Genomic DNA, 130,000 nt, shown 5'->3' on the forward strand with positions numbered 1-130,000 from the left:
TGAGCATACAACCTTTTTTGGCCGTACAAGCGAATTTCAGTCTAAAATACATCCTGAAAGAACGTTATGTAAAATTGGTACGAAGTTTTATGCAAATAAATGACATGCATTCAAGAAAATCATTTAAAAATGTTCCTGGATGACATTCTGACAATATAATCGCTTTTGTGTACATTTCTTGACCTGATTTTAATCATACAAGCAATTAATCGCCTGTGATTAATCATGATTAACCCAAATTCCAAAACAATATTAATATGACTACTAAAATGAATCACTTGACATCAATATATTTTAATGATATGTACATTTATTTTTCTTCATTATTTTCAGGCATAGATTAAAAATGTTTATATTTAACTATAATAGTAATATAATGAGAATTTTCCCCCCAAAACTATGCAAAAAATTTGGGGGGTTGGGGAGATCAAAGTTTCCGCAGCAAATCTGAAAGGATTATTTAGATTATATTAATTGAAAATACTGTATAATAAAACCCCACATTGACCTGACTAAGATAGATGTTAAAATAAAACAGTAACTGTTGAAACTTGTACACCAAATAACTACAACTGTACAATATATCATTATAATACAGTAAATCATTGTTTATCACAGTTAAATGGTTCTGGGCCTGACCGTGGTAAAAACATTTCCGCAAAGTAGGAATTATTAACAATAAATCAAGTATTTTCATACTTTATATTTTTATATATAATAACACCTTTATATTTAATAACATAGTCACCTTTACACTCCTTTAATCCAATATAGTAATGCTGCCTGAGCCTGAGCCAATCAGCGGTCACGATACTGATCAGCGCACTTTGACTGGTTTGCTCTCATCTCATGGCCAATACTACTGTAGTATTTACATTTTTTCGTCAGTTAAGCCATTTTTATAATTGAATTTTTTTAAATTTGGCAACAAATATGTGGAACATGCTTATCAAAAAAATTTATAATAATCTGTGACAGATGTGGCGGGTAGAGTGTAGTGTTGTACCAATTACAAAGTCTACCTAACGACAAGCATTTTTGTTGCTATTCCTAAAAAATAGCTATAGTTGTATTTTTATCTGTGATATTTTAAAATTAATTACATGCACCTGGGGAGAGATTGATTGGCAACACTAAATGGGCCTTAATGTGTGAATGTGAGTGTGAATGTTGTCTGTCTATCTGTGTTGGGCCTGCGATGAGATGGCGACTTGTCCAGGGTGTACGGCGCCTTCCGCCCGAATACAGCTGAGATAGGCTCCAGTACCCCCCCCCCCCCGACTCCAAAAGGGACAAGCGGTAGAAAATGGATGGATGGATACAAATGATTTATTGAACAAAAAAGTAAAATTGTAAGAGAAATTTTTGACCCCGGGGCCCAACTTTTCCACTACAGAGGAGCCCGGGCCCCACACATATACTAACACTCTTGATTTTAAGGGTATTCAATAGATATATCTCACCTACTTACAGTTTACAACTTTGTCGAATGATAGGAAAGCATGTGTTAATCGCAAAGATGGCTATGTATTGAACACATAAACCTTAGGCTTAGGCCAGACTAATTTGAAAACTAAGTACTAACTAGAGATGTCGGATAACATCAGAATGCCAATAACATCGGCCAAAAAAATGCTTTAAAATGTAATATCGGAAATTATCGGTTTCAAAAAGTAAAATTTATGACTTTTAAAAACGCCACTGTACGGAGTGGTACACGCACGTAGGGAGAAGTACAGAGCGCCAATAAACCTTAAAAGGCACTGCCTTTGCGTGCCGGCCCAATCACTAATATCTACAACTTTTCAAACACACAGGTGAATGCAATGCATACTTGGTCAACAGCCATACAGGTCACACTGAGGGTAATCGTATAAACAACTTTAACACTGTTAAAAATATGCGCCACACTGTGAACCCACACCAAACAAGAATAACAAACACATTTTGGGAGAACATCCATGCCGTAGTACAACATAAACACAACAGAACAAATATTCAGAACCCTTTGCAGCACTAACTCTTTTGAGATGCTGCAATATACACCCCCCCACCACACACACACACACACGCACACCCCAACCCCGCCCAACTCAACCTCCTCATGCTCTCTCAGAGAGACCATGTCCCAAATTCCAAGCTGCTGTTTTGAGGCATTTAAAAAAAAACATAATGCACTTTGTTACTTCAATAATACGTAAATATGGCAATGCAATGTTGGCATTTTTTTTCCTTAACTTGAGTTCATTTATTTTAGAAAACCTTGTTACATTGTTTAATGCATCCAGCGGGGCATCACAACAAAATTAAGCATAATAATGTGTTAATTCCACAACTGTATATATCGGTAATTAGACAATATCGGAATATCGGATATCGGCAAAAAAGCCATTATTGGACATCTCTACTATCTATTGAACACATCAACCTTAGGCTTAGGCCAGACTAATTTGAAAAATAAGTACTAACCCAACATAATGCATAAGAAGAGACTACTGACAAAATTACATTTACACACAATTATGTTGCGTTAAAGGCCTACTGAAATTTATTTAAACAGGGATAGCAGGTCCATTCTATGTGTCATACTTGATCATTTCGCGATATTGCCATATTTTTGCTGAAAGGATTTAGTAAAGAACATCCACGATAAATTTCGCAACTTTCGGTGCTGAGAGAAAAGCCCTGCCTCTACCGGAAGTCGCAGACGATGACGTCACATGTTTGATGGCTCCTCACATATTCACATTGTTTTTAATGGCAGCCTCCTACAAAAAGTGCTATTCGGACCGAGAAAACGACGATTTCCCCATTAATCTGAGCGGGGATGAAAGATTTGTGAGTTAGGATATTGATAGCGACGGACTAGAAAAAAAAAAAAAACGCGATTGCCGTGGGACAGATTCCGATGTTTTTAGACACATTTACTAGGTTAATTCTGGGAAATCCCTTATCTTTCTATTGTGTTTTAGTGAGTTTAATATTACCTGATAGTCGGAAGGGTGTCTCCACGGGCAGTGTCTCAGGGGAGTCGACGGCAGCTGTATGGACGGCGCAAGCTCAGCTGATCTCCGGTAAGAACTGACTTTTTAACCACAATTTTCTCACCGAAACCTGCTGGTTGACATGTGGTCGGGATCCATGTTTGCTTGATTGCGCTCTGATCCATAGGAAAGTTTCACCTCCAGGAATTTTAAACAAGGAATCACTGTGTGTTTGTGTGGCTAAAGGCTAAAGCTTCCCAACTCCATCTTTCTACTTTGACTTCTCCAATATTAATTGAACAAATTGCAAAAGATTCAGCAACACAGATGTCCAAAAAACTGTATAATTATGCCGTTAAAGCAGACGACATTTAGCTGTGTGTGTGTGCAGCGATCATACTTCCTAAAAACGCGTGACGTCTTGCGTACACATCATCATTACACGATGTTTCAAAGACGAAACTCCCGGGAAATCTAAAATTGTAATTTAGTAAACTAAAAAGGCCGTATTGACATGTGTTGCAATGTTAATATTTCATCATTGATATATGAACTATCAGACTGTGTGGTGGGTAGTAGTGGGTTTCAGTAGGCCTTTAAAATAAACAAGATTCATGAACATGTTTCTTAACTGACCTGTAAAGAAAAATAAAGTGGGAATAAAAATACATCTTAACCACTTCAGTCATAATTATTGCGCTTAAGAAACTTCTCTATGACTTCATCTCCAGAATTCTTTAGTCTGTTTGATATTGTCACTACTGCCACAAGTGGTGGGAACGTGTAATACAACTGAGTAGTGCTGCGGCCCATACAGACCACAACTGAGAAACTGATATTTTGCCAACCCTATGGTAAAAAAAAGCACTGCACTCGACATTATGAGAGTTACCCTGCTGGTCTATTTAAGTTTTTCGTGTCCTGCCATTTCGCTGATTGATTTATTCATTGATTAAAACTTGTATTAGTAGATTGCACAGTACAGTACATATTCCGTACAATAGTTTTTCAACTCGTTTAAGTCGGGGTCCACGATAATCAATTCATGGTAAAAATGCGACATGCAACACCCGTCTTCCTCACCAATTGTGCACAAAAGCCTTGGACGTGTCTTCTCTCACACACATGCGTCCATAAAAGTGCACACCAACAGTCCCCCGGGCGGCCATTTGTCAAGCGGGGAGGAATCTCCAGTCATGCTCTTTAAGCCCGAGCCTCCAACTTGAGGCATTCCTTTGGAAAATTTATGTCCGAACAGCTGTGGTCTCATCCGCCCCTGTGCGGACCCCGAAGACAACACTGTCCCGGTATTACGAGGGGGATCTAATCCATTACGCACCTCAAGTGAGTCCGCTGGGGAATGGGGAGCGTTGCGGGCATGCGAGCAGCTGCTTGACCGCTCCACACATGTGATAGCGCTGACTATAAAAAGGAGTCAGAGGTGGTTTTGTGCTCCTTTCTTTGATGGCTCAACATGTCGTCCGGTGGCTTTAAAGCCCGGAAGCTCAGGATATGAAAAAGGTGAAAGGCTCCACTTTTAAACAATGTTCATGACAGCCGTCAGAGTCCGTGTCCTAACTTCAAGGAACCGTATGGTCAGACCAGCACACATAAAACACATGAGACAAAGTTTCATACCCGGGGTCCCAGATTTAGCCCAAGAACAATGGTATGTACATAAGGATTGAAATAGAACAGGATGGAAATGGAGTCGGTGATGAATATAGGTTAATAGTATAAAATCATAAATAGAATAAATAAAAAAAATCTAATAAATTGTGATCCTATAGTGCAAATAGAATGGAAAAACAACGAACGCGGATGTGGTGGTATTGTAGATACCGCGGTATTGCGGTTTCAAAATCCTCAATAATGCCATGATGTGTGACGGTTTCAAACAAAAGTTTGGTAGGTGTTAGTGGGTGTCAAAAAAACACGATTTTAAAATCAATAGCGATTATTTGTAACAATTTTAAAAATCAAAAATCTAAGTAAATCAATTGCGTACATCCAGTTTTCTCAAACAACTATGTTCAAAATGGTTGTGTTCGGACAATTCTTTTTTGTGTAAAAAGAAAGAATAAACCTTTCTGACAGTCATTTTAAATATTAATCAAAAGATGATTGAAAAAAAAACTTTTTAAATGTTGTTTTTTTGTTTTTTATTCAGACTTGTCTAGCCACTCAAGCAAATCATATTGTTGATGTAGATCAGGGGTCCCCAAACATTTTGACTCGGGGGCCGCATTGGGTTAAAAAATTTGGCCAGGGTGTATACACACACACACATATATACACATATATATATATATATATATATATATATATATATATATATATATATATATATATATATATATATATATATATATATATATGTAGGTGTGGGAAAAAATCACAAGACTACTTCATCTCTACAGATCTGTTTCATGAGGGGTTCCCTCAATCATCAGGAGATCTCCTGATGATTGAGGGAACCCCTCATGAAACAGATCTGTAGAGATGAAGTAGTCTTGTGATTTTTTCCCACACCTACATATTGCGCTCTACCACGGTATCGAGCACTATTCTCTGGATAATCCAATCAAGACATATATATATATATATATATATATATACACATATATACATACACATACATACACATATATATGCACACACACACATACACATATATATACACACACACACATATACACACACATATATATATATACATATATATACATATATATATATATATATATATATATATATATATATATATATATATATATATATATATATATATATATATTCCGAGTGCGATGATGTCACGCTATCGATGGAAATACGCATCTTTAGACAATATGATTTGCCTGAGGAGACACCGAGAGTAACAAGCGGTAGAAAATGGATTACAAAGGACAGATTTAAAAAAATAATAACTAGTAACTGGAATATAGTTGCTGAAGCAACCATTCCAACATCAACACCGTATGAAAAAAATAGTCAACAACAGAAGGAGATAACGTCCGCAGGAACCTACCATATAGCGAAGGACATACACTATTTGATTTCCTATTATGAAGTTCATTTTATTTGACAGTTATTGAAATATCTTGTGTGACATCATGCACAAAAGTGCACTTTATTTGTTTTAAACTACTGTAGTGGCGTTCTGTACAAAAGGTGCAGTTTAATTTAGTGTAGTTTTGATATGTCATTTTAGTCACATCATACCCAAAAGTCCACTCATAGCTTGTTTTAAAATGTCCCTGACAATCTTGCACTTTTTGTTTTGGAAATTATATGAATGTTTGTGCCACTGCTTAATAACTGTTTAATAAATACAGCTTTGGTAAATTGACTTAGTTGTGATTTCCCTCTCTGCATGAAAGTTTAAAATGAGCATATATTAATGAAGTATAAACAAGAATGTTTCCATGTAAACACATAGAATCATCATACTGCTGTGATTATATACATCAAGTGTTCATTCAAGGCTAAGGCACAATATAGAGATATATATCGTGTATCGTTACATGGCCTAAAAGTATCGAGATATTAATAAAAGGCCATATCGCCCAGCTATAGTTCAGTATTAGGTATTTAATTCCTTTTGATATCATTTTGAGGATTACAGCTTATGTAACATTAAACCTTGTTTTCACACATCTTGCCTGCCTTTTTTGAAGGAAATACAATACACAGTAAAGACAGTGGCAATACTCCAGTTGCAAATTTAGCAGCAGCACCCTCTGCTGGTATCAATGTTCATAGCAAAGCCTTGTGAACCAAAACAGAACCCAAACCGCTTTAGAGGGACTGTTTACATACGGTTGCTTTAAAGTAGTAACAAAGGTAATACTGATCATTAAGTAAATTTTCCTACTGCTCACCTGCACACTATTAAAAAGCCGTCCCGGATGGTTCTTAGAGAGTTGACCCAGGAAACGTAAACATTTGCCATATCACAACTCCAACAAAACACCCCTTAAAGGAATAAAAATAAAATGTCCGCGGGCATATGTAGACAAAATGTGCACATCCCTATGTTCGGACCGCTGTCTCGGCCCCAGCTGCCTTAAGTACTCTCCAAGACGTTGGATTTGTGTCTGGTTACAAATTGATCTTGGGGAAAAGTGAAATATTTCCTATACATTCTGCTGCCAAGAAATATCCTCTGCACAATTTTCCCTTTAAAACTGCCTCCCAAAGTTTCACATACTTGGGCGCCCAGGACACACATACGCTTGCAGAGCTTTATGGAGCCAACTTTGTTCCACTGTTGTCCAGAATCCAGGGAGATTTTGATCGCTGGTCCTTTCTTAACTTATCTACAGGGGCTTGTGTCAACTCTGTTAAAATAAATGTACTCCCGCATACTTCCTATATGTTCCAGTGTCTACCACTTTTTCTCCCTCAGTCCTTCTTTTGTACATTAGTCAGATTATAGACTTCATTTGAAAATTAAAAGTCTCACAGGTTAGCATAAGCAATATTTACAGAGACCCAAAACGTCGGGATGATTATTAAGGTTTTACTACTGGGCCACCAATATTAGAATTCTTAAATACTGGCTGAGGTATGAAGCATTTGATCCCCCTCCGTTATGGCTGTTAATAAAGGCTGAGTCAGTGGTTCTTAATCTTGTTGGAGGTACCGAACCCCACCGGTTTCATATGCAAATTCACCAAACCCTTATTTAGTGAAAAATTTAAAAAAATCAAATTCATGCCAAAGTTATATGTTTTCGGTGACACTTTAGTATGGGGAACATATTCTAAGTAACAAAGAATTAAGTTAAGAGTTTTTTGCACACTAGGGGAACATATTCTAAGTAACAAAGACTTACTTTAGAGTTATTTGGTTAGGGTTAGGGCCAGGGTTAGAGGGTTAGGGTTATAATAAGGCCATGCCGAATAAGGCTTTAATAAGTACTTAATAATGACTAGTTAAGAGCCAATATGTTACTAGTTTGCATGTTAATAAGAAACTAATGAATGGTGAATATGTTCCCCATACTAAAGTGTTACCATGTTTTTACTGGTGCACAAAATGAACTGTGCATGAACATCACCTTGTTCAAAGAACAAAACCAACACAGTGCACGACCTCACAACAAGTTACACACCTGCTAATCAGTGTGACTTCTGCTGTTGACGTACCCGTAATACGCCGATAGTGAGAAGTTTTTATTTACACGAGGAGTCGGGTGTGTCTTGACCTCCGCCAAACCCCCGACTCACGGAACCCCTAGGGTTCGGTCGAACCCGGGTTGAGAACCACTGGTCAATGCTCTTACGTGCATGAGCTAAATAATATTGATATTTTACGGTAATGTGTTAATAATTTCACACATAAGTCACTCCTGAGTATAAGTCGCAACCCTGGCCAAACTATGAAAAAAACTGTGACTTATAGTCCGAAAAATACGGTATATACTTTTTGTTGTATTCTATTTTGGTTACTTTGAATTTACAACCCCCTGGCGCTGTCTTATTTTGTACTGTTTTTGTACTTATTGATTGTTTCTCGTCTGTTTGTTTGTAAATGTTGAAATGTATAAATACAATTTTAAAAATTATAAATTAAAAAAATAATATGGAGTTTGTTTTTTCTGCCATTAAAATGTCAATATTTCTGTCACACGAAGATGACGTCGAGTTCGAAACATTTATATTTTGCTTACCTCGTCTAGAAGATTCTGTGGTTGTGCTTGAAGTTGTCCAACACTTAATGGTTGAGTTTGTTGGGCGTTGATTGGTTGCTCCACAGAATAGTGTGTGACGTCATCGTGTCACTTTAACGAGGGAAATGTAAGTTTCTTAATACCCGACCTATCTTTTGTGCCTTTAAAAAAAGATTTTGAACTTTACATAAAAACACTCTACCTCTAACAACAAAAAAGCTGTGAAAACGATGATGCTGTGTTCCAATTTAAGTTGTTTAATGAATCTGAATGAGCCTATGGCTTTGCACTTTGCTTATTTTATATACTTTTTTTGTATTCTATTTTTGTTATTTTGAATTTACAACCCCCTGGCGCTGTTTATTACTGTTTTCATAATGTTTTATATTGTTGTTTGACTTACTGTTTGTAATTGTTGAAATTTACAAATAAACATTTACAAAAAAGAAAAAAAAATGGAGTTCGTTTTTCCTGCCATAAAAATGTCGATATTACTGTCACATAAACATGACGTCGTGTTAGAAACATTTATCTTTTGCTTACCTCGTTTAGAAGGTTATGTGGTTTCCAACACTTTTAATGGTTGAGTTGTTTGTTTGGCGGGACGCCCTCGTCGACTTCCGGGTTGTTTGATTGACTAACACAGTCCTTATTCGTTCACTTAACTCAACTAATGTTTAGTATTGTTGTTCTTCTGTTTGAAATCTTTTGTTTTCCTCGGGTTACAATGCAGCAAAGTACACGGTTCGTTTCAGCTGCCATTTTTCTCTTTGCACCTGCTTTCACATACCGTTTTCCTCTCAATCAATAAATACCCGGATGTCGGCTTCCGATGCGTTGGGATAAAAAAATAACGAATACAATTTAGTTATTAAGCGGTTGTAGTAATTAACATCAATTTGAATAAAAATGGGGAAAAAAAGCACAAACTCATATATTCAAACACTAACTTTAAGTTTTTTATTGTGCTGGTAGTGATATACAACAGTATTTTATTGAGTTTATATATATTCCCTTTAGACCAGTGGTCCCCAACCACCGGTACCGGGCCGCAGAAGAATTTTTTTATATATATTTTTTTAATTAAATCAAAATAAAAAACAAGATACAATTAGAATTAGTGCACCAACCCAAAAACCCTCCCATTTTCATGACAAAAAAAAATAAAATTAATAAAAACGAAAAATAAATTAAAAAAAAAAAAAAACACCCCCCACGGGACAAATCATCAAGTGCTGACCGTCGGTCCGCAGCTGCAAAAAGGTTGGGAACCACTCCTTTAGACCAGTGGTTCTCTACCTTTTTTCAGTGACGTACCCCCTGTGAAGATTTTTTTAATTCAAGTACCCCCTAATCAGAGCAAGACATTTTTGGTTGAAAAAAAAAAAGAGATAAAGAGGTAAAATACAGCACTATGTCATCAATTTGATTTTTTAAATTGTATAACAGTGCAAAATATTGCTCATTGGTAGTGGTATTTCTTGAACTTTCTGGAGAAAAAAGATACAAAAATAACTAAAAACTTGTTGAAAAATAAACAAGTGATTCAATTATAAATAAATATTTCTACACAAAGACGTAATCATCAACTTAAAGTGTCCTCTTTGGGGATTGTAATAGAAATCCATCTGGATTCATGAACTTAATTCTAAGCATTTCTTCACAAAAAAGAAATCTTTAACATCAATATTTATGGAACATGTCCACAAAAAAAATCTAGCTGCCGACACTGAATATTGCATTGTTGCATTTCTTTTCACAGTTTATGAACTTACATTTATATTTTGTTGAAGTATTATTCAATATATTTATGAAGGATTTTTGAATTGTTGCTATTTTTAGAATATTTTTAAAAAATCTCACATACCCCTTGGCATACCTTCAAGTACCCCCAGGGGTACACGTACCCCCAATTGAGAACCACTGCTTTAGACGGTCAATAGGATGCAAGATTCATATCTTAGTAAAGACATTTGTTTTGATAAAGCTGCTCTATAAAATGTAAGTCCCAGTAATGGGATACGTTCAAATAATGACACATATCAGTGAGCCGTAAAAAAGGTATGTTTTTATACCAAGTGTCAACCCTAAAGAACACATCATACAAGTATGAGCACTGCAACAGTGTCAAATAAAAATATGGATTCACAGAATCACTTGAGGCAGAGATATCAACATTTATCATTTGCATAAAAAGAGAAAATGGCACACTATGTCATTGAAAGTTTACTTAGAACTGGTCTTAAAGGCCTCCTGAAACCCACTACTACCGACCACACAGTCTGATAGTTTATATATCAATAATGAAATATTAACATTGCAACACATGCCAATACGGCCTTTTTAGTTTACTAAATTGCAATTTCTAATTTCCCGCGGAGTTTCATGTTGAAAATGTCGCGGAATGATGACGCTTTTTTGACATCTCGGGTTGTAGCGGACATATAAGCCCAGCACCAATTACGGCTAAAAGTAGTGTCTTTTCATCGCATAATTACACAGTTTTTTTTTACATCTGTGTTGCTGAATCTTTTGCAATTTGTTCAATTAATAATGAAGAAGTCAAAATAGAAAGACGGAGTTGGGAAGCTTTAGCCTTTAGCCACACAAACACAAGGTGATTCCTTGTTTAAAATTCCCCGAGGTGAAACTTTAGTATGGATTAGAGCGGTCAATCGAACATGGATCCGGACCACATGTCAACCGGCAGTTTTCGGTGAGAAAATTGTGGTAAAAAGTCGCCACTTACCGGAGATCAGCTGAGCTTGTGCCGTCCGTACAGCTGCCGTCAACTTCCATCAAACACTGGCGTCAACACACCTGTGGACACACCCTTCCGACTATCAGGTAATATTAAACTCACAAAAACACTAGCAACACAATAGAAAGATAAGGGATTTCCCAAAATTATCCTCGTAAATGTGTCTAAAAACATCTGAATCCGTCCCAATGAAATCGCGATTTTTTTTTAACTTGATTTCTTTTTTTATTTTTATTTTTCTAGTCCGTCGCTATCAATATCCTCAAACACGAATCTTTCATCCTCGCTCAAATTAATGGGGAAATTGTCGTTTTTCTCGGTCCAAATAGCTCTTTTTGTTGGGGGCTCCCATTAAAAACAATGTGAGGATGTGAAGAGCCATCAACGGGTGACGTCATCGTCTGCGACTTCCGGTAAAGGCAGGGCTTTTCTGTTAGCTACCAAAAGTTGCGAACTTTATTGTCGATGTTCTCTACTAAATCCTTTCAGCAAAAATATGGCAATATCGCAAAATGATCTAGTATGACACATAGAATGGACCTGCTATCCCCGTTTAAATAAGAAAATCTCATTTCAGTAGGCCTTTAAATCCACTACATGGTAAAGTTAATTAGAAACATTTTAACAAAGCTATTACAATGCCATTTTACATTAAAATCTGGACCTGTATTTACACCACATGGTTTTAATCCACAGCAGTGAGGCTTCTTCTAACTCATCTCTTCTTTGCACGCTTCGACGGCGTCGCATCAGAATTCTTGTTGGACACTGCTGCTCCTTTTTTCCTGGAGCCTTTTTCTTTGGGATCGTAGAAGGCGTTTCTTAGGAAGCGTGCGGCCGCTCCTTTGTCCAAGCGGGCCGCTTTCTTATTGTCGGTGATCTCCTTCACTCTGTTCATGTACGTTCGGATTCGCTCCTAAGCAGACACGCAAGCGTCATGTAGTGAATAAACACATCAAGCTACACAACAAAGCCTATAAAAATAAGACGTACCAGTTCCTGTTTGACTCCATGATCTCTGGGATTGATGCCCTGTGTGACCAAATACACTACAAAATACAACAATGTCAAATAAATGCGGCAAAATACATTCTTTGAAAAATGGTGAGTAGAAGACTTACTCCAGAATAAAGAATTGAGGGTGTAAGCTGACATCAAATCCAGTTTGGCTTGGTCCAGAGGATCCAGCTGTGAACATATTAACACATCAGTGCAGCCCTTCTCAAAATAATAATAATCAATAATCCTGATTTCCTCATTTTGATGGAAAAAAAAGATTTATAGGTTTTTGCTTTGTAGGTTGAAGTGTTTAATATATTTCGCGCCCGATGTATGTTACTGATCAAATTGAATTTATCATAATTTTTTAGTTTATATAATGTAATCTTTTCAGTCCGTCAAAAAAAATGTATAGTTTAAGTAAGAATTACATTTTAGGGCAGGGGTCACCAACGCGGTGCGCGCGGGCACCAGGTAGTCCGTAAAAACCAGATGAGTAGCCCGCTGGCCTGTTCTAAAAATAGCTCAAATAGCAGCACTTACCAGCGAGCTGCCTCTATTTTTAAAATTGTATTTATTTACTAGCAAGCTGGTCTCACTTTGCTTGACATTTTTAATTCTAAGAGAGACAAAACTCAGATAGAATTTTTAAATCCAAGAAAACATTTTAAAGACTTGGTCTTCACTTGTTTAATTAAATTCATTTATTTTTTTACTTTGCTTCTTATAACTTTCAGAAAGACAATTTTAGAGAAAAAAATACAACCTTAAAAATGATTTCAGGATTTTTAAACCTTTTTTTCAGGATTTTTTATACCTTTTAACCTTTTAAATTGCTTCCTCTTCTTTCCTGACAATTTAAATCAATTTTCAAGTATTAAAAATGTTTTATTGTAATGAATAACATCCATCCATCCATTTTCTACCGCTTTCTCCCTTACGGGGTCACGGGGGGCGCTGGCGCCTATCTCAGCTACAATCGGGCGGAAGGCGGGGTACACCCTGGACAAGTCGCCACCTCATCGCAGGGCCAACACAGATAGACAGACAATGTTCACACTCACATTCACACACTAGGGCCAATTTAGTGTTGCCAATCAACCTATCCCCAGGTGCATGTCTTTGGAAGTGGGAGGAAGCCGGAGTACCCGGAGGGAACCCACGCGTTCACGGGGAGGACATGCAAACTCCACACAGAAAGATCCCGAGCCCGGACTTGAACCCAGGACTGCAGGACCTTCGTATTGTGAGGCAGACGCACTAACCCCTCTTCCACCGTGATATGAATAACAAATACATTTTAATTTAATTCTTCATTTTAGCTTCTGTTTTTTCGACAAAGAATATTTGTGAAATATTTCTTCAAACTTATTATCATTAAAATTAAAAAAAATATATTCTGGCAAATCTAGAACATTTTTAGAATAAAATTTAAATCTTATTTCAAAGTCTTTTGAATTTCTTTTAAAATTTTTGTTCTGGAAAATCTAGAAGAAATAATGACTTGTATTTGTTAGAAATATAGCTTGGTCCAATTTGTTATACATTCTAATAAATGCAGATTGGATTTTAACCTATTTACCTATACTACAGTTATCTGTTAAAAGCATATCTTAAGAGTGTAAAAAAATGTGCCTTTTTTTACACTCTAAGATATGCATTTAACAGACAACCGTAGTATGTCAAGTATGCGGCAAAAGCGTTGCTACAAAAATTAGTACCACTGCTAATATGTAGTATCATCTGAAAAGTCACCCGCTAGAGAATGAAGAGTGCTTGAAACTCCGCATGTCAACATCTCCGGCCGGTGTCACACCCACAAAATGCCGAAGCAGCCATTTCCAGATCAACACCGTATGAAAAAAAATAGTCAACAGAAGGAGATAACATCTGCAGTAACCTAGGGGACATACACTATTTGATTTGCTATTATGCAGCTTATTTTTGTTAGACAGTAATTAAAATATCTTGTGTGATATCATGCACAAAAGTGCACTTCATTTGTTTTAAACTATTGTAGTGGCGTTCTGTACAAAAAGTGCACTTTAATTTAGTGTTTTGATATGTCATCTTAGTGACAGACACAAAAGTGCACTAATAGCTTGTTTTACAGGCCTACTGAAACCCACTACTACCGACCACGCAGTCTGATAGTTTACATATCAATGATGAAATATTAACATTGCAACACATGCCAATACGGCCTTTTTAGTTTACTAAATTGCAAATTTAAATTTCCCGCGAAGTGTCGTTTGAAAACGTCGCAGTATGATGACGCGTGCATTTGACGTCTCGGGTTGTAGCAGACATTATTTTCCAGCCCGATCCAAGCTATAAGTAGTTTGCTTTAATCGCATAATTAAACAGTATTCTGGAAATCTGTGTTGCTGAATCTTTTGCAATTTGTTCAATTAATAATGGAGAAGTCAAAGTAGAAAGATGGAGGTGGGAAGCTTTAAGCCTTTAGCCACACAAACACAGCAGGTGTTTCCTTGTTTAAAATTCCCGGAGGTGAAGCTTTACTATGGATCAGAGCGGTCAAGCGAACATGAGCTGGGATTAGACCGTGAGACAGGTTAGTTTTACCGGCAGTTTTCGGTGAGAAAATTGTGGTAATAAGTCGGCTCTTACCAGAGATCGGCGGAGCTTCTGTCCTGCTGCAGCTTCGTGACTTCCCTCAGACTCTGGCGTCAACACACCCGTGGCGTCAACACACCCGTGGCCACACTCCTCCGACTTTGAGGTACTATTAACTCACTAAAACACTAGCAACACAATAGGCAGATAAGGGATTTCCCAGAATTATCCTAGTAAATGTGTCTAAAAACATCTGAATCGCTCCCACTGCAATCGCCATTTTTTTGTCTTCTAGTCCTTCACTCTAAATTTTCTCATCCACAAATCTTTCATCCTCGCTGAGATTAATGGGGAAATTTTCGCTTTCTCGGTCCGAACAGCACTAGCTGCTGGTGGCTATGATTGTAAACAATATGAGGATGTAAGGAGCCCTACAACCCGTGACATCACACGCACATCGTCTGCTACTTCCGGTAAAGGCAAGGCTTTTATGTTAGCGACCAAAAGTTGCAAACTTTATCGTGGATGTTCTCTACTAAATCCTTTCAGCAAAAATATGGCAATATCGCGAAATGATCAAGTATGATACATAGAATGGACCTGCTATCCCCATTTAAATAAGAAAATCTTACTTCCGTGGGCCTTTAAAAATGTCTTAAAATCTTGCACTTTCTCTTTTGAAATGACATGAATGTTTGTGCCACTGCTTAATGACTGTTTAATAAATACAGTTTTGGTAAATTGACTTAGTTGGGATTTCCCTCTCTACATGAACGTTTAAAATGAGCATATATTAATGTAGTATGAACAAGAATGTTTTAATGTATACATATAGAATCATCAAACTAGTGTGATTATATGTATCAAGTGTTCATTCAAGGCTACGGCAAAATATGGAGATATATATTGTGTATCGTGACATGACCTAAAAAATATCAAGATATTAATAAAAGGCCAAATCGCCCAGCCTTACTTTAAATATACAAAATATATGCTTTTGTATATTTAAAGTATACAAGCAATGAGGAGGACAAGTCGCCACCTGGCGACTTGTCCAGGGTGTACGCCGTCTTCCACCCGATTGTAGCTGAGATAGGCACCAGCGCCCCCCGCGTCCCCGAAAGGGAATAAGCGGTAGAAATGGATGGATGGATAAATAATCTTTAACAATGGCTCCTTGATACGTCGACTTTTCAGCAGTTCTTGGGTAAAGAAAAATATTCTGATCATTTTTTTGTCTGCTGGAATCGTCCTACCTTTTGCATCAGCTCATTCCTGGGCATTGACATCAGTTTGTCCAACATGTTTTTGACAGTAGAAACAGACGAGTCGAACCCCTTCAACTGATCATCTATCTCGTAAGGGTAATCGTCCATTTTGTCATCCGCCGCCATTGTTCTACAACATAATAAACAAGTAATATTATCACCGTGTGGACTTGCGCTGCTTGAAGCTACACATTAGCATTTTAGAAAATATCCAACTTTAGACAGACATGTAACAACATACATACTATATATACTTACCCGTCAAGCCACACAAAGTTGAGTAAATGTCATTTGTGGTAAAAACACGTAAATATTTACCTTTAACTATGCTAGTGTTCGAGCGGCGTTTCTTTATAGCCCACGCTGCAACAGACCGGAAGTGACGTTTTGGAAAGGAAGCAATGACTTTTCCTTGGCTATACTGCCCCCTGTCGTTGGGAGGGACTATTTATTCCCTTTTATTCGGTCTTTCACATTGCAAAACTACAATTATTATTAGTAACCTTCCCATTATACATTTTCGCGGGTATTCGTACAAACATATTAAAGATGAACTGCGGATAATCTAATTTCTTATTGAAAAAATATATATATATTTTTTAGAGAACTACTCAATGTGTCCAGCAGGTGGGAGTAACGCTCTGGGGAGAATGAAGGTGTTTTGGCATAGACGGGATGTCTAAAGTCCAGGCCAGAGGGGCACTTGTGGCCCGCAGCTAACTTTTCAAAGACCATTGCACATTTTAAAAATACTAAAAAAAAAACAACTAAAAAAAACATAAAAAGTTAAAAGTAAAGTTAAAGTACCAATGATTGTCACACACACATAAAGTGTTGCAAAATTATTCCCTGCATTTGACCCATCACCCTTGATCACCCCATGGGAGGTGAGGGGAGCAGTGAGCAGCAGCGGTGGTCGCGCCGGGGAATCATTTTTGTTGATTTAACCCCCAATTCCAACCCTTGATGCTGAGTGCCAAGCAGGGAAGTAATGGGTCCCATTTTTATAGTCTTTGGTATGACTAGGCCGGGGTTTGAACTCACAACCTACCGATCTCAAGTCGGACACTCTAACCACTAGGCCACTGAATAAAAAACACAAAAAGTGTGGGCCTTATGGATCCCTGTGGCCTTTAGTCTGATTTTTTTTTCAGACAGTCAATGTTTAAAAAATAATAATGAAAAACAATGTTGTTATAAACCAGGGGTCGGCAACCCGAAACGTTGAAAGAGCAATATTGGACCAAAAATACAAAAACAAATCTGTCTGGAGCCGCAAAACAAATTTAAAAGCCATATTGCATACAGATAGTGTGTCATGATACATAAATTGAATTAAGAGGACTTAAAGGAAACTAAATGAGCTCAAATATAGCTACAAATGAGGCATAATGATGCAATATGTACATACAGCTAGCCTAAATAGCATGTTAGCATCCATTAGCTTGCAGTCAAGCAGGGACCAAATATGCCCGATTAGCATATTCCACACAAGTCAATAACATCGACAAAAATCCCCTTTGAGCATTCATGCACAACGTTAAAAGTTTGGTTGACAAAATGAGACAGAAAAAGAAGTGGCATAAAACACGTTCTAGGAAGTCGGAGAAAGTTATACATGTAAACAAACCACGGTGAGTCCAAAGACCGCCAAAATTAGTAGGACAAAACGGCGCTCGCCAAATACTTGAATCACACTGTTTAATAGAAACAGTGTGATTTATAACAATCAGGGAGGTTTGTGTCTTGTTTGTCCTCCTATAGAAATACTAAAACAAAAAAATATATTATTTCCCCTTCATCTTTTTCCATTTTTCATACATTTTTGAAAAATGTCCACAGATCCACTAGGGCAGCTCTAGTTGCCGACCCCCGTTATAAACGATATATCTATTAAGGCTCCAATTACTTGATATCAAAATATTCAACTTTGAACAGTTTTTGAGTGGAAATATTGAAGTCAAGTGAATTATATTTATATAGCGCTTTTTCTCTAGTGACTCAAAGCGCTTTACATAGTGAAACCCAATATGTAAGTTACATTTAAACCAGTGTGGGTGGCACTGGGAGCAGGTGGGTAAAGTGCCTTGCCCAAGGACACAATGGCAGTGACTAAGATGGCGAAAGCGGGGATCGAACCTGGAACCCTCAAGTTACTGGCACGGCCACTCTACCAACCGAGCTACACCGCCCCCTAAAATGTTGTATATGTTGTGTTTTAGCCATAAAAAGGGGGGTTTTCTTTGACAAAAACAGTGCAAAACAGTAAAAAAAAAAAAAAGGTTAAGAAAAAAGAAATAAGAAAGAAAATGTATGTCCACGGGTAGATCTGAAGTTAATCTTCAGATATTTTAGCATTAAAAGTAAAACAAAATAATAATTTTAACACTTGAACAAGTTAGGACTTTAAGTCTATTTCTTAAGCTGTCATTGTTAAAAATAATAATAATGAATGACAAAAATAATGTTGTTATAAAGGATTTAGCTATTAAACGCTACAATTACTTGACATCACATACTCCACTTTGAACAGTTTTTGAGGGTAAATATTACATATTTTGTGTTTTGACCATTAAAAATGGGGTTTTCTTTGACAGAAGCAGCTTATTAACAGTAAAAAAAAATAATGATGAAGAAGAAGAAAGAAATAAGAAAGAATATGTATGTCAACAGTTAGATCTGAAGTTGATCTTTCAATATTTTAGCATTGAAAGAAAAACTACCTTTTAACACTTTTGGGTATCATCTGATTTTTTTTTTTTTATCCTCATTTTCTAAAAATAATACTGAATCAAAAACAACATTGTTAAAAATTACTTACCTTTTAAAGGCTCCAATTACTGACATCAAACATTCCACTTTGAAGAGTTTTTTGGGGGAAAATATTCTATATTTTGTGTTTTTGACATAGTAAATAGGGTTTTCTTTGACAAAAAGGGCATAAAATATTAAAAATAAACTTTATGTCAATGGATAGATCTGGAGTAGATCTTTAGATAGTTTACCATTCAAAGTAAAAAAAACAAAAAAAACAATAGGACAATTTTTTTAAGCTGTCATTGTTAAAAAAATAATGAATCAAAAACAATGTTGTTATAAATGATTTACTATAAAGGCTCCAATTACTTGACATCAAATATTCCACTTTGAACCGTTTTTGAACGCAAATATTCCATATTTAGTGTTTTTGCCATAAAAAAAAAATTGGGTTTTCTTTGACCAAAGAAGCGTAAAATAGTTTAAAAAAAAAAAATAAAATAAAGAAAAAATAAATAAGAATTATATCCACAGATAGATATGTGGTTGATGGATAGATATTTTAGCATTGAAAGAAAAAAAAATATGTACGAGACATCTATAGCCATAGATATTTTAGTACTGAAAGGAAAAATAAGACTATTTGCACCTAAATGTCTTACGACCTTTTTTGGTACCCGAGAGCTTAAGTTTATTTATTTTTTTAACTATCATTGTTCCAAAAAAATAATACTGAATGAAAAACAATGTTGTTTTAGTTTATTTATTTACCTATTAAAGGCTCCAATTAATTAAAATCAAATAGCCCATTTTGAACAGTTTTTTGGGGGGAAATATTGGATATTTTGTGTTTTTGCAATTAAAAAAATGTTGTTGTTTTTTGACAAAAAGGGCAAAAAAAACAGTATACAAAAAAACAAATTTAAAACTCTGTCAATGAACAGATTTGAAATTGATCTTTAGATATTTTAGTATTGAAAGAAGAAAAAAAAAAACTTTTGACACTCAAATGACTTAAAACCCTTTTGGGTCCCTGGAACCTGAAGTCTATTTTTTTAACTGTCATTATCAAAAAATAATGATGAATAAAAAACAATAAGGTATACTATATTGACCTATTAAACATCAACATCAAATAGTCCACTTTGAACTGTGTTTGGGGGAGAAATATTGCATATTTTGGGGTTTTGCCATAAAAAATAGGGTTTTCTTTGACAAAAAAGGCAAACTGTAAAACAAAAAACAAAAAACATTCAACCTTTATGTCAACGGATAGATCGGAAGTTAGTCCATAGATGTTTTAGCATTGAAAGAAAACAACCAAAAAAAGACTTAACACTTTAATGACTTAGACCCTTTTGGGTCCCTTGGACCCGAAGTCTATTTTTTTTAATTGTCATCATCCAAAAAATAGCGATGAATCAAAAACAATACGGTATGATAATTTATATATTAAAGGGTCCAATTACTTGAAATCAAATAGTCCACTTTGAACTGTTTTTTGTGGGGAAATATTGCACATTTTGTGTTTTTGCAATAAAAAATTGGGCTTTTTGATTATCCATCCAACCATTTTCTACCGCTTGTCCCCTTCGGGGGCACGGGGGGTTCCGGAGCCTATCTCAGCTGCATTTGGGGAAAGACCCCAAGCACAGGATTGAACCCAGGACCTTCCTATTGTAAGGGACACAAGATTTTTTTGACTAAATACAAATTTAAAACTCTATGTCAACGAATAGATCTGAAGTTGATCTTTAGATATTTTAGCATTAAAAGTAAAAAAAAAATTATACTTTTAACACTTGAATGACTTGAGACCTTTTTTAAGCTGTCATTGTTAAAAAAAATAATAATGAATGTCAAACAATGTTGTTATAAATTATTTACCTATTAAAGGCTACAATTACTTGACATTAAATATTCCACCTTGAACAGTTTTTGAGGGCAAATATTGCATATTTAGTGTTTTAGCCATTTAAAAATTGGGTTTTCTTTGACAAAAACAGTAAAAAAAAAAAGAAAAGAGGATGAAGAAGAAAGAAATATGATAGAAAATGTATGTCAACAGTTAGATCTGAAGTCGATCTTTAGGTATTTTAACTTTGAAAGAAAAACAACTTTTAACACCTCAATGATAGACCTTTTTGGTTATCATCTGAATTTTTTTTTTCTAAAAGTAATAATGAATCAAAAACAACATTGTTATGAATTACTTACCATTTAAAGGCTCCAATTATTGACATCAAATATTCCACTTTGAACGTTTTTTGCGGGGTAAATATTGCATATTTTGTGTTTTTGACATTAAAAAAAATTGTGTTTGACAAAAAGGGCAAACAATATTGCAAAAAACGTTGTCAATGGACAGATCCTAAGTTGATCTTTAGATAGTTTACCATTAAAACATTTTTTTTAAAAAGCTGAGAAAAAGTTGCATATTTTATGTTTTTGCTATTAAAAATAGGGTTTTCTTTGACAAAAAAGGCACAAAACTGTTAAAATTAACAATAAACCTTTATGTCAGTGGATGGATCTGAAGTTAGTCTATAGATATTTTAGCATTGAAAGTAAACTCATGTCTTTGTGATCATGTCTATTTAGTTATGTTCTGTTTTGTTTTTGACTCCATTAGTTCCTGTTTTTGCGCACTCTTGTTGGTTTTGTCCCCATGACTACCAATTAGTTTTCATCCATCTTGTCATGCACCTGGTTCATTTGGACTCATGCACCTGTTAATCACCACAGCATTTAAGCCTGTAGTTGCCAGGCAGTCAGCCTGGAGACATCACCCTCTACTCACCCTCGACACCCCCTTGTTATCCATGCCGATGATCCGTGATCCATGTTCCTTTCTCGTTCCAAGTAAGTTTTTACGTTATTCATGCCATAGTGCAAGTTTCGTTTAATGGCCATAGTTTTGCCTTAGTGCAAGTTTTTGTTTTAAAAGCCTACTGAAATGAGATTTTGTTATTTAAACGGGGATAGCAGGTCCATTCTATGTGTCATACTTGATCATATCTCCTCTCTGAGCTGCAACCTTATCGTGGTAGAGGAGTTTGCGTGTCCCAATGATCCAAGGAGCTATGTTGTCCGGGGGCATAAAGCCCCCTGGTAGGGTCTCCCAAGGCAAACAGGTTCTAGGTGAGGGATCAGACAAAGAGCAGCTCGAAGACCTTTATGAAGAAGAAAAATCATGGACCCAGATTTCCCTCACCCGGACGCGGGTCACCGGGGCCCCCCTCTGGAGCCAGGCCCGGAGGTGGGGCACGATGGCTAGCGCCTGGTGGCCGGGCCTGTTCCCATGGGGCCCGGCCGGGCACAGCCCGAAGAGGCAACGTGGGTCACCCCTCCAATGGGCTCACCACCCATAGCAGGGGCCATAGAGGTCGGGTGCATTGTGAGCTGGGCGACAGCCGAGGGCAGGGCACTTGGCGGTCCGATCCTCGGCTACAGAAGCTAGCTCTTGGGACGTGGAACGTCACGTCACTGGGGGGGAAAAGAGCCTGAGCTAGTGCGCGAAGTCGAGAAATTCCGGCTGGATATAGTCGGACTCACTTCGACGCACAGCAAGGGCTCTGGAACCACTTCTCTCGAGAGGGACTGGACCCTCTTCCACTCTGGCGTTGCCGGCAGTGAGAGGCGACGGGCTGGGGTGGCAATTCTTGTTACCCCCCGGCTCAAAGCCTGTACGTTGGAGTTCAACCCGGTGGACGAAAGGGTAGCCTCCCTCCGCCTTCGGGTGGGGGGACGGGTCCTGACTGTTGTTTGTGCTTACGCACCAAACAGCAGTTCAGAGTACCCACCCTTTTTGGGAGCACTCGAGGGAGTACTGGAATGTGCTCCCCCGGGTGATTCCCTTGTCCTACTGGGAGACTTCAACGCTCACGTTGGCAACGACAGTGAAACCTGGAGAGGCGTGATTGGGAAGAATGGCCGCCCGGATCTGAACCCGAGTGGTGTTTTGTTATTGGACTTTTGTGCTCGTCACAGTTTGTCCGTAACAAACACCATGTTCAAACATAAGAGTGTCCATATGTGCACTTGGCACCAGGACACCCTAGGCCGCAGTTCCATGATCGACTTTGTAGTTGTGTCATCGGATTTGCGGCCTCATGTTTTGGACACTCGGGTGAAGAGAGGGGCGGAGCTTTCTACCGATCACCACCTGGTGGTGAGTTGGCTGCGATGGTGGGGGAGGATGCCGGACAGACCTGGGAGGCCCAAACGCGTTGTGAGGGTCTGCTGGGAACGTCTGGCAGAGTCTCCTGTCAGACAAAGTTTCAATTCCCACCTCCGGAAGAACTTTGAACATGTCACGAGGGAGGTGCTGGACATTGAGTCCGAGTGGACCATGTTCCGCACCTCTATTGTCGAGGCGGCAGATCGGAGGTGTGGCCGCAAGGTAGTTGGTGCCTGTCGGGGCGGTAATCCCAGAACCCCTTGGTGGACACCAGCGGTGAGGGATGCCGTCAAGCTGAAGAAGGAGTCCTATCGGGTCCTTTTGGCTCATAGGACTCCGGAGGCAGTGGACAGGTACCGACAGGCCAAGCGGTGTGCAGCTTCAGCGGTTGCGGAGGCAAAAAACTCGGACATGGGAAGAGTTCGGGGAAGCCATGGAAAACGACTTCCGGACGGTTTCGAAGCGATTCTGGACCACCGTCCGCCGCCTCAGGAAGGGGAAGCAGTGCACTATCAACACCGTGTATGGTGCGGATGGTGTTCTGCTGACCTCGACTGCGGATGTTGTGGATAGGTGGAAGGAATACTTCGAAGACCTCCTCAATCCCACCAACACGTCTTCCTATGAGGAAGCAGTGCCTGGGGAATCTGTGGTGGACTCTCCTATTTCTGGGGCTGAGGTCGCTGAGGTAGTTAAAAAGCTCCTCTGCCATCCTTAAGGCTCTGGATGCTGTGGGGCTGTCTTGGTCGACAAGACTTTGCAGCATCGCGTGGACATCGGGGGCGGTACCTCTGGATTGGCAGACCGGGGTGGTGGTTCCTCTCTTTAAGAAGGGGGACCGGAGGGTGTGTTCCAACTATCGTGGGATCACACTCCTCAGCCTTCCCGGTAAGGTTTATTCAGGTGTACTGGAGAGGAGGCTACGTCGGATAGTCGAACCTCGGATTCAGGAGGAACAGTGTGGTTTTCGTCCTGGTCGTGGAACTGTGGACCAGCTCTATTCTCTCGGCAGGGTTCTTGAGGGTGCATGGGAGTTTGCCCAACCAGTCTACATGTGCTTTGTGGACTTGGAGAAGGCATTCGACCGTGTCCCTCGGGAAGTCCTGTGGGGAGTGCTCAGAGAGTATGGGGTATCGGACTGGCAGTAAGTCGAACACATTTCCAGTGAGGGTTGGACTCCGCCAAGGCTGTCCTTTGTCACCGATTCTGTTCATAACTTTTATGGACAGAGTTTCTAGGCGCAGTCAAGGCGTTGAGGGGTTCCGGTTTGGTAACCGCAGGATTAGGTCTCTGCTTTTTGCAGATGATGTGGTCTTGATGGCTTCATCTGACCGGGATCTTCAGCTCTCGCTGGATCGGTTCGCAGCCGAGTGTGAAGCGACCGGAATGAGAATCAGCACCTCCAAATCCGAGTCCATGGTTCTCGCCCGGAAAAGGGTGGAGTGCCATCTCCGGGTTGGGGAGGAAACCCTGCCCCAAGTGGAGGAGTTCAAGTACCTAGGAGTCTTGTTCACGAGTGAGGGAAGAGTGGATCGTGAGATCGACAGGCGGATCGGTGCGGCGTCTTCAGTAATGCGGACGTTGTACCAATCCGTTGTGGTGAAGAAGGAGCTGAGCCGGAAGGCAAAGCTCTCAATTTACCGGTCGATCTACGTTCCCATCCTCACCTATGGTCATGAGCTTTGGGTTATGACCGAAAGGATAAGATCACGGGTACAAGCGGCCGAAATGAGTTTCCTCCGCCGTGTGGCGGGGCTCTCCCTTAGAGATAGGGTGAGAAGCTCTGCCATCCGGAAGGGACTCAAAGTAAAGCCGCTGCTCCTTCACATCGAGAGGAGCCAGATGAGGTGGTTCGGGCATCTGGTCAGGATGCCACCCGAACGGCTCCCTAGGGAGGTGTTTAGGGCACGTCCAACCGGTAGGAGGCCACGGGGAAGACCCAGGACACGTTGGGAAGACTATGTCTCCCGGCTGGCCTGGGAACGCCTCGGGATCCCCCGGGAAGAGCTAGACGAAGTGGCTGGCGAGAGGGAAGTCTGGGTTTCCCTGCTTAGGCTGTTGCCCCCGCGACCCGACCTCGGATAAGCGGAAGATGATGGATGGATGGATACTTGATCATTTCGCAATATTGCCATATTTTTGCTGAAAGGATTTAGTAGAGAAAATCCACGATAAATTTTGCAACTTTTGGTCGCTAATAAAAAAGCCTTGCCTGTACCGGAAGTAGCAGACAATATGCGCGTGACGTCACGGTTTGTGGAGATCCTCACATCTGAACATTGTTTACAATAATGGCACCAGTAGCGAGAGCGATTCGGACCGAGAAAGCGACGATTTCCCCATTAATTTGAGCGAGGATGAAAGATTCGTGGATGAAGAAAGTGAGAGTGAAGGACTAGAAAAAAAAAGGAAAAAAAGACGAGGGCAGTGGGAGCGATTCAGATGTTATTAGACACATTTATTAGGGTAATTCTGGAAAATCCTTTATCTGCTTATTGTGTTACTAGTGTTTTAGTGAGATTATTTGGTCGTACCTGTACAACCTGAAGCTCGGCCCCGAACCTTTCTTCAGCACCAGTTGACGGGTGGTGGCGTTGCCCATCTCTGCCCTTTGCAAGGGACCCTCTTCGAAACACAATCTTTCGAAATGATCGCTGCATAACACACTGTACTTTGTGTGTGAGGTCCAATCCAACCGTGTTTGCTTGACATCTCTGTTCCATAGAAAAGCTTGACTGTCATCTTTCGGGAATGTAAACAATGAAACACCGGCTATGTTTGTGTTGCTAAAAGCGACCGCAATACACCGCTTCCCACCTACAGCTTTCTTCTTTGACGCCTCCATTATTCATTGAACAAATTGCAAAAGATTCAGCAACACAGATGTCCATAATACTGTGGAATTATGCAATGAAAACAGACCACTTATAGCTGGGAACGGTGCTGGAACAAAATGTCCTCTACAATGCGTGACGTGACGTCACGCGCACGCGTCATCATACTGCGACGTTTTAGCATAACACTGCCGCGCAAAACCTAAAATTGCAATTTAGTAAACTAAACCGGCCGTATTGGCATGTGTTGCAATATTAATATTTCATCATTGATATATAAACTATCAGACTGCGTGGTCGGTAGTAGTAGGTTTCAGTAGGCCTTTCATAGCCAAGTTTTGAACCTCCGCTGAGAGCACCTTTTGTTTGTTTCTGTTTATAGTAAAATTAAAATATGTCATTACCTTCACGTCGTGTCCGGTCCAAATGCTTTGCCCCACGGGAAAACAAACCACACCAAAGTCCACGCCTTGACATAAAAAAACAAAAAAAAGACCCGGGACTTTACACATTCACCAAAATTTAAGGGGGCCCCAATGGTTATGATAAATATTGTATGGATTTTGAAAATGAAAAAATCATGCTTAAATTGTTTAGTGTGTTGCCCTCAGTGGAAAAAGTTTGGACACCCCTGGCATAGACTCGACTGTACCTCCGATTTATTGAAGGTAAATATTTGACATGTATTTGTACTTTCAAATCAGACGTCTGGGTGATGTGTATGGATTGTAGAGGGAAGGGTGGATGGTGCCCACGGGGTGCCAGGGGGTAAAGGTCAGTAGGAGAGATCAAACCGAGCCAGAACGGCCACAATGGCTGACCTTTCCCATCCTTTATGTAAAAGTCACTTCAAAGGATCTCAGGTGGCACACGTAATAAAAAAAGGTTTGGAAGTCAAACCCTGCTCTGGCGTGTATGCGAAGCGAAGGCGGGAATGGTCAGACCAAATTGAGTTTGGTGACGATGAGCACGCGTACGGACTGGTCAAAACCGGCACACACGCACAGGCCTTGCTTGTCGGGGCTCCAGTCCAGACTGGCGACGGGCTGAGTGGACAGTGTGACGTTCTGCAGGAGGTTGACCGTCCCGGCCACGCCCACGCTGGGGCCGTCTGAGCCCGGCTCGCTTCTCCGAGCGGGATACTCGCTGAGGGCGACACCCGCCGCATACGCGTTAGATATCAGCGCCTTCAAGATAAGAGGCGTGAACGTGGTCTGCGAGTTGAAAATGGAGGACTCACTATTTCCACAGATGAAGGCTGCCTGATCCGCCTGCGGTCAGAAAGATCTCTCGGTTCTGCGGTAAATGTCTCACCTGCCAGATGGTCGATTTGTGAGCCTGAAATCACAACAAAACATCTTCCGTTAGGCTATATAACGGGGATCAGCAACCCGCGACTCTTTGGCGCCCCCTTAGTGGCATTTTTAAAAAAGGATGGAAAATGGAAAAAGATAGGGGGGGGACATTTTTTTGATTGTGTATGTTTTTTGATTGAGGACAAACATGACACAAACCTTCCAAATTGTTAGAAAGCCCACTATTTAATATGTCCGTGAGTACGCTTCACTCATGACACGATTTGGCGAAAATCGTTGTGTCCTACTAATTTCGGCGGTTCTTGAACTCACCATAGTGCGGACTGTGATGCAACAGTTTGTTTACATGTAAAGTATTCCACTCCTTCTTTTTCTCATTTTGTCCACCAAAAGTTGTATACTGTGCGTGAATGCACAAAGGTGTGCTTTGTTGATGTTATTGACTTGTGAGTACTAATCAGGTATATTTGGTCAGTGCATGACTGCAAGCTAATCAATGCTAACATGCTATGTAGGCTAGCTGTATGTACATATTGCATTTATATGCCTCGTTTGTAGGTGTATATATATATAAATAATCAAGAAATTTAAATTGTGTTGTTTTCTTACTATACCGAACATGAACCGAACCGTGACCTCTAAACCGTGGTGCGTACCCAACCAAAATTTTTGTGTACCGTTACACCCCTACCAAGCATGCCAAATATTGTAAAAAATCTATTAAAAGAAGATAGCCTGCCGTTTCCTTTAACTTGGACACACATATCTATACCTTTTGACCATTAGAAGTCAGTAATGGCTACAAGGTTTCTAATGTAGCCCTTATATATGTGAACCTGTCTGGAATACTTTATCAGTATCATGCAGTAAAAGCAACAGTCCAAATTTTGTTTTGTGGGTTGAAAGTGTTTTATAGATTGTGCTTCTGAGTTAATGTTGCTGATCAATTTGAATTTATTATTATATATCGACTTTATTGAGTTTCATTTTTCACTGTCAAATGGCTCCATTCTGCAAAAACATTTTATAGTAAATTTTTTCTCATATATATAATTTTAGCCAAATTGATGCAGTTTAGATATTTTCTGTTACAGACTAAAAGTAATGTCAAAGCTATTCTTTGTTGGAAGTTGATCTATAGTTCTTTATTTCATGTTAATAAGGACACATTGTTGTGCAGAGGTGTACTTATAACAATTTTATAGACAAATGATACTATTTATAGTCACGGAGGAGAACGAAATGTTTTCTTCTTCCGAGGGGGGTTGTAAGAGAAAATAATTGAGGAGCACTGGTTTTCATCAATAAGTTATAGAAGGAGCTTTAACAGCAATGTGAAATCATGCGGCACCAAATCCCAAGAAAACAAGACAAACACTTCCAGCTGTGGAAACGTTCTGTGTGACGTGTGCCAACATTTCGTTCGGAACTCCGCAAATGCAAAAACAACACTGGTTTGACGTTTTCCGCACCCGGGAGCCAAGAATGCGACGGGCGCTCCGCACTCAGATTACCTTTTCGGAAACGGAGGCGAAGCCCTTGGTGGGGTGCTGAGTCCTTGTGTCAAAGACGTGGAATTTGCCCTCCAGGGAGGTGGCCACTAGCTTGTTCATGTTGATGTCTTTCCTGTCAAACTCCACGCAGCAGACCTGGCCCAGAGACGGCAGGAATGACCTGTTAGCGTCTTTTGTCTGTGTCAGGATCACTGGCCCTGTTTACACTGCACACCATATCTGAATGTTTTGCCCTCAAGTGACACAGATCTGATTTTTTTTTGCCAGTCTCAACGCTCCAAAGTGCTTCAAATCGGATTGTTTTATTGTCTCATTCGTTTGTGCACATTTTGGAACTGTTATATTTTTTGTGCTGTTAACCATTGTAGTTTTTACTTTATTAACCATTATAATTTTTCCGCTGTTAACTATTGTAACTTTCACTTTATTAACTATTATAGTTTTTATGCTATTAACTATTAAAGTGGTTATGCTATTAATTATTATATTTTTATGCTATTAACCATGATATTTTTTATTTTATTAACGATGATAATTTTTATGCTAATAACATCATAGTTATTATTTCATTAACTATTATAGTTTTGATGCTATTAACTATTAAAGTTTGTATGCTATAAACTATTATAGTTCTTATGTTATTTACTATTAAAGTTTTTTATGCTATTAACTATAATAGTTTTTATGCTATTATTCATTATAGTTTTTATTTTATTAACTATTATAGTTTTTTATGCTATTAACTATAAGTTTTTATGCTCATAACCATTATAGTTTTTATGCTATTATTAATTATTGTTTTTATGTTATTAACTATTATAGTTTTTATGCTTTTAACTAATATATTTATGTTGTTAACATTATGGTTTTTATTTTATTAACTGTTAAGAGTTGTTATGCTATTAACCATTACAGTTGTTATTTTATTAACTATTATGGTTTTTGTGCTATTAACTATTAGTTGTTATGTTATTAACCATGATAGTTTTCATGATATAAATTATTATATCATTTATTTGATTAACTATTATAGTTTGTATGCTATTAACTATTATAGTTGTCATGTTATTAAGCATTATAGTTTTTATTTTATTAACTATTATAGTTTTTGGCTATTAACAATTTAAATGTTTTGTTATTAACATGATATTTTTTATGCTATCAACTATTATAGTTATGTTATTAACATTTTAGTTTTTATTGTATTAACTATTATAGTTTTTATGCTATTAACCAATATAGTTTTTATTGTATTAATAACTATTGTAGTTTTCATGCTAAACACCAATATAGTTTTTTTATTAACTATTATAGTTTTTACACTATTAACTATTATAGTTGTTATGCTATTAACTATTAAAGTGTTTATGTTCTTAACTATTATAGTTTTTATGCTATTAACCATTATAGTTTTTATTGTATTAACTATTGTAGTTTTCATGCTATTAACTATCAAAGTTTTTATGTTCTTAACTATTATAGTTTTTATGCTATTAACCATTATAGTTTTTACTGTATTAACTATTGTAGTTTTCATGCTAAACACCAATATAGTTTTTTTTATTAACTATTATAGTTTTTATGCTATTAACTATTAAAGTTTTTATGTTCTTAACTATCATAGTTTTTATGCTATTAACTATTAAAGTTTGTATGCTATTAACCATTTTAGTTTTTATGCTATTATTCACTATAGTTTTTATTTTATTAACTATAACAGTTTTTATGCTAATAACTATTATAGTTATATTGTTAACATTATATTTTTTTTGGATTAACTATAATAGTTTTTTATGCTATTAACTAATATAGTTATGTTGTTAACATTATAGTGTTTATTTTATTAACTGTTAAAGAGTTTTTATGCTATTAACCATACAGTTTTTATTTTATTAACTATTATAGTTTTTATGCTATTAACTATTATAGTTGTCAGGTTATTAACCATTATAGTTTTTATTTTATTAACTATTATAGTTTTTAGGCTATTAACTATTTAAATGTTATGTTATTAACCATGATAGATTTTATGCTATTAACTATTATAGTTAATATTTTATTAATCATTAGAGTTTTCATGTTATTAACTATTATAGTTTTTATTGTATTAACTATTATAGTTTTTATAAAATTAACTATTACAATTTGTATGCAATTTCTACTATAGTTTTTACATTACTAACAAATATAGTTTTTAAAGTTATTAGCAGTATAGTTTTTATGTTATTAACTATTATAGTCTTTATGCTATTATTATAATAATTGTGTTATTGGCTATTAAAGATGTTATGTTATTAATAACTATTGTGGTTTTATGTTACTAATTATTATAGTTTTTATGTTATTAACTATTATAGTTTTTATTTGATCAACTATTAGTTTTTATGCAATTTCTACTATAGTTTTTACGTTATTAACAAATATAGTTTTTATGGTTATTACCAGGATAGTTTTTATGTTATTAACTTTTATAGTTTTTATGTTATTAACTAGTATAGTCTTTATGCTATTATTTATTATAATAATTATTTTATTGACTATCATAGTTATGTTATTGATAACTATTATAGTTTATATGCTACTAATTATTATAGTTTTTATGTTATTAACTATTATAGTTTTTATTTGATCAACTATTATAGTTTTTATGCTATTAATTATTACAATTTTTATGCAACTTCTACTAAAGCTTTTACGTTATTAACTAATATAGTTGTTATGGTTATTACCGGTATAGTTTTTTTGTTATTAACTATTACAGTTTTTATGTTATTAACTATTATAGTGTTTATGCTATTATTTATTATAATGATTATGTTATTGACTATTATAGTTGTTATGTTATTAATAACTATTATGGTTTTTATGCTATCATTTATTATAGTTTTTGTGATATTTACATGTTTTTATTCATAACCAGCTGCCCACCTTGTCAACATCTTCCCAAACTTCTCCCGTTTGTTTGTGCTGTAAAAAATGTTTTTGTCAAACTATTAGCGTTGTTATTTTATGGGTTGATTATGAATAATAAACTAACACAACATAAACACTATAATAGACAAAACATGTTTTGCAGCACAAATAAATGGGACAAGTTTGGGGAGATTTTCACAAGGTTGGGGGGCAGGGGGACTGGATGACATCACTCATCGGAAAATGCCTTTTAATATAACTCAGATATCGTAACGGCCCAAACAAAACATTTGCAGCACAAATGTAGCACAAAAGAATGGCGGTGTTATTTTAATATTTGCAATAATAATATTTCCGTCCACAAAGTTAAAGTGACCTCACCCCGTTCTTGATGTTGGTCTCCCATCGCAGGGACATATTCCGCAGGTCAAACAGTTTGATGTCCCCGTTGTCGTAGCCGGCGCACACGCATCGGTCCTGGTCGTTGAAGGCGTGACCTGTCGTGACAAGTCAAGTCCACATAAGTCAAAGAGGGCTTTGAGAGACTTTTACTCGACATTGGACGCACCAAATGCGACGGTCCAGCAGTCCCTCTTGGCGTCGCCTTCCACGGGCTGCATGTTGGCCACGGGTGAGTCCCGCTGACGGGGGTCCCAAACTTTGACCGTGCCTGTAATCATCACAGAGGACTTGTTGACTCTCTTCTTACAGCAAAGCAGTGAAGAATTATCATTACATTCATCAATGTTCACGACAACATAGTAGTTGTAGCATGTGATTTCTCCCATCCAATCAGCAAGGAGAGATAGTTTGAACTCAGGGGTGTTCAAACTTTTTGACTTTTGACCGAAAGCCATATATATATATATATATATATATATATCTCATTTATTATAGTATACCAGTATATATATATATATATGTATATATATATACTGGGTGTTGTTGATAAATGGCTTTTGATTTGCATTGTAGAGCTTTAACTTGCACTTACAGATGTAGCGACCAACTGTATTTAGTGACAGTGGTTTTCTGAAGTGTTCCTTAGCCCGTGTGGTGATATCCTTTAGAGATTGATGTCGGTTTTTGATACGGTGCCGTCTGAGGGATCGAAGGTCACGGTCATTAAATGTTGGTTTCCGGCCATGCCGCTTACGTGGAGTGATTTCTCCAGATTCTCTGCACCTTTTGATGATATTATGGACCGTAGATGTTGAAATCCCTAAATTTCTTGCAATTGCACTTTCAGAAACGTTATTCTTAAACTGTTTGACTATTTGCTCACGCAGTTGTGGACAAAGGGGTGTACCTCGCCCCATCCTTTCTTGTGAAAGACTGAGCATTTTCTGGGATGCTGTTTTTATACCCGATCATGGCACCCACCTGTTCCCAATTAGCCTGCACACCTGTGGGACGTTCTAAATAAGTGTTTGTTGAGCATGAGTAATTATTGCCACCTTTCCCAGCTTTTTTGTCACGTGTTGCTGGCATCAAATTCTAAAGTTAATGATTATTTGCAACAACAAAAAAAGTTTATCAGTTTGAACATTAAATATGTTGTCTTTGTAGCATATTCAACTGAATATGGGTTGACAATGATTTGTAAATCATTGTCTTCCATTTATATTTACATCTAACACAATTTCCCAACTCATATGGAAACAGGGTTTGTTTACATGGCTAATCAAGGTACTAATCCTCACCTGTGACATGTTTGTTTGTAATTAATGTGTGTATAAAAGGTCAGTGAGTTTCTGGGCTTCTGACAGACCATTGCATCTTTCATCCAGTGCTGCACAGATGTTTCTGGATTCTGAGTCATGGGGAAGGCAAAATAATTGTCAAAGGATCTGCGAGAAAAGGTAATTGAATTGCATAAAACAGGAAAGGGGTATAAAAAGATATTCAAGGAATTGAGAATGCCAATCGGCAGGGTTCAAACGCTGAAGTGTAAAATGAGGGATTTGGGTAGACCAGCAAAGATATCCGCCACAACTGCCAGGAAAATTGTTCAAGATGCAAAGAAAAATCCACAAATAACTTCAGCTGAAATACAGGACTCCCCGAAAAATTGTGGTGTGGCTGTTTCAAGATGCACAATAAGGAGGCACTTGAAGAAAAATGGGCTGCGTTGTCGAGTCGCCAGAAGAAAGCCATTTCTGCGCAAATGTCACAAAGTATCCCGCTTACATTACGCCAGACAGCACAGAGACAAACCTCAAAACTTCTGGAACACAGTAATTTGGAGTGATGGCTTTCTTCTGGCAACTCGACCATGCAGCCCATTTTTCTTCAAGTGCCTTCTTAATATCCACAAATTGTCTTGTATTGTGTTATTTGTGACCACGTCTGTTAGCATTTTGCGTCGGTTACATATTTTTTTGCAACATGACTAGGGAAGGTTGTTTGGAATCTGCCATATAGGTAAATTATGTGCTGTTATTTCAATGTACTAACAAGAGTCACCTACATTGTCCACAAGATAGCAGCAAATATGTAGTATTCAGAGACTGCCTAGTATTCAAGAGTAATTTGAAAGCTCTCTGCGATGCTATGCTTTGTTGAACTCATGATGTCTTGCGGGCCAAATCCAACAGGATAAAATAACACATTTTTGTGTACTTGGACTCAGAAGCTGGCTTACCGTCTCTGCTTCCGGTGACGATCTCGGGCGCGCCGTCGCCGATCCCCAAGCCTCCAACGCCATCGATAGCGTTCACTATCTCTTTGTGGGCCTTCACACTATACACTGGCACCTCGGGCACTTCCAGGTTCCTGTGGACATCGGGAATATTTGCATTAATCGCAAACTAATAAACACTGCACTAGGACGCAAATTTGAATTGAAAAAACATTAACAGTTAGGACATGACTGTGTTTTTTTTTAATGAATTACCATACGTTGAGATGGCCGTCAAAATCTCCCGTTGCTATGTGTCTTTGTCGAAGAGACGTGGCCCCAAATGTCCCGCACTTTATTGGTTTAGGTTTCTCTACCTGAAGGATAGCAAAAATCAATGCTATAGTGTAGGGTTAGGTAATCATTTTCATTTAGAGGGACGGCCTTTTTTTTTTTTTGTGGCCTGTAGCGATGTTCTTACTGATCCACGGGAATATTATGTACATAAGACATTGCAATCTATTTGTGGCGATGGGCTGAAGCGCTCCCTTCAAGTTAAAGGGTGATGGCACAGTGGATGTTCAAGGCCTTTCATTCAAATTCCAAAAAAGCACACCAGTATATATTAATATCATAATTCCATCCATCCATTTTTTACCGCTTGTCCCTTTCGGGGTTGCGGGGGGGTGCTGGAGCCTAAGTCAGCTGCATTATGGCTGAATGCCGTGTACACCCTGGACAAGTACACTTTTTAAAAACACAAATGACACTCGAAAGCCTGGAAACAATATTTGCCAATAAAGTACTTTAATATTTATTTTAAATGTTTTCTTTTTTTCCGATTTGACAGAAAAACATTACATGTACTGCATGCAATTGCATATATTTTTAGTCAATATTATCTAATAATGTAACAAATATTATGTTATCACCAAGTGGACACGCAGGAGAGGCTATGTCTCCCCAGGGAAAAGTTGGACTAAATAGCTGGGGAGAGGGAAGTCTGGGCTTCTTTGCTTAGGCTGCTGCCCCCGCGACCCAATATGATACTATCATACACTACTTTTTTTTTTATAATAATAAATACGCAAACATCTGCTTGACTTATCTTTCAATCTGTAATAATACTATTGTTCATGTTAATATTGTAATGTTAGTTAAGATTGTTAAGTAGTAATAATGAACTAAAACATGCACCTGGGGATAGGTTGATTGGCAATACTAAATTGGCACACACTAAATAATAGCGTGTGAATGTGAGTGTGAATGTTGTCGGTCTATCTGTGTTGGCCCTGCGATGAACTGGCGACTTGTCCAGGGTGTACGCCGCCTTCCGCCCGAATGAACTGAGATAGGCTCCAGCACCCCCCGCGACCCCAGAAGGGACAAGCTGTAGAAAATGGATTGATGGATAGTTTTGTGTTTCTTAATAATGTAACCAATATTTTCTTATCATACATTAAAAAATATTTTTGTTAAAATAAAAATAAAAACCTGGCTGACTTATGACTTCGAAGCAAATTATCCTTCAAAGTGTATGTCGTAAAAATTACTAGATTTTACAGTAAAAAAAAAAAAAAAAGCAGCTTGATTGCCAGAATGTAAATGTATAAATCAGTGGTCCTGTTTTTCTATTTACAGTGATACACCATGAGAGCATAAATTTGACGATAAAAATTGTACTTTACGGTAAAAAAACAAAACAAAAAACTCAGTTGCCAAAATGTAATCGTAAAAAAACAGAGGTACCGTTTTTGTATTGACAGTAACAAACCATGAAAGCAACAATTTTATTCACAAAAAACAGTGGTAATATTTTTCTATTTACAGTATTATGCTGTTAAAACCACCATCAATTCTACTATTAAGTTGTTTTTTTACAAATTATATGTAATATATAATAATCAAATACATTGGCAATTGTGTAATATCATGAGGCGAATCATTGCACATTTATTACAAACTGTCCATAGTCCTTCTAACAATAGTCCATATATATCTACAAACCCCGTTTCCATATGAGTTGGGAAATTGTGTTGAATGTAAATATAAACGGAATACAATGATTTGCAAATCCTTTTCAACCCATATTCAGTTGAATGTGCTACAAAGACAACATATTTGATGTTCAAACTGATAAAACAATTTTTTTTTTTGCAAATAATCATTAACTTTAGAATTTGATACCTGCAACACGTGACAAAAAAGTTGTGAAAGGTGGCAAAAAATACTCATAAAGTTGAGGAATGCTCATCAGACACTTATTTGGAACATCCCACAGGTGCAGGCTAATTGGGAACAGGTGGGTGCCATGTTTGGGTATAAAAGCAGCTTCCATGAAATGCTAAGTAATTCATAAACAAGGATGGGGCGAGGGTCACCAATTTGTAAGCAAATTGTCGAACAGTTTTAGAACAACATTTCTCAACGAGCTATTCCGAGGAATTTAGGGATTTTACCATCTACGGTCTGTAAAACCATCAAAAGGTTCAGAGAATCTGGAGAAATCACTGCACGTAAGCGATGATATTACGAACCTTTGATCCCTCAGGCGGTACTGCATCAAAAACCGACATCAGTGTGTAAAGGATATCACCCCATGGGCTCAGGAACACTTCATAAAACCACTGTCAGTAACTGCAGTTGGTTGCTACGTCTGTAAGTGCAAGTTAAAACTCTGCTATGCAAAGCAAAACCCATTTATCCACAACACCAAGGAACGCCGCTGGCTTCACTGGGCCCAAGCCCATCTAAGATCGACTGATGCAAAGTGGAAAAGTGTTCTGTGGTCTGACGAGTCCACATTTCAAATTATATTCGGAAAGTGTGGACGCGGTGTTCTCCGGAACAAAGAGGAAAATAACCATCCGGATTGTTATAGGCGCAAAGTTCAAAAGCCAGCATCTGTGATGGTATGGGGGTACATTAGTTCCCAAGGCATGGGTAACTTACACATCTGTGAAGGCACCATTAATGCTGAATGGTCCATACAGGTTTTGGAGCAACATATGTTGTCATCAAAGCAACGTTATCATGGACGCCCCTGTTTATTTCAGCAAGACAATGTCAAGCCACGTGTTACAATGGTGTAGTTTCGTAGCAAAAGAGTGCAGGTACTTTCCTAGCCCGCCTGCAGTCCAAAACTGTCTCCCATCGAAAATGTGTGGCGCATTATGAAGCGTAAAATACGACAGCGGAGACCCCGGACAGTTGAGCGACTGAAGCTCTACATAAAACAAGAATGAGAAAGAATTCCACTTTCAAAGCTTCAACAATTAGTTTCCTGGGTTCCCAAACGTTTATTGAGTGTTGTTAAAAGAATAGGTGATGTAACAAAGTGGTGGACATGCCCTTTCCCAACTACATTGGCACATGTTGCAGCCATGAAATTCTAAGTTAATTATTATTTGCAAAAAAAAAACAAAGTTTATGAGTTTGTACATCAAATATCTTGTCTTTGTAGTGCATTCAACTGAATATGGGTTGAAAGGGATTTGCAAATCATTGTATTCCGTTTATATTTACATCTAACACAATTTCCCAACTCATAAGGAAACGGGGTTTGTACATTATATTAGAGAAAATACCGCAAAATAACCAAGTATAACAAGTCTTGGTTCGTATATTCGGTATTTATGCCGTTTATTTCAGGTCAATATTAGGATTTAAAGCTATAAAGGCAGAGACCCCGCAGCCTGTTGCTATGGTGACGGGGCACACGCAGGAATATTCTCGAAGCCCCAGCAGCCTCATTCCCGACCCAATCCTTTCAAATTGTACCTACATGACATTTATGATTTTAAAAAAAACCTCTTTAATGTGTGCGTACTTCTTTGATAAGCTGAGCCTCTCCATGCTGCATCTCGTAGATCTGCATCACTCCGGTTCCTCTCGGAAAGTTGCCCATGCACACGAACTTGGAGCTACACGGCACCCATTTACAGTCAAACACGGTGTAGTTTAAACTTTTCTGGATGTGCACGATGATTTGAGGCTTCGAAAGAGGTGAGGACATCTTGGGAGTGGAGTCAAAATAATGTGGAAAACGGCGAAAGGACGATAATTCAGGGGAGCTCGTCAAATGTTAGCTTCCATGCCCAAACATATGACGTCACGGCAGGACCTTCTTCTTTCACAACGGAGTGTCCAAATATATGCCTGATTAAAATATAGGAATTTAAGTAAAAATTGAGGAGCAATTCGAAATGTGTTTCTTTATAATATGGAAAATTAACAAATATAAATGTGTTTTTGTGTTTAGAATGTGGTGATATAATGTTTAGGAGAGCTCATCAAATTTTATTTTGATAATTGTATATTACTAGCATTTAGGAATTCCAATAACGATAATCAAGTGTTTTCATATAATGACAATAAGTAACACATAAACATCAATAAGTAACAAAAAAACACACAAAAATATTGTAATAATCCCAGGAATGTATCATACACGTTATTGGTCTGACACCAGTGTAATATCCTAAAACAGTGGTTCTCGACCTTTTTTCAGTGATGTACCCCCTGTGAAATTGTTTTTTAATTCAAGTACCCCTTAATAAGAGCAAAGCATTTTTGGTTGAAAAAAAGAGATAAAGAAGTAAAATACAGCACTATGTCATCAGTTTCTGATTTATTAAATTGTATAACAGTACAAAATATTGCTCATTTGTAGTGGTCTTTCTTGACCTATTTGGAAAAAAAGATATAGAAATATCTAAAAACTTGTTGAAAAATAAACTAGTGATTCAATTATAAATAAATATTTCTACACATAGAAGTAATCATCAACTTAAAGTGCCCTCTTTTGGGATTGTAATAGAGATCCATCTGGATTCATGAACTTAATTCTAAACATTTCTTCACAAAAAAAATAAATCTTTAACATCAATATTTATGGAACATGTCCACAAAAAAAATCCAGCAATCAATACTGAATATTGCATTGTTGAATTTCTTTTCACAGTTTATGAACTTACATTCATATTTTTTTGAAGTATTATTCATTAAATATATTTATAAAGCATTTTTGAATTGTTGCTATTTTAGAAATATTTTTGGCAGGGGTACGCGTACCCCCATTTTAGAACCACTGATCTAAAACATGTAGGCTCATACAAGTTATTAGTCTGACACCAGTGTAGTAATCCCAAAAATGGAGGCTCATACAAGTTCTTTGTTTGGCTTGTCTTTATTGAACAAGATGCAATTCAACCACACAACAAGTCCAATGTGTGTCTCCTCTTTTTCCGGCAATAATCGAACACTTCTTTCTTAACAACAACGTCATTTCCATATCTCTCTCGGAAGTCCCGCCCCCACAGCCAAAGTCATTGACTAACACAGGGGTGTCAAACTCATTTTGGATTGTGGGCCACATGGAGAAAAAACTACTCCCAAGTGGGCCGGACATGGTAAAATCACGCCACGATAACTTAAAAATAAAGACAACTTCAGATTGTTTTCTTTGTTTAAAAATGTATGTACCCCCTGTGAAGATTTTTTTTTAATTCTATTACCTCCCAATCGGAGCAAAACATTTATGGTTGAAAAAAAGAAATAAAGAAGTAAAATACAGCACTATGTTATCAGTTTCTGATTTATTCAATTGTTTAACAGTGAAAAATATTGCTCATTTGTAGTGGTCTTTCTTGAACTATTTGGAAAAAAAGATATAAAAACAACTAAAAACGTGTTGAAAAATAAACAAGTGATTCAATTATAAATAAATATTTCTACACATAGAAGTAATCATCAACTTAAAGTGCCCGCTTTGGGGATTGTAATAGAGATCCATCTGAATTCATGAACTTAATTCTAAACATTTCTTCACAAAAAAATTAATCTTTGATATCAATATTTACGGAACATGTCACAAAAAAATCTAACTGTCAACACTGAAGATTGCATTGTTGCATTTCTTTTCACAGTTTATGAACTTACAGTACATTCATATATTGTTGAAGTATTATTCAATAAATATATAAAGGATTTTTGAATTGTAGCTGTTTTAAAAATATATTTTTAAAATCTCAGGTACCCATTGGCATACTTTTAAGTACCCCCAGGAGTACGCGTACCCCCATTTGAGAACCACTGCCCTATAGCGTGTGCCCCAGGGTAGCAGTTCTAGGTGGTAAATGAGGAACTCGCAAAAAATTTTTTAATTTTATAAACCTTTTTTGAAAAATTGCTACGTTTACCAACAATTGAGAAATAATAATAATCAAAATAAGTAGAAAAACAGTAAAGGAGCTCGTCAAATGTAAGCTTGCGTCCACAAACATATGACGTCACGGTAGGACCTTCTTTTTTAGACCATAGTGTCCAAATATATGCCTAATTAAATATACAATTTAAGTAACAGTTATCTATTTACAAGTATTTTGATTTATATTTGTTTATAGTATGGTGTATTGATAAATATTAATGTATTGTTATGGTTTGCAATGGCAGTCTAGGTATGTTTTTCGATTCAGGCGACATCATGGGAACCTGTTTGGGTCTTTCCGATTACACGAGGACAACTCTGACTCGTGTCCACATTCTCGCCAAGTTTATTTCTACCTTTTTTTAAGTTAAACCCGACAAAATGGACACTGCGACGCATACAGAAACGGACGCCGGCGCGGGGACACAGAATGACACCGACTCCTTCGTGAAAGTAAAGTCTAAAAAGAGCCAAAAGCGGAAACGTGCCGCGGCAGACATGATGGACACAGAAGGAGCAACAGCTAGCAAGAGACCACAGTTCCCGCCGATATCTGCAGAAAAACTGAGGGTCAGCAAAAGTCTTAACTTGTGTGTAAAAATGTCTTTCAACAACTTTCCCGTACGTTCGTTGTCCAGGGCTCGGATCAAATGCGTAAAGTGGCCGTGCCAGCTCACAGATACACGCCATTAAAGGACAACTGGATGAAGATCTACTCCCCAATCGTGGAAAACCTGCAACTTCAAGTTAGATTCAACCTCAAAACACGAAATGTTGAAATTAAAGTAAGTTGCTGTGTTTGTGTGTTCTGGTAATGCTAACCTAATGGCATACTTGCCAACCCTCCCGGATATTCCGGGAGACTCCCGAAATTCAGCGCCTCTCCCGAAAATCAGGCGGAGCTGGAGGGGGCGTGGCCATGCGACCTGAGTGAGGACAGTCTAGCCCCCAACCCTGCCCACCTCAACCGGCTCACAGAGGGGGGGCGGGGTTTGGTGCTAGCAGGTGTGTAATATAGACTGGAAGAGTCATGGATGCATGGCATTCTGGGTACTTATGTTGTGTTACTGTGAAGATGTTCTCCCGAAATGTGTTTGTCATTCTTGTTTGATGTGTTTTCACAGTGTGGCACATATTAGCAAGAGTGTTAAAGTTGTTTATATCATAATCTTCAGTGTAACCTGTATGGCTGTTGACTATATGCCTTGCAGTCATGTACGTGTATCAGCGGAAGCCACGTGCAACATGTTACTGGCCTGGCAAGCTGTTTGTACGTGTTGTAGAAGGCGTCAAAGGCAATGGCTTCATAGCACGCCCTTATTGTTGTTATCTGGGTGACCATCAGCAGATATTAGTGAGAGTGGCTGCAGCTCCCATTATCTTCTTAATTTTATGAAACGGGTCAAAATGGCTCTTCGAGTGGGAAAGGTTGCCGACCCCTGATGTATATATATATATATATATACACATATATATATATATATATATATATATATATATATATGTGTATATATATATACGGTAACTTAACCCTGGACTTACATTGAAAATACACACAACCCTAATTCAGAAAATACACGTAACCCTGATTCAAAATGCCGGACATTTGACGGATTTAAAAAAAAAAAAAACGCCCGAACACCCCCGCAAAAGAGGACATGTCCGGGGAAAAGAGGACGTATGGTCAGCCTACCTTTAGGGGACCTCTGACGGTATGGGGACCAAAAAACAGGTCCCCTAAAGCAGTGGTCCCCAACATTTTGTAGCTGCGGACCGGTCAACGCTTGATAATTTGTCCCGCGGGGGGGTCATGAAAAAGGGAGGTTTTGTGGCTTGGTGCACTAATTGTAAGTGTATCTTGTGTTTTTTTATTTTGATTTAATAAAAATAAAAAATAAAATTAAAAATTATTCTGCGTCCCGGTACCAATCGAGCCCGGTGGTTGGGGACCACTGCCCTAAAGCGAAACCTTTTTGAATGATAGTCAGATCCATTCTGAAGATGCCTAAGTGATTTTTCAGCTTTGGCCCATAAAACATGTTTACTGGTTAGTTTGAGTGTGAGACATTTGCACAGCAACTGTCAACGCCAAATATCTTCCCCCCTACAAAAGCCTTCCCCCCGGAAGACATTTGGCGTGACAGCCCCTGTAATGCCTGAAGGACCCCAAAGAGGGCGTGATAATACCAAGTTATATGAGTCTTAAAGGTCCAAGCTGCAAAATTAGCGAAGCAAAAATAGCTTGAAAGGTTAGCATGCTGGAATGCTAATATTTTTTCCTCACCGTTATTTTTCACCAATGCAATCAGCCAATTATAACGCTTTTTAAACAGGCAGCTCTGTGGGCTGCTTTAAGCAAGTTATATGACTCTTAAGGGTTATAGCTGCAAAATTAGCGAAGCAAAAATAGCTTGAAAGGTTAGCATGCTGGAATGCTAATATTTTTTCCTCACCATTATTTTTCACTAATGACAATCAGCCAATTATATGCTTTTAAAACAGGCAGCTGTGTGGGCTGCTTTAAATTCCTTCCACACTCATTGGGGTCCTTCAGGCATTAGACGGGCTGTCACGCCAAATGTCTTCCGGGGGGAAGAAATTTGGCGTGACACACTCCCCTCGTCGGGCTGTAGCTGGTACATTTACAGTAAGTGGTGAAACTTCCTATAAGAGGACAGCTATAGTGCCTTATTCTGAGGATCCTGTCATATTTAATTTGAACCTTTTTTTTTTTTTTTAATGGTCTTCAGTAGTCACATGCAAAATTGTGTGAATTATGCAAAATTATTAAAATTTGGTTCCAATGAACCTTGTTAACTTTTTCCCCAGGGACCCCAATAAGACTGATCAGCACATTACTTCATCAATCCAGAGATTTAAAGACGTCTATGAGCTAACTGGGCAGTGGCCATTTTACCTAGTTTTTTTATGCCTCCACAACCTTTAGAAGGGGTGGTCCCCACAAGTACTGATCAAACACTTGGTCGCCATTCCAATTGATAACCAGCATGTGTGTGTGTGTGGGACATGTTTGCATGTTATGTACATTTATCATCTGATTTCTGCAGACCTGTAAAGAAACACAAGACATCGGATCACTCAGCAAAGCAGCAGATTTTGTCAAAGCCTTCATTCTGGGATTCCAGGTGGAAGTAAGTATGTCGCATACAAGACAATAATGTGTACGGTGCAAAGAACTGTAGTTATTAGGAGTGTAACCATTGATGTATACGTCAATAGATTTATTTATTTACTCAGTGGCCTAGTGGTTAGAATGTCCGCCCTGAGTTCGGTAGGTTGTGCGTTCAAACCCCGGCCGAGTCATACCAAAGACTATAGAAATGGGACTAGGGGTGGGCGGTATGGCTTTTTTTTTTAATATCTCGATATTTTTAGGCCATGTCACGATAAACCGGTGGTTCTCAAACTTTTTTCAGTGATGTACCCCCTGTGAACATTTCTTTAACTCAAGTACCGCCTAATCAGAGCAAAGCATTTTTGGTTGAAAAAAAGAGATAAAGTAAAATACAGCACTATCATCAGTTTCTGATTTATTAAATTGTATAACAGTGCAAAATATTGCTCACTTGTAGTGGTCTTTCCTGAACTATTTTGGGAAAAAAAGATGTAAAATAACTAAAAACTTGTTGAAAAATAAACAAGTGATTCAATTATAAATGAAGATTTCTACACATAGAAGTAATCATCAACTTAAAGTGCCCTCTTTAGAGATTTTAATAGAGATTTATCTGGATTCATGAACTTAATTATAAACATTTCTTCACAAAAAAAGAAATCTTTAACATCAATATTTATGGAACATGTCCACAAAAAATGTAGCTGTCAACACTGAATATTGCATAGTTGCATTTCTTTTCACAGTTTATGAACTTACATTCATATTTTGTTAAAGTATTATTCAATAAATATATTTATAAAGGATTTTTGAAATGTTTCTATTTTTAGAATATTAAAAAAAAATCTCACATACCCCTTGGCATACCTTCAAGTACCCCCGGGGGTACACATACCCCCATTTTAGAACCACTGCGATAAACCATATACATCTCGATATTTTGCCTTAGCCTTAAACACTTGATGCATATAATCACAGCAGTATGATGATTCTATGTGTCTACATCAAAACATTCTTGTTCATACTGCATTAATACATGCATGCACATTTTAAACTTCCATGCAAAGAGGGAAATCACAACTAAGTCAATTGACCAAAACTGTATTTATTAAACAGTTATTAAGCAGTGGACCAAACATTCATGTCAATTCCAAAAGAGAAAGTGCAAGATTGTCAGAGACATTTTAAAACAAGCTATTAGTGCCCTTTTGTGCATGATGTCACTAAGATGACGTATCAAAACAACACTGACTTAAAGTGCACTTTTTGTACAGAACGCCACTACAATAGTTTCAAACAAAGTGCACTTTTGTGCATGATGTCACAAGATATTTCAATAATTGTCAAATAAAAATGAGTTGCATAATAGGAAATCAAATAGTGTATTTCCTTCGCTATGTGATAGGTTCCTGCAGACGTTATCTCCTTTTGTTGACTATTTTTTTCATACGGTGTTGATCTGGAAATGGTTGCCTCTGCATTTTGTTGGTGTGGCACCGAACGGAGATGTTGACATGCGGAGTTTCAAGCACTCTTCTTTCTCTAGCTGGTGACTTTTCCAATGATGCTATATATTAGCAGTACTTTTTGTAGCAAGGCTTTTGCCCCACACTTGACAAATGACGGTTGTCTTGAAGCCAAACCACCGCCAGACGATGGACCCCCCTTTGTTTTTCTTGGGAATTAATTCTTCCTCCATTTGTTACCAGATTCGCCCTTTCCCTCTCTTGTATTACCACTCGCACCACAGCTAACGTTACCCATGCCTCTACCTCTCTGCTCCGCGAGGGCGTATACGTATGTGATGTATGTAAGAAGGTGCGCTTGTTTTTATGTCTCTTAGAAGGAGAGACAACAAAGAGTGAGAAGAGCCTCTAGTGTAATGCCCGCAGCTCAAAGCAACTGCGTGAGAACGTATACTCCAATATCACAATATAGTCATTTTCTATATCGCCCAGCCCTAAATGTAACCCATTGCCTATATGCTTGGCACTCAGCATCAAGGGTTGGAATTTGGGATTAAATCACCAAAAATGATTCCCGGGCGCAGCCACCGCTGCTGCTCATTGCTCCCCTCACCTCCCAGGGGGTGATCAAGGGTGATGGGTCAAAATGCAAAGAATAATTTCGCCACACCTCATGTGTGTGTGACAATCATTGGTACTTTAACTTTACATTCAGAGATTCCAAGTATATTAATGTGGGCCAGTTTGTTGTCAAGAAGATAGGTACAGATTGTCCACGTATTTGTTAAATCTGGGGCCAGACAATATTTAAAGAGGACACGATGTATAAACTTAAAATCAGAAGCATTTATTCCCTATTGGATACAGTTCTAATACAATTTGTTTCAGCGCTATCTGTCCCTCGGAGCATTCAACACGGCGACTTAGACAGGGCTGTTCGGACGTGCACTTCCCCCTCGCTCTCTTACAATATATATATCACAATGTATAAATATGCAATTAGGTGTCTGCTTCCAGGCGTGGAATCTTCCTCTGTCTTTTCCGTCCTGGACTTCGACTTTAGACCTCGGCAAAGAAGCCATGTCGGCAAGAATGTGGGCGATAAGAGTTTGTTGCGTAGGCATCAACTTTCAACTGGAACTCAGAGCACACAAGGAGAGGCACAAGCATATCTATCATAAACATTTCTTAATCACTTCATCCTTCATTATCTTAATTAGATCCCAACATAATGTATCCCAACACGATCCATAATCGTTTTGAAAGGGAATCGGTCGATTTTATTGAAATCAGAAAGGGGGAAACATTGGATTTAGGAACAGCAGACTTTATATGGAGTATGTTTTGTCTGTTTGCACGTCTGCGGCGTCATCAAAACAAAAATTATGACGCTACAAGACAACATCATGAATTAAACTTTCAGTACAATTTGCGAAAGCCACAGCAAATATTAACGACGCAACACAGTACCATATTTTTCGGACCATAGGGTGCACCGGATTATAAGGCGCACTGCTCATGAGCACGTCTATTCAGGTTTATTTTCATACAAAAGGCGCATCGGTGCATTAAAGGGGTCGTATTATGATTATTTTTCTACATTTAAAATACTTTCCTTGATGGTCTCTATTAGTGTTTTTCAACCTTTTTTGAGGTAAGGCACATTTTTTTAATTCAAAAACACAGAGGCACACCACAAAATGTTAAAAAATGATACTCCACCCAGTCGTCGTGCCTTTTTTTGAGTTTGTTGGTGTTTAAGTTATTGTCTTGCGCGGGTTTTGTTGGTGTTTTCCTGTAGCAGTTTAATGTTTTCCTTGGAGCACTTTTCCCCGCACCTGCTCTGTGTTAGCAAGCAGGGCTATTTAAGTTGTCGCTATCCTTTGTGTGGACATTGTTGATTGTCATTTCATACCATACCATACTATACTATACCAACTTTATTTATAAAGCCTTTTAAAAACAACCACATTTCAAGAACAAAGGGCTGTACGCCACAAAGATATAAAGACAAAGGACAGACTAAAAAAATTTTTAAAACAGAAGTAAAAAACACATTGAAATAGCAAATACCAATTACCCTAAGAACAATTTGTTAGATAAAAAGCAGTTAAAATGTTAAAAACAGTTAAAAAACTTAAAAACAGTTTAAAGTCTCATGCTGGGTTAAAAGTCAGTGAATAAAAATGGGTTTTAAGAAGGTTCTTAAAAATAGCCGATGAAGGGCCTGTCACACATGGAGATTGATCCGTTCCAGAGTCCATGTATGGATGTACTTTGTCGACGCCGTACGTTTTTGCTGTCGTCCAGCATTCTGCAGTCCTGTGGGAAAAGGAGTCTTACAAAAAGTGCGTGTGAATACTTTGTGTGACGCACCGGGCTAACGAGGAATACCGAACATTCATCTTTTGTGTATGTTGCCTAAACGCTACTCCCACCTCCTCCCAGGACGCTATGGCCCTCATCAGACTGGACGAGCTCTTTCTGGAAACCTTTGACATCACAGACGGTCAGAACCACTTACTTGGTTTTTGGTGCGGCTGTTCCTGCCAAAAACCAACCGCCTTTAAATGTCTGCTGTCTTTGTGGCCACAGTGAAGCCGCTGAAAGGAGACCACTTGTCCCGAGCCATCGGACGAATAGCGGGCAAAGGAGGAAAAACTAAATTCACCATCGAGAACGTCACCAAAACTCGCATTGTCTTGGCGGAAACGTGAGTTAATAATCATGATATCTTGGTGTGATTTAATTTAAATTGAATAATCACTAATATTGTCATTTGACACTTTTTTTTTTAATAGAAAAGTGCACATTCTGGGATCTTTTCAAAACATTAAGATGGCCCGGACAGCCATTTGTAACCTCATCCTAGGTAAGTTTTTGTCACGTATATCTGTTACATCTTGTTATCAGATGAATACATATATCACAGGTGTCAAACTCAAGGTCCGGGGGCCAGATCTGGCCCACCACATTATCTTATGTGGCCCGCGATGGCCTAGATATACAATATGCGCCATTTAAGTACTTTATCTTTTCTTACTAAACGTATTCCTTCTTTCTGTTATGACAGAGAAAAATAAATGTACTGCATTTAATTGAATATATTTTAAAGTTTAAAGGGGGACTGCACTTTCTCGGGAATCATGCCGTTTGTTCTCAATCATTATGTAAGACATGGCGGATGTACCGTATTTTTCGGAGTATAAGTCGCACCTGCCGAAAATGCATAATAAAGAAGAAAAAAAACATATATAAGTCTCACTGTAGTATAAGGCGCATTTTTGGGGGGAAATTTATTTGATAAAACTCAACACCAGGAATAGACATTTGAAAGGCAATTTAAAATAAATAAAGAATAGTAAACAACAGGCTGAATAAGTGTACGTTATATGACGCATAAATAACCAACTGAGAAGGTGCCTGGTAACATATTATGGTAAGAGTCATTCAAATAACTTTAACATATAGAACATGCTATACGTTCAAACAATCTGTCACTCCTAATCGATAAATCCCATGAAATCTTATACGTCTAGTCTCTTATGTGAATAAGCTAAATAATATTATTTGATATTTTACGGTAATGGGTTAATAATTTCACACATAAGTCGCTTTTTTAATGTACTTTTAACTTGTAAATAAATATTACAATGGAGCCAAAGGGAGGTCCTCTATTTCACCCATAAAACCCAATAAAAAAACATCCAAATAGCATCAACAATACTCCATTTACATTTTGTGACTTAAGTATTAACCAAGTATTCGTGATATTGCTATTATAAGCGCTAAACTATTTATAGAGGCGCCATGATCAAAAGCTTGTGTGCCAATGTTGGCATGATCGACGAGTAAGCTTCTTCCTTGCTCGTGGAAGTTTATTGTAGATGATAAATCATTCCTTTCATTTGGATATTAAAAGGGTGAGTATGTATTGTCAACTTTGACAGCCTATTTAGACCCAGGAATGGCGATAAAGACACGAAAAGACAGTCATTCTTCATCTAAACAGGACTATAACAAGATGCTGTCAATCAGCATCCTAGTGACAGCAGACATTGTACAGTAAGTAATGTATAATGTTTTTTGGCTTATTTTGTTGTGATGTGTTTTGGTAATATGCTTAAAATTATCCATCCATCCATTTTCTACTGCTTGTCCCTTTCGGGGTTGCGGGGAGTGATCAAAATACGTACATTTTAATGTTATTTATTACAGTAAAAAAAACCTCATTATTGTAGAGTTTTACCGTGATAAACAGTCATATTACTTTTCCATTTACAGTAAAACGCCATAAAAACAACAACTTTGTTATGGTAAAAAAAAATGGTGGCTTAGTCGCCAAAATTTTATTGTGAAAAAAAAAAACAGTGGTACCATTTCCATTTACAGTAATTTGTTGTAAAAAAAACAACAACATGTAAATATGAATTATTTCTTACAGTAAAAAAACAACATATTATTGTAGACTTTTACTCCAAAAAAGAATCTGGTATTTTTCCATTTAAAGTAAAACCGCATAAAAACAACCTTTTTATTTTTGTGTAAAGAAAAAAAAAAAGGCAGCTCAGTCACCAGAATTTTAACGTGAAAAAGAAAGGGACAGGCGGTATAAAATGGATTGATTAGTGGAAAAACAGTGGTACCATTTTTTCCATTTACAGTAATATTCTGTAAAAAAAATTGTTGGGTAAAATTCTGGCAAAATATATAATGATCAAATGAGCATGCAATTGTATAATATCATGACTACTTTTGTATTCATTTGTTACTCACCGTTAGACGCGGCCTTCTGAGGTCATCCATAACTGTGACGTGGGCCTCAGTGAAAATGAGTTTGACACCCCTGATGTGTTTATATTTGTATTGTACTGACTGACACACAATTATTATTTATGGTACACACAATGACATTAAAGCTGTAATCAAGCTAGACAATATGACAGCACTAATAAATACTCATATTTATGGATGTGCACTCTTACAATTCTTATGTGGCTCCCCCCCGCAGGAAGTCCTCCGTCTAAAGTCTACGGCAACATCCGAGTGGTCGCCAGCAGAGCTGCTGAGAGATTCTGAAATCCAATCGGTTGCTGTGTTTAATTTATTAGCCGATGGACTGGCAGCGTTTATAACCGTGGACATCAGAACGCCAGATGAGAGATTGGTGAACATTCTGTCATTTTTGTGTAAATATAACAAATGGAAATAGTCACTAGTGTCTCTTGTGTGTATGAATGTTTCCAGAATCAGATGTATTGGCTGAGTTTGTTTGACGCAGACTTTGACTTGGTGGACCGTGCTCTCTTTGTTCAACGTAAAACACGGGCGTCCAAAATTTGACAGCATGTAAAGTAACAATATGCTGTATATATCCTATACATATATTGATAAAATGCATGTATAATTAAAGTTAAAGTACCAAGACTGTCTCACACACACTAGCTGTGGCAAAATTATTCTGTGGCCGCGCCCAGGAATCATTTTTGGTGATTTAACCCCCAATTCCAACCCTTGATGCTGAGTATCAAGCAGGGAGGTAATGGCTCCCATTTTTATGGTCTTTGGTATGACTCACAAACTACCGATCTCAGGGCGGACACTAGACTTAGACTTCCTTTTTATTATCATTCAAATTTGAACCTTACAGCACAGATAAGAACAAAATTTCGTTGCACAGAGGAGAACGAAATTTCGTTACATAAGCTCATGGTAGTGCAGGATGAAAAAAAGCAATAAGGTGCATATATAATTAAATAAATAAATAGGGGCGGCATGGCGTAGTGGGTAGAGCGGCCGTGCCAGAAACCTGAGGGTTGCAGGTGAGCTTCCCACCTATTGACACCCAAATCGCTGCCGTTGTGTCCTTGGGCAGGGCACTTCACCCTTTGCCCCCGGTGCCGCTCACACTGGTGAATGAATGATAGGTGGTGTTCGGAGGGGCCGTAGGCGCAAACTGGCAGCCACGCTTCCGTCAGTCTACCCCAGGGCAGCTGTGGATACAAATGTAGCTTACCACCACCAGGTGTGAATGAATGATGGGTTGGTTCCCACTTCTTTGTGAGCGCTTTGAGTATATAACAATAGAAAAGCGCGATATAAATCTAATCCATTATTATTATTATTATTAAATAAATATATATAAATAAATAGATTACTGCAGTGGTCTCCAACCTTGGTCTCAACGCATGATAATTTGTCCTGCGGCCTGGGGGGGTGGGGCGGTAATTTTCTTTTTTTCTTTTTTCATGAAACAGGCAGGTTTTTTGGGTTGGTGCACTAATTGTAAGTGTATCTTGTGTATCCTGTTGAAAACGTCGCGGAATGATGACGCTTATGTTGGCGCATGCTTGTGGCGTTATTGGTTGGAGCGGACATTTCAGCCCAGCCCCACTTACGGCTAAAAGTTGTCTCTTTTCATCGCATAATTACACAGTATTTTGGACATCTGTGTTGCTGAATCTTTTGCAATTTGTTCAATTAATAATATAGACTATAAAGAAGAAAGCGGTGGATTGCAGCTGCCTTTAGCAACCGAAACACAGCCGGTGTTTGTTTGTTTGTTGTGAAGCTTTAACACAGAGCGGTCAAGCGAACATGTTTCCCTACCACATGTCAACCAATTGTGATATTAAGTCGTCTCTCACCGGAGACTGGAGTGGATTATGCGACCGCAGCAGCTATCCAAAAGGCAGCTGTGATCCTGGCTCCTCCATTGGCTTCTCTCAGAGACACTGGCGTTCACCACAGCCCTCCGACTTTCAGGTATGACTTTATAATCTCACTAAAACACTATTAACACAATAAACAGATAAGGGATTTTCCAGGATTATCCTAGTAAATGTGTAATAACATCTGAATCGCTCCCACTTCCCTCGTCTTTTTTTTCTTTCCTTCTAGTCCTTCACTCTCGCTTTCCTCATCCACAAATCTTTCATCCTCGCGCAAATTAATGGGGAAATCGTCGCTTTCTCGGTCCGAATTGCTCTCGCTGCTGGTGGCCATGATTGTAAACAATTTGAGGATGGGAGGAGCTCTACAAGCCGTGACGTCACGCGCACATCATCTGCTACTTCCGGTAAAGGCAAGGCTTTTTTATTAGCGACCAAAATTTGCAAACTTTATCGTGGATGTTCTCTATTAAATCCTTTCAGCAAAAATATGGCGATATCGCAAAATGATCAAGTATGACACATAGAATGGACCTGCTATCCCCGTTTGAATAAGAAAATCTCATTTAAGTAGGCTTTTAATCATTGTTTAATGAATCGAAAAGTGAGCATTATTATATTTTTTAATTAGGGCAACCTCGGATCATTGTGCAAGTGTACCTAATGAAGTGATCCAAACTTATTTCAAATAAACTAAAAACGTAACATCTTTTTCATACAAAAGAAACATTAAATATTGATTTTGACATCCATCCATCCTCTACCGCTTGTCCCTTTTTGGGGTTGCGGGGGGTGCTGGAGCCTATCTCAACTGCATTCGGGCGGAAGGCGGCGTACACCCTGGACAAGTCGCCAACACAGACAGACAACACCCACACTGACATTCACACACGGGCCCATTTTAGTGTTGTGATTTTGACATTTCAAAGTTTATTTAAATGGTATTCCATGACTTATTCATACAGTTTCAACAAGTCCCACAGCGTAATATGCAGCATGCAGAAAAGTGGGAGGGGTCTAAATATATCATGTGACAGACCCCCCCCATACAAACAAAAGTCCCAACTAAAGCGCAATCTGAACTACTGCATTAAACATACATATATATATTTATATATATATATGTATATATATATACAAAAAATATAATTTCCCCTTTAACTCGTGTGTGTGTTTAAAAAGAAGCATAAGACTGACCCAGCAAGAAAGAATTCCCTAAAAAAAGATAAGTTACTGTTTAACACTAGGTGACTTGTCGTGTGCATTGTTGGCAATATTACAGGTGTAGTGATGAAGTGTTAAATGGGTGGACAACAGCATCCGTGTGTAAACAAGGAGATCAGTTGCAACATGTTGATCCACATGCACAAGCCAAAACTTGGAGTGAAATTCCAAGTCCTGCGATCGCGAGGAGGCCAAAGCTGCGTGGCGTCGAGCTTTGGGACAAAAGGGCGGGCGCTCCACTGTCCCGAAGAAAAAAAAAGAAAAAGTCCTGATTAGAGCGACTGCTCCTTCTCAGGTAGGAAGCGCTTTTTCCCTTTGCAAAACTCAAAATGTCTTTTTTCTCTCTGCTCGCTGGTCAGGGCATGGAGTGAATTGGAACAATGAAACGTGAAAATTAAAAAAACAACAGGATTTAGCCTTTGAAAAATACTTGGCTGCTAATGTTGCCTTCCATTTGTGCTGGGAAGTCGGAATTTCCGAGTTCCTGGTCAGAAGTTTGGATCGGATTTCGTACTCGGAAAGTCGGAGCCTTTCAAAATAATATAAGCTTCTGTATTATCGGTTTTCAGTTGTGATGTGCGGATCAATACCAGATCTTTATGTATGGATTTTCATATCAAAATGTAGATACTTTTGTCATTTGAGATAATATACAGCAGTGTTTCTTGTCCTTTTGTAAGGCCGTGAGCGCCCCCTCGAAAATATATCAGCTTTTCAGCCGTGGTCCCTATGGGCCGCAGCGGTAATCAGTTGTAATACAGTTCTCCACCACTTGTGGCAGTAATGACGATACCCAACAAAACAGAAGAAGTCTGGATCTAAAGTCATAGAGAAGTTTTTTTAGCACAACAAATATTTATTATTAAATCATTAAAACATAATTATTATTAAATACATATATTACTAAATAATAATTTTTCATTTTATTGACAGTTTAGTTAAACACACACAAATATCTATTTGTATCTGTGTATATATGTATATATATATGTATGTATATATATATATTTGTATATATATATATATATACTGCATATATATATATATATATATATATATATATATATACACACACACAGATATGTATGCATGTATATATACAAATATATATATATATATATAAATACACATATATATATACATACAAACATACGTATATGTGTATGTATACATATACACATATACATATATATACACACACATATACCTGTATACTGCATATACACATATATAAATATATATACATATACATAAATAAATACACATATATACATACAAACATATATATGTGTATATATACATATAAAGATACATACACATACATATATATAAATACATACATATATACATACATGTATATATTCATACATACATACATGTATATATATATATATATATACGTATGTGTATAATATATATATATATCCTGATCACGTGAGCTAGGATTTATTAATTTTAGGGATGTTATCGGCCTAGGTAAGTGCGTTTATTGAATAAAACTACTGGCAATTAAAGTGATACATCGTTTGAAGATAAAAGCATCCACCCCAGAAATACACTATTTGTTACTTTTGCCAGACACGCTACGTATATTTGCACAAAGCATCAATATCGGATCGGAATCGCCGACACCAGCCTGGGAAAGAAAACGAGTGGTATCGCACATCACGGGCTAGGAGCGCTTATGATTAGTTTGTGTCGCTCTTAGCCTACTTTCACACGTCCAAGTCCGATTTTTTTTTCGTCAAATCCGATCTTATATAATCATTCGCATTACCAAAAAAAATGTGATTCCTAACTCGACCTGTACGTGGACCAGTACTTTTTACAAGTAGTTTTACGAGATATTTTGCTTGATGACATGAGTTCCTAAAACATTTTATTTGCCCTGTCGTCAACTACTCATTTTGTGACCGTCCATTTTGGCGAGTAACTACGACGTTTATCGCTTTTCCGACGACGTTCTGGTCATTGTATCCGATTTATTTCCACTTAGGAAATCGGCCTTGGTCGGAGATGGAATTGTACTGTTCACAAAAAATCCGATACAGGCGGCTGATACGTTCTACGTCGCTAGCAATAGCATCCGTTTCCTCTTCATCTAGCATGTTTGAAGGTTGCAGAAAAAGTGCATATTTTCCCATACGTTGTTTATATTCAGACAAGGCAAGAACAAGAATAGCGTTTGAAAATGCATCCGCCTTGACTGCCGAAATCGTAACTGGAACAGTGGCGACTCGCCCGTGATGTCATACCCAGCTCCAACTTCCCAGGTAAATGGACCGCGGCTTTTCTCCTCACTCCAGGCCCGTCTAGTGACCCCCTAAAAGTGTGTGTGCGTGCGTGGATATGTTCTGCTTGGCACTTCTAGTAGATAGTACTGTGTGATGAACGCATCAAACAAAATAAACAAACATACGAGCGACTTCCCCGCATCCACGTGTCTTTTAGGTCCTTTTCGTCTTAAGTCCTTTTTCCTAAGTTAGCATCGCTCGCTCTTCACTTCTCAAGTTAGCCAGAAGCCTCCCGGAAAGAGAGATCATTCCTCCGTCGTGTTTTTACCTTTTTTTTTTTTTTCTTTCATGTTGTATACTTGTTGAGCATGTCTTCAGCGATGGAGGCCGCGACAAGGGAAAGGGGGCGGGGACTGTAGCGAGAAGGACAAGGAGCGCTCACACGTCCACCACCATCTTTTTGTGGATGTCCAGGCCGCCGACCACCTGCAGGAGAGACCACAAAGGAAGTGAAGTGTTATTATACAGTGGGGCAAAAAAGTATTTAGTCAACCACCGATTGTGCAAGTTCTCCCATTTAAAATGATGACAGTGGTCTGTAATTTAACAGCCCCAAAGCATGATGTTTCCACCCCATGCATCACAGTAGGTCTGGTGTTCTTGGGATGCAACTCAGTATTCTTCTTCCTCCAAACACGACGAGTTGAGTTTATACCCAAAAAAGTTATGTGCTCTCTGGGAAACTTAAGACAGGCCTGGATATGCACTGGCTTAAGCAGGGGGACACGTCTGGCACTGCAGGATTTGATTCCCCGTCGGCGTAGTGTGTTACTGATGGTAACCTTTGTTACTTTGGTCCCAGCTCTCTGCAGGTCATTCACCGGGTCCCCCCCATGTGGTTCTGGGATTTTTGCTCACCGTTCTCATGATCATTTTGACCCCACGGGATGAGATCTTGCGTGGAGCCTCAGATCGAGGGAGATTATCAGTGGTCTTGTACGTCTTCCATTTTCTGATAATTGCTCCCACAGTTGATTTTTTCACACCAAGCTGCTTGCCTATTGTAGATTCACTCTTCCCAGTCTGGTGCAGGTTTACAATTCTTTAGGTAGGTAGGTCTTTATTGTCATTGCAACAAGTACAACAAAACTTTGTTTTCAGCACAAACCTGTTCAAGATTAGACAAACAAACAGTGTACAGGGTTACAGAACAGGAACGCTGATAGATCGGCATAAGGCGCCCCGTAAAAGATGGGTAAAGGTAAACGCTAGGGAAGGATGAGTAAAAAAATACAATCCAGACTGGGCTCCTAAGGGGGCCCAGTTCGGTGTGACAAAAAACCACCATAGCAAAGACTTTTCCTGGTGTCCTTCGACAGCTCTTTGGTCTTGGCTATAGTGGAGTTTGGAGTCTGACTGTTTGAGGCTGTGGACAGGTGTCTTTTATACAGATAACGAGTTCAAACAAGTGCAATTAATACAGGTAACGAGTGGAGGACAGAAGAGCTTCTTAAAGAAGAAGTTAGAGATCTGTGAGAGCCAGAGATATCCCTTTTTTAGAGTGACCAAATACTTATTTTTGCTAAAGGCAATAATAATGATGATTTTAATAAAAAAAACAAAACAAGCAAAAATATTTTAAGGGTGTTTTGTTTGTAGAATGGTGTTGTCTTTTGTAGGAATTCGCTCACTGCAGGTTATGCAGTGCCCCCTCCCAAGTTATAGTCTTTTAGCCGTCCATAGCGTTACTACTCATATGGATTCTTCATTCATCACTCCAAACAATGATTGCAAGTTTTACAATATAAATAAAACAATTCTTACTTACTAAACCGTCTCATGTGTGATGTCTGTAGGAGTGTTTTCATGCATATTTGTACGTGCTATAATGTAATCAAGCTAGTAGCATTAGCTTGTATGCTAACACGTTTACAGTTGTCTGTGTTAGTATTATTAACCTAAATTCCGGATTATGAACCGCTACTTGTGTCCTCAACTTTGGACTCTGCGGCTAATTTATGGATTTTTCTTAGCTATAGACGAGGGGTGTCAAACGTACAGCCCGCGGGGAGGATAAGGCCCGCAAACCGGTTTTATCAGGCCCGCGGTATGAGTTTGCTAAATATAAAAATGAGCCGAAATTTTTGAATGAAACGAACTGCTGTTCTAGATGTGTCCACTAGATGTCGCAATAGCTTTGTATCTTTGTAGAATAGATGATGCTACATATGTAAAAAAAATAAAATAATAAACCACATGATGTTAATGCACCAGTCGAGGAAAATGAGCAAACTACCTAAATAATTTCCTGTAATTTGATTTTGATATATTTTTTTATCTTGATGGATTGAAATTAGTTGACTGATGAACATTATCACATAATTTATTCAGAAAGTATAAATAACGACAAAGATTGAATACTATTTTCCGCAACATGTAAGTGTAAAAAACAACGACATTATGATTTGTACATTTTCAGAATGTGCATGTTCTATCTTTAAACAAAAAAAAAGATCTGAAGTTGTCTTTATTTTTAAGTTATCGTGCCGGGATTTTACCAGTCCGGCCCACTAGGGAGTAGATTTTTCTCCATGTGGCCCCCAATCTAAAATGAGTTTGACACCCCTGCTATAGACAATAATAAAAATAATTTAATAATAAAAAATAAAAAAAACATGCAAAAATCTTTGAAGGTGTTTTATTGTTTGTAGTATGGTGTCGTCTCTTCAACTAATTTGCTCACTGCAGAATGTGCAGTGACCTTCCATTCATCGCTAGTGCTTTTTTTCCAACCCAGTCTTCAGTCTTTTAGCTATCTATAGCGTTTCTACTCGTATGGATTCTTTATTCATCGCTCTAAGCAACGTTTGTACGTTTTACAATATAACTAAAACAATTCTTACTTACCAAACCGTCCCATGTGTGATGCCTGTATGTGTGTTTTCATGCATATTTGTATACGCTATCGTAGTATAATCAAGCTAGCATCATTAGCATGAGCTAATATGCTAACACATTTACGAGTTTCTGTGTTAGTATTATTAACTCACAAGGGCATTCTTTTTGTATTGTGTCAGTTTCGTTATTGAGTCTAGTGGGTCCATGACGATGACTTCTGTTTTGTTTGATCATCCGTTTTACTGCCGTGTTACAGACACCGTTTGGAAACAATTAAGGTGTGTAAATAAACGTTTACAGCAGGGGTGTCAAACTCAAATACAGAGTGGGCCAAAATTTTAAACGGAACAAAGCCGCGGGCCAAGGTTGAACAAATTAACCTTTTAATAGGGACCCAAACAAGTTGGGCATTAAATATTGAACAAGCAAGGCTTATATAACTTTAGTCACATGCAAAATCCAGTTTCAAATAATAATAATAATAATTAAAAGAATATCAATGGCATATCAAATAAAATTTAAATAAAAATGTTATGTCTTTTTTTCTATTTGGAATCTTCTGAGGTAAATATAAAAATTTTTCCACAGGCTAAAAATACATTTGAAAATAAAATAACAATAATGAATGAACCAAACATTCAAGCCTTGAAGTAGCAAGAGAAAATGCATGAATAAAACGTTAATTATTGGTCAGTTTGCTGGAAGTTTTCCGGAAGAGTTAGTGCTGCAAGGGTTTCTGGGTATTTGTTCTGTTGTGTTACGGTGCGGATGTTCACCCGAAATGTGTTTGTCATTCTTGTTTGGTGTGGGTTCACAGTGTTGCACATATTTGTAACAGTGCTAAAGTTGTTTATACGGCCACCCTCAGTGTGACCTGTATGGCTGTTGACCAAGTATGCCTTGCATTCACTTGTGCGTGTGTGTGTGTTTGTAAAAGCCACAAATATTATGTGACACGCTGTTAGTATGGAGGAAAAGCGGACGTGACGACAGGGTTTAGAGAACGCTAAAGGCAGTGCCTTAAATGCACGCCCCCAATATAGTTGTCCAGGTGGAAATAGGGAGAAATTCGGGAAAATGGTTGCCCCCGGAGATTTTCAGGAGGGGCACTGAAGTTCGGGAGTCTATTGGGAAAATTAGGAGGGTTGGCAAGTATGAGTATTAGCGGTGAATGCGGTGTTACAGCGGCACCGACGCTGTATAACTCCGGCGGGCCAGCTCTAATGCTAAATTGATATTGCCTCAAGGGCCAAATTAAATTACACCGCGGGCCAGTTTGACACCCATGATTTACAGAATCTTTCATACCGGTATATATGTGCAGCTTATAGTCCAGTGTGGCTAATATATGTACAATTATTATTTTCTTCTAAAATATTGTGGGTGTGGCTTAAATACCAGTGAACTCTAAAGCGTGGAAATTATGGTAGTTATGAGGACTCCTGGAGGAAATTACGAGCAAATGAAAACATTTATCTTCCAAGTTGGCACACTGGCGTTGAGAAAGAACAGACAACAGTTTGCACAAACGTCAGAATGAAAAACAAAACAACTTACGGCGCAGAATTCTTCGAAGGATATCCTGCCGTCGCCGTCCCTGTCGGCGTTGATGATGGTTTTGTCCACGATCTGTTGGAGCTGCGTGTCCTTCAGGTTGTTGCCCACCATCATCTTCAGCACCTGGAAGAGCTCGCCGTTGGAGATGTAGCCGTCCTTGTCCATGTCGTATATCCGGAAGGCGACTGCGGACCAAAAGACGTTACTCGCTTGCTTTCGCACTCAATTCTAGGAGGCTCAGAGGGAACATGGCGCCAAGCAGAGGTGGACATACTTCAGTACTTCATTCCACTCCTGTACTGTAGTAGTAGTAATAGTGTCAGACTAACTGTATCTAAGTTATCACAAAAATTTGTGTTCAAATTATTTCCAGGCGAGAAAAACCTACCAAGAAGAAGGCTTGTAAAACTCCACAGTTTAGGATGGGAAGCAACATAAGGGTGTTCTGTTTCTTTCATGTATTGTAATCAACAGAAAGATATTGTCGTGACCCAAGAACTACAAATCCGAGAGGAAGCAGGGCCTGACTCCCCTCCGGTGAAGTGAATTATATTTATATAGCGCTTTTTCTCTAGTGACTTAAAGCGCTTTACATAGTGAAACCCAATATCTAAGATACATTTACACCAGTGTGGGTGGCACTGGGAGCAGGCGGGTAAAGTGTCTTGCCCAAGGACACAACGGCAGTGACTCGGATGGCGGAAGCGGGGATCGAACCTGGAACCCTCAAGTTGCTGGCACGGCTACTCTACCAACCGAGCTATACCGCCCCGACCTCAAGGCGACCGCTTCTGGGAACTGTTTTACGACTATTTCTTTTGAACTGTTCTGTAATCAAAGGCGATGGCTGTTTACGACCCATGTCCCTTAGAAACAGCTGTAGCCATGTAATCTTTGAAACTGTAAATAAAAGAGGTGGCGTACAATCTTTCGCCAGAGCGTGCCGGAGTCTGTACAAGAGTACAGCCCAGACGTTTCTCCTCAAATTGAGCCAAATTTAATTCTGTCTCTGTTTAATTCCTTGCTCCTTGTCTCGTTAAATAGATGTCATCAGAGTTTGAACCTGACAAGTAGTAATAGTAGTAGTAGTAATAGCAGTAGTGGTAGTAGTAGTAGTAGTAGTAAAATGTGACAAGGTGTAACTCACATCGAAGCTTCGATTCCTTGTCGCCTTTGACACTGAACTGTGACACACCCTCGATGAACTCTGTGGCGGCAGAAAATAAACAATATTACACAACTGCAGTTATTACACAACAACACAGTTATTACACAAAAAGAGTCAATACACAATTAGGGATGGGCGATACATCAAATATAGTCGATATAACGTGGGTTTGTCTGTGCGATATAGAAAATGACTATATTCTGATATTGGAGTATAGATTTTCACACATTTGCTTTTAGCTGTGGACATTACACTACAGGCTTATATCACTCTTTCTTGTCTCTCCTTCTCACAGAGACATAAAACAAGCGCACCTTCTTACATACAGCACATACTGTCCCGCTTGCAATGTCATACGCCCTCGCGGAGCAGAGAGGTAGCGAAATGGTAAAGTTAGTTGTGGTGCTAGCGGAGCGGGGTGAGTGGTAATACAAAAGAGAGAAGGTGCCAATCTCTTATCAAATGGAGAAAAAGTAATTAATTCCCAAGAAAAACAGCACAGGGTCCATCATCTGGCGGTGGTTTGGCTTCAAGCAGGAAGATGTTGAACAGACAACCGTAATATGTCAAGTATGCGGCAAAAGCGTTCCTACAAAAAGTATCAGCTAATTTGTAGCTTCATTTGAAAAGTCACCTGGTAAAAACTAAGGAGTGCTTGAAACTCTGCATGTCAACATCTCCTTTCGACGCCACGCCCATAAAATGCACTGACCCAAATGAGCCTGGCCTCTTCCATTTCCACATCAACAAAAAAGTCAACAATAGAAGGAGATAACGTCCGCAGGAGCCTACCACATAGCGAAGGATATACACTATTTGATTTCCTATTATGCAGCTCATTTTTATTTGACACTTATTGAAATATCTTGTGTGACATCATGCACAAAAGTGCACTTTATTTGTTTTAAACTATTGTAGTGGCGTTCTGTACAAAAAGTGCACTTTAATTTAGTGGTGTTTTGATATGTCATCTTAGTGACATCATGCACAAAAGTACACTAATAGCTTGTTTTAAAATGTTTCTGATAATCTTGCACTTTCTGTTTTGGAAATGACATGAATGTTTGTGCCACTGCTTAATTGTTTAATAATACAGTTTTGGTCAATTGACTTAATAATTAATATATGCCAAATAAGCATATATTAATGCAGTATGTTACGATCCGCTGCCCGGATTGTTCCATTTTGTAGTTTTGTTACTTCCTGTATCACATTCTGTAGTTTGACCTCCTTATTTCCTGTTTTGCTCTGTCACCATGGTTGCATTTTGTTTTCACCTGCTACTCTCGGTTTACACACACCTGTTTTGCTAATCACCTGCCTTATTTAAGACTGCCCCTTTTGTTAGTTCATTCTCGGATCCTAGTTTGCTTTCACGCAACAGATGACGACTTGCTTTCCATGTTTATACTCGCTAGCTCTCGCGCTGCATTTTGTTTATTCCTAGCTCTCATGCTGATTGTTTTGTTTTTCCTTTTTGTGCCAAGTTGTTAGTGTTTCTGTTCGTTTCCCTAGCTCCCATGCTAGCGCCATTTGTTTGCCTTATCTGCCTAGCACCAGTGTTTTTGTTCTAGCCTGTTTTATTAGCTAAATAAATCTTTATTTTCTTACCTTACTCTGTGTTCTTGTCCGACGCAAGTCTCACAGTATGAACAAGAATGTTTTAAAGTAGACACATAGAATCATCATACTGCTGTGATTATATGCATCAAGTGTTCATTCAAGGCTAAGGCAAAATATCGAGATATATATCGTGTATCGTGTAATGGCCTAAAAATATTGAGATATTCATAAAAGGCCATATCGCCCAGCCCTGTACACAACACAACTATTAAACAACCACACATTTATATCACAACAAAGTTATTATACAACAACACACTTGCTGTACAACAACATTTGTTATCAGCTGCCGATTAGGATGCTATTTGTTAGCTAAGGATTGGCGCTTGAGTTTTCAACTCACAATTGGCGCCAAAGTTGTCAACTAGCAATTATCACTATAGTTGTTGCTACCGATTAGCGCGTTAGTTGTCAGCTAGCACTTTGCACTTTAGTTAAAAGCTCGTAATTAGCGTTCTGAGTACCGGCTAGCCATTGGCGCTGTAGTTGTTAGCTAACAATTATCACTCTAGCTGTCAGCTAACAATCATCGCTCTAGTTTTCAGCTAGTAATTAGCGCTCTAGTTGTTAGTTGAAAGCTATAGCGCTAATCGCGAGCTAATAGTGGTCAGCTAGCGATTGGCGCACTAGTTGTCAGCTAGTGATTAAGGCGTTAGTTGTCAGCTAGTGATTAGCACACTAGTTGCCAGCTAGCGATTAGCGGCACAATACTGTTATTTGTATGTCATTATTTTTGCCAAACAATAAAGTACCTTTTAAGACCTGTTTAATGTAAACACAATTATAGTTGTACACAAGATATTTAAGTAGGGGATCCCTGCTCTTTGTGTCCATCAGTTTAGAAAACGTTGAAGACCCCTGTTTTAAAATACAAACTACCGTATTTCCTTGAATTGCCGCAGGGCATATAGTATGTGCCTGCCTTGAATTACTGCCGGGTCAAACTCGCTTCCCAAAACAATTAGCGCATGCTTAGTATTACCGCCTGGTCAAACTCGTGACACTTCCCCTGTCATCATTTTCAAAATGGAGGAGGCTGATTTCAACACCTGTAATTTGAAATTGCGTAAAGGGAAGAAGATTAAGAGCTATTCAGTAGGATTTAAGGTCCAAGCTTACATCACACTCAAATTGTTATTGCATACCTTTGGTAAGTGCCGGAGTGAGAAGAGGTTTTAGAAGAATTAGCGCATGCTTACTTTTACCGCATGCCTTTGGTAAGCGCAGGAGTGAGAAGAGGTTTTAAATTAATTAGCGCCCCGGCGGCAATTCAAGGAAATATACGATATTCCATTCTGTTTATGTGGCTCATTATTGTTAATATTATCATTATTAATATTAATAAATTATGAGAATTCCGTTTCTTGTCTTTTAACTTCCTGTAGCCTGTTGCCTACAATTGCTCAGTATTGTGTTCTTTACTGTATGTGTGGCCTACAATTATATTAAATTAATTTACATAAAATTATAATTTAATATAATATAAATAAATAATAATAAATGGGTTGTACTTGTATAGCGCTTTTCTACCTTCAAGGTACTCAAAGCGCTTTGACACTACTTCCACATTTACCCATTCACACACACATTCACACACTGATGGAGGGAGCTGCCATGCAAGGCGCCAACCAGCACCCATCAGGAGCAAGGGTGAAGCGTCTTGCTCAGGACACAACGGACGTGACGAGGTTGGTTCTAGGTGGGATTTGAACCAGTGACCCTCGGGTTGCGCACGGCTACTCTCCCACTGCGCCACGCCGTCCCCAATATCTTACATTGTATTAAATTACATTGTAATATAATATACTATATAAATATTAATTATTCAATTATAAAATAACTTCAAATATATTATATTAAATTGTATTAAATAAAATATTAAACTACTTTATATTCAATTAAATTATATTATATTGAATGGTATTAAATTATATTTTAATACCATTTATTATAATACATTCCACTGTATTAAATTATATTTTAATAGAATTTAATATAGTATATTGAATTAAAATGTATTATATTAGACTGTATTAAATCATATTAAATACAGTTATATTAAATTACATGAAATTAAATTATATTAAATTAAAAATAAATCCAATTATTTCATGCTTTCTTGTGCTAGCGTGGCGCCCACCTTTAAAGTCCACTTCGCCGTTGCCGTCCGTGTCGAAGATGTCGATGACCCTCTGCACCAGCGGGTTCTGCTGCAGCTCGGGCAGCGACATGAACTCCTCCACGCTGAGCGAGCCCGAGTTATCCAGGTCGAGTTTCTTGAAGCGCTTCCCGAGCCGCTTGATCTCATCAGCATCGACTTGGGGGGGAGAAAAGATGGCAGTTGAGACACACCTGCTTCTTGCTCACAATTATACAAAACAGGACGGTTTTTTTTGTTTTGTTTTTAAAGATTACTGCGATCTAAAATGCCTGAGTGGGTGTTTTCTCAAAGTTGTGGAAAAAAATTGTTTTGAAGCTTACAACATTTAATCGGAAAATAAATACTGTGTTGATGTTTTACTCATTTTACACCACACAGACCTAAAAGTGGACACTAAGTGGCAGTGGAAGCACATCCCTCACATTATTGTACTGTTTTATTCATGATAATGATAATAAACTGTCTGTTACAGACAGTGTATGTTTTATGCTGAAAAGTGTTGGTCTATCTTCAACGTTAATTTATGTTGAAACACCCTAAAAAAGTTTTTGAACTGTGAGAGCGATGTAAAGCGCACATTTTTGTTGATTAATGAGAGACAACGAAAAAATATCATCACATTTCAGCATCTCTTTCATGTAAATGCTGCCTCTTTGTGTTGCAAAATGGAAATCTGTTCTTAATTGTCTTACCTTGGATAAATAAATGTCTAAAAAAATACCGTAAACTCCGGACTATAAGGCGCTACTTTTTTCCTACGCTTTGAACCCTGCGCTTTATTAAACGGTGCGGCTAATTTATGGATTTTTCTTTGCTGACGGCAATAAAAATAATAGTTTTTATTAAATACAGTAGAGTCCTTTGAGACATTTGTGCTTTAGGGCTATATAAATAAACATTGATTGATTGATTGACATGCAAAGACACTTGAAAGGTGTGTAATTGTTTGTGCTATAGCGCCATCTTTTGGACGAGTTCGTCCACTGCAGGTGGACTAATTTTTTATCGATGTTTCGCAATATATACAAATGGTAAATGGGTTGTACTTGTATAGCGCTTTTATACCCCTTTTCAAGGAGCCCAAAGCGCTTTGACAGTATTTCCAAATTCGCCCACTGACGGCGGGAGCTGCCATGCAAGGCGCTCACCAGGACCTATCAGAAGCAAGGGTGAAGTGTCTTGCCCAAGGACACAACGGACGTGACTAGGATGGTAGAAGGTGGGGATTGAACCAACAACCCTCAGATTGCTGGCACAGCCCCTCTACCAACTTTGCCACGCCGTCCCGCGCATACTGATATTGTTTTATCGCCCGGCCCCTACGTCACATAAACCGAAAGTGAAGCACGCTGTTTTTCCTTTACCATTAAGAAACGCTTAATATCGAAAAAGGAAGAAGATAAACATATTTCAACACAAATAATAATAGTTTGGCTATCAAAGAGCAAAACAATATGCAACATTTCTTCGAGCAAGGAAAGTATAGTGGGTCTGTTTATTAATAAAACTTGGTTAAAATATTTTAGCGTGTGTCTAAGTGCTGTTTGAGCGCATTCAACTGTACCACGATAATAATGATAACCATGATAATACACTTTCAAGTGGTCACATGACTAACACGCTGTAATCTGAGCCATCCAGCCGCCTTCATACAGCAACTCTAGCGGGCTCGGGTGGCGTGCTTACTGACCCACATGAGGGCCGCCTTTTCGCAAGCGTCGATAACAACTGCGGCGCGTGCCAACTGGCACGGCTGCAGAGACCGAGACGTTTCCACGACAACAGGGGAGATGATAGGGCAGTAGTGGGTTGTGTTTATGGGGTTCCGACGACCCGGGCAGCGCCGCAAAGAGGGACGGAGAGAAATAAACGGCTCCCAATAATAAGCAATTAATCATATACATGATTCTGTTTACAGTATATATTTAATTGCTCAATCAAGCACACAACATTCCCAATGTGTTTTAGACATCAAGTCTGGAGACAAATTTGATGATCCAAACATTACAAAACTAAACTAATATTTGCTTCAAATATTTCTGAATAGTTTTAATTTAATTAATTGTCAGCACCCCCCGCGACCCTAAAGGGAATAAGCGGTAGGAAATGGATGGATGGATGTATATGTATATTAGACCAGTTGATCTGCCGTTTCTTTTCTTTTTCTTCTATGTCCCACTCTCCCTTGTGGAGGGGGTCCGGTCCGATCCGGTGGCCATGTACTGCTTGCCTGTGTATAGGCTGGGGACATCTCTGCGCTGCTGATCCGCCTCCGCTTGGGATGGTTTCCTGCTGGCTCCGCTGTGAACGGGACTCTCGCTTCTGTGTTGGATCCGCTTTGGACTGGACTCTCGCGACTGTGTTGGATCCATTATGGATTGAACTTTCACAGTATCATGTTAGACCCGCTCGACATCCATTGCTTTCCTCCTCTCCAAGGTTCTCATAGTCATCATTGTCACCGACGTCCCCCTGGGTTATTATTGTCACCGATGTCCCACTGGGTGTGAGTTTTCCTTGCCCTTATGTGGGCCTAACGAGGATGTCGTGGTGGTTTGTGCAGCCCTTTGAGACACTAGTGATTTAGGGCTATATAAGTAAACATTGATTGATTGATTGATTGATATATACACACACATACATACATACATACTTCTTTTCCACCATAATTTACAAATAAATTCTTTAAAATTCCTACAATGTGAATTCCTGGATTTTTTTTTTCACATTCTGTCTCTCACAGTTGAAGTGTACCTATGATGAAAATTACAGACCTCTGTCATCATTTTAAGTAAGAAAACTTGCACGATCGGTGGCTGACTAAATACTTTTTTCTCCCCACTGTACATATATACATATATATATATCTATATATATATATATATATATATATAGATATATATATATATATTTTTTGTCTTCTTCTTTTTTTCCCTTCTACTTATTAGATTTTTTATATATATAAAAAAACCTAATATGTACAAAAAAGCATCACAATTAGCTCACCAAAATGTGATTGTTGATAGAAAATAAACTTGGAGACAACATACGGAGCGGTTGTCCTGTTGCCTTTCCATTAAGAACAATAAATTAGTTTTCAGTAAAAGTTTGCTGGTTTCAAAAAAATTTAATGCTGAGCGCATATCATTATGTCAAGATAATGGCACTAGCATTTACTTAGTTTAAGAATATTTTTCAACATATTGGGCAAAAAGGTCTTATTATTTTCCTACCAAGAAAAGTGCACTTGTTATTAGTGGGAATATACTTATTTTTGGGTTCATTGAAGTTAGCTAATTTTACTTGTTTTGGAAAGTCTTGACAAGCCACATTTTCTTGTTCTATTGGCAGATAATTTTGCTTAGTTCGAGTAAAATCCCCCTAATTTTTTTTTTTTTTTTCTTGTATTTGAACACCGACTTTTTGCAGTGCACAAATGGAAATATAGTAGAAAACATTCAGGAAATGCACTTCACAAGAGGCTCCCAGCTGCTATGCAAATGAGGCACTTTGAGGAAGACCTAATGTAACTGTGAATTAACATTTATGATCTCATAAACACCCACATCTGTGTTACTAGGCAACCGGAACAAGGCCGACCCCCACCTGGTAACCAACGCGGGTCCTGAGGCTGCTTTTTTATTAGTCGTCGTTTGTTGACGACAGCGGCGCTACAATAAAATATTATTTTCTGGTTCCAACTGCGACATGACTTCAGTAGTCTGTTGAGGACTAAAAACAATAACTGGCTGCTTGAAGCGTCCAAACACACAAAAGTAAAGCTTTCAAAACGAGATTGATATCCACACCAATTATGAGTTGGGGACCATTAGCATAATGGGTTGGAACTGAGCTGCTGCGGAGGTGAATAACAAAAAATCTTTTTATATAATACAGAGGGGGAAAAAAAACTTTTTATCAAATGCATTTGTTATTGATATCGATATTGTTTTATCGCCCAGCCCTAGTATCAAATTTCATACTTTTATAGGTACCCAACAAATTTGGTTGAGGACCGCGTCACGTAAAATCCAACGGCAACATATTTCGATACAGTTACTACTTGTCACACACACACACACTAGGTGTGGCAAAATTTTTCTCAGCATTTCACCCTTTATCACCCCCTAAGAGGTGAGGGGAGCAGTGAGCAGCAGCGGCGGCTGCGCCCAGTAATCATTTTTGGTGATTTAACCCCCAATTCCAACCATTGATGCTAATGTGCCAAGCAGGGAGGTAATGGGTCCCATTTTTATAGTCTTTGGTATGACTCGGCCGGGGTTTGAACTCACGTGAAGTCACGCCCGGTTGCAGACTCCCAACCGAAATAAGCACTTGGAGGGCAAACAGTCGTATTTACCTGTAGGTAATGTTGTAATTTTCCATGTCAACAGAGCAAGCATGCCTGATATAAAACGCTGAAAAATAGGGCTCCATTTTTCAAAATAGCTAGCCTGATGCTAATTTACATTTGGATGTGCTATATACATGCTACTGATTAGCATTAGAGATTTTACATGGCAATTTCAACACTTAAAAAGCTGGTAAAGAAAACTACAACCAAGATGCGCGTTACAATCAAACAGCTGGTTTGTAATAAGTACCGTATTTTCGGAGTATAAGTCGCACCGGAAGAAAAATGCATAATAAAGAAGGAAAAAAAAACATATAAGTCGCACTAGAGCAGAGGTCACCAACGCGGTGCCCGCGGGCACCAGGTAGCCCGCAAGGACCAGAGGAGTAGCCCGCTGGCCTGTTCTAAAAATAGCTCAAATAGCAGCACTTACCAGTGAGCTGCCTCTATTTTTTTAATTTTATTTATTTACTAGCAAGCTGGTCTCGCTTTGCTCGACATTTTTAATTCTAAGAGAGACAAAACTCAAATAGAATTTGAAAATCCCAGAAAATATTTTACAGACTTGGTCTTCACTTGTTTAAATAAATTCATTCATTTTTTCACTTTGCTTCTTATAACTTTCAGAAAGACAATTTTAGAGAAAAAATACAGCCTTAAAAATGATTTTAGGATATTTAAACACACATACCTTTTAAATTCCTTCCTCTTCTTTCCTGACGATTTAAATCAATGTTCAAGTAAAGTAATTGTTTTTTTTTTAAAGAATAATAAATATACTTTAATTCAATTCTTCATTTTAGCTTCTGTTTTTTCGACAAAGAATATTTGTGAAATATTTTTTCAAACTTATTATGATTAAAATTCCCCAAAAATATTCTGGCAAATCTAGAAAATCTGTAGAATCAAATTTAAATCTTATTTCAAAGTCTTTTGAATTTCATTTAAAATTTTTGTTCTGGAAAATCTAGAAGAAAAAATGATTTGTCTTTGTTAGAAATATAGCTTGGTCCAATGTGTTATATATTCTAACAAAGTGCAGATTGGGTGTTAACCTATTTAAAACATGTCATCAAAATTCCAAAATTAATCTTTATCAGGAAAAATTACTAATGATGTTCCACAAATTCTTTTTTTAATTTTTTCAAAAAGATTCGAATTACCTAGTTTTCCTCTTCATTTTTTTTGGTTGAATGTTGACTTTTAAAGAGTCGAAATTGAAGATAAACAGTGTTTCAAAATGCAATATTCATTTTTTTCGTGTTTTCTCCTTTTTCAAACCGTTCAAATAAGTGTTTTTTTCATAATTTATTCCCTACAAAAAAACCTTCCGTAAAAGGAAAAAAAATGTACGACGGAATGACGGACAGAAATACCCATTTTTTTATATGTATATTTATTTATTAAAGGTAAATTGAGCAAATTGGCTATTTCTGGCAATTTATTTAAGTGTGTATCAAACTGGTAGCCCTTCGCATTAATCAGTACCCAAGAAGTAGCTCTTGGTTTAAAAAATGTTGGTGACCCCTGCACTAGAGTATAAGTCGCATGTTTTGGGGAAATTTTTCGGCAGTCCCTTACAAGTTTCTCGCTTACTCCAAACTTTCTTTCTGCTGCTCGATTTCTGTTTTCTGCTGCATATTTCACTAATTCCAGCGTGTAACCTGCAGTATATGACTTCCTTTTCGCTGCCATTTTTGTTCAGCCCTTCTCAGTTTTTGTAAGTTTCCGCCAATGTTGAAATGATCAATTTTCATATGTACGGAAGTAGTAGCAGGTAGCATCTTTTTTTTTAACCATGCATTTCTGCCATGACCCGCCGCCCGCCAGATTTTTATTGGTTGACCTGTGTGTGTGTGTGTGTGTGTTTAACGATTGCTGATATACGCCTGGTTTCTTACCTGAATGAGATCAAAAATATTATTTGATATTTTACTGTAATGTGTTAATAATTTCACACATAAGTCGCTCCAGAGTATATGTCGCACCGCGGCCAAACTATGAAAAAAACTGCGACTTATAATCCAAAAAATACTTACAGTATGAATACTTTCTAGGAATCAACAAAAGACGAGACCAGCACATTTATCCTGCCGCGATTTTACCTGTACGGCCCACTTGGGAGTAGATTTTTCTCCATGTGCCCCCCCCATCTAAAATGAGTTTGACACCCCTGGTCTAAAATGTATGGTTAAGACAAGAAATCGGGCTCCAGGGAGCCAGGGCAGTGAAACTATACAGGAGAAGTCTGATCCGTTCGCCGAGTACTAGTCTGCATTCGAGCAGCAGCATTCTGAACCAACCAGAGTCCTTACAGATTTGGGTGAGCATAAAAGTGGTAGTCATCGCAGTATAAACGTTTTTACACCATGCTGGGAAGTGTGCCAGTGGAAAGAGTGTTTCTCCGTGTTCTTCAGGAAACCAGGTCAGTCCCGGGACTAAAAAAAGGAGACCCTGTAGAGGAGAGGGCGGCCACTTCCTGCTTTTATAATGCAGAGCTCGGCCTGCATGTAGCCGGGCAGCGCTCCGTGTTATTTATAGCAACGCAGTCATTAGAAAACCCCCCTGAAAAACCCTCACCATCTCAGCTGTCACTGCTGACAGAGGCTCCCTCCCTCGGGGAAATCCCTTAGCAACGAGGAAGCCCGAACCAGTCACCCCTGCAGGCTGCTCCACACAGGCTGTCGGTGGAACAGTGGCCAAACTGAAGGGCCTACGCCTACTAATCGGGTAAAGTACCCTACCCAAACTGTGCGTGTGGGAGGGGTTTGTTGGTCTAATGATGCAAGCTCCCGCAAGTGGGCCATTAAACATGACCCAGGCTCAGCGAAACAGACGATAGTGTCACTCTGATGCATTGAGGGGATAGAAGCCACCAAAAGAAAAAAAAAAAAAAGCAACGGCTGTCTAATCCATCATTTGAGAGCAGCCACTCACAATGTGGGTCAAACACAACCAGAACGTAACGGCTTGAAATGAAGGGCGACACATATAGGACAGACGAGAAAACGACTGTCTCTTTAAAGGGGAACATTATCACCCGACCTATTTAAGCGTCAATATATACCTTGATGGTGCAGAAAAAAGACCATCTATTTTTTTAACCGATTTCCGAACTCTAAATGGGTGGATTTTGGCAAATTAAGCGCCTTTCTGTTTATCGCGCTGGAGGCGATGACGTCAGAATGTGACGTCGCCGAGGTAACACACCCACCGTTTTCATTTTCAACACATTACAAACACCGGGTCTCAGCTGTTATTTTCCATTTTTTTGACTATTTTTTGGAACCTTGGAGACATCATGCCTCGACGGTGTGTTGTCGGAGGGTGTAACAACACTAACAGGGAGGGATTCAAGTTGCACCACTGGCCCGAAGATGCGAAAGTGTCTGCCGCCAGACCCCCATTGAATGTGCCAAAGTGTCCCCACATTTTACCGGCGATGCTAAGGCAGACATGGCACAGAGATGTATGGATAACCTGCAGATGCATTTGCAACGATAGTCAACGAAATCACAAAGGTGAGTTTTGTTGATGTTGACTGCCAGCTAATCGATGCTAATATGCTACGCTAATCGATGCTAACATGCTATTTACCGGCGGTGCTAAAGCAGACATGGAACAGAGATGTATGGATAACCTGCAGATGCATTTGCAACTATATTACGTTTCCTTCCACCCACATTTAATGCGAAAAAACACTTACCAATCGACGGATTTAAGTTGCTCCAGTGTCACAAGATGCGAAAGTGCTGATCGTTTGGTCCGCACATTTTACCGGCGATGCTAACGCAGCTATTCGGCCATGCTATGGCTATGAATAGCGTCAAAAGCAATTCGCTCAATAGCTTCAGTTTCTTCTTCAATATTTTCATACTCCAACCATCTGTTTCAATACATGCGTAATCTGTTGAATCGCTTAAGTCGCTGAAATCCGAGTTTGAATCCGAGCTAATGTCACTATATCTTGCTGTGCTATTCCCATTGTTTGTTTACATTGGCAGCACTGTGTGACGTCACAGGGAAATGGCCAGTGTCTTCGCAAAGAGCCGAAAATAAGGCACTTTATAGCTTTATTTAGGGATATTCCGAGACCGGTAAAATTTTGAAAAAACAACAAGCCACTGGGAACTGATTTTTATTGTTTTTAACCCTTTTGAAATTGTGATAATGTTCCCCTTTAAGAGAATGCATCTCTTTAGCACACTGCAACAGATTACAGGTAATGAATGACTGAACCACACAGTTTTCTCTTCATTGTAGGGCTGGGCGATATGCCCTTTTATTAATATCACAATATTTTTAGGCCATATCACGATACCCGATATATATCTTGATATTTTGCTTTAGCCTTGAATGAACACTTGATGCATATAATCACACCATTATGATGATTCTATGTGTCTACATACTGCATTAATATATGCTCATTTAAACTTTCATGCAGAGAGGGAAATCACAACTAAGTCAATTGACCAAAACTGTATTTATCAAACAGTTATTAAGCAGTGGCACAAACATTCACGTCATTTCCAACACAAAAAGTGCAAGATTGTCACACAGGGTATCTGCAGGTTTCAGCAAGTCAAATTTAAGACTTTTTAAGACCTTTTTAATGCCTCCTTGAATGAAATTTAAGACCGAAAAAATTGTTAAAAAATCTATAAATATTAGCGATGGTTGGGGATCCCACTGTACTACAACCTCAATGACAATCATTCAAGTTTACTTTTTGTATGTTTATTAATAAACAAACTGATAAGCACCACTCTGCCAAACAGCTTATCAAAAATCTTGAGAGATCCAAAAACTTTGACATCCAAAACAAACAAACCAACACCAACGCCAGTAAAACATAATAACCAAGGTGAGGGTAAAAATAAATTACATTTGGTCAATAATAAATTGGCCCTAGTGTGTGAATGTGAGTGTGAATGTTGTCTGTCTATCTGTGTTGGCCCTGCGATGAGGTGGCGACTTGTCCAGGGTGTACCCCGCCTTCCGCCCGATTGTAGCTGAGATAGGCGCCAGCGCCCCCCGCGACCCCGAAAGGGAATAAGCGGTAGAAAATGGATGGATGGATGGATGGTCAATAATAGTGCAATAATAGTGCAAAACAGTATTATAACATCAACAACAAAACACTGAACACACACTCAAATGAGCCTCACTTGAGCTTCAGCTGGCTGTTCTCATTCACGAGTTTTGCCTCTATTTTTTTCAGCTCACTTATTTTTTCTTTGTATCTCTTTAAGAGACACAAAGAAAAAATGAGTGAGCTGAAATCACTCACTTTTACTCAAAGACGTGCCGTAACTTTTACTCAAAGATGTGCTTCGGGAAAAAAAAAAAAAAAAAAAAAAAAAACTGGCAATTTAAGACCATTTTAGGAATTTCTAATAAATTTAATATTTTTTAAGGCTTTAATTTCAGATACATGAATTTAAGACTTTTTAAGGATCCGCGGATACCCTGGTCACAGACATTTTAAAGCAAGCTATTAGTGCACTTGTGTGCATGATGTCACTAAGATGACATATCAAAACAACACTAAATGAAAGTGCACTTTTTGTACAGAACGCCACTACAATAGTTTTAAACAAATAAAGTGCACTTTTGTGCATGATGTCACTCATATTTCAATAACTCCATCCATCCATCCATTTCCTACCGCTTATTCCCATTCGGGGTCGCGGAGGGCGCTGGCGCCTATCTCAGCTACAATCGGGCGGAAGGCAGGGTACACCCTGGACAAGTCGCCACCTCATCGCAGGGCCAACACAGATAGACAGACAACGTTCACACTCACATTCACACACTAGGGCCAATTTAGTGTTGCCAATCAACCTATCCCCAACTGTCAAATTAAAATTAGCAGCATAATAGGAAATCAAATAGTGTATGTGCTTCGCCTTCACCACGGCCCCCTGACACCCCTTCTTAACTGTCTATGCGACGTCAAAGCTTGGATAGCCCAGAATTTTTTAATAATGAATGAGGGAAAAATGGAAATTTTGACTTGGGACCATTGCAAAATTATGTGCGTCCCAAAGTCACCAGCCTTGGCGTCACTATAGACAGCGATTTTAAACTAGACAAACAAGTCAATGGCGTTTTAAAATAGTGTTTTTATCACCATCGTCTTTTAGTAAAGGTTAAACCGTTTTTATCTTTAAACCTTTATGAACAAGTCGTGCATGCTTTTATTTCAAGTCGCCTGGACTACTGCAATGCACTTTATGCCGGCATTGGCCAAAAAGCTCTCTCCCGGTTGCAGTTAGTCCAGAACGTGGCAGCACGACTTCTAACAGGGGCCAGGAAACGCCACCATATAACCCCAATTCTTCAGAGTTTGCACTGGCTCCCTGTTCATTTTAGAATTAATTTTAAAACATTGCTGTTTGTTTTTAAATCTTTACATGGACTGGGACCTCAATATATCTCGGACCTCATCCAAATTTACATTCCTGCGCACGCTCTGAGGTCCGAGAGCCAGTTCCAGCTCGTGGTGCCCAAGACCAGACTTAAGACCAGGGGAGACAGGGCCTTCTCTGTGGTCGGCCCTAAGCTCTGGAACACTCTGCCCCTCCATGTTCAAAATACTTCCACATGAGAGTGTTTTAAGTCTCATCTTAAGACCCACTTTTATTCTTTGGCTTTGAACACTATGTGAGTTGTGTGGTCCCCTGTCCTCTGTTGTCGTCTGTGTTTTTTATACACTTTGATTTCTATTTTACTATTTTAATTGATTTTACCCTTTAAAATTGTTTTTAATCATATATGTTTTTATATTGTTTTTTTTTTTTATATATTTTTTGTTTTTATTCAGTCATTGGTGGAGCATAATATTGGTTTTTTCAATATTGTTTTTAACATGGCTGTGCAGCACTTTGGAAACGTTATTGTTGTTTAAATGTGCTATATAAATAAAGTGGATTGGATTGGTGGGTTCCTGCGGACAAATAGCCTTTAGTTTCATACGGTGTTGATCCGGAAATGGTGGCTTGGGCATTTTGTCGGGTGTGGCACCGAACGGAGATGTTGACATGCAGTTTCCAGCACTCCTCATTCTCTAGCGCAGGGGTAGGGAACCTAAGGCTCTAGAGCCAGATGTGGCTCTTTTGATGACTGCACCTGGCTCTCAGATAAATCTTAGCTGACATTGCATAACACAGTAAGTAACGAATAATTCCGCTGGTAATCACAGTGTCAAAAATAACGTTCAAAATATAAAACATTCTCATGCATTTTAATCCGTCCATCCGGTTTCTACCGTACCTGTTCAAGAAGTCGCATTAATGGTAAGAAGTATTTTATTTGTTGTTGGTTAGCTTCAAAATAACAATGTTATTAAAAACAATAAGAGACTTGTTATACTCTAAAAAATGTTGGTCTTACTTAAAAATGCACGCATTTAGTTGTATTCAGTCTTAAAAAAATATATGTCTCTCACGGAAATACTTTTTAAAATATTTGGCTTGAACGGCTCCCGACCCCAGCTCCAGCGGGTGACTTTTCAAATGATGCTATATTGGTAGTGTAGCTACTTTTTGTAGCAACGCTTTTGCCACATACTTGACATATTACGGTTGTCTGTTCAACATCTTGACGCTTGAAGCCAAACCACTGCCAGACGACGGATCCCGTGCTGTTTTTCTTGGGAATTACTTCGTCCTTCATTTGTTACCAGATTCACACCTTCTTTCTCTCGTATGACCACTCGCACCACACCGTTAGCACCACAGCTAACGTGACCTATGCCGCTACCGCTCTGCTCTGCGAGAGCGTATGACGTTGCACGCGCGAGAGAATGTGACGGATGTATCAAGGTGCACTTGTTTTAAAGGGGAACATTATCACAATTTCAAAAGGGTTAAAAACAATAAAAATCAGTTCCCAGTGGCTTGTTGCATTTTTTGAAGTTGTTTTCAAAATTTTACCGGTCTCGGAATCTCCCTAAATAAAGCTTTAAAGTGCCTTATTTTCGCTATCTTCGAAACCACTATCCATTTCCCTGTGACGTCACACAGTGCTGCCAATGTAAACAAACAATGGGAATACCACAGTAAGATATAGCGACATTAGCTCGGATTCAAACTCGGATTTCAGCGACTTAAGCGATTCAACCGATTAAGCGTGTATTGAAACAGATGGTTGGCGTATGAAAGTATTGAAGAAGAAACTGAAGCTATTGAGCGAATAGCTATTGACGCTATTCATAGCCATAGCATGGCCAAATAGCTGCGTTAGCATCGCCGGTAAAATGTGCGGACCAGACGATCAGGACTTTCGCATCTTTTGATACTGGAGCAACTTAAATCCGTCGATTGGTAAGTGTTTTTTTCGCATTAAATGTGGGTGGAAGGAAACGTAATATAGTTGCAAATGCATCTACAGGTTATCCATACATCTCTGTGCCATGTCTGCCTTAGCATCGCCGGTAAAATGTGGGGACACTTTGGCACATTCAATGGGGGTCTGGCGGCGGACACTTTGGCATCTTCGGGCCAGTGGTGCAACTTGAATCCCTCCCTGTTAGTGTTGTTACACCCTCCGACAACACACCGACGAGGCATGATGTCTCCAAGGTTCCAAAAAATAGTCAAAAAAACAGAAAATAACAGAGCTGAGACCCGGTGTTTGTAATGTGTTGAAAATGAAAATGGCGGGTGTGTTACCTCGGCGACGTCACATTCTGACGTCATCGCCTCCAGCGCGATAAACAGAAAGGCGTTTAATTCGCCAAAATTCACCCATTTAGAGTTCGGAAAACGGTTAAAAAAATAGATGGTCTTTTTTCTGCACCATCAAGGTATATATTGACGCTTACATAGGTCTGGTGATAATGTTCCCCTTTAAGTCTCTGTGAGAAGGAGAGACAAGAAAGAGTGACAAACACATGTAGTGTAATGCCCAGAGCTAAAAGCAACTGCGTGAGAACATATATTCGAATATCACGATATAGTCATTTTTTATATCGCACAGAGACAAACGCGCGATATATCGAGTATATTCGATATATCGCCCAGCCCTACTCCATAGTGTTTGAAGCAAAATATAATACAACTACCGTATTTTCTAGATTATAGAGCGCATCTGTATAGAAGCCACACCCACTAAATTTTAGAAGAATAAATGTGTTTCCATATATTAGCCGCAACGGAATATAAGCCGCAGATATATTTGTTGTGAAATTAGTTTTTTTTTTTTTTAATGATTTACATACCATAATTGTTTCCAAACGGTGTCTGTAATAACAATAAACGCGATAATTTTGGTCACAAGAACTTTATTTTATTTCTTTTGGTTGTGTATATTTGAGGGTCTCCCACGCCCTCCTAACAGCGACAAAACCTATTTTATCGCTTTGGGTTGTGATTTTAATTCAGCTGCACATTTCTGCTAACAGACAGATGTATATTTTTATTACTATATATTTTTCTTTTTTCCTATTTTCATTTAACTTGGATAATTAAAAGTGTTTATGTTATGATGGTAAAATATATAAAATACACGTTGACTGCATTTGAAGAGATATACTTGCATTATTATTATGCGTTGTCATTAGATCAGTGGTTGATTTGGTCTTAATGATATTGTTTATTGCCAATCATTTCTAGGTCACTATATCATCGAGCAAAATTTGTTATTCCCAGTAGTGCACTTTTAAACAGTCTAAATTCCAACATCATGGCTAAATTACTTTTTTTTTTTTTAAAGTAGGAGGCCATAAATATCTCCGACTGAGGTCCTTGATGAGTTCAGTTGGGGTCAATCCTCATCCAACCCCTGTGGAGAAGGTCTTGGAAGGCCTTGAGTTTAAGTATGGAGGAAATGCCTACAGTATGTTCAAAAACATATTTGCTAATAACGCTGTAACAATATCTATATTTGTGGGTAACTATTAATGTCAGAATAACTGTTATGACAAAACTTTGTGTTTCAATGAGTTCCCGGCGAGCAGAAAATAGCTGTCTTTGATCTTAACAATCAAAAGGCTTGTAAAACTCCACTGTGTAGGATGGGAAGCGACATGAAGGTGTTGGTTTCTTTTCTCTATTGTAATCCACAGGAAAATTTTGTCTTGACCCGAGATCTACAAAGCGGAAAGGAAGCAGGACCTGACCCCCCCCCCCCAGGCACCTTTTCTTTGAACTGTTTTGTAACCAAAGGCGACGGCTGTTTACGACCCCCCTCCCTTTAGAAACAGCTATTGCCATGTAATCAGGGAAAGTCCAAATAAAAGAGGAGGCTTACAATCTTTTGTCATATCGTGGTGGAAGACTGTGCAAACAGTACAGCCCAGACATTTCTCCTCAATAACCTAAAATTAATTCTGTCTCTGTTTAATTCTTTGTTTCTTGTCTGTTTAATAGATGTCATCCGTGATTGAACCAGACAATTAGTGTTGTCCCGATGCCAATATATTGGTACCGGTACAAAATGTATTTCAATACTTTTCAATACTTTTTTATTAATAAAGGGGACCACAAAAAATGGCATTAAACATATGTTTCTTATTGCAAGTTTGTCTTTTAATGAAATAGTGAACATACTGTACATGACAACTTGTCTTTTAGTAGTGAGTAAGCAAATATGTCCCAGGACATATTTCCTGAGTTTATAAACATAATGTAAATATATAAATGAAAGAAAATTTTGTGATGCTAAAAAAATCGGTTTAATCATAGTAATATCGACTAGATACCCTCCTGTGCTTGGTATCATTACAGTGGATGTTAGATGTACATCCACAAATGACATTTGTTTACATTCAGGAACCGCCGGTGAGCTGCGGTGTGTAGTAAAGAATGTTGAGCTATGCCTCGTCCTGCAGGTATTATACTTGTAAGAAACATACTTTATTTGTCGCCATGGAAAAGTGAAGTGAATAATATTTATATAGCGCTTTTTCTCTAGAGACTCAAACCGCTTTACATAGTGAAATCCAATATCTAAGTTCCATTTAAACCAGTGTGGGTGGCACTGGGAGCAGGTGGGTAAACTGTCTTTCCCAAAGACACAACGGCAGTGACTAGGATGGCGGAAGAGGGGATCGAACCTGCAACCCTCAAGTTGCTGGCACAGCCGCTCTACCAACCGAGCTATACCGCCCCAAGGAGGAGAGGATTAGTGCTTTAGAAGTAGCTAAAACACTGCAGACTGCGGATGGATTTTAGCCGCTAACTAGTTAGCTAGCCGTGTCTTAAAAAAACTCTTCCTGAGGGCGTTTCAGTGTTATAACTTCACCTTTATCGTTAGTTTTTAAAGCCAAAATGCGTCCGTTGTCTCTTTTCTGTCTACACACGTTGTCTGCTTGTAAGTACTCAGTGATTGTGCGCGGCCGAACATGCTCCTCTGCTCGTAAACCAGCAATGACATGACGTGACGATGACAGGGGGCTGTGGGCTCGGTACTTTTTAGAGGGGGTATAGTACCGAATATGATTAATTAGTATTGCAATACTATACTAATACCGGTATACTGTACAACCCTAGTAACAATACATACTAAAACGGCAAGACACCTTTTTAAGGCAAATATAGCTCCAAGTACTGTTACTAAAATCTACTGTTCCGCAGGGTCTGTTTGACAGAAGCTATACCCGCAACTGATTTGATTGGCAGTTAGCAAACAATGTTCTTCACCGCCACCTGGAGGACTAGAGTGGAATCGGATGGTCTTGCTATCAAGCTTAGAGCGTAAGAATTGTACTCATTAGTCGGGCGCCTGAATACTTTAAATGATCAACTTCAGAGCCCAGGTGTCGGACTCATTAATCCGGTCATCTTTTCATCGTGATGGAGAGCGCCGTTGTCGTCCCTGGTGCTCATTAAAAATGGACGCAGCCTCTGGTGGGTCTATTTTTAGCCCTGCTTCTCAACAGCGTACCCACCATGTGTCAAATGTGCCAGCGACACCAGAACTTGAAGACAAATTAAAAGACTGATGGCTCGACAGTCAACTGAGATTATCAGCAGGTGGTTCGCCAACTAATTCCTTTATTTGTTGCCATTTAGACTTTTAAAAAGCAAATACTTACAATGCGAGCACATCTCCAGGGGGAAACTTGCTTCATTTCCCTGAGGAGAGATGAAAAGAACAGGTTATTGATAATGGCATGAGTATTGATTAAGGGTGATTAAGGTAACAATAAACCGTAAAATGAAAGACAGTGGAAAAACTGGGTCGGGGGTTGGGAGGCAGCGGCGGCGGCGATGACCAAGAAGAACGCGTAGTTGGAATGTAATTACAACACTTTATGTACATATTTATATACATATTTATATAATATTTACATATTTATATATGTAACTACAAGCTCCATTCACAGACAGAGTCCCATTGCTTTTATGAGCGGTCAAGCGAGTCAAAAGACGGAAATGTTTATTTATTTTTTATTTATTTATTTGTGGCGGCCGTAATTCTTTTGTGGCGGGCCGCCACAAATAAGTGAATGTGTGGGAAACCCTGTAGTAATTAAACTACTTTTTGGTTAAGTGTTGAGTACATAAAATTACTCAGAACACACCCTGTCACACAGTATCATGAAGCAGTTGGCAGGTTGGTGTTCCTGGCTAACATCTTTGTGTGTATGTCCTATAATAATGTTTACCTATGAAAACATTATTGTTAAAGGTCAATTATTTTCATGTTAAACCACGGCACATTATTTCATATTTTGTTCTTTTGGTGTTTTGGTAGGCTGAATAAATGAGCATAGCTTAATGTTTTTTTTAAAGAAGATTAGAGATTATATTTGACTTTATTTATATTATTGTCAATGCTTTTTCTTATCTCAACACACCTCATAAGTTGAGATCCTACTATGCAACACCTACTTTTCTTACTTGAAGGTACTTGTTTTTGTGTATTTGGGATTACCACCATTCCCGAAAATTTAAAATCAAAGCATGGTGGAGGCAATTAGTTACGTCAACGGATATTTCCATTTAAGGGTTAGTTTGTGAGCCCAACTATATCGGGATACGGATTTTGATCCATATCGCCCATCGCTACACACGTGTTAGCAAAAGTGCTAGCACAGTTTAGGGGTGTTCTTTGTGTTTAATTGTGTTTATAGTAGGGCTGTAAAGGTAAATGCGATAATAACGCGTGAACTATAAATTTTAATAATGACACTTTTAATTTTTTTATTGCAAACAGTCGATCCGACATCAAAACATGTCAAGGCACTTTCTCAAACAACTGTCAGGTTCAAACACTGTTGACAGCCATTAATCAGACAAGAAGCAAGGAACCATGCAGAGACAGAGTTCAATTTAGCTCATGAGGAGAACGCATGCAGCTGAACACTTAGTCACAGTCTCGCCCTACGCTCTAAGGTTCAGCTCCCGCGTCCCTCTTTTTATTTGGAGTTCCATAGTCAACATCACTGAAGCCGCCTCTAAAAGGAGTGGTCACATATACTATGCAAAGCAGGTCCAGGACGCACAGTACGTGATGGAATGGGCTAGGAGCCTTGTGATTTTGCCTTGTCCCCGCTTCGTCTGCACGTTGTCATCTTATCTTCGTTGAGGTCCTTGTAGTCCTTGGCTGTTCCCGGGCTAAAACAAAGATAACATCTGTGGCTGAGGCCACCCCTCAGACAAGAAATGTTGTCCTGGCATAGATTAGAAAATATCTAACTTGAGCACAATAGCTAATAACTAAAGCAACGGACTTTAAGCATACTAAAGTTAGTGTGATAATATATACATAATCATTCTAACAACAACTCACACACTTTTCCGGCTTCAAAAAAAAGTGCTACGCTAAACAACCGATTTAACTACATTAACAAAATAAAAATCTCTTAAGTTATAAAGACGCTTTGTCAGAGATGTTTTTTAATGTTATTCTGTGATATTTGCACCTAAAGAAATGCTAGTAAATCAGTGTAGGAAAATGGGTTTGGGGGGGGATTTTCTGGCAGGCTGAAATATTGTGTAAATACTTTTACAACATTTTCTGTCCTCAATTACAGAATGATTAGCAGGCTGAATATTACATTTTATTATTACATGGAGAGGGTTAAAACATAGTCATGCAGCAATCAGAAGACCATTAACTTGTCCAACATGTAATGTACAGAATATCAGAAGCATTTATTCAGGTAGAAATATCACATATTACAGCTGGGATAGGCTCCGGTAATAATCATGTATTTTTCAACAAAGATACTTCACATGGAATTCATCGAGGGGGCAATGATGATGATGGTGATGGGGATACCGAGCCAACGATTGATCGCCGAGCAGCTTCATCAGCAGCCATCTTTATTGTATTGTTCCCCTTGGAGCAACACATCTTCATTTTTAACAAAGTGCACCTCTAAAATGGTTCCTCTGTTACTAATTGTTAACCAGCGCACACCACTGAGGTATCGAGACCAGCTATAATGACCATCCAATCACCGGATGATGCGCGGCTGGAAAAGTGGAATACTTCGACAACTCAATGATTCTGTGGTTGCAAAGCAGCAGCGAAACAATTATGCGACCCTCACAGACTAAACTACTTCTCCGTGTTAGCTGTCAGATCCAAGGACATGCACTACATCAAGATACACTGATATCCAATACCAAGGGTCTGCCCTGACTAGAATAGGGCTTGAAAGGGCACATGATTTTGCAATGCATTGAGGGGTCACGGTGGCCATTTTTGCAGGCCAATGCTTTTGTCTACATGGCTGTACTGTACGGGAAATACTGTGAGAGAGAGCTATGAACACAATACTGTGAGAGAGAGCTACGAACACAATACTGTGAGAGAGAGCTACGAACACAATACTGTGAGAGAGAGCTACGAACACAATACTGTGAGAGAGAGCTACAAACACAATACTGTGAGAGAGAGCTACGAACAAAATACTGTGACAGAGATCTATGAACTTGCACAATCAGCCAACGATTGTGCAAGTTCTCCCACTTAAAATGATGACAGAGGTCTGTAATTTTCATCATAGCTACACTTCAACTGTGAGAAACAGAATGTGGAAAAACAATCCAGGAATTCACATTGTAGGACATATAAATAATTTATTTGTAAATGATGGTGGAAAATAAGTATTTGGTCAACCATTCAAAGCTCTCACTGATGGAAGGAGGTTCCACATTGTAGGAATTATAAATAATTTATTTGTAAATGATGGTGGAAAATAAGTATTTGGTCAACCATTCAAAGCTCTCACTGATGGAAGGAGGTTTTGGCTCAAAATCTCACGATACATGGCCCCATTCATTCTTTCCTTAACACGGATCAATTGTCTTGTCCCCTTAGCAGAAAAACAGCCCCAAAGCATGATGTTTCCACCCCCATGCTTCACAGTAGGTGTGGTGTTCTTGGGATGCCACTCAGTATTCTTCTTCCTCCAAACACGACGAGTTGAGTTTATACCAAAATGGATACATGGATGATACAGCAGAGGATTGGGAGAATGTCATGTGGTAAGATGAAACCAAAATAGAACTTTCGCTCGCAGTTCTGGCTTGAGGTGAAGGCTTATTAGCCTTTTTGGCACTCAGCATTAAGGGTTGGAATTGGGGGTTAAATCACCATAAATGATTCCCGGGCGCGGCACCGCTGCTGCCCACTGCTCCCCTCAACTCCCAGGGGGTGATCAAGGGTGATGGGTCAAATGCAGAGAATAATTTCGCCACATCTAGTATGTGTGTGACAATCATTGGTACGTTAACTTTTTAACTTTAACTTGAGGTGAAGGCTAATTAGCTTTTAGCATAATGTTAGCTCATTTTGCGGTGTGTGTGTGTGTGTGTGTGTGTGTGTGTGTGTGTGTGTGTGTGTGTGTGTGTGTGTGTGTGTGTGTGTGTGTTTTACGGACAGATTAGTTTTGAATGGCAGGGTCCCTGCTATCACATGTTGATAAAAATATAACATTGACATAATAAAAATCAACTACAGGCTTCCCAAATGCTGTGATAAATTAAGCATGATGAGTTGACTTGAAACTGTTTAATGTTGCACTTTTTATATGTAGAAGAAAAGTTTTGTAATTTTATTTAAACTGAGCAACAATTTGAGGCAGTTTAATGTTGATTAACGTGGGCAGAATTATTATAGTGTTCCAAATGTTAAAATGATAAAGCCATTGTTTACAATAACCAAAAATTTAATAACCCAAAAATTTATATTTTGTTGTTTTCTTACTGTATCACTGCAAAAAGGCAGTGTTCAAAAACAAGAAAAAAAAAAACAAAAATGAGGGCTATTTTACTTGAACTAAGCAAAATTATCTGCCAATAGAACAAGAAAATTCAGCTTGTCAAGACTTTCCAAAACAAGCAAAATTAGCTAACCTCAATGAACCCAAAAATACCTTAAAATAAGTATATTTTCACTGACAACAAGTGTACTTTTCTAGGTAGAAAAAAAGAGACCTTTTTGCTCAATATGTTGAAAAATATTCTTAAATGAAGTAAATGCTAGTGCAATTACCTTGACATAACGATATGCGCTTGGCATCACGATTTTTTTTTTTTCATGCTTGAAGTAAGAAATTATTACTTTAAAAAAGCAGTTTTATACTTGTGAGTGTTGATGACACAGCTTTGCAACAGTTGATATTCTAGTTTCAAGCATGTTTTACTCAATATAGGTCATGCCTGGGCAATTATTTTGACTCAGGGACCACATTCAGAGAAAGAAAATTTGTGTCTGGGAGCCGGTATATCTATTTTTAGGCACACTAATACAAAACTTTGCGATAATGTCTGATTGAATGCTAAAAACGTTGAGTTGAAAAATATTCTTAAATGAAGTAAATGCTAGTGCCATGACTTTGACATAATATGCGCTTGGCATCACAATTTTTTTTTTCCATGCTTGACGTAAGAAATTATTACTTTAAAAAGTGGATTTATGCTTGTGAGTGTTGATGACACAGCTTTGCAACAGTTGGTATTCTAGTTTAAAGCATGTTTTACTCAATATAGGTCAGGCCTGGGCAATTATTTTGACTCAGGGACCACATTCAGAGAAAAAAATTTTGTGTCTGGGAGCCGGTATATCTATTTTTAGGCACACTAATACAAAACTTCGCAATAATGTCTGATTGAATGCTAAAAACGTTGTGTTGAAAAATATTCTTAAATGAAGTAAAAGCTAGTGCCATTACCTTGACATAATATGCGCTTGGCATCACAATTTTTTTTTTCATGACTGACGTAAGAAATTATTACTTAAAAAAGTGGATTTATACTTGTGAGTGTTGATGACACAGCTTTGCAACAGTTGATATTGTAGTTTCAAGCATGTTTTACTCAATATAGGTCATGCCTGGGCAATTATTTTGACTCAGGGACCACATTCAGAGAAAAAAAATGTGTGTCTTGGAGCCGGTATATCTATTTTTAGGCACACTAATACAAAACTTCGCAATAATGTCTGATTAATGCTAAAAACGTTGTGTTGAAAAATATTCTTAAATGAAGTAAATGCTAGTGCCATTACCTTGACATAATATGCGCTTGGCATCACAATTTTTTTTTTTCATGCTTGACGTAAGAAATTATTACTTAAAAAAGTGGATTTATGCTTGTGAGTGTTGATGACAGAGCTTTGCAACAGTATATATTGTAGTTTCAAGCATATTATACTCAATATAGGTTATCAAATCTCAGCAACAAGCTGTAATATCTTACTGAGATCATTTAGATCCAAAACACTTAAAACAAGTAAAACACTCTAACATAAAATCTGCTCAGTGAGAAGAAATATCTTATCAGACAGAAAATAAGCAAATACCACCCTTATTTAAGATATTTCATCTTACTTAGATTTCAGTTTTTACAGTGTACCAAAAATTAATCGAACCGTGACCTCTAAGCGAGGTACGTACCGAACCAAAATGTTTGTGTACCGTTACACCCCTAACCGATACTCTAGATTAAGTTCCATCTTGTTGGTGTACCTATTGTTGTGGCCTGCGTTGTACTACAAATGACAACAACACACAAAGTGGGAAAAGAGTCACTTATGTCATCTGGCTTACGGCGTCGCAGACATACCTCAGAGAGGGCTGGGGTATTTTAAGAGCAGCAGGGAGACGGAGGAGACACGGAATTAGCCCGTGGGAGCGACTTAGCGTTTGACATAGATTTCAAACGAAAATCAACAGCGCTTCTTCCTTCCACATGCAGAACGACAAGCCAGCCAGTTTACAATAACAGGGGTTGAATTTCAGCGTCGCACACAACACCGTCCCTAAGCATGGGTGTCCTGTTACTTGTAGTGACAGTGTGACACCTTGTAGAACACAATGACATGTAACGCAAGTCCCTTAGCTACACTTCACTCAGAAAAAAAAAAAAACTAGAAAGAAGCCCAGAGGCCTACGACTAGGGAGTTGTCACACTCAAGCACACAAGCCAGGAGTAACAACTAAGGTTGCGCAATAAATATCGGACGGATATTCATCGAGCCGTTTTGAGGAATGACGTCAACCCAATAAACCTGATAACAAAAAATAGCTGTAAACGGCCTGTTGTAAACTTCCTCGAGCTTGCTGTAAACCAGTTCTTCTCAAATAGTGGGATGGGCCACCTCCTGTGGGGGCGCAGTGTGAAACCCGGCTTTATTAGTTTCATGCTTCGGAAAGCTGTGCACTACAAAACGTGCTCATTGTAGCCATTAATCCTGACTTCCTCTTTTTGATTAAAAAAAAAATTAATCAGCAGAAATTGTTTTATCCATTTTGGTTTTGTAGACTAAAATGTTTTATATATTGTGCTCCTGGGTTAATGTGGCAGAGCAATTTGAATGTATTATTATTTATTGAGTTCATTTAGTGGTATCAAATGGTTTAAGTCAATCAAAAATTGTTAAGTTTATATAAGGATTTTTTTTTATATATATATATATATATATATATATATATATATTAGGCAAAATTGATGCACTTTGAATATTTTCTGTTGCAAACTAAAAAACAATGTCAATAAAGTTATTATTTGTTGTAAGATGATTTATATTTCATTTGGTGTTTTATTTGATGTTAATAAGGATACAATATCAGCGTTTCCCCGAGAATATGTGTTAGTTAAGGTGGTGTCTCTCCAGGGGGAAGAGGACGTCGCAATCAGACGTACTAACAGAGGCAGAGGCAGTATGAAGCATAGCAGCTTTTTAAGACTTTAGTTTAGCACCAAATGATAATATAAATACATTTAATGACTTGTCCAGGGTGTACCCCGCCTTCCGCCCGATTGTAGCTGAGATAGGCGCCAGCGCCCCCCGCGACCCCAAAAGGGAATAAGCGGTAGAAAATGGATGGATGGATGGAAATCAAATAAAAGTAATCAATCAATCAATCAATGTTTATTTATATGGCCCTAAATCACAAATGTCTCATAGGACTGTACAAACCACTACGACTACGACATCCTCGGAAGAACCCACATAAGGGCAAGGAAAACTCACACCCAGTGGGACGCCAGTGACAATGATGAATATGAGAAACCTTGGAGAGGACCTCAAATGTGGGCAACCCACCTCTAGGGGACCAAAAGCAATGGATGTCGAGCGGGTCTAACATGATACTGTGAAAGTTCAATTCATAGGGGCTCCAACACAGCCGCGAGAGTTCAGTTCAAAGCGGATCCAAGACAGCAGCGAGAGTCCCGTCCACAGGAAACCATCCCAAGCGGAGGCGGATCAGCATCGTAGAGATGTCCTCAACCGAAACACAGGCGAGCAGTCCATCCTGGGTCCCGACGAGCGGTCCATCCTGGGTCTCGACTCTGGACAGCGAGTACTTCATCCATGGTCATCGGACAATAAGGCAACGAGAGAAGTATCCTACACTTCTCTTTTGTAAAGTAAATCTGAACAGCCAATATGGGCATCTAAATCAACTATATGATTTGCCCGAGAAGCTAGACAGGACAAAAAAATATATATATATTGTTAAGGCGGCCGCCTTAACAACAATGCACTGTGGAAACCCTGAATATTATGCAGAGGTTCAACACATTAAACCTTATCAGCCGCCTAAAAGCTCAACATTGCAACGAACGTGTTATGAAAGCCAACGAAGATGCATGCTGCTAAAAAAAGCTACTGTGAAGAAAGGTGAGCGAAAACTACCCTTAAAGGCCTACTGAAACCCACTACTACCCACCACGCAGTCTGATACTTTATATATCAATGATGAAATATTAACATTGCAACACATGCCAATACGGCCGGTTTAGTTTACTAAATTAAAATTTTAAATTTCCCGGGAGTTTCGTCTTGAAAACGTTGTGTAATGATAACATGTACGCAAGACGTCATGGGTTTTTAGGAAGTATGAGCGCTGCGCACACACACAGCTAAAAGTTGTCTGCTTTAACGGCATAATTACACAGTATTCTGGACATCTGTGTTGCAGAATCTTTTGCAATTTGTTCAATTAATAATGGAGAAGTCACAGTAGAAAAATGGAGTTGGGAAGCTTTAGCCTTTAGCAAAACAAACACACGGTGATTCCTTGTTTAAAATTCCTGGAGGTGAAACTTTACTATGGATCCGAGCGCGGTCAAGCGAACATGGATCCCAACCACATGTCAACCAGCAGGTTTCGGTGTGAAAATTGTAGTTAAAAAGTAACTTCTTACCGGAGAAAAGCTGAGCTTGTGCCGTCCATAAAGCTGCCGTCGACTACCCTGAGACACTACGCGTCAACGCACCCGTGGACAAACACCTCCGACTATCAGGTAATATTAAACTCACTAAAACACTAGCAACACAATAGAAAGATAAGGGATTTCCCAGAATTATCCTAGTAAATGTGTTTAAAAACATCAGAATCCGTCCCAATACAATCACGTTTTTTTTTAAATAGCCCTCGCTATCAATATCCTCAAACACGAATCTTTCATCCTCGGTCAAATTAATGGGGAAATTGTTGTTTTCTCGGTCCGAATAGCACTTTTTGTTGGAGGCTCCTATTAAAACCAATGTGAATATGTGAGGAGCCCCCACACTTGTGACATCATCGTCTGCGACTTCCGGTAGACGCAGGGCTTTTCTCTTAACACCGAAAGTTGCGACCTTTATCGTGGATGTTCTCTACTAAATCCTTTCAGCAAAAATATGGCAATATTGCGAAATGATAAAGTATGACACACAGAATGGACCTGCTATCCCCTTTTAAATAGGAAAATCTCATTTCAGTAGGCCTTTAAACCTAAATTGTATAATATTATAGATTCAAAACGAGCGGACACTCGCCAAGCCTGAATCCGGAGAGTAAAAAAAACTGTGCCTTCTGCAGTTGCTACCAAGTAGTAAAACCCACAACCTAATGCTAGACCAGTTAATTGCTAAATACTCGGGCTGTCATTTTTTAAATCTGATAAATCACACTTTTGAACCGTGATTAATCATGATTAAAAACAGGTTATTGTTTTGTTGCCTAACTAAAATTTGCTTAAGAAAATACTCCAATATTTGGATACAAATGCACTTTTGTAGTCAGAATGTCATACAGGAACATTCTTTCAATGTCTTACAGAACTGCAAGTCATTGCTTTGCTCAAAACTTGGTGACAGTATGTATAGTAAGAGCTAAGTGCACATTTTGAAATTATTTGCAATAATACAACAAACAAAATACGGATGTACAATAAAAGATAATTTAGTAAACACATAAACATTAACATAGTGCACCATTTACAATTGCATTTACTCTTCCTTTAACAACTCGTTTAAACAAACCAGCTTATTTACCTTTTCAGATGAAAACACTGATCTCTTTTTTTGGTACAACACGACCCCAGCTCATTGTGATGAGTTATAGATGTCCAATGTTCTCCAGTAAGCAAAATATATTTTACATGCAGCCAGTAGTTGCAACTTGATGCTCTTGTTTGTTTATCCTTGCAGTAATTGTCCCTTTCCAAAGTATTTTGCGACAGATAACCTGTGGTGATATAAATGACATTTTCTTGCAAGAGTTGGTCTTTACAGATGTTGAATAGCCCACATGTGCTTCCTGTCCATTTAGCAAAGGCATTAATGTTTAACTTATCTGTGGTACTTTAATTGACAACATTGATGCAAGTAAACTCAGCCTGTGTGTGTTTGTCATTCTCCGATTGTTGTCCTTGAGTACAGGTTTTGTTCCAAGAAGGTATTTTGAACTTGATGTGCACCGATGATCAGAACGTTTGTCGCTGCAGTAACAAGCTACCTCAGTTTTATCCAAAGTTCTGTTTAGAAGCGAAATTGGCCGCCTCGCATTGCAATCATAGACCGTGTAACAATGCACAAGTCTTCTGGATCAAGCCTTAAACCGGATGTGATTAGTTTTCATTCATTTATGATAACACAATATTTTTTTTATTTATCACATGTGGTAATGCGTTAACTTTTACAGCGCTACTAAATTTAGCATTCTAAATGTTCACACTGCATTCGACAGTAATAAGATGAGTCTGAAATATCACACTCAGAACTAAATTTTTTCTCGTCATACAAAAAAAAAAATCTAGTGTTGAAGATGCCTACTGCCTTGGTTGACGTTAGTGTGTCATGTAAAACCAGCTACCATTGAACTTGGTATAAAATTGCACATATTTCATACACAGCCCTCGCTTTAACTGACATTTTGCTGCTCGAGTAAAGGAACTAACGAATATTTGATGAAAAATTAAACGGAAAATTTGCATTAAGGAGTCTACACTGGATTTTTAATTTAGCTCTGCCTGAAGTGGATCTGGAACAAATGTCGTGCCGTTAGCAGCCAGCTAGCGGATGGAAGGAGACTTACAGCAAAGCAGATTTGGTGTGCAGGATTACAGGAAGAACAGGGGTAACTCCAGCCACATCCTCTGCTAACGAAGATCGAGATGATAATTAGAAAAAAAAATAACGTCCTCAGAGCAGAGAGGAAGCTGATCGAGAGGCAGCCTTGTTCAGTCTCATCAATAATGGATGCCTTATTCACAATCAATCAGGCCTTTGCAAACACAAAACATATTTTGCATATGGAAGAGGACAGCTGGCTCGGCAGCAACGCTACGGCCAACCCCAAAAAGTGCTTAATTATAGACCCTCAGCTCCTCGTCGCCAATATATAATCCCTGCTAACAAAAAACTGTCCAATGAAAGGAACATCAAAGACTCCTGAATATCCCATTTATCATAGGAATCAATATAAAAAGGTATGGCTGTGAAAAGATACATTTTTGGACTTAAAGGAAAACTTAACTTTTTTCCGGATCTTTGCCAATCGTTCACAATCATGGTGAGACAAGAACACACGTCTCCTTTTTTTTTTTTTTTTTTTTTTTAAGACGATAAAAAACGTTTGCAAAATATGGCCAATAGGAGTCACCGTTGTAGCCTTCGAAGCCTCTAAAACAGGGGTGTCAAACTCAAATACAGAGTGGGCCAAAATTTAAAACTGAACTAAGCCGCGGGCCAAGGTTGAAGAAACTAACCTTTTAATAGGGACCCCAAACAAGTCTTGCAATGAATATTGAACAGGCAAGGCTTAAATAGGGCAGCATGGTGGGCCAGGGGTTAGTGCATCTGCCTCACAATACGAAGGTCCTGAGTAATCCTGGGTTCAACACCGGGCTCGGGATCTTTTTGTGTGGAGTTTGCATTTTCTCCCCGTGACTGCGTGGGTTCACTCCGGGTACTCAGGCTTCCTCCCATGGAACAGGCAGAGCTTGTATAACGTAATAGTGCAAAATCAACTTTAAAATAACAAACGAAAAAACATCCATCCATCCATTTTCTACCGCTTATTCCCTTTCGGGGTCGCGGGGGGCGCTGGCGCCTATCTCAGCTACAATCTGGCGGAAGGCGGGGTACACCCTGGACAAGTCGCCACCTCATCGCAGGGCCAACACAGATAGACAGACAACATTCACACTCACATTCACACACTAGGGACCATTTAGTGTTGCCAATCAACCTATCCCCAGGTGCATGTCTTTGGAGGTGGGAGGAAGCCGGAGTACCCGGAGGGAACCCACGCATTCACGGGGAGAACATGCAAACTCCACACAGAAAGATCCCGAGCCTGGATTTGAACCCAGGACTGCAGGACCTTCGTATTGTGAGGCAGACGCACTAACCCCTCTGCCACCGTGAAGCCCAGTGGTATACTAAATAAAATTTTATAAAAAAAAATAATGCCTCTTTTCTATTTACAGCCTTCTGAGGTAAATATCAACATTAACTTTTTCCACGGGCTAACAAATTTGAAAATAAAATAAAAATGAGGTGGGCGGGGTTTGGTGGTAGCGGGGGGTGTATATTATAGCGTTCCGGTAGAGTTAGTGCTGCAAGGGGTTCTGGGTATTTGTTCTGTTGTGTTTATGTTGTGTTACGGTGCGGGTGTTCTCCCGAAATGTGTTTTTTCATTCTTGTTTGGTGTGGGTTCACAGTGTGGCGCATATTTGTAACAATGTTAAAGTTGTTTATACGGGCACTCTCAGTGTGACCTGTATGACTGTTGGCCAAGTATGTGTGTGTGAAAGCCGCAAATATATTATGTGACTTGGCTCTGGCTTTTGCATGTTGTCCTAGCCTGGTCGCTGCTAGCCTGCCGTGTGTTGTGCCTCGCTCTGCATTGTTTACACAACGTGCGGTGCGCTACCTAATATGTCCGTGTGGAAACTCGTTTGGTACACCTCCGAACCGAACTGAAACCCCCGTACCGAAACGGTTCAATAGAAATACACGTACCGTTACACCCCTATTTAGTACGCTAGAAAAATAGTTCCTTGGTGTTTGCTTTCACAAAAACAATGTTGCTACGGCTTGGTTATTGTAAATTAAATATTGTTGGCGGTTTTTGAATGCATTTTTAAAGTGATAAAGAGGTAGAATCGATGAGCTGCATTGCTGTCTACCAAGAACGAGGTAGAGAGAGAGATAGTTCAGCCTGACATCCATCGTGCACATAGGCACGCATCCGTTTGGACTCCAGAAGTCCTATAAATCCTCAAAAGAAGCCCAGAATGGAGGCTCAATTATATGGGGAATTGTCTTTGAGAGGAGAAAAAAAACAAGTGTGCAATGTTTAAGGTCCTCCTCCACACAAAAGTGTCAGACCATATAGCCGAGATCAATGGGAAAGAATGCAAAGCCGAGGAGTTCAGACGGCTCCGTAAATAGAGTGCAGGCCGTCTTCCACCAAGACAAATAAGCATCCGGCTGAATGCTAATGCAAATAACCTGCTACTGATTCTCTCGTTAGTTATTCTACTGTGTAATCCTTCATTTTGTGTGTCAGCACTAATCCTTCTCAGCCACTTCAATCCCCACAAAAAGGTACAAAAGCCATGTTAACTCATATACCCCATGCACCACTCCAGTCACTTTTCACACCATTTTAGCTCGTATTAGACCAATGATCATTACTAAAGAACTCGATAACTTCGCAAGGGTTGATAATCGCCATGTGCATGTGTAGTTACGGGCTGCATCGGTTTCAGCGGCTGCGGGTGTTTGTACAGCAAGCACATAAACGGTAGTGAAGAGAACCGCGGAAAAACTCCTGACGGTTAGTATTATCGTATTAAATTTAAATTATAAAAAAAAAACCTGATTGATAAAATGATGGACCGACTCACGTTAGCTTTCAAGCTATTTTGAATCCCAACATGAAAACAAGAGACATTAACCATCCATCCATCAATTGCCTACCGCTTGTCCCTTTTGGGGTCGCGATAAAATTATGGACTGACTTGCGTTAGCTTTCAAGCTATTTTAAATCCCAACATGAAAGCAAGAGACATTAACCTCTTTCCCCATTAAGAAACGCCATACCTCAATCCAACCCTTACTTTACTGTGTAAACAACTAAGATATTCATTTATTTACATTTATTCAGGTTGCACATAAAGGCTGTGCTGTCTTTGCGCGAATTAATCGATATAAAGTCCACAGTGTCAAGTTGAAACAGACGTTATCAACAGGAAGTGAACTCGCGTGACGTCACTTAAACCGGAAGTGAAACGAACTGACATCCAATTTGCATTTATTAAAAAAAAACATTCTAAAATGTTTACAAATTAAATAATACAAACATATTTGAACACAGTAATTTAAAAAAATATGGATTTTACAGAGCCAGGACAGTATTTAATGTTTCATTTGCCAATAAAGTACACTGTTTTTCTATTTATTTTACTTAAAAAAAACACACAAAAGTTGGTTAAACGATTTTAGTCTGGGTATAATTACTTTTTGAGAGCTTTCAACAATACCTCAAGAAAAATAATAACTGTGATAATTTTTGCCACAATATTTATTATTTGGGTGGTGTGTATGTATTTGAGGGTCCACCACCCCCTCCTTGACAGAGACAGAACTTATCTTATTGCTTTTGGTTGTGATTTTTATTCAAGTGCTAAAATTTTTTGTATATTTGATTTTGATTTTATCATTTGTTTTATTTAACTTGGATATTTAAACCTTTACACTTCAATTACAATGTTAAAATATATGAGGAATACACGTTCATTGCATTTGAAAGATTGTACTTGCATTATTATTATTATGTATTATCAGTGGTCAATTTGGTCTCAAAATAATGTTGACAATGATAATATTTATTGTCAATATTTTTTAGGTCAATATGTCATTAGCGTAGGGCTGGGTGATATGGCCTTTTATTAATATCTCAATATTTTTAGGCCATGTCACGATACACAATATATATCTCGATATTTTGCCTTGGCCTTGAATTAACAGTTGATGCATATAATCACAGCAGTATGACGATTCTATGTGTCTACATTAAAACATTCTTCTTCATACTGCATTAATATATGCTCATTTTAAACTTTCATGCAGAGAGAAATCACAACTAAGTTAATTTACCAAAACTGTATTTATTAAACAGTTATTAAGCAGTGGCACAAACATCCATGTCATTTCCAAAACAGAAAGTGCAAAAAATAACCTGAGTACATTTGTAAATACCTCAATAAAGTACAACCGAACTCAGCTTTGCTCCTGCTGCCTTTTTAAAACAGCATCCACGCATGCTAGCGTATGTTTAACCATGCCTGCGCCCAAAAATACCCTGCGCCTTATTTATGCATTAAATACAGAAATAGCACCCGTAACTGACACGGCGCGTTTTAAAACATTGCGCCCTATGGTCGCGAAAACACGGTATAGATAGGCTCCAGCGTCCCCCCGCGAACCCAAAATGGACAAGCGGTAAAAAATAGATGGATGGGTGGCTTCGATAACGGGTACCGGTTCTCAAAAAGGGATTCGAATCCATGGAATCGGTCCCTTTCTTATCGAAGCATCGGGAGAACCAGTTTTCGAACATCATCCTTACGTCATACTTGCCAACCTTGAGACCTCCGAATTCGGAAACTGTGGGGCGTGGGGGGTTGCTGGGGGCAGGGTTTGAGGTGCAGGCAGCATACCCCTTCACCTTCGACCTGTCCTAGATGAAATGAAATGATTTTTTCCAATAATTTTGGAGCTTGCAAGTGTATTTCTTCTTACTCGTCGTCGCAATGTCTCTTCTTCGTTCTTCGGCTTCGTCTCTTTCTTGTGTGCATTTGTGCACTGAGCTCCAAAAGCCACGAATGTTATTGTAGCGTCATGGAAGAGTTAGTGCTGCAAGGGGTTCTGGGTATTTGTTCTGTTGTGTTTATGTTGTGTTCTCTCGAAATGTGTTTGTCATTCTTGTTTGGTGTGGGTTCACACTGTGGCGCATATTACGAACAATGTTAAAGTTGTTTATACGGCCACCCTCAGTGTGGCCTGTATGGCTGTTGACCAAGTATGCTATGCATTCACTTGTGTGTGAGCTTGAAATTAACATTATCATCCATCCATCCATTTCCTACCGCTTATTCCCTTTGGGGTCGCGGGGGGCCCCGATGCCTATCTCAGCTACAATCGGGCGGAAGGCGGTGTACACCCTGGACAAGTCGCCACCTCATCGCAGGGCCAACACAGATAGACAACATTCATACTCACATTCACACATTAGGGCCAATTTAGTGTTGCCAATCAACCTATCCCCAGGTGCATTTCTTTGGAAGTGGGAGGAAGCCGGAGTACCCGGAGGGAACCCACGCAAACTCCACACAGAAAGATCCCGAGCCTGGGATTGAACCCAGGACTACTCAGGACCTTCGTATTGTGAGGCAGACGCACTAACCCCTTTGCCACCGTGAACCCCAACTTTATCATTAAACCAGTTAAAAGATCATACAACGTGTGAGCATTTCTTGACATCTTCAAGTAAAGACGACTGTTAAACCCATCCAACGCTACATTACTATGTGACTGGACCGGCACGCTGTTTATATGGAGGAAAAGTGGACGCCTGGACAGCATGCAGCTGTTAAAGGGTGAAGGTTTCATGTGAGGGAGGACGCTAAAGGCACGCCCCCAATATTGTTGTCCGGGTGGAAATCGGGAGAATGGTTGCCCCGGGAGATTTTCAGGAGGTGCACTGAAAATCGGGAGTCTCCCGGGAAAATCATACTTATCGTACGTTTACTCTTGTGGACACTTTTCCCCTCGTAAATCTTTGCTGAGCCCCAGCATTTTGTTTTGTTGTTAGGTGTTATTCAACACCCACATAAAACTCCTTTGCAGGTGTTAAACACCTTGGGAACGTGCCAAATTATCGTCACACGCGGGCCAATAAAAACAATTGTAATTTCCCCCCGGGCAGCACTTTGGACACCTGCACTGGCTTTCTGTGCACTTAAGATGTGACTTTAAGGTTTTACTACTTACGTATAAAATACTACACGGTCTAGCTCCATCCTATCTTGCCGATTGTATAGATAGATAGATAGATAGATAGTACTTTATTGATTCCTTCAGGAAAAAAAATTGTATTGTACCATATGTCCCGGCAAGAAAAATCTGCAAAGAACTCCGGCTTATTAGTGATTCCTAGAGCCCAAAAAAAGTCTGCGGGCCATAGAGCGTTTTCTATTCGGGCTCCAGTACTGTGGAATGCCCTCCTGGTAACAGTTAGAGATGCTACCTCAGTAGAAGCATTTAAGTCCCATCTTAAAACTCATTTGTATACTCTAGCCTTTAAATAGACCCCCCTTTTAGACCAGTTGATCTGCCGTTTCTTTCCTTTTCTGCTCTGCCCCCCTCTCCCTCGTGGTGGGGACGGGGGGCACAGGTTCGGTGGCCATGGATGAAGTGCTGGCTGTCCAGAGTCGGGACCTGGGGTGGACCGCTCATTTGTGCATCGGTTGGGGACATCTCTACGCTGCTGACCTGTCTCCGCTTGGGATTCCCCCATGCTGGCCCCACTAAGGACTCGACTCTCAGTATTATTTTTGGATCCACTAGGGACTGGGGTCTTCTCCAAGGTTTCTTATTGTCATCCTACTGGATTAAGTTTTTCCTTGCCCTGATGTGGGATCTGAACCGAGGATGTCTCTCTGGCTTGTGCAGCCCTTTGAGACACTTGTTATTTAGGGCTATATAAATAAACATTGATTGATTGATGTAGGACCCAGGACGTGCCAATATACTGTATAGCAGTCGAAATTGACATAAAATGCAGAGTGTACATGTGTTTTGGGAGATTAGAGATTGGCTGAGAAACAAGTATGTGGAGATGTCACCATTCCCTATAGAAGAGATCTAATTTGGTATTTTTCTAAACGACTGTAACATAGAAATGTTTGTCAACGTTATTATGCTCCAGGCAAAACATTTTCTACATAAATGTCAATTTATGACAGTAAGTCCTACATTTTCTAATTCAATTGATTGATTGGAACTTATATTAGTAGATTGCACAGTACAGTACATATTCCGTACAATTGGCTTAAAGGGTGAAAATTATCAATCAAATCTTGGAGAATGATTAAAAGTACAAAAGTCCTTAAATTGATATATTTGTTAAAAACATTTAAAGTGATTTCGGTGGCCATTTTTGTCTTTTTTATTTATTGCAATTAATCAATCAATGTTTATCTATATAGCCCTAAAACACGGGTGTCTCAAAGGGCTGCACAAGCCACGACGACATCCTCACTTCAGATCCCACATCAGGGCAAGGAAAAACCCAACCCAATGGGGCAATGAGAAACCTCGGAGAGGACCACAGACAGTCATTTTCATTGACGTCCCACTGGGTTGTGAGTTTTTCCTTGACCTTATGTGGGCGCTGAACCGCGGATGTCGTTGTGGCTCGTGCAGCCCTTTGAGACACTTGTGATTTAGGGCTATATAAATAAACATTGATTGATTGCGATGTGGGGACGTCGAGTGGATCGAGCATAACATTGTGAGAGTCCAGTCCATAGTGGATCTAACATAATAGTGAGAATCCAGTCCATATTTAGGGACTGAATGTCCCTTTGGGACAGAGGACCCTATTGTATTTCTAAGGTTTTATTATTCTTATACAGCCGCCTCTTCGAGCTGTAATTTGACCCCCTTAACATGCTTCGAAACTCACCAAATTTAACACACACATCAGGACTGGCAAAAATTGTGATCTAATCAAAAAACCAAAACCCAAAACTCAAAATTGCGCTCTAGCACCCCCTAGGAAAAAACACAGACAAAACTTTTTGTAACTTCCGTTAGGAATGTCGTAGAGACATGAAACCACAACCTCTATGTAGGTCTGACTTACACCTGACCTCCTTCAGCAAAAATCAACAGGAAGTTGGCAAAAACCCCTTCAAAACAAAAGTTTCCTAAAAAATGTAATTTTTGCCTCTTTGAGCTGTAATTTGACCCCCTTAAAATGCTTCAAAACTCACAAAACTCGACACACACATCAGGACTGGTGAAAATTGCGATCTAATAAAAAATAAAAATAAAAAAATAAAAATAAAAATAAAAAACCAAAAATTGCGCTCGAGCGGCCCCTAGGAATAAAACACTGACCAAACTGCTCTTGGGAAGAAAACACAGACAAAACTGCTTGTAACTTCCGGTGGGAATGTCGTAAAGACATGAAACAAAAACCTCTATGTGGGTCTCACTTAGACCTACATTTAGTTATTGCCATCCTTCAGCAAAAATCAACAGGAAGTTGGCAATTACCCCTTCAAAAAAAAAGTTTTGTAGAAACCTGTCACCTTTTTTCAAACATTATCTCCTCTAAGACCCTTTTGTTGTATCGGCTTCAAACTCGCACAGGAAAGAGATTGAATTTATTGATTAAAAGTTGCGTAAAGAGTTTTTCTAACTGCTCCGGTTTTGATTTTACGAGCCTTCAAAGAACTGGTGCACTGATGCTGCCGTCTCAAGATGGCCGCTTAAAAGCAGGAAGCACCAGCGTGACCAAACAATGCAGAGAAGGTAGGTAATGTGCAGGTAAAGATATGTTGAATGGGTAAAGGCAGGAAAAACCAGCAAAAGTCGGTCCCGTCCATCGCTGCTTGCAGCTTTAATTAGGGTCCGCCAGGCCCATTGCAAAAGGACTCTCAAAGGAGTCCTTTTGCAATGGGCCAAAGGACCCTATTGTTCGTCGTGCGTTTTATCATTATTATTATTATTATTATTCTTTCTTTTTTATTCCGCACCTACACGCTGTAATTTGACCACCTTAACATGCTTCAAAACTCACCAAATTTAACACACACATTGGCATGGCAAACATTCCCAACATATTAAGCAACCAAAGCCCAAAAATTTAAATTGCGTGCTAGCGCCCCCTGGGAAGAAAAAAAAAACAGACTGCTTGTAACTTCCGTTAGCAATGTCCTAGAGACATGAAACAAAAAACTCAAAGTAGGGCTGACTTAGACCTAGATTTCAAAATTTTACCCTCTAGGGCTAAAATCTACAAAAATTTTACAAAAACCCATTCAAAGCAAAATTTTCGCAAAATTTTCGTAAAAAATGCTATTTTTGCCTCTTTCAATCAATCAATCAATGTTTAATTATATAGCCCTAAATCACTAGTGTCTCAAAGGGCTGCACAAACCACCACGACATCCTCGGTAGGCCCATATAAGGGCAAGGAAAACTCACACCCAGTGGGACATTGGTGACAATTATGACCCAGTGGGACGTCGGTGACAATGATGACTATGAGAACCTTAGAGAGGAGGAAAGCAATGGATGTCGAGCGGATCTAACAGGATACTGTGAAATTTCAATCCACAATGGATACAACACAGTCGCGAGAGTCCAGTCCAAAGAGGATCCAAGACACAGCAGCGAGAGTCCCGTTCACAGCGGAGCCAGCAGGAAACCATCCCAAGCTTTGACCTGTAATTTGACCCCCTTAAAAAGCTTTAAAACTCACCAAACTTAGCACACACATCAGGACTGGCAAAAATTGCGATCTAATGAAAAAAACAAACCCCAAAATTAAAAAATGTGCTCTAGCGCAATTTTTGAATAAAACACAGAAAAAAAATGCTCTTAGGAAGAGAAAACAGATAAAACTGCTTGTAACTTCCGGTAGGAATTTCGGAAAAATATGAAACAAAAACCTCTATGTAGGTCTCACTTAGACCTACATTTTAATAATCGACATACTTCAGCAAAAATCAACAGGAAGTTAAAAATTACCCCTTCAAAACAAAAGTTTTGTAAAAACCCGTCACCTTTTTTCAAACAGTATCTCCGCGTTTATCGTGTCGGCTTCAAACTCGCACAGGAGGGAGATTGAAGCCTTCTGATTAAAAGTTATTCACAGAGTTTTGATTACTTCTCCGGTTTTGATTTTACGCGCCTTCAAAGAACCCCTGCGGAAAGTTTCCTAAAACATGTCATTTTTGCCTCTTTCAGCTGTAATTTGACCCCCTTAAAATGCTTCAAAGTGCAAGTTAAAGCTCTACTATGCAAAGCGAAAGCCATTTATCAACAACATCCAGAAACGCCGATCTGTAATTTGACACCCTTAACATGCTTCGAAACTCACCAGATTTTACACACACACCAGCACTGGCGAAAATTTCCATCTAATAAAAAACCAAACCCCAAAAATCAAACTTGCGCTCTAGAGCCCCCTCGGAAAAAACCCTGACAAAACTGCTTGTAACTTCTGTTAGGAATGTCGTAGAGACATGAAACAAAAACCTCTATGTAGGTCTGACTTAGACCAGGGCTTGGGTCACGGGGGCAGCAGCCAAAGGCGGGCCCGACCAACGCTGCTTGCAGCTTTAATATGTATTTATTATTCAATTCTTTATCTGTATTTGCTTTATGTTTTCTTTCCTTGTTGTTGAAAGTACCTTGATTGTTGAGTCAATCAATCAATCAATGTTTACTTATATAGCCCTAAATCACTAGTGTCTCAAAGGGCTGCACAAACCACTACGACATCCTCGGTAGGCCCACATAAGGGCAAGGAAAACTCACACCCAGTGGGACATCGGTGACAATAATGACCCAGTGGGACGTCGGTGACAATGATGACTATGAGAACCTTGGAGAGGAGGAATGGATGTCGAGCGGGTCTAACATGATACTGTGAAAGTTCAATCCATAATGGATCCAACACAGTCGCGAGAGTCCAGTCCAAAGCGGATCCAACACAGCAGCGAGACTCCCGTTCACAGCGGAGCCAGCAGGAAACCATCCCAAGCGGAGGCGGATCAGCAGCGCAGAGATGTCCCCAGCCGATACACAGGCAAGCAGTACATTACATTATGAATGTATGTTAGTTGTACAATAAAAAATAATTTTAAAAACAATTGACATAAAATGAAAGAAATGTTGCAATAAGTACCTTTCCACAGCGGAGATGATTGACAATTTATGAGTCAGGTAAGAATGGGAGTTATTAAGCTATTTGTTGTTCTTTGGCAGCACTTCACTACATTCCAGTGAGTGTGGGGGCTCAAAGGCTTGACGGTTGTAGTTCCTAGTTCGAATCCTGCCTGATGCATACTCCACTGATGTCTTGTGGTTACTAGGCAACCTCACCTTCACTTTTATAGTACATGCAGATCAGAAAGCAGATACAGATAGCGTTCTACTATGGCGGCTTGTTAATGGTTCTTCCACTGCAAACGTAGTATATAAAAAAATGTATACTTTTTTTAATAGTTGCAAATGTCAAATTATGCACAAAAAGACGTTCTGGCTGGAATTTCCTGCGCGAATTTGTGTCAGCAAAACAAAAGTAAGCAGTGACAGTTCCGCCGAGGAGGGATCAAGAGGAGCGAATGTGGGCCAAAGGCTCCTCCAGGCTGCCGCTGACAGCCTCCGGGTGTCGCGCACAGGCGCCAAAAGTAGCATGTTACCCCCTCCGGTGCTCGTGTGGTCGACTTTTAACCCAAATAACTACATAAAAAAGTGTATTACTCGACGTAAAAAGAAGGAAGCCTCCCCACTATGGAGGAGTGTTTACCAGGCGGGAAATGAAAACAGTAGCCGCTTACCATGGTGCTGCTCGGACGATCGAATCCAGGCGACGTGGACGGAGAAGCGACCGCAGGAGTCGGTGGGCTGCCGTGCCGGGGCGCGGAGGTTCTCGACACACCGCCGCGGTGGGAGGGAAGGGAAGGGGGTTCACTTCTCGGCTTTCACACCCGGCTTTGAGGGGGCTCTCCTTTCGGCCTCGCTCGCCTTCATCGAAGCGGTCGGTGACTGCAGGGGTGGAGAGGGAGGGAAAGCCGCTGGGCGGGGACAGCGTAGGCGGGGGGGGGGGGAGGAGGAGGCTCGTTTTGACTGGCAGGCGGTGGCGAAGTGGCGGAGATAGAGGTAGCTAAAGTGAGGCGGTACAGTACATCCGGGGATTTTGCTTTTTTATAATGTATTTACCAAGATACCCCCACGCTACTTTATCTACTTCCGGTGGCAAAATGCAATCTAATTGTTAATTTTTTTTTTTGTTCACACTCATTCACTAATTTATTTATTTTTCACACTCATTCACACACAAATGTTTTTTCCTTCTGTTATTGTGTGAATGCTCCGAAGCATTCACATAAATGGTTTTCAACTTCAACTTTTTCTTCTTCTTCTCCAGATTTTACCTTTCACATTTTTTTCAACCGATTCAAACCGTTCCAACTTCAAACTGTTCGGGCTTTCCCTGTCAAATTTCCCCCAAATTCTCAGATTTTGCAGAAATCCAGGTTTTCCGCGACATTTTTACCATCCAAAATGATTTGGTCATTTTTCAAACTTCCACCATTTCCACATTTTTCAACCGATACAAACAATACCACCTTCAACATATTCCACCATTCTGGAAATTCAAACTATAATTTTTCTGAGTTCCTAAAAATTTCAGGATTTTCAACCACTGTGTGAGATACAGTCTGGTGTGCCGTGAGAGATTATCTAGTTTCACCTATTTGGGTTAAAAATATTTTTGGCAAACCAGTAATTATAGTCTGCAAATTATGTTTTGTTGTTGAGTGTTGGTGCTGTCTTGAGCTCGGCAGAGTAACCGTGTAATACTCTTCCATATCAGTAGGTGGCAGCCGGTAGCTAATTGCTTTGTAGATGTCAGAAACAGCGGGAGGCATGGTGCAGGTAAAAAGGTATCTAATGCTTAAACCAAAAATAAACAAAGGGTGAGTGCCCCTAAGAAAAGGCATTGAAGCTTAGGGAAAGACTATGTAGAACGAAACTAAAACTGAACTGGCTACAAAGTAAACAAATACCGAATGCTGGACGACAGCAAAGACTTACTGTGGCGCAAAGAAGGATAAAAACAACTGAAATACTAATAATTGCTAAAACAAAGTAGATGCGGGAAATATCGCTCAAAGGAAGACATCAAATTGCTACAGGAAAATACCAAAAAAAAAGAGAAAAAGCCACCAAAATGGGAGTGCAAGTCAGAAACTAAAACACTACACACAGGAATACAGCAAAAAGCTCAAAATAAGTCACGGCGTGATGTGACAGGTGGTGACAGTACACCTACTTTGAGACAAGAGCTATAGCGATGCATGTTTGGTTATGCTTTTAAGTCATACCCAACAATTGTGACAACGACTTTTTACTGTTAACTGCGTTTTGTTTTTTAATGATTTCTCCTGGTGGAAATTTTCAGCGCAAAAAATGTGCCTTGGCTCAAAAAAGGTTGAAAAACACTGTCCTATTCAATCCAGTGTGTGTTCATATACAGTCAAGAAAAGAAGTATTTGAACACCCTGCTATTTTGCAAGTTCTCCCACTTAGAAATCATGGAGGGGTCTGAAATTTTCACGGTAGGTGCATGTCCCCTGTATGAGAGATAAACTAAAAAGAAAAATCCAGAAATCACAATGTATGATCTTTTTTAACAATTTATTTGTGTGATACAGCTCTTTGGAGGGAGCTGAAAGTCTGTGTTACTCAGTGACAGCCCAGAAACCTGACTGATCTAGAGAAGATCTGTGTGGAGGAGTGGGCCAAAATCCCTCCTGCAGTCTGCAAACCTTGTGAAGAACTACAGGAAACGTTTGACCTCTGCTATTGCAAACAAAGGCTACTCTACCAAAAATTAATGTTGGTGTATACGTCTCGCCTCGATTACTGTAACGTATTATTTTCGGGTCTCCCCATGTCTAGCATTAAAAGATTACAGTTGGTACAAAATGCGGCTGCTAGACTTTTGACAAGAACAAGAAAGTTTGATCATATTACGCCTGTACTGGCTCACCTGCACTGGCTTCCTGTGCACTTAAGATGTGACTTTAAGGTTTTACTACTTACATATAAAATACTACACGGTCTAGCTCCAGCCTATCTTGCCCATTGCATTGTACCATATGTCCCGGAAAGAAATCTGCGTTCAAAGGACTCCGGCTTATTAGTGATTCCCAAAGCCCAAAAAAAGTTTGCGGGCTATAGAGCGTTTTCCATTCGGGCTCCAGTACTCTGGAATGCCCTCCCGGTAACAGTTCGAGATGCCACCTCAGTAGAAGCATTTAAGTCTCACCTTAAAACTCATTTGTATACTCTAGCCTTTAAATAGACTCCCTTTTTAGACCAGTTGATCTGCCGTTTCTTTTCTTTTACTCCTACGTCCGACTCTCCGTTGTGGAGGGGGTCCGGCTCTCCGTTGTGGAGGGGGTCCGGTCCGATGGCCATGGATGACGTACTGGCTGTCCAGAGTCGGGACCCAGGATGGACCGCTTGCCTGTGTATCGGCTTGGGACATCCCTGCGCTGCTGATCCGTCTCCGCTTGGGATGGTTTCCTGCTGGCTCCGTTGTGGACGGGACTCTCGCTGCTGTGTTGGATCCATTATGGATTGAACTTTCACAGTATCATGTTAGACCCGCTCAACATCCATTGCTTTCGTCCTCTCCAAGGTTCTCATAGTCGTCATTGTCACTGACCTCCCACTGGGTGTGAGTTTTTCTTGCCCTTATGTGGGCCTACCGAGGATGTCGTAGTGGTTTGTGTTGTGGTTTGTGCAGCCCTTTGAGACACTAGTGATTGAGGGCTATATAAGTAAACATCGATTGATTGAGTGTTCAAATACTTATTTTCAGCTTTATCACACAAATAAATTGTTAAAAAATCATAGATTTCGGATTTCTGGATTTTTCTTTTTAGGTAATCTCTCATACAGTGGACATGCAACTACTGTGAAAATTTCAGACCCCTCCCTGATTTTAAGTGGGAGAACTTGTAAAATAGCAGGGTGTTCAAATACTTATTTGTTTCACTGTATAAATAGTAAGTCTCTTTTTTCTTAAACTAATTTTCGTTCTCGTCTCTTCACCAAAATCGTCTAATAAAACTTGAGTGCGTATTCATTTTGCAGACTGGCATTGATTAAAAACACGACTTTTGTCGTTTTGCTATCAAAGGTTTCCCCTTTCGCAATTGTTTGTTTGGGCGTCCCCTGGTGGCAGGAGGACTCCACTGCAACCAGGTGAATATAAAACAATAAGATAATAAATGTCACTGGCGGGGGGGTGGCAGAATGTCAATGTGACAAAATATGTTCCAAGTTGTCCATAAAAAAATCTAATTACATTTAATATTAAAATAGTCATTGTCAAGATAGCAAAAAGTCACTGTTGCTGGATAAAAATAATTTAAAATGAAAACAGTGCAGATTTCAAGGCATTCAGGACATGTCACTATGCAGTATTTAGCAGAAGATACATCATTTGTCATTAAAATGAATATCCAGTGACACCTCAAAAAAGAGATGGGTTCTATTCCTGCTGGCTCCGTTGTGGACGGGACTCTCGCTGCTGTGTTGGATTTTTAATTTTCCTGAAGGAACTCTCCTGAAGGAATCAATAAAGTACTATCTACCTACCATTCAGTGCAATCCCCGAAAGGCTGCCGATTAATAGGACAAAGATTCTCTCACGCGCACACTCTAAATCCATGCTGAGCATTCTAAGTCTTGGTTAAATTTTAAGTGGCTTTACAGATAAAGCAAAGCTGTCCAGAAAGGCACCTCTAAAGGGAAACTAGTGTGGCTCGGTGACATAAATGCGGTTCGTGACTATGACTCACACGCATTAACTTACCAATTAATTATATTGCACTTGTTAGAATAGAATAGAATAGAATAGAATGAACTTTATTGTCATTATATTTGCATATAACGAGATTAAAGACTCCAACTTAAGGTGCGTTACTGGGAACAAATATGGGGTGAAATAAATGACATAAGAGATAAAAAGGAAAAACTAACAATTGAAATAAACAGACTACTATCCAATAAAAATAATAGGCAATCCGGTACAATATACAAAACACTATAGAAGTACAAAATACTGTACAATATACAGAACAAGACAAGAGTACCGAAGTAATAAATAACAATCAGTGTCGGACGTATTGCACTCGAAGGGTAGTATTGCACAGAAGTATAGCGGTGAATTATTATCATTTTAAGTTAGAGTTCAACATGGTGATAGCTTTGGGAAAGAAGCTGTCTCTGAGCCTGTTTGTTCTGGCTCTGATGCACCTGTAGCGCCTGCCTGATGCTAGCAAGTCGAACAGGTGGAAGCCAAGGTGTGTGCTGTCCTTGGTAATGTTTTTTGCTCTGTTGAGGCAACGGGAGTTGTGTGAATCCTTCAGGGAGGGCAGGGGACAGCCGATGATTTTTTGTGCAGACTTTATGACCCTCTGAATCGCCTGTTTGTCTGCTTCAGTGCAGCTGGCGTACCACACCGTTATGCAGTACATCAGCAGGCTCTCGGCAGCCGAGCGATACAAGGTCACCATCAGCTGCCTCTCTGGTCTGTTCTTCCTCAGCACCCTCAGGAAGTGGAGTCTCTGCTGGGCCTTCCGGATGACCGCAGTTGTAGTTTGGGTCCAGGACAGGTCAGCAGATATGACGGTGCCGAGGAACTTGAAGGAGCTGACTCTCTCCACCTCCTCGCCGTTAAATGTAGAGGGGGACGGGGTCTGCAGTGTTTTTCCTGAAGTCTAAGATGAGTTCCTTGGTTTTTGTGGTATTAAGTGCCAAATTATTCACTCATCCCCCCTGTATTGGGACCCACCACCGTTGTGTCATCGGCGAACTAGATGATGGTGTTCTCCGAGTGGGCTGGACTACAGTCATGGGTGTAGAGGGAATACAGCAAAGGGCTCAGCACACAGCCCTGTGGGGAGCCGATGCTGAGTGTGCGGGGGGAGGAGAGCTGGGGGCCAATTTTTACTGTCTGAGGTCGGTTGGTCAGGAAGTTCTTAATCCAAAGACAGGTGGGTGAGGGTAGGCCTAAATCCAGCAGTTTGGTGACCAGGATGTCAGGATGTTAGGTAGGGCACAGGTGTTAAACTCAAGGCCCCGGGGCCAGATCTGGCCCCGCCATATCATTTAACATGGCCTGAGAAAGCTTGGAAATAATGTGCCGACTAAATGTATTCATGGTTTCCATTTTGCAAAAATACACACGTGTAATGTATAAAATTGCATATGTTTTAAACTTTATTGTTAGAGCCAGCTCACGGTTCAATCAGACTCTGATTCTTGGGGTGAAGATTCGATTCAGGATCGATTCCTGATTCAACACCATTCTTGCAATGTAATATTTTGGTGTAATAAGTTTAATACAACCTTTACAGGACAGGTTAAAAGTTACAAAACATTTTGGTCGCTGATGTATGACGCATATGCAGCGTGAGTAAGCATGGAGATAGACTAAATATGTATTTAGAGATATATATATTTTTAAATTTTATGTTCGATTCAGATGTGAATTGACTTTTTTGAGCACCCTAATTATTATGTTCTGCATTACAATTTGTTTGTAGAAATAAATACTTAAATATTTGCTTGTCACCATGACTTGTGATTTCAAAGCAAGTTATCCATCAATTTGTATGTACTGTACATTGTGTGATAATATAATGAGGCCATTATACATTATATATATGTACATAATATGTATAGTATTTAGTATTATAATATGTAAATTATTATAATATATAGTCATAATATGTAATAATAATATAGTAATAATATGTATAGTATAATATATAGTATTATACATATATATACATACATACATATATACATTATACGGTATATATATACTGTATACACACACACATATATATATACATATATACACACAAATATATGCATATTTAATATAAAAATGCATACATACAGTACATGCATGTATATAGGCATATATATTATTATTTACTGTATGTGTATATTATAAATAATATACACATACATATACATACATACTCACACACACATATATTGTATATAATATACACATACATATACATGCATCCTCTCTCTCACACACACACACACATGTATATGTATATATATATATATATATATATATATATATCAAAGTTTATGAAGAACAGTGGCGACTTGTCCAGGGTGTACTCCGCCTTCCGCCCGATTGTAGCTGACATAGGCTCCAGCGCCCCCCGCGACCCAGAAGGGAATAAGCGGTAAAAAATGGATGGGTGGAAGTAAATAAGCATAAATTGCAGTTCTTAGGTGTTTATTTTCTTTTCTTCCATAGATCAATTGAAAAAAAACCGAACATTATATCACAACATAAATATATGTCCAAAAAATACACTCATTTGGAGTACACTTCAGTTGTACAAAAGATACACCATTTACAACACATAATAGAAAACATTATATGTACAGTATATGTGTGTATACATATATATATATATATATATACAGTGGGGCAAAAAAGTATTTAGTCAGCCACCGATTGTGCAAGTTCCCCCACTTAAATGATGACAGAGGTCTGTGATTTTCATCATAGCTACACTTCAACTGTGAGAGACAGAATGTGAAAAAAAATCCAGGAATTCACATTGTAGGAATTTTAAATAATTTATTTGTAAATTATGGTGGAAAATAAGCATTTGGTCAACCATTCAAAGCTCTCACCGATGGAAGGAGGTTTTGGCTCAAAATCTCACGATACATGGCCCCATTCATTCTTTCCTTAACACGGATCAATCGTACTGTCCCCTTAGCAGAAAAACAGCCCCAAAGCATGAAGTTTCCACCCCCATGCTTCACAGTAGGTATGGTGTTCTTGGGATGCAACTCAGTATTCTTCTTCCTCCAAATACGACGAGTTGAGTTTATACCAAAATGGATACATGGATGATACAGCAGAGGAGTGGGAGAATGTCATGTGGTCAGATGAAACCAAAATAGAACTTTTTGGTATAAACTCAACTCGTCTTGCTTGGAAGAAGAAGAATACTGAGTTGCATCCCAAGAACACCATACCTACATATATATTATATATATATATATGTGTATATTATATATAATATACACATATACACACACACACACACATATATATATATATATATATTGTATATACATATACATACAAGCACACACATATATAAAGACTTTACATACATATATCCTTTGAATATTTACATGTTGGTATTACAGCCATTGGAAGAGGTAGACCGAACACAAACACCGAAAACTGTAGCAAATCGTCACAAACTGTCATAAAACGTCACGATACCGTCCGGAAAAGTACCAACAAACAGGGAAGTTGTTTTGACCCCCAGGCGCAGGTCACACTAGTTTGACAGTGACGACAATGCATCGTCATAATAACACCGTTCTGCTAACATAACAACACAACATTACGACCGAGATAAGATTGTCTCTCTTTGTTTATGGTTCAATTCGACTTCACCCCGTGTCGGAGTATATTTCTTTCACTGACCGACAAAAGCAACAGAAGCAACTTACACAAAAGTATGACTCCAATACCTTCAATATTTTCCTAAACAGTATATTTTGTATTTTTTTGGCCATTTATACAGACGGTACAACACATGCTATACCAGGGGTCACCAACCTTTTTGAAACCAAGAGCTACTTCTTGGGTACTGATTAATGTGAAGGGCTACCAGTTTGATACAAACTTAAATAAATTGCCAGAAATAGCCAATTTGCTTAATTTACCTTTAATAAAAAAATCTATATATATAAAAAAATGGGTATTTCTGTCTGTCATACCGTCGTAAATTTTTTTTTCCTTTTACGGAAGGTTTTTGTAGAGAATAAATGATGAAAAAAACACTTCATTGAACGGTTTAAAAGAGGAGAAAACAGGAAAAAAATGAAAATTACATTTTGAAACATAGTTTATCTTCAATTTCGACTCTTTAAAAGTCAAAATTCAATTGAAAAAAATAAAGAGAAAAACTAGCTAATTTGAATATTTTTGAAAAAAATTAAAAATAATAATATATGGAACATCATTAGTAATGTTTCCAGATTAAGATTAATTTTTAGAATTTTGATGACATGTTTTAAATAGGTTAAAATCCAATCTGCACTTTGTTAGAATATATAACAAATTGGACCAAGCTATATTTCTAACAAAGACAAATCATTATTTCTTCTAGATTTTCCAAAACAAAAAATTTAAAAGAAATTCAAAAGACTTTGAAATAAGATTTCAATATCCTTCTACAGATTTTCTAGATTTGCCAGAATAATTTTTTGGGAATTTTAATCGTAATAAATTTAAAGACATTTTTCACAAATATTCTTCGTCGAAAAAACTGAAGCTAAAATGAAGAATTAAATTAAAATGTATTTATTATTCTTTACAATTAAAAAAAAATACTTAAACATTGATTTAAATCGTCAGGAAAGAAGAGGAAGGACTTTAAAAGGTAAAAAAGTATATGTGTTTAAAAATCCTAAAATCATTTTTAAGGCTGTAGTTTTTGTCTAAAATTGTCTTTCTGAAAGTTATAAGAAGCAAAGTGAAAAAAATAAATGAATTTATTTAAACAAGTGAAGATCAAGTCTTTAAAATATTTTCTTGGATTTTCAAATTCTATTTGAGTTTCGTCTCTCTTAGAATTAAAAATGTCGAGCAAAGTGAGACCAGCTTGCTAGTAAATAAATAAAATTTGAAAAATAGAGGCAGCGCACTGGTAAGTGCTGCTATTTGAGCTATTTTTAGAACAGGCCAGCGGGCGACTCATCTGGTCCTTACGGGCTACCTGGTGCCTGCGGGCACCGCGTTGTGACCCCTGTGCTATACTAACACAGTCACCTAATGCAGTCATTTCGGCTGCATTCAATCTTGGGGTGCAGCATTCTGTTACGGACCAAAATAAAATAAATACTTGGCTCATACTTTGGTGTGGTTGGTTTCGCGTTCACGCTACTATTTTTTGTCAGCGGACCAAAGGCTGCGCAGTAAACCGCACATGCATAACGTTGCTTTGGCAGCTTCCGTCACATACTGTACACAGGGCATCCGGAAAGTATTTACTTTTTCCACATTTTGTTATGTTACAGCCATATTCCCAAAATGGGATACACTAATTTTTGTCCTCAAAATCCTACACAATACCCAATAATAACAATGTGAAAGAGCTTTTTCAAATGGAACTGGGAGACTATTCAGGATAGAGCAATGGTCACCAACGCGGTGCCCGCGGGCACCAGGTAGCCCATAAGGACCAGATGAGTAGCCCGCTGGCCTGTTCTAAAAATAGCTCAAATAGCAGCACTTACCAGTGAGCTGCCTCTATTTTTTAAATTGTATTTATTTACTAGCAAGCTGGTCTCGCTTTGCTCGACATTTTTAATTCTAAGAGAGACAAAACTCAAATAGAATTTGAAAATCCAAGAAAATATTTTAAAGACTTGGTCTTCACTTGTTTAAATAAATTCATTAATTATTTTACTTTGCTTCTTATAACTTTCAGAAAGACAATTTTAGAGAAAAAATACAATCTTAAAAATGATTTTAGGATTTTTAAACACATATACCTTTTTACCTTTTACATTCCTTCCTCTTCTTTCCTGACAATTTAAATCAATGTTCAAGTAAATTAATTTTTTTTGTTGTAAAGAATAATAAATACATTTTAATTTAATTCTTCATTTTAGCTTCTGTTTTTTCGACGAAGAATATTGTGAAATATTTCTTCAAACTCATTATGATTATAATTCCAAAAAATTATTCTGGCAAATCTAGAAAATCTGTAGGATTAAATTTAAATCTTATTTCAAATTCTTTTGAATTTCTTTTAAAATTTTTGTCCTGGAAAATCTAGAAGAAATAATGATATGTCTTGATAGAAATATAGCTTGGTCAAATTTGTTATATATTCTAACAAAGTGCAGATTGGATTTTAACCTATCATGTCATCAAAATTCTAAAATTAATCTTAATCCGGAAAAATTACTAATGATGTTCCATAACACATTTTTAAAAAAGATTCGAATTAGCTAGTTTTTCTATTCATTTTTTTCGGTTTAATTTTTAATTTTAAACTATGTTTCAAAATTTAATTGTCATTTTTTTCGTGTTTTCTCCTCTTTTAAACCATTTAATTAAGTGTTTTTTTCATCATTTATTCCCTACAAAAAACCTTCCGTAAAAGGAAAAAAAATGTACGACGGAATGACAGATAGAAATACCCATTTTTTTATACATATGGATTTATTTATTAAAGGTAAATTGAGCAAATTGTCTATTTCTGGCAATTTATTAAAGTGTGTATCAAACTGGTAGCCCTTCGCATTAATCAGTACCCAAGAAGTAGCTCTTGGTTTCAAAAAGGTTGGTGACCCCTGGGATAGAGAGAAATAGGAATGCAGCAATATACAGAGACATCCTGGATAAAAAACAACAGTTCTCATCCAATATGAATGGGCGAAATTTCCAGGTGTGCCAAGCTTGTGGCATCGAATTTTATAAGACTTAAGGGTGTAATTGCTGCCAAAGGTGCATAATTTAAGTATTGAGCAAGGGCTGAGTGGGGGAGGGGTAGCAGGGGTTGTATATTGTAGAGTTCCGGAAGAGTTAGTGCTTGCAAGGGGTTCTGGGTATTTGTTCTGTTGTGTTTATGTTGTGTTACGGTGCGAATGTTAGTTTTTATTTTTGATAACATCCATCCATCCATTTCCTACCGCCTGTCCTTTTTGGGGTCGCTGGAGCCTATCTCAGCTGTATTCGGGCGAAAGGCGTTGTACACCCTGGACAAGTCGCCACCTCATCGCGGGGCCAACACAGATAGGCAGGCAACATTCACACTCACATTAACACAAAAGGGCCAATTTAGTGTTGCCAATCAATCTATCCCCGGGGGCATGTTTTTGGAGGTGGGAGGGAACCTACGCAGTCACGGGGAGAACATGCAAACTCCACACAGAAAGATCCTGAGCCCGGTATTAAACTCATAACATTTGCAAAAAACATTTTTTCACTTTATTATTATTGGGTTTTTCACTTCAATCATTGATTTGTTGTTCATTATTCCCTCGTAGTGGTAGTAGTAGTAGTAGTAGTAGTAGTGTTTGTACTCACAGTAAGTTGTGTGTTGTTCGTTTTGTGATCTTTCCTCCTTCTATTTGATATGTTTATTTGAAAAAAAACAACATCTCCAAGGCAGAAGGGTATAAGAAAGTATCCAGTAACAAACGTACAGTCTCGTGTGCTTATTTGAGGTATCGCCAAAAAAAAAGAAGAAAAAAATACCGTTGCTTGGATGGCAACATACGTTGCGCCAAAACCTGCCTTCACAGATGTGTAAGTTACCCATGCCTTGGGCACTGATGCACCCCCATACCATCACAGATGCTGGCATTTGAACTTTGTGCCTATAACAATCCGGATGGTTTTTTTCCTCTTTATACCAGTGGACACATTTTCCGCAGTTTCCAAAAATGTGGCCTCGTCAGACCACAGAACACTTTTCCACTTCGCATCAGTCCATCTTAGACGAGCTTGAGCCCAGCGAAGCCGGTGGCGTTTCTGGGTGTTGTTGATAAATGGCTTTCCCTTTGCATAGTAGAGTTTTAACGTGCACTAACAGATGTAGCGACAAACTCTAGTTACTGACAGTGGTTTTCTGAAGTGTTTCTGAGCTCATGTGGTCATATCCTTTACACACTGATGTCGCTTTTTGATGCAGTACCGCCTGAGAGATCAAAGGTCTGTAATGTCATCGCTGACGTGCAGTGATTCATCCAGATTCTCTGAACCTTTTGATATTACGGATCATAGATGGTGAAATCCCTAAATTCCTTGCAATAGCTCGTTAAGAAATGTTGTTCTTAAACTGTTGGACAATTTGCTCACACAGTTGTTCACAAAGTGGTGACCCTCGCCGCATCCTTGTTTGTGAATGACTGAGCATTTCATGGAAGCTGCTTTTATACCCAATCATGGCACCCACCTGTTCCCTAATTAGCCTATTCACCTGTGGGATGTTTCAAACGTACAGTCTCGTGCGCTTATTTGAGGTGTCGCCAAAAAAAAAAAAAAATACCATTCCACTTCAACTTAATGACAGCATGAGTCCATTCCAGACTGTTAATAATAAACAGTTTAGTGCTGGTCTAACATTCCCCACTACAAAACAATAAAAGTATGTTTGATTCTTGTTGAAATGGTATGGGATCAATGTGGGGGAAATACTCAAGGCTCCAGTATTGTAAGGGAAAAAAGTTACATAGGCACACCCTAAGTTGAAGCTGACTAAACACACACAGACACACAACTTGGATCCCTCCACTTGCCCCCTTCACATAAAGGTCTCCTTGTTGATCCACATGAGCGTGCGCGTGTCGTTGGGTTTGCACTCGTACTCGATGCTGTCGAAGCTGCTCCCCCACTGGCAGTGGTCCCGCTTGTTGTAGTTGTAGTACTTCACCTGCCACACCGTCTCAAACATGCCCGCCTCTGTGAACTGCCACACAATAAAAACAACACAAAGAAAAGGGTTTAACACGTACACAATATGGTTAGGTTATATATATTAGATTAGATAGTACTTTATTTTTTTCGTCAGGAGAGTTCCATCCATCCATCCCATCCATCATCTTCCGCTTATCCGAGGTCGGTTCGCGGGGGCAGCAGCCTAAGTAGGGAAGCCCAGACTTCCCTCTCCCCAGCCACTTCGTCCAGCTCTTCCCGGGGGATCCCGAGGCGTTCCCAGGCCAGCCGGGAGACATAGTCTTCCCAACGTGTCCTGGGTCTTCCCCGTGGCCTCCTACCGGTTGGACGTGCCCTAAACACCTCCCTAGGGAGGCGTTCGGGTGGCATCCTGACCAGATGCCCGAGCCACCTCATCTGGCTCCTCTCGATGTGGAGCAGCAGCGGCTTTACTTTGAGTTCCTCTCAAATGGCAGAGCTTCTCACCCTATCTCTAAGGGAGAGCCCCGCCACCCGGCGGAGGAAGCTCATTTCGGCCGCTTGTACCCGTGATCTTATCCTTTCGGTCATGACCCAAAGCTCATGACCATAGGTGAGGATGGGAACGTAGATCGACCGGTAAATTGAGAGCTTTGCCTTCCGGCTCAGCTCCTTCTTCACCACAACGGATCGATACAACGTCCGCATTACTGAAGACGCCGCACCGATCTGCCTGTCGATCTCACGATCCACTCTTCCCCCACTCGTGAACAAGACTCCTAAGTACTTGAACTCCCCCACTTGGGGCAGTGTCTCCTCCCCAACCTGGAGATGGCACTCCACCCTTTTCCGGGCGAGAACCATGGACTCGGACTTGGAGGTACTGATTCTCATTCCGGTCGCTTCACACTCGGCTGCGAACCGATCCAGTGAGAGCTGAAGATCCCGGCCAGATGAAGCCATCAGGACCACATCATCTGCGAAAAGCAGAGACTTAATCCCGTGGCCACCAAACCGGAACCCCTCAATGCCTTGACTGCGCCTAGAGATTCTGTCCATAAAAGTTATGAACAGAATCGGTGACAAAGGACAGCCTTGGCGGAGTCCAACCCTCGCTGGAAATGTGTTCGACTTACTGCCGGCAATGCGAACCAAGCTCTGGCACTGATCGTACAGGGAACGGACCGCCACAATAAGACAGTCCGATACCCCATACTGTCTGAGCACTCCCCACAGGACTTCCCGAGGGACACGGTCGAATGCCTTCTCCAAGTCCACAAAGCACATGTAGACTGGTTGGGCAAACTCCCATGCACCCTCAAGAACTCTGCCGAGAGTATAGAGCTGGTCCACAGTTCCACGACCAGGACGAAAACCACACTGTTCCTCCTGAATCCGAGGTTCGACTATCCGGCGTAGCCTCCTCTCCAGTACACCTGAATAAACCTTACCGGGAAGGCTGAGGAGTGTGATCCCACGATAGTTGGAACACACCCTCTGGTCCCCCTTCTTAAAGAGAGGGACCACCACCCCGGTCTGCCAATCCAGAGGTACCGCCCCCGATGTCCACGCGATGCTGCAGAGTCTTGTCAACCAAGACAGACCCACAGCATCCAGAGCCTTAAGGAACTCCGGGCGGATCTCATCTACCCCCGGGGCCTTGCCGCCGAGGAGCTTTTTAATTACCTCAGCAACCTCAGCCCCAGAAATAGGAGAGCCCACCACAGATTCCCCAGGCACCGCTTCAGCAAAGGAAGACGTGTTGGTGGGATTGAGGAGGTCTTTGAAGTATTCCCTCCACCGATCCACAACATCTGCAGTCGAAGTCAGCAGAACACCATCCACTCCATACACGGTGTTGATAGTGCACTGCTTCCCCTTCCTGAGGCGGCGTATGGTGGTCCAGAATCGCTTCGAAGCCGTCCGGAAGTCGTTTTCCATGGCTTCCCCGAACTCTTCCCATGTCCGAGTTTTTGCCTCAGCGACCGCTAAAGCTTCACACCGCTTGGCCCGTCGGTACCCGTCCACTGCTTCCGGAGTCCTATGAGCCAAAAGAACCCGATAGGACTCCTTCTTCAGCTTGACGGCATCTCTCACTGCTGGTGTCCACCAACGGGTTCTGGGATTACCGCCACGACAGGCACCAACAACCTTGCGGCCACAGCTCCAATCAGCTGCCTCGACAATAGAGTTTCGGAACATGGTCCACTCGGACTCAATGTCTCGCACCTCCCTCGTGACATGTTCAAAGTTCTTCCTTCAGGAAAATTAAGATTTTCAGCACAATCCCATTCAAGATCAGACAAACATTACAATGAGACAGAACAGGATTGCTGACGGGTCTGCCGGCTTCCAGCGCCCCTTACAAAAAAAATGAGATACAGGTAAACGGGGGGTGGGGGGAATGGGAGAAAAAAATAGAAGATTAAAATTAAATAAAAAAATCGGTCTTAGCCCGGGCCCTGGAGAGGGGGTGCAGACTGAGGCCAAGGGAAAAAAACAATTCATAGCCATAGAACACATCCCTCTTACATGTGTGTAGGAGGGAAACATCAAACATCAAAGAAGACAGAGGACATTAAAGACATTAAAGCAGCAGATACAACCAGACACTTCTACATACAGCTATGAATACAAAGTAAAAGAAACATATACACTGTGGTGGCCTCTGCGGTGTTCCACGCACTTGTCCGCTAGGGTGGAGGGAGCATGGCCAGAGACAGGAGCAGACCCAACAAAGCAACCAACAAAGCCGACTCCACACTCGGCCAGTGTCCAGTCCGCATGGATGAGCGAGGATACGTCCAAGGTGACTGAGGTGTCCGACACCTGCTCACCCAGCCAAGACTCCGCGAAGCCTCTCCGTCCCAGCGCTCAGTACTAGCTCTGCAGCCCTGTCCCCTCATCCGCATCTCCTCCAGTCCCTCCAAACTGACTCCGGTGTGGCAGACACCCAGCAGCTGGTCTCCATGGCCAAAAGGCTCCCGGGAGGCAGATCCAGAAGTCCACAAAAAAGAGCCACAGAGGTCACGAAAGTGCCACCCCTTGTCACACAGTCCCAAAGGGTCCCGGACCAAAATGCAAAAAAATATAATAACACATGAAAACAAGAGGGAAACACAAAAGGATGACACAAGAGCACAGAGCTCCTGCCAACAGCAGCCACTACAGCAGCGCCATCTTGACAAAAAAATATATATGTATATATACATGCATACGTATATCCTACATAAAAAAAGTATGAATACATTAGATATCTATATAGCTTAGGGACCTATAGATCAGATCTGGGAAAATTAAGGTCCGGGGGCCACATGCGGCCCGTTGAGCTTTTCAATTTGGCCCGCCGGACATTCCCAAATAATTGTTTTAGATCTTTAAGATTGAAAGTGTATAGTAGCTGCCATTATGATGTGCACTCATGTTTTGTAATGATCGTAAGTCTTCAGCTATACAAAGTATTTCAATGCTTGGAATCTGCACTTATGGGTGATATACTAGTTATTATGGTCATCCAATTAGTTACTAAAGTCATCTAATTAGCTACTATGGTCATCTGCGTCACAGCAGCTCAGACGAGACACGAAGCAGTGTGGCCGGGAAGCGTTTCACAGACGCGGAAGGATATTTTCACAGCAACGTTCTAAAGCTTAGTGATATATAGAATAGAATATAACAAAATAGAAAGTACTATATTGATCCCCGGGCGAAATTCCGCAAATATCAGATATATCAGATTTAAGGTGGGTTTATTTTGTACCCTTCGCGTTCATATTTCACTGTTTTGTTGCGTTTCGCTTGATTGTAAAATATGTCGATCGAAAGGGGGTGTGACGTTCATATGTTGTCAATTTTCAGTGTTTTATCGTTCATAGAAACATTTAAAATTTGTTTTTTTAAGGCTGTCTGTCATCTTGAACTCTAAGTTATAATAATTTACTCCTATACAATATCCTACCCTAATATACTGTGCATTACTACCCTTTGAGTGCAATAGGTCTGACACTGATTGTTATTTATCACTCCGGTACTCGTCTTGTTCTGTATATTGTGCAGTATTTTGTATTTCTATAGTGTTTTGTATATTGTACAGGGTTGCTTATTATTTTCATTGGATAGTAAATGATAAATGATAAATGGGTTGTACTTGTATAGCGCTTTTCTACCTTCAAGGTACTCAAAGCGCTTTGACACTACTTCCACATTTACCAATTCACAAACACATTCACACACTGATGGAGGGAGCTGCCATGCAAGGCACTAACCAGCACCCATCAGGAGCAAGGGTGAAGTGTCTTGCTCAGGACACAACGGACGTGACGAGGTTGGTACTAGGTGGGGATTGAACCAGGGACTCTCGGGTTGCGCACGGCCACTCTCTCACTGCGCCACGCCGTAGTAGTCTGTTTATTATTTTTATTTATATTAGTCTGTTTATTTCAATTGTTAGTTTTTCCTTCATTACCTCTTGTGTTATTTATTCTTACCCCATTTTTGTTCCTACTACCGCACCTTAAATTGGAGTCCTTAATCTCGTTATATGCAAATAAAATGACATCAGGCCTGGGCAATTTTTTTGACTCAGGGGGCCAAATTTATTGAAAAAAAATGTGTCTAATTTTAGGAACACCAATACAAAACCTCACAATGACGTCTGATTGAATGCTAAAAACGTTATAGAATAGAATTATTAGTGTTCTTAAAAAAAGATATTCTATTCTATAAAGTTTTTAGCATTCAATCAGACATTATTGTGAGGTTTTGTATTAGTGTTCCTAAAAATAGACACATTTCTTTCACTAAATTTGGCCCCCGAGTCAAAATAATTGCCCAGGCCTGATGTAATGTGTCAATACCTTGTTTATAACGACATCTAGTGGTCACAACATGTACTACAACGGGCGCTGTATCTATCAATACAGCAGGACTATGTGAGCGCATGAAGTACATCTGACAGAGTAATAAGAAGAATATATACACGATCTTTGATGCAGCACACAACAACACTTATGGAGGGAAATTACTGACACAACTCCACAAACACACAAAAAGATATTTCCCCTCTTCTATCACACTTAATTGGTGTCTTAAGCTGATTTTTGTAATATACATTTCCCGAAAGTAATTATAAATATTCATATCAAAAGCATTAAAACAGTTTAAGTCTTTCTAAGTACGTTTTTAACATCATGAAAGCCTTTTGAAAAGAAATAACGCCCGCGTGATCACCTTTACATTGATTTGATTGATTGTAGTAATGTTGCTTCAGGCTGAGCCAATCAGTGGCCACGATACTGAACAGCACACTCTCGTTGTCTTGGTCGTGGGCCGATACTGTTTTATTGATATTTTGAATGCATTTAGATATTTTATGGCTTGGAAACATGTAAAATATGCTTTGAAAAAAGTTTGAATGGCAGAGCGAAGCCGCAAATACATACTATAATAAAATATAATAAAAAATAGTGATTACCTACTCAGTGGCCTAGTGGTTAGAGTAACCGGCCTGAGATCGGTAGGTTGTGAGTTCAAACCCTGGCCGAGACTATAAAAATGGGACCCATTACCTCCCTGCTTGCCACTCAGCATCAAGGGTTGGAATTGGGGGTTAAATCGCCAAAAATGATTGCCGGGCGTGGCACCGCTGCTGCTCACGGCTCCCCTCACCTCCCAGGAGGTGAACAAGGGTGATGGGTCAAATGCAGAAGACAAATTTCACCACACCTAGTGTGTGTGTGACAATCATTGGTACTTTAACTTTAACAAAATTTGGAGCGCGAGTGGTGAGGGAGGACTATAGAGGATCTTTGACTAGCGTTTTTTGGCAGTGGGACAGCAGCAGACTGCTCGTATTGTATAGAGGATCTTTGGCTGCGGTTTTTGCAGTAGGTCCTTAAAACGAGAGGACAGTTCTGTCATATAGAGGATCTTTGACGTGTTTTTTGTGTGTGTGCAGTAGGTCTTTGAAACAGCAAACAGTTCTGACATATAGAGGATCTTTGACTAGCGTTTTTTTGGCAGTGGGACAGCAGCAGACCGTTTGTGTTGGATAGAGGATCTTTGCTGGGGGTTTTGCAGTAGGTCCTTAAAACAAGAGGACAGTTCTGTCATATAGAGGATCTTTGACATGTTTTTGTGTGTGTGCAGTAGGTCCTTAAAATAGAAAACAGTTCTGTCATATAGAGGATCTTTGACTAGCATTTTTTGGCAGTGGGACAGCAGCAGACCGCTTGTGTTGGATAGAGGATCTTTGTTGGGGGTTTTGCAGAAAGTCCTTAAAACAAGAGGACAGTTCTGTCATATAGAGGATCTTTGATTAGCGTTTTTCGGCAGTGGGACAGCAGCAGACCACTTGTGTTGGATAGAGGATCTTTGCTGGGGGGGTTTGCAGTAGGTCCTTAAAACAAGAGGACAGTTCTGTCTCATAGAGGATCTTTGACGTGTTTTTTGTGTGTGCAGTAGGTCTTTAAAACAGCAATCAGTTCTGACATTTAGAGGATCTTTGACTAGCGTTTTTTGGGCAGTGGGACAGCAACAGACCGTTTGTGTTGGATAGAGGATCTTTGCTGGGGGTTTTGCAGTAGGTCCTCAAAACAAGAGGACAGTTCTGTCATATAGAGGATCTTTGACGTGTTTTTGTGTGTGTGCAGTACGTCCTTAGAATAGCAAACAGTTCTGACGTATAGAGGATCTTTGACGTGTGTTTTTTTGTGTGCAGTAGGTATTTGAAACAGCAAACAGTTCTGTCATATAGAGGATCTTTGACTAGCATTTTTTGGCAGTGGGACAGCAGCAGACCGCTTGTGTTGGATAGAGGATCTTTGCCTGGGGTTTTGCAGTAGGTCCTTAAAACAAGAGGACAGTTCTGTCATGTAGAGGATCTTTGACGTGTTTTTTTTTTGTGTGCAGTAGATCCTTAAAACAGCAAACAGTTCTGTCGTATAGAGGATCTTTGACATGTTTTTTTATTTTGTGCAGTAGGTCCTGGAATAGCAAACAGTTATGTTGAATAGAGGATCTTTGACGTGTTCTTTTTTGCGCAGTAGGTCCTAGAAATAGCAAACAGTTTTGTTGTATAGAGGATCTTTGACATCTGTTCTCTGGTGCAGTAGGTCCTGAAAACAACAAACAGTTCTGTCATTTAGAGGATCTTTGACATGTTTTTTTGTGTGCAGTAGGTCCTTAAAACAGCAAACAGTTCTGTCATATAGAGGATCTTTGACGTGTTTTTTTTTTGTGCAGTAGGTCTTAAAATAGCAAACAGTTCTGTTGAATAGAGGATCTTTGACGTGTTCTTTTTTGCGCGGTAAGTCCTAAAATAGCAAACAGTTCTGTTGTATAGAGGATCTTTGACGTCTGTTCTTTTGTGCAGTAGGTCCAGGAAACAGCAAACAGTTCTTTCACATCAAGGATCTTTGACTAGTGTTTTTTTTTCAGTAGGTCTTTTTAAAACAACAGAACAGATCTGTTATGTAGAGGATCTTTGATTTAGTAGGTCCTTAAAACAGCAAACAGTTCTTTCACATAGAGGATCTTTGATTAGTGTTTTTTTCAGTAGGTCCTTAAAACAACATAACTGGTCTGTCATGTAGAGGATCTTTGACTGGTGTTTTTTGTAGTAGGTCCTTAAAACATCAAACAGTTCTTTCACATAGAGGATCTTTGACTAATGTTTTTTTTTTCAGTAGGTCCATAAAACAATAGAACCGATCAAAACAATTTTAGTGGGATTTTTTTTTAAACTGTCATTTCTCCGAAAAATGATAATGAATCAATGTTATGAATTATTTACCTATTTAAGGCTCCAATTTATTCACATCAAATATTCCACTTTGAGCCTTTTTGGGGGAAAATATTGTTTTGTTTGTCAGAAAAAAACAAGGCTTTGACAAAAAAAAGGGCATAAAACATTGAACTATATTATATTGACAGAATTAATGACAGAGTTTTAAGCGTTGAATTAAAAGTATATATTAGTAATACTATATGACTTTTTTTTTTTGACTGAGACTGAGGGGAAAAAAAAGTATATATATATATATATATATATACATAAATGTAGTTTATTTTTATTTCTGTGTGTGTATATATATATATATATATATATATATATATATATATATATATACATATATGTGTGTGTGTGTATATGTATGTATATATATACACATATATTTGTATGTATATGTGTATATATGTGTGTGTATGTGTGTATATATATATATTGATATATATATATATATATATATTGTATATATATATATTTTTTTTTTTTTTTCATATTGTATTGGTTTTGAAAATAAAAAATATCAAAATGGCCCACGCATACTTAAATTTTTCAGTGTGCTGCTTTCAGTGGAAAAAAAGTTGGAAATCCCCGCTATAAAGGATCTTTGGCTAGCATTTTTTGCAGTTGCCCTTTTTTTTTTTTATTTAACAAACACAAGAACTGCACCACCTTTGTTATGTCTGTGACGCTACCTACCAAGCCTGCGATGTGGAGTCCTGCAATGTTGTGTGGGGTTTGCATGCAGCGTACCTGTATGCTGATCTGAACAGGTTGCCTCTCCCCACTCTTGGTGTGGGTCACCCCCTCGGTGTCGTAGAGAGCCGTGTAGACCACCGACTTTGGATCTTTGGACTGCTGCTCCAGGGGGAAGGTGACTCCGCCCAAGCTCATCGACCTGCAGGGAGGACCGCCGGACTGCTGGTTAGTAGTGGAAATACAAGCAAGGTAATAATGTCACTTAATAGCAGCATTGACGCCCCCTAGTGGCGGTAGGCGGACTATGAGCTATCCAAAAGGATGATATTAAACACAAATATTTTTTAGCACAGGGGGCATTTTTACCACTGTGTTACATGGCCTTTCCTTTTAACAACAATCAGTAAACGTTTGGGAGCTGAGGAGACCAATTTTTTAAGCTTTTCAGGTGGAATTCTTTCCCATTCTTGCTTGATGTAAAGCTTAAGTTGTTCAACAGTCCGGGATCTCCGTTGTGGTATTTTAGGCTCCATATTCCGCCAGACATTTTCAATGGGAGACAGGTCTGAACTACAGGCAGGCCAGTCTAGTACCCACACTCTGTTACTATGAAGCCACGCTGTTGTAACACGTGGCTTGGCATTGTCTTGCTGAAATAAGCAGGGGCGTCCTTGATAACGTTGCTTGGATTGCAACATATGTTGCGCCAAAACCTGTATGTACCTTTTAGCATTAATGGTGCCTTCACAGATGTGTAAATTACCCATGCTTTGGGCACTGATGCACCCTCATACCATCACAGATGCTGGCTTTTGAACTTTGTTCCTATAACAATCCGGATGGTTATTTTCCTCTTTGTTCCAGTGGACACAATTTCCATAGTTTCCAAAAACAATTTGAAATGTGGCCTCGTCAGACCACAGAACACTTTTCCACTTTCCATCTTAGATGAGCTCGAGCCCAGCGAAGTCGGTGGCGTTTCTGGGTGTTGTTGATAAATGGCTTTTGCTTTGCATAGTAGAGTTTTAACATGTACTAACAGATGTAGCGACAAACTCTTGTTACTGACAGTTTTCTGAAGTGTTTCTGAGCTGATGTGCTGATATCCTTTACACACTGATGTCGTTTTTTGATGCAGTACCGCCTGAGGGATCAAAGGTCTGTAATGTCATCGCTTACGCGCAGTGATTCATCTAGATTCTCTGAACTTTTTGATGATATTACGGATCATAGATGGTGAAGTCCTTAAATTCCTTGCAATAGCTCGTTAAGAAATGTGGTTCTTAAACTGTTGGACAATTTGCTCACACAGTTGTTCACAAAGTGATGACCCTCACCCCATCCTTGTTTGTGAATGACTGAGCATTTCATGGAAGCTAATTTTATACCCAATCATGGCACGCACCTGTTCCCTAATTAGCCTATTCACCTGTGGGATGTTTCAAATAAGTGTTTGATGAGCATTCCTCAACTTTCTCAGTCTTTTTTGCCACTTGTTGCAGGCATCAAATTCCAAATTAGCTAATATTTGCAAAACGTAACCAGGTTTTCCAGTACAAACGCTAAATATTTTGTCTTTGCAGTCAATTCGATTGAATATAGGTTGAAAAGGTTTAGCAAATCATTGTATTCTGTTTTTAGTTACGATTTACAAGACGTGCAAACTTCACTGGTTTTGGGTTTTGTACTGTGAATGAATTGTTAGTAAGGTAGTCTCGATACACCTTTTCACTTCCGATATATGGTACCGATATAGGGCCCTTTGGTGCTTGCCGATACCGATAATAATCCGATATCCGCAGGAATCATACATACCTCAATTATTTTGTAGTGTGGAATATTAGAAACGGTTTGATCAAGTGAAGAAAAAGACCAACCTATTTCTTATTTACCGTCTGGAATGGACTTGGGCTGTCTTTAACTCAGAGTGGAGTATTGTTGTTGGCGACCCCTAGTGGTCACAATAATTCAGTAAGTTAAGCGCAGTAAGTTGAATGATGCGGACCCGTTTGTTACTAGAGACTTGGCATGTGTGAGGAATATGTAACAATGATACTTGTTGATATTGACGAATGTGCTGCTTTACACTGCAATAATGTTAAATGATTATTACATACGTCTAGCTTGTGCGCTATTGTGTGCTTAGATGTTGTGTAGCTGCGGGCTCCGAGTAGTCTATAGACTAAGACATTGGATCGGGACACTTCTAAATGTTTTTTATTTTTTTATTATCATCTATAGTTGTTGTTTTTAATGACCGTATGTAATTAGGATGGAAAATATGGTCAAAAAGTATATCTCTTTTCTACATTCAAGCTGACTTTATTATTAAATGCTATATACCGCAAAATAAATAGAGCTGAAAAATGTTGACGCATTATTACCAAAAATAGATGACATTATTTATGTATGAAGACAGATTAATCACACAATTTATGCTCCTTTGCCTTAAACGCGGTTGTCATGCGGTCAGTGATCCGGCTAAAGATGAGTGGCGAGACTCCAACTGGAATATTCCACTTCAAAATAAAACCCCGACGGGACTTTAGATAAAACAGTTACACCGTTTTGAGCGAACAAATGACGTATATTTAAGTAAAACAACAAAACAAGATACTGTATGACATTCTGACAGTAAATTTGCATGTGTGACAAAATATTGAATGTGAAGTTAATTTAAAGTAAGCAATTTAGTGCGATTGATCTAATTTGAAAAATGTATCCCTGTAGTCCTAAGAACAACACATACACATTATACGAGTGGCATACATTGTGGTCATCTTCATTTTTCGTAACAATAACAAAACCTAACGTTGATGATCATCAGTTAGATAACATACAGTATGTAGGACTATATCTGTTTACTGATTGGATGTAAACTACTTAATTTTTTTCCTTCTTTTTCTTCCTCTCGTGTCACATGACTCATGTCATGCCAACACAACTGTGCTCCTGCCCCAAATTCCCCCACATGCACCATGCCATGTGTGACCTATTTTCACGCACTCTATCACATCCTGCGTGATAAAGAATATTATATATATATATATATATATATATATATATATATATATATATATATATATATATATATATATATATATATATATATATGTGTATAAATATATGTGTATGTTTATATATATGTGAATAAATATATGTGTGTATATATGTGTGTATGTATATATATATATATATATATATATATATAAATGTATTTAAATATATGTATGTATAGACTATATGTATCAAAATATTCTGAATATTTTATATATGTATATATAAAAATATGTATATATATAAAATTGTATATGTATGTGTAAATATATATATAAATGTTTAAAATCCATACATATATACAGATATATTTATTATATTATATAAAAATATATAATACATATAAATAATATATATATATGTCATATATAAATAATATGTATATGTTTAATATATATAAAATATATATATTTATAAATATACATATATTATATATATTTTATTTATTTTTTTATAAATAATTTGTTAAATCAAAAACTGTGGTCAAAACCTCAAAATTGACAGCATGACCCCCCACACTAGAGATGTGACGTTCGCAAACGAATCGATTCTTCAAATTCCTTGTGCGTCAAACATACTTGGCAAGTGAAGATTATTCTGATGATACAAACCCCGTTTCCATATGAGTTGGGAAATTGTGTTAGATGTAAATATAAACGGAATACAATGATTTGCAAATCATTTTCAACCCATATTCAGTTGAATATGCTACAAAGACAACATATTTGATGTTCAAACTGATAAACATTTTTTTTGCAAATAATCATTAACTTTAGAATTTGATGCCAGCAACACGTGACAAAGAAGTTGGGAAAGGTGGCAATGAATACTGATAAAGTTGAGGAATGCTCATCAAACACTTATTTGGAACATCACACAGGTGTGCAGGCTAATTGGGAACAGGTGGGTGCCATGATTGGGTATAAAAACAGTTTACCAAAAAATGCTCAGTCTTTCACCAGAAAGGATGGGGCGAGGTACACCCCTTTGTCCACAACTGCGTGAGCAAATAGTCACACAGTTTAAGAACAACATTTCTCAAAGTTTCAATTGCAAGAAATTTAGGGATTTCAACATCTACGGTCCACAATATCATCAAAAGGTTCAGAAAATCTGGAGAAATCACTCCACGTAAGCGGCATGGCCGGAAACCAACATTGAATGACCGTGACCTTTGATCCTTCAGACAGCACTGTATCAAAAACCGACATCAATCTCTAAAGGATATCACCACATGGGCTCAGGAACACTTCAGAAAACCACTGTCACTAAATACAGTTGGTCGCTACATCTGTAAGTGCAAGTTAAAGCTCTACTATGCAAAGCGAAAGCCATTTATCAACAACATCCAGAAACACCGCCGGCTTCTCTGGGCCGGAGATCATCTAAGATGGACTGATGCAAAGTGGAAAAGTGTTCTGTGGTCTGACGAGTCCACATTTCAAATTGTTTTTGGAGATATTCTACATTGTGTCATCCGGACCAAAGGGGAAGTGAACCATCCAGACTGTTATCAACGCAAAGTTAAAAAGCCAGCATCTGTGATAGTATGGGGGTGCATTAGTGCCCAAGGCATGGGTAATTTACACATCTGAGAAGGCACCATTAATGCTGAAAGGTTCATACAGGTTTTGGAACAACAAATGCTAAGCGCCGTCTTTTTCATGGACGCCCCTGCTTATTTCAGCAAGACAATGCCTAGCCACATTCAGCATGTGTTACAACAGCGTGGCTTCGTGAAAAAAAGAGTGCGGGTACTTTCCTGGCCCGCCTGCAGTCCGGACCTGTGTCCCGTCGAAAATGTTTTGGCGCATTATGAAGCGTAAAATACGACAGCGGAGACCCCGGACAGTTGAACGACTGAAGCTCTACATAAAACAAGAATGGGAAAGAGCTCCACTTTCAAAGCTTCAACAATTAGTTTCCTCAGTTCCCAAACATTCATTGAGTGTTGTTAAAAGAAAAGGTGATGTAACACAGTGGTGAACGTGCCCTTTCCCAATTACATTAGAACGTGTTGCAGCTATGATATTCTAAATTAATTATTATTTGCAAAAAATAAAATAAAATGTATGAGTTTGAACATCAAATATCTTGTCTTTGCAGGGAATTCAATTGAATATGGGTTGAAAAGTATTTGCAAATCATTGTATTCTGTTTATATTTACATATAACACAATTTTCCAACTCATATGGAAACGTGGTTTGTAAAGAACCATAAATCTCATCTCGACCCCCACACAAAAAAAACCTTGGAGACTCAAATCTAATCTGTGCTTTGACGTGCTGCCTTCAAGTGCTCCTCGTAAAATCCCCACTTCCAGGTTTAATTTAGCAACAGGAGCTCATGTGC

The 130,000-nt window shown here is 39.0% G+C and overlaps 5 protein-coding genes across 5 annotated transcripts in view; 1 reads left to right on the plus strand and 4 right to left on the minus strand.

Moving 5' to 3' along the window:
* Positions 1-10,704: 10,704 nt before the first annotated feature.
* On the minus strand, positions 10,705-16,686 carry c1d (C1D nuclear receptor corepressor). The gene is made up of 5 exons (XM_061911309.1): positions 16,582-16,686; positions 16,252-16,393; positions 12,541-12,607; positions 12,413-12,468; positions 10,705-12,335 (listed from the first exon to the last, which is right to left on the minus strand). Exons 2-5 carry the CDS (start codon positions 16,387-16,389, stop codon positions 12,135-12,137), a joined length of 462 nt encoding a protein of 153 aa, XP_061767293.1. The 5' UTR covers positions 16,390-16,393; positions 16,582-16,686; the 3' UTR covers positions 10,705-12,134.
* A 9,985-nt stretch (positions 16,687-26,671) lies between these two features.
* Positions 26,672-38,533, minus strand: dnaaf10 (dynein axonemal assembly factor 10). Its single transcript, XM_061911310.1, has 8 exons — positions 38,227-38,533; positions 34,674-34,774; positions 34,422-34,552; positions 32,346-32,447; positions 32,159-32,274; positions 28,865-28,999; positions 27,275-27,372; positions 26,672-27,180 (listed from the first exon to the last, which is right to left on the minus strand). Exons 1-8 carry the CDS (start codon positions 38,410-38,412, stop codon positions 26,973-26,975), a joined length of 1,077 nt encoding a protein of 358 aa, XP_061767294.1. The 5' UTR covers positions 38,413-38,533; the 3' UTR covers positions 26,672-26,972.
* Positions 38,534-40,884: 2,351 nt separating this feature from the next.
* Positions 40,885-50,422, plus strand: pno1 (partner of NOB1 homolog). Its single transcript, XM_061911311.1, has 7 exons — positions 40,885-41,175; positions 41,244-41,390; positions 43,674-43,757; positions 47,656-47,716; positions 47,803-47,920; positions 48,009-48,079; positions 50,219-50,422. The coding sequence occupies exons 1-7, from the start codon at positions 40,987-40,989 to the stop codon at positions 50,284-50,286; spliced, it is 738 nt and encodes a 245-aa protein (XP_061767295.1). The 5' UTR covers positions 40,885-40,986; the 3' UTR covers positions 50,287-50,422.
* A 5,151-nt stretch (positions 50,423-55,573) lies between these two features.
* Positions 55,574-103,663, minus strand: ppp3r1a (protein phosphatase 3, regulatory subunit B, alpha a). Its single transcript, XM_061911312.1, has 6 exons — positions 103,429-103,663; positions 81,141-81,180; positions 64,723-64,899; positions 60,939-60,998; positions 59,792-59,976; positions 55,574-55,822 (listed from the first exon to the last, which is right to left on the minus strand). Exons 1-6 carry the CDS (start codon positions 103,429-103,431, stop codon positions 55,775-55,777), a joined length of 513 nt encoding a protein of 170 aa, XP_061767296.1. The 5' UTR covers positions 103,432-103,663; the 3' UTR covers positions 55,574-55,774.
* Positions 103,664-113,927: 10,264 nt separating this feature from the next.
* cnrip1b (cannabinoid receptor interacting protein 1b) overlaps positions 113,928-130,000 on the minus strand; it is a 16,783-nt gene continuing 710 nt past the window's right edge. Inside the window, exons 2-3 of the mRNA XM_061911323.1 lie at positions 124,645-124,789; positions 113,928-116,160 (exon numbers count right to left, since the gene is read on the minus strand). Coding sequence (XP_061767307.1) covers positions 115,996-116,160; positions 124,645-124,789 — 310 coding nt within the window. The 3' untranslated portion in view covers positions 113,928-115,995. The remainder of the gene's footprint in view (positions 116,161-124,644; positions 124,790-130,000) is intronic.

The sequence above is a fragment of the Nerophis ophidion genome, linkage group LG09 (genome assembly GCF_033978795.1).
Source record: "Nerophis ophidion isolate RoL-2023_Sa linkage group LG09, RoL_Noph_v1.0, whole genome shotgun sequence".
Taxonomy (NCBI): domain Eukaryota; kingdom Metazoa; phylum Chordata; class Actinopteri; order Syngnathiformes; family Syngnathidae; genus Nerophis; species Nerophis ophidion.

What these genes read in the sequence shown, in the direction of transcription:
- c1d (XM_061911309.1), bottom strand. Translation starts at nt 16,389, where the DNA reads ATGGCGGCGGATGACAAAATGGACGATTACCCTTACGAGATAGATGAT. An exon ending in GGAATGAGCTGATGCAAAAG is followed by an intron (nt 12,608 to 16,251) that starts GTAGGACGATTC and finishes ATATGTTCACAG; the next exon opens with CTGGATCCTCTGGACCAAGC. An exon ending in CCTCAATTCTTTATTCTGGA is followed by an intron (nt 12,469 to 12,540) that starts GTAAGTCTTCTA and finishes TGTATTTTGTAG; the next exon opens with TGTATTTGGTCACACAGGGC.
- ppp3r1a (XM_061911312.1), bottom strand. An exon ending in CCTGGAGATGTGCTCGCATT is followed by an intron (nt 64,900 to 81,140) that starts GTAAGTATTTGC and finishes CTCCCCCCCAAG; the next exon opens with TCGATGCTGATGAGATCAAG. An exon ending in CGGCGAAGTGGACTTTAAAG is followed by an intron (nt 60,999 to 64,722) that starts GTGGGCGCCACG and finishes CTGCCGCCACAG; the next exon opens with AGTTCATCGAGGGTGTGTCA.
- dnaaf10 (XM_061911310.1), bottom strand. Translation starts at nt 38,412, where the DNA reads ATGTCCTCACCTCTTTCGAAGCCTCAAATCATCGTGCACATCCAGAAA. An exon ending in TCGCCTCCGTTTCCGAAAAG is followed by an intron (nt 27,373 to 28,864) that starts GTAATCTGAGTG and finishes TTGTGATTTCAG; the next exon opens with GCTCACAAATCGACCATCTG. An exon ending in AGCCTTCATCTGTGGAAATA is followed by an intron (nt 27,181 to 27,274) that starts GTGAGTCCTCCA and finishes TGTCGCCCTCAG; the next exon opens with CGAGTATCCCGCTCGGAGAA.
- pno1 (XM_061911311.1), top strand. Translation starts at nt 40,987, where the DNA reads ATGGACACTGCGACGCATACAGAAACGGACGCCGGCGCGGGGACACAG. An exon ending in AACCTTTGACATCACAGACG is followed by an intron (nt 47,717 to 47,802) that starts GTCAGAACCACT and finishes TTGTGGCCACAG; the next exon opens with TGAAGCCGCTGAAAGGAGAC. An exon ending in CGCATTGTCTTGGCGGAAAC is followed by an intron (nt 47,921 to 48,008) that starts GTGAGTTAATAA and finishes TTTTTTTAATAG; the next exon opens with AAAAGTGCACATTCTGGGAT.